The sequence below is a fragment of the Pelodiscus sinensis genome, chromosome 5 (assembly GCF_049634645.1).
Source record: "Pelodiscus sinensis isolate JC-2024 chromosome 5, ASM4963464v1, whole genome shotgun sequence".
NCBI lineage: Eukaryota > Metazoa > Chordata > Testudines > Trionychidae > Pelodiscus > Pelodiscus sinensis.
The window spans coordinates 11,291,931-11,417,074 of NC_134715.1; the positions used below are offsets into that span (position 1 = coordinate 11,291,931).

The 125,144-nt window shown below is 45.5% G+C and overlaps 4 protein-coding genes and 1 long non-coding RNA gene across 20 annotated transcripts in view; 2 read left to right on the top strand and 3 right to left on the bottom strand.

The window, feature by feature from the left end:
• Window positions 1-4,039, bottom strand: part of HNRNPD (heterogeneous nuclear ribonucleoprotein D) — a 30,263-nt gene extending 26,224 nt beyond the window's left edge. For 2 of the 4 annotated variants that reach the window (XR_012903983.1, XM_075929477.1), the window contains exons 1-2: window positions 3,648-4,039; window positions 1,460-1,516 (exon numbers count right to left, since the gene is read on the bottom strand). Coding sequence is in view for 3 of the 4 variants with exons in the window: in XM_075929477.1 (XP_075785592.1) it covers window positions 1,460-1,516; window positions 3,648-3,844 (254 nt within the window). In the remaining variant the exon portion in view is untranslated. The remainder of the gene's footprint in view (window positions 1-1,459; window positions 1,517-3,647) is intronic. The other 2 variants (XM_075929476.1, XM_075929478.1) reach the window with 2 other exon arrangements.
• Window positions 4,040-9,113: 5,074 nt separating this feature from the next.
• On the bottom strand, window positions 9,114-13,952 carry HNRNPDL (heterogeneous nuclear ribonucleoprotein D like). 3 transcript variants are annotated; one of them, XM_006110905.4, is made up of 8 exons: window positions 13,773-13,952; window positions 12,795-12,963; window positions 12,547-12,708; window positions 12,007-12,138; window positions 11,774-11,891; window positions 10,877-11,044; window positions 10,552-10,652; window positions 9,114-9,381 (listed from the first exon to the last, which is right to left on the bottom strand). In XM_006110905.4, exons 1-7 carry the CDS (start codon window positions 13,859-13,861, stop codon window positions 10,582-10,584), a joined length of 909 nt encoding a protein of 302 aa, XP_006110967.1. In that variant the 5' UTR covers window positions 13,862-13,952; the 3' UTR covers window positions 9,114-9,381; window positions 10,552-10,581. The 3 variants fall into 3 exon arrangements, with proteins under 3 accessions (XP_006110967.1, XP_006110968.1, XP_075785594.1); XM_006110906.4 differs by having other exon boundaries at window positions 9,114-10,168; XM_075929479.1 differs by having other exon boundaries at window positions 9,114-10,652.
• Window positions 13,953-15,231: 1,279 nt separating this feature from the next.
• On the top strand, window positions 15,232-39,363 carry ENOPH1 (enolase-phosphatase 1). Of its 2 annotated transcripts, XM_075929474.1 has the most exons (6): window positions 15,234-15,414; window positions 24,318-24,419; window positions 28,249-28,451; window positions 31,969-32,101; window positions 35,708-35,831; window positions 36,224-39,363. In XM_075929474.1, exons 1-6 carry the CDS (start codon window positions 15,331-15,333, stop codon window positions 36,361-36,363), a joined length of 786 nt encoding a protein of 261 aa, XP_075785589.1. In that variant the 5' UTR covers window positions 15,234-15,330; the 3' UTR covers window positions 36,364-39,363. The 2 variants fall into 2 exon arrangements, with proteins under 2 accessions (XP_075785590.1, XP_075785589.1); XM_075929475.1 differs by lacking the exon at window positions 35,708-35,831 and having other exon boundaries at window positions 15,232-15,414; window positions 31,969-32,087.
• On the bottom strand, window positions 39,339-120,573 carry TMEM150C (transmembrane protein 150C). Of its 10 annotated transcripts, XM_075929483.1 has the most exons (10): window positions 88,152-88,193; window positions 87,196-87,294; window positions 65,755-65,968; window positions 64,411-64,492; window positions 61,636-61,689; window positions 61,463-61,495; window positions 61,280-61,347; window positions 50,586-50,713; window positions 48,332-48,509; window positions 39,339-41,737 (listed from the first exon to the last, which is right to left on the bottom strand). In XM_075929483.1, the coding sequence occupies exons 4-10, from the start codon at window positions 64,488-64,490 to the stop codon at window positions 41,529-41,531; spliced, it is 750 nt and encodes a 249-aa protein (XP_075785598.1). In that variant the 5' UTR covers window positions 64,491-64,492; window positions 65,755-65,968; window positions 87,196-87,294; window positions 88,152-88,193; the 3' UTR covers window positions 39,339-41,528. The 10 variants fall into 10 exon arrangements, with proteins under 10 accessions (XP_075785598.1, XP_075785599.1, XP_075785597.1 ...); XM_075929484.1 differs by lacking the exons at window positions 87,196-87,294; window positions 88,152-88,193 and adding an exon at window positions 120,437-120,573; XM_075929482.1 differs by lacking the exon at window positions 65,755-65,968 and having other exon boundaries at window positions 88,152-88,204.
• On the top strand, window positions 87,302-94,967 carry LOC142829528 (uncharacterized). The gene is made up of 3 exons (XR_012903984.1): window positions 87,302-87,651; window positions 93,167-93,299; window positions 94,748-94,967. It is a non-coding gene; the product is annotated as an uncharacterized LOC142829528 (long non-coding RNA).
• Window positions 120,574-125,144: the final 4,571 nt, after the last annotated feature.

A 125,144-nucleotide genomic window follows, 5' to 3' on the forward strand; every position in this document is an offset into this window, starting at 1 on the left:
ACTAAGGCCAGATGTTTTGACAGAACAGCTACATTGGTGAGAGGTTTGATGTGGTTTAATCTGAAAGTGACACACACAGCTATGTTGACAAAAACCTTTAATATTTTTATACATGATGACACTGGCAAAACTGCACTTTTGCAACTATAATTTTGTTTGGGGGGGAGTTGCGGATTGGAATAGGTTTACCAATAAAGCATTTCACATGTTGAACTGGTTTAAGAGCAGGAGTGGGGAACTCTAAGGTCCACGGGCCAGATGTGGCCCTCGATTTGCCTAGATCCAGCCCCCAAGGCTTAGCCCACCCCACCCCCCAGCACTGGGGAGCATGTGGGGTTGGAGCATACAAGAACTACTAGCCTGGGCCCCACTAGGCTCTGGTGTATGAGGGGAGGTGGCTTTCTACTTCTCAGTCGGGGGCCATGATAGTGAGGATTGTTTTTGTTTTGTTTGCTTCTCACTTGTGTGCGGTCCCCAACTGATTTTTCTGTGGGTCATTGGCCCCCCCAATCCAAAACAGGTTCCCCATTCCTGGTTTAGAAGAAAGGTTGGTAGCAGAAACAGTTGATACCTTAAGTGCTCCTCTGAGAGGTCTGTCAGGAAATTTCCTACTAGACAATGACATGGTTTTTTTCAAGTCCAGAGATCAAATTCTGGGAAATTAGAGATTAGTTTTTGAAATTTTTTAAAAAAAAATTTTTTTCTCCCTGCTTTTAGTCAAGCTATTATGGAAGGAGAGGGGGAAATCAGGAGGATTTCAACCACATTTTTGCAGAGGGTGGGAGAAAGATCCACCATATGGAAGTTAGTCATTCAGTGAACCTGTCCTTCTACTGGTGTCACCCCTGGAAGGTCTGTGGGGAGGGGGAGAACCATTCCAAATTAGTAAACTGAGTTAATGAAAGCAGGATTGAATTATTAGCAGTTGCCTTCAGAAGTTTAAGGACTGATTTCACTGAGAATTTTTCACAAACAATATACGACAACCTTTTTTGCAGCAAATTCAGTAAGACTTTTGCCTCTTACAATATAACGGCTTGTACTATTTAAAACAAAACATTTATTTTCAGTAAACCTCACTTCATATTACTTGGAAATGGAAGAAAAGTGCATTAGGATGAAAATCAGGACATTAAATCCATTTAACAACACTCGGTCAATATTTAGATATTTCTCCATTAACATAAAAGAACGCTAATACAGTGCATCTAGTTTGAAAAAATGGTAGATATTCAACACAAGTCATTTCAGTAATACAATTTTTAAGCCTATACATTAGACCCTGCACATGGAACATTTTGTAATTTCACAATGCATATATCCTATTCCTCTGGGAATTTGTTCTGAGGATAAAAAGTTGCCAGTTAGCGGCACAAACCAGACAGCTGCCCCTTAAAGTGCTTTTCAATTAATTGCTATCAGAACCCTTAAGCATTTAGAAATAAATGTAAAGTTTTACCATTCTTCCCGCTGTGCTGCTGCCGCTTCAGAAAGCCATGGGGAGGAGTTTGAATCGCTAGAGGATAACCAACCAATACAGTAACTGATCAAAATTCAATTTTTAGCCTGTTAGGATTACAATCTTATTTATACCTTTTTATAAGCTTTAGCTCAATCATTGTAGCTAACTGTCAAGCAGATGTTTAAGTGCCTTAAACAACTTGAAGATGAGCAAGAGCCAACAACAGCCATTAAAATGACACCAGCAAAGGGGTCAGAAACATTACAAGCAAAAACAAGCTAAAACACGCAATTAGCACAGTACATATCAATAGGCTATAGATGGATGTTCACAACTCAAAACTGTCTCTCAGTAATAAATTATGTGCATGCCTTAGTATCACTCTTGGTAATGCAACTAAAAATCTTTCACTTGTGTTATAATTTAGTTTCCTGATGTTTACATCACCTTCCCAATGACTAATTTTTAATGCACCAACTGCAATCATTGGCTAAATTTTTTCCAATGTCAGTGCTTACAGTTACACACCTAAACAGAAGTGGCCTGATTTTCCAGAGGTACTGAATAGATAGATGCTCTTGAACAGGAGCAGCAATGGGCTCCCCATTCTGATTTAAAGATTTGTCTTGATTAGGAAAATTATGGTCACTTCTGTCTTGCCTAACTCAAACCTCAACCGCCAATCCACACAGACCTTAACTCTAGATTTAATTATAGTTTTGAACACTCTTAAGTGTTCTGAACAATGCACATTTTGGAGTGCAGTTCTAGCCTGAAAAGAAGCTAATGACATTGTAGCATTCCATATTGCCTTTCAGAGAGAGTATTACAATCCCTGTAAAATCAATTTAAAAAAAACAAAATAAAAACTAAAGTTCTTTTTGGCTTCTGTGCAGAATATAGAATTTAACAGAATCGTATTGAGACGCAAGGAGAAATACAATCCATCTCACTTTTGGTGGGTTGCCTCTGTAGTGCTAACAAGTGAAAAAAGCAGTGAACACTATTTCAGGCAGCTAAGGAGAAGCAGATGTGACTGAGTTAAGATGCCATTTCTGTTTTCTAAAAGTGAGACTAAAAGCCTGGGGAAAAAAAAAACCCTCCAGGCAGAGTTTTCATCCTGAGAACAGTCAGAATCCATGAAGTCCACTAAAGAGTTTGCTGTTGCTCTAAACTTTTCATAGAAGGCACTACAATGATGGGAAGAGCATAAAACCCTAAAATAAAGATTCAATGTCTATTTCACAGTAGATACTAGAATTACCTTATTTAAAGCTAAATGAAGACATAAATAAGTGTAAAAATACCGTGTTTTGAAGTGGGTGAGACTGGAGAAAAGAGGTTTTCAGAAAAAGAGAGATTGGGAGCTACTGATACCTTGGAATAGCATATAGTTTTACCCGCAGAGCACATTAGTTTTAGTAAAGGTGCGGGGGTAAGTCGGTTCTCAACACTAGCTGAGACATCCCACATTAAGGAGGAGTTTCTGGATTCCATTCTGCCAATAACTATGGGAGCCAGAGCAGTCCCTTACAACGTCAACCTGAGATTAAGTTAGTCTCGTTACGAGCTTCACAATTTCAATAGGACTCAGGTACAGCCGCACTGCATTACATAACCCCGCTCTGAGCAGAACTAGCCCATCTAGCTGATGCAGTCAATGCACAAAGTAAACAAACGGACAACGAGAAGTGCTCTGAGCGCTGCAGTGACAGCGCACTCGGGCATTTGCTGCCGGAGTCAAGCGGGCCGGGGAACGGATCGCGCCGGCTGCGTCGATGGGGCTCGATCCTGCAGCCAGCGGGAGTGATGTTACGGGGCGCACTCGCGCAAGGGCAGGTCGGGGGGGAGCGGGTTAGCTAGTCGCAGTGCAACTACTGAACTTTTCCTAGGGCGACCCACAGGGTCCCAGCCAGGCGCCGGAGGGACAGCGGCGTCCCCCCCGCACCCCGCGCTTGCAGGCACAGCAGGGGCGGTGACAATCGCGCGGCCTCTCCCGCTGCGGCCCGAGGCGCTTTCCCGCCGGGCGGGGGCGGAGACAGGCAGCCCGGCTGCGGACACAGCGCGCTCCCGGGGCTCCGGAGCAAACCGCGCCAGGGCTGGCGGCCGCCGCAGCAGCGCCCTGCGGGGAAATCCCGCCGCGCGGCCGGGAGCCGCCTCTCTGCCCGGGGCGGCCGTTACTCACCCTTCATCCTCCTCGTTCTTGCTCGCGTCTATCTTGGCTCCCTCCGACTCTGCGCCGCCGCCGCCGCCGCCTCCTCCGCCGCCGCCTCCCCCTTCCGCGCCACCCGCCCCGGCCCCCGCCATCCCCTCCTGCTGCTCCGCCTGCTCCGCCGAGCCGCCGCCGGCCGCCGAGTCCCCCGCGAACAGCTGCTCCGACATGACGTCGCCGCGCCCCGGGAGCCGCGGCGAGCTCGAGACCGGCGCGCGCGGCTGCCCCCTCGTTCCGCCTGCCGGCTCCGACCGCGGCGGCTGGCGCTGCGAGTGGCGGCTGCGGGCCGGGCGGGCCGAGCCTCCTTCTCCCGCTTTAATGGCGCCGCCGCCGCGAACCAAACGTAAAATGGCGGGCGGAAGGAACGCAGGGCGATCAGGTGACCCCCTCCCCCCCCGCCCGCCTTCCGCCTCTGCTGGAGGCACGCTCGGCCCGTCGGCGCAGCCAGCGAGAGGAAGCGCGCGCGGGGCAGAGCGGCCGACGCGCCCGCGAGGCGACAGGAGCCTCCCGGCGCGGAGGGGGGACGCGCGGGGGCCGGGCTGAGGCCTCACGAGGCGGAGGCTCCGCCGGCCCCTGCGCGGTGATAAACTGCGAGGGGAGAGCGCGACGCGTGTAACCGCAGGGGCGGGGGGCCCGGCCGCCAACACCCCGCTGCTGGGGGGGGGCCTTGGCGGCAGCGAGAGCTTAGCTACGCCCCTGCCGCTGCGCTACCATCCGTCAGGGAAGCCTGGAGTCCACCAGCCCCCGCAGAGGGGTCTCGTCCCGGAGTCAGGGAGTCGCCGCCCAGGCCCGAGTGGCGCCGCGAGGGCAGATGAGCCCAGCTCCATCAGTGTGTTTTGAAAGGGAAAGGACTCGCTCTCCGAGGCTGGGTCCCCACTCGAGGGTTCTTTCGAAAAAACTTCACTTGCCTCTAGACAACAGCCACGTTCTTTCGAAATTAAATCAAAAACGCAGCTTTTTTTCCCCCCACAGCCGTAAACCTAATTTCACAAGGAAGAACACCTTTTTTTTTAAAAAAAAAAAGTGCTCTTTTGGGGAAAAAAGGTGTTCTTGAATACAAACAGGGTGTTTTTGAAAGCGCATCCAGACTGCCTGGGTGCTTTCTTTCAAAAAAGCAGCTTGCTTTTTCGGAAGTACTGATCGCAGTGTAGACGCTCTTTTTTGAAAGAGGCTTGCAGTCTAGATGTAGCTGTAGGCAGTCCTTGTGCTGTGGCAAGGAGGAGAAAGGATTACTACATTGGGGGGGGAGGGGGGGGAAGAGAGAAGAAGAGAGAGAGAAGAAGGGGGAAAAGTACCTGCTTGCACAAGAAGGAAATGTTAGTACTAGAAGGCTCCAGGAAAGCCAGTAGGAAAAAAAGGTATGTTTTTAAAAACGATTGCATTCAAAATATCATGAAGCTATTTGGTTAGAAGACACTGGTCAGTACTTAGAAATTATTTCCCACCCCTTCCCTTTTAGAAGAGGAAAGGCTGATTCCAAAAAACATATCAAAGTTGACACTCAAACTGTAAACAATTTGCTATTTAACCCATTTTAAAATAACTTGTATTAGAAGGCAGGTCTCAGAAAAGACTCAAGAGTTGTACAAGCAGATCCTTACGCTTAAAGAATCAGTGTATGGCCAAGACTGAAATCCTCAGTCTAAACTACTCGGCTATGTCTACACTGGCCACAATTTCCAGGAAAGCCATGCAAATCAGGATAGGGAAATCCACAGGGGATTTAAATAAACATGTCCACCGCTTTTTTTCCAGCTTGGGGAAAAGCCAGAAAAAGAGCGTCTAGACTGGTGCGATCCTCCAGAATAAAGCCCTTTCCCGGAGGATCTCTTATTCCTACTTCGAAGGAGGAATACGAGATCCTCCGGAAGAGGGTTTTATTCCAGAGGATTGCGCCAGTCTAGATGCTTTTTTTCCAGCTTTTCCCCAAGCCGGAAAAAAGCAGTGGACATGTTTATTTAAATCCCCTGTGGATTTCCCTATCCTGACTTACCTGATTTGCATGGCTTTTCTGGAAATTGTGGCCAGTGTAGATGTAGCCTGTGTTGCTGACTAATTTTCTATTAGTTGTAATGAGCTAGCATTTCATCCTCCATGTTCGATCACATTTAGACTGCTACAAGTATTTCCTCTACTGCGTGTCTATTGTCTTCTCAACTCTAGACCTTATGGTAATAGCTTATCCTCACATGTAGGGCTGTTGTAGTCTTTAAAATAAGTGATTTGGGGGGGGGGGGGTGAGTGGAGGAGAAAATTGAGCTAAAACAGAAATGCCTACTCTAGTTTGAGTATCAGGATAGTCCTCTCCCTACCCAAAAAAAGTCTTATCTGAAGTAGGCACTAGGATAACAAAAGACTTTGGGAAAAAAAATGTGGTAATTTGATTCTACTAATCTGATACTCTTTTAACCAAAGAGAAAAAGTATTTGAGACTAGGTCTTCGTTTACTACCTATACATAAGCAGAGACGCTGACTACCCACGTAAGTAATTCTAAGATTAGTAAAAGACCTTGGTTTTTCAGCATGGCTACGTCTAGACTGGCCCCTATTCCGAAATAGCCATGCTAATTTCCAACTTTGGAATAGGGAAATTCCTATCTGAAAGTAGGAATAAGAGATCCTCCGGAAAAGGGCTTTATTCCGGAGGATCGCGCTAGTCTAGATGCTTTTTTCCGGCTTTTCCCCAAGCCGGAAAAAAGCGGCAGACATGTTTATTTAAATCCCACAGGGGATATTTAAATCCCCCGCAGATTTCCCTATTCCAAAATTGGAAATTAGCATAGCTATTTCGGAATAGGGGCCAGTGTAGACGTAGCCCATGTGTTTAAAAACTTGACCTATGCTGAGAAGTGTCATTTTAAATTACATTTGTGCAGTCTTCTGTGTGCTGGTTCTGCACAAGCCACACTGTTTGGATGAGTCAATACCTACTACTAGTGCATCTTTAAAAAAAAAAGCAGAGAAAAGCAGCTAGATGCAACCAAAGAAACCTTGATTAACTGAGGCCAGCTTGAAGGGCAAGCAGCTGTAAATGAGGGGAGAAAGGCATAAAAGCAGAGCAAAAGTAAAGTATTAAAATTCATAGCAGATGGTGGAAAAAAACATGTTACAAGTACACTAAAGGAAAGCTGTAGTTTAATCTTGCAAAAAGAGGAGACTGAACAGAAGACGACTACTCAGCTGGCAAAATTTACACTTTCAAGTTGAGCACAATGTTCTTCATACAGACATGCTGGCTAGTTTTTCTAGATTGGTAATGGGACATTTTGGGAAAACAAAAACATTTCTAGAATTCGTAAGTATCCTGGGGCAGGGACCAGAGACCATCTTTGTATTTGGATTATGTATGAAGAATATTTAAAGATACAGAGTAGGAACCTTTTCATAATGTCTAGCATCTTTACAAAAAGATGACCCAGATTAAGGGAGACAATGCCCATTAAATAGCCTGTAAACCTTGTAATAAAAGTTTACATGTAAGATTCCCATGAAAATTAGCAATATATAGTTTCCAAGATGTATCTTAAATAGCCCTTATACAGGTCTACTGACTTCAAGTACTAGGCTGAGTACAAGTTTAGAGTCTGTAGAAAGATGCTTATTTTGTATTTCTCTGAAATACTCGTCTTAAATTCTATAGCACTTTTCAACTAAGGTCTAAATAGGACTTTAAAAGGCTTCATTCATTGTTTTTTATAATTTCAGGCAAAAAAATTGTCTTTAGAAAGCAGCCCGAGGCAAAGAGGATGAGTAACTCGTGAAAGATCACCATACAAGAAAGATATAACCATTTATGACAAAATAAAAAGAATCAAAGCTCTGATAATATAGCAAGTTATATCACTATGTTGAAGAAAATAATTTAGATTTGTCATTCTACAGTCCAAATAACTACAGTTAACATACAACACTAATTGACAAACATGTATACTTCAGAAATGCAGAGGTAATTAAAGGGAGCAAAAGCTACTCCTACCAGCAACTAGGCATTAATTTAATTGCCAGCGCCATCAAATAGTTCAACAGGGCCATATCTGCTGATATTGGCTTCCCACGCTGGTCTACCAGCATCAGTAGTTTAAGAGTAGTACACATTAGCTGTAATTATTTTATCACCAGGAACAGCATGAGATGTAATGTAGATCATCTACAGGCATCTTTACTAGCATTCCCCCCAACATTGCCAGATCTGTCCAAGCTGCAGCAGTGCTTGAGCAAAGAATTATGTTAAGCAACCCATTTTTACATGGAAAGGCAGATGAGACCAACAAATCCAATGAGCAAATACACTGGAAAGAAATGAAAGATGCAAAGGACATAAAAGATGGACAAAACAGTACAGAAAAGACTTATACTGCTGTGAATAAAGTCCCATCTGTCTTCTAAACAATATATTTTAAATCCATGATTAGACATGCATGTGTGCATGGCCAGGTTGAACTACTTATGGAGAGCTGCAAAGTTAAGACCTAAACCAGTGTGGACTACAGTGCTTCTGGCTCCAAGATTCAGAGCATGGAATTAAGTCAGTTCTACACTAGTGAACTGTTGCTAAAAAAGTTGACCAGATCCCCTAGAATATTGAGGCTTTGCATAATAGAGCTAGAGTTTATATGCTAGCCATTAAACCATTCATCAACACTTATTTAGACAAACCTGTTACTTAAAAAAACCCTTTAGCAATAGGTAAAACTCACTGAACATCAAGACGACTCAACTACTTGGGACTCCCCATTCAGACAGTTCATTAACTATTTTAAATGTAACCAAGTTATTGATCAATACATATAATTTAATGCATTATACATTTTTGGAACACAGGCCTTAACTGAAAATGGAGTTAAATTCACTACAGTATGATAATCTATTAATTGCTACGTGCATTAATGGAAATGATTGACTTTTTGCTCTCATCACATTTAACTAGTTCCTTTCTTGTCCAGTTATTAGAGTAAGCCATTTAATATAAAAACGTTAGGCTCTCTAGAAACAGTGAACATCCACCAGCATCCCAAAGGCTCAAACTTGTACACAGTTAACCCCATCACATTGCACAAAACTGCTCCAAGTAGGAAGTCCATAGCAATTAAATTCAACAGCAAGAAATATGAAATGCTAACACAAGGTGTGTCAAAATGATCGTGGGGTACAACAGGAAGAGGTGACAGGATGATTTCAAACACGTTTAAGATGGTCTTAGTTATCTTAGTGCAACAAGAAGCCATGTAATCATTTAACAGCATGTTTTAAAAGTCAGACGATGTTAAGACTTCAAACAATTCCCTGAGCTTATATTGAGGAAATTAGGGGCCCAGAAAGGCATTCAAGGCCCTGGTTCCAATACAGGCTCTCCCCCCAGATCTGGAAAGACTGCGGTCCTTGAAACGGCTTAATTAAAAATTAAAGCTTACAAAACTAAGCAGCAAAGGAAGACAGAATCACATAGGTAAGCATTTATTCAAGAATCACTTAACATGAAATTATACAAATAAAATTTGTATAAACACAAGTCCACATTGTGTCATAACACAGATGGCAAAAAAAGACAAAGTAAAAACCATAAAGAAAACTAATCAGCCGCTATATACAGTTGGACACGATTGTGTCAGTCTAAAAAGTCTTTTAGAAAAGTCATTTCATGTCATGAAGACCACTCTCCATTCAATCCTGATGTTCTGCAAGATGACTTTACTGTGGTATCTCCACCTACAAACAAGACAAAATGACTTATCAGATCTGCGCAACTTTTACAAGATTTGTTAAAAGGTCCATTTTCATGAACTGCTTTAAGTCCTCTATTTATTCCTTTCTTCATGGTTAAAGATCATATGCATATTTAACGTTATTGGTAACTAGAAATCTTTCATCTCCCCAAATATAGCATTTCAGCCCACTCAGGAAGCTGTTTCAGAACAAGGAGTCTGCAAATTAAGCAAGAAGTTACAATTTGTGTGTGTGTCAAACTGGGCTGTGAAAAATGTTTCCACTAGAAATGCTGTTAAGAAAAACAATTAGCCTAACTTAATTCTTGTTAATGAACATTGCCAAAAAACATTAGCATGATGTAGTTTGTGTGCATATGATCTTTAATATTTTTCCAGATTTAAAAGTTCGTTTTGGTTTGCAGATTTCACTATTAGCTATAAAAAGAAAAAGCAAGCATTAAATCTTAAAGAATGCACACTTAAAATGAGGCTCCACAATTGAAATACAACACTAAACAGAAGACCAAAATGATTAAGCTGTAAAGGCATTTATGTACTTTAACTCCTGTAAAAAACCATTTAAGTTAAGACACTTAATCTTCAAAAAGATTAAAAAGAAGCCAAAGTCTGAAGTTTTCCACTTTAATCTTTACGCTGGTACATGAAGTTGGAAGAGACCATACCACAGGACAGCGTTTTCTGGTGTATGCCTTGCGCTCTGCCTGCAACGTGCGACCCCCAGAGATAGACGTGGTCAGGGTGACACACGGCCTGCAATGAAGTTCCCGCTGGCGGGTACAAACAAGGTATAATGTCAGAGTTAGAAGACAACATTCTTGTTTTCCTTAAGTTGTACCCATTTCAGTACTTTACCTGTTAATACTTCTAATAAGTTTAATTATTCCTCTAGATCACCTGGTACACAACGCAAACAGAAAAACTCTTAAGTTTTTCTGAAGTACTAAAGAAGATGAAATCACATTTTACGAAGTTAAAGATCTATAGACACTTTAGGCAAAGCATGTTTTTAAAAAAAATCTTTTAAGTTAACAAAGTTTAGTTTAAAAAGTCAGACTACAAGAGAAAAATGTGTTTACTCATTTTAATTTGTCTATTGATCTTTAAATTAGATTAGACATATTGAAAGTGGTGCTTGCACTTATATACACACCTGCTGCCCCCCCAAGTACTATGTACTCCTTTAATATGGCTGGTAGTTGTTTTGGTGATTGCCGCCACCTCGGGATGCTTTTCCATATGTGCTTTGTTGACCTGTTGAGAGAATGAAAAATTATATTTCACATCCAATTGTTGACTCAGACAACTCTCAAGAAATACAGTTTTCCTGCCATTGCCTGCATAGACGTTTACAGTTTTATGAAATACTTAACATCACAATTTGCTTGAGATCTAACAATGAAATACTATGCATACTAAAATATTAGAAAAAAGAAGATCTATTACACTTAGCCCCCACATACAGCAAACATTCTTACCACTGTAGTCTGCATATCCCTGTCCATATCCGTAGCTTGGATAATTGTAGCCAGAATAATCATATCCACCGTAACCACTATAGCTTGGATCACTGTAAGTGCTGTTGTAATTTCCATATCCTTGATCATAATAGTTATTAAATCCTTGGTTCCAGTTTTGTCCCTGACCTGAAATAAAATGTAGCAGTTAAGTTTAATTTTAAGATAGGTATCAAATGTGATCTCTAATGGCTACAGGTAAGGATCCCTTCATTCTACAAGTATACATACAATATAGTACAGTATACTATACATGCATGACTTGGGGGGTCTTCATTTGGTACAATTAACTTGACCCTGTCCTATAAAAGTGCATGTGAACAAGGGTAGGCACAGCTTGCCTTTTTCTAAAGAAATTTCCATTTCCTCTAGAGCTTCTTTAATATGAATCTCAATATTTAGTTGTAGTACAAAAACTTTTGTTCTGATCCATGAAGTTAAGAACTGGGGAATCATCAGTTAACAGGATTACTTATTTTCAATCTTGCATTATATCTGGCTCTCCTTTGTTTGGAAAATCTCTCCTGCACTTCTGTCAGGAGATAGCATGGCTCCCTTCCCATGTCAACATTATGTGTCAGACTGAATACACGCAGCTTTGAAGTAAATATCAGGCATTCAAATGATGCCTTTTAAGGAACAGCTTCTAAATCCAGGAATTTGCAACCTGTTAGTACCTGTAATGCAAGTAAGGGTTCACTAAAAGTGTTTTGATTAAGTCAGTACAAACAACTTATTTTCCACTCATGTATTCGCCACATAATATTTGGTTGGGAGAACCCTTTTTAGAATAAGCCAAAACAAGAACTTAAAATGCATTCATCCTTACATACACACATTTTAAAGTTTTAAACTCACCCCTGCCACGTCCCCTGCCGCCACCTCTGCCACCAGATGAAGCACCTCTTCCACCTTTCTGTTGCTGCTGCTGCTGCTGTCTATACACCTCTTTGGGCTGTGCTACTTTGATTTCACACTGTAAAACAGATAAGGTACATATATAAAAACACTACTAGGCACCATAAACAAACACTCCCCAAATTATTGAACTGTCAATATTAGATCTCTGAAACAAAAACATCCATCCATACCTTGCCAGAACCAATCTGATGGTATCTGCTTTCTAATAATTTTTTTACTGGCTCTTCATCTGTGTATGTGATGAAACAGAAACCCCTCCTTTCGTTTGTCTTTGTGTCCATTGGAAGTTCGATATTTTCTATCTGTAAACAAAAGTTAAATAAAAGCCATGTTTATGTTTTATATCCCACATAACACTGAAGTGGAAGTCAAATTTCATGCCAACTTAATAGGATATTTAAAAAAATACAATAACCATCCCACTGCAATTTATAAACAATCAAAATAGTACAGAACTATTTGTTAAGAGGGAACAGTTCCAATAGAACTGTTAAGCTCCAAGTTGATCCAACTACATATTTTACTGCAGTATAATTTCTGTATTTTGTTTCAAAAACTAGCATTACAACTTGCAGTTACCATGTTTTCAAATCTCAAATCAGACATGGACCTTTTTAGTCCAACTATAATATCCTGTTCACAATATTTCTGCCATAGGAAGACTGAACTTTGTGCCCAACACAGAAGTATTAAAAATAGTTATACAATACCTCTCCAAAAGCACCAAAGTATTCTTTAATCTGTTCTTCAGATGTATCTGGACTCAGTCCACCAACAAACACTTTTTTGGGTGGCTCTTTTCCCTTCAGTGCTTTTGCCCTTTTAGGATCAATTAGCTTGCCATCCAGTTTGTGTTCCTTCAATTCCAAGACCTAAAAAATTGTCACACACACAAGAGATTCAGAAAACCATCAAATCCCAAATGATTACTAAATCCAATCATACAGACCCTCCATACCTTGTCAACACTGGCAGCATCTTTGAAGAGCACAAAGCCAAATCCCCTGGACCGCCCAGTCACTGGATCTGTTTTAATTGTGCAGTCCACCACCTCTCCAAACCGAGACAAATACTCAGTCAGATCTTTCTTGCTTGTGTCCCAGCTGAGGCCTCCTATAAACATTTTGCTAGAATAGAAAAACAAAGTGTTTAATGAAAAGCAGAGTGCTTGGCAAATCACTTCAAGATCCAAAGAAACTATAATACCAAAGAGGTAAAATTTCCCAATTGATCAGACAACATTCAGTTCACTAAACTTATTTTCAGGGGCTCCAAACGTACACACGCATAATTCCGTATAACTATTTAAAGGTATTAAAATCCTCAGGCCCCGATCCAAAACATGGATGCATGCATTTAAAATCCTCAGGCCCCGATCCAAAACATGGATGCATGCATTTAACTTTAGTCCCACGAATCACATACATGGCAGTGAGCTCAATCGTAGCCCTAAGTGTTTGCAGGCTGGGCGCTTGTGGCCAGGTGATCGGGGCACCTCTGCACGAATACACTCAGGCGTGAGGCTGCGGGCCCCCTGCTAACGCGCTCGGAAGCAATGCTTCAGCTCTCCCTGCCCTGAACTCTCCCGGGCGCCCGACAAGCTGCCGCCCGCTCAGACGCTCGGCCGACGGGCTGCAACTAGAGGCCCGCCCGCGCGAGCCGGGACGCGGCGTGGCAGGAGCGCGCGCGCAGCTTGCCCCGGACAGCCAGCGCGCGCTCAGGCCCCGCATCCCATTGGTTGCCGGTTACGTCACGGCCCAGTGATTGACATAGTCCCGCCCTCTCGAAAACAGGTCAAGAAGGAGACACAAAGAGAACGCGAAGACGAGATTCCCCCCCCCCCCCAGCCTTGCAGGGAGGGGGCGGGCGAGCGCGAGCGCCTCCCAAGGGGGGGGGTGCAGGGAGGACATGGGGAACCCGCCCGCCCGGCTCGTACCCATCGTCCTGCTGGTTCTTGCTGGCGTTGATCTTGGAGCCCTCGGCGAACTCCTCCAGGCCGCCGCTGTACTCGGTCATGTCCTCCATGGCGGGGCAGGGCGGCTCGGGCAGACGCGAGAGAAAGCGACGAACAGAGAACGGAGCAGTAAAATGGCGGCGGAAGAGATCCGGGCACCGCCTGCGCCACCTTTATATACCCGTTCCGGCAGCCAATCAGCGCAGCCCGGCGGCGCAGGCGCAGTAGCGATTCCGGGAGGAGGGGGCGCATTGCCCCGTCTGACTTCGCGCTGCCAAGCCAGGCGCTGGAGCCGCGCAGGCAATGGCGGTGGCACGTGGGCTTGGGTGACCAACGAGGGGAGCGGGGGATACCAGCCGCCCCAGCCTCCCTGCTAGGCATGCACTGTCCTCATGCATTCGCTGCTCCCTCCGCTCCCTGCGCAAAGCGCTGAGCTCCCGGGGCACACTGAGCGTCCTGCGTAGGCTTCCCAGAGACACAGAGCCTCCCTTCCCCCGGGGAGTGTGACACACACAGCAAAGTGCTACATTGTCCTGCATTTTGCCACAGCAAAGTCCCGAGAGAGTAAATACTCCCCTCGTGCACACGGAAAAAGGAAAGGCGATAGATCAAGACCGGCAGCAAAAATCCCCCAACTTCACATCGCTGCAGTTGAAGCAGCTGAGAGTTTAGGAAACCTGAGTTCATGATTGTATCAGATCGGTTGTGGAGGGCAGGCAGCTGCTTCTGCAAAGTCAGGACGCCATTCCTGCAGACAGCTGCTTCCATCCCGCCTTCCAGAGCCTACTTCCTGAGAGGTGGAGGACAAACCTCCCACCAGATATGCAACCTCGCTGTATCGGCACATAGCTCTGCAGCTGGGAGCATACAGCCTAGAAATCCATGTCATGCCGCAATTTACACAAGTCCGACAGGGGAATGAACTGCATTAGCGAGGGATCGCCCTAGGGCAGGACAAATTCCGGGTCAAGTTCAGCCTTCGGCATCTGCAAAGGCACGGTCTGAGCCAGAGCCGACTCTTTGCTCTTAGATTGAGAGGACAAGTTCTTTAATTATGCTTATTGGGAGTACAGCGGGGTTTATATGCGTGCATGAGGAGGTGTCCTTGACCCACCAGCAAGCACTTTGTGCAACGCACCCTATGCACTTTGCACCCTGTGTATCATGCACCCCACGCACTGTCCCTCTCTCGAAGCCATTAGCGTGTCCAATCCGAATTGCAATTGCACGCTGCCGATCAGGCCTAGGACATACTTCAGGCAACGTCCCGCACTGCAAGCTCACAACGCAACCCCGCCTCTCCCTCGCCCCCCCCCCCTTTGCGTCCGCCGCAGCCGCCCTGCAGGCGCATTATGGCAGCCAAGCCAAGCTCCACCCTTCGTTTCTCAGCCGCCAATCAGATGCCAGCCAGCGCCTGGATTGCTGGAGCAGCTCCCCTTCCCCCCACGTGGTGCGCTCCCCACTGGTCCCCCCCCTCCGCTGGTGCCCAGGCTGTGCTGGCGGCGCGCGCTCCCCTCGCTGCCTGCCCCGGCGCGCGGCGATGGTGCTGCTCCCGGTGCCTGCAGAGGTGGCTGCGGTGCTGCTGGATATCGAAGGCACCACCACGCCCATTAGCTACGTGCAGGTGAGCGCTCGCGGCGGGGCAGCGCTGGGCACCGGGGCGGCTGCAGCCGGGCGGAGAGCGCTTGGGCGCCAGCCGGTGGGTAGCGTGCAGTGGGGGGGCTGCTTGCCACGTGTGTGTGTGTGTGTGGGGGTCTCGCCTTCCCCTTCCCCGCTGCAGCTGGAGCGGCGCCCGGGTGGCTCCTCCCCCTTGGCGTGCCCGAGGTGAGGGCATCCCTGCCCCGTCTCCCCCACACTCCCTTCATCCCCCTCCCCATCACTGCCTGGCCGCCTCTCGCTCGCTTTCCCCAGGCTGGGCTGCGGGGCTTGCAGGGTGGGGAGTCTGGGGCGAGGCTCGGGCTCTCAACCTCGGAGGGCAGGTTCCTTTTCTGCTGTGCCACTGGAGGGCCCCCCAACCTCCCTGCCTTCAGGACCCGCCTTCTCCGTCCGTTGTTCCAAGGGGGCCGGGTCCAGCCAGCACCAAGCTTGTGGGGGTGGCTGTCGGGGGAGTGCGCCCTGGGTGCAGCCACCAGTAGCTTTCCCCGGGATGGAGCTGGCGCCCTTGAACACAGGAAGGATAAAAGGGGCCCTGAAGGGAGGGTGGTTGTGGGCTCCTCTAGTGGTGCAGTGGATAAGAAACCTGTCTCTTGAGCCAGAGGTTAAGGGTTCAATACCCACCCTACATGGGCTTGGCACCCTTAGAACAAATGAAGGAAGCATAAGGGAGGGAGCCCAGATTGTAGGGAGGCTGGGGGGCTCCTCCTCCTACAGTGGATAAGGTACTTGTCTGCAGAGCCATTCCTTTGCCCGAGGCCTGCCCCACCTGGTCACATCCTTCTCTGCCCCCCCATGCAAGTCCAGGTAGTGGTTACCTGCAGGAAGGGACCTCTTTTTCTCCCTCCCTCCCCCTCTGCAGTCTCAGGGTTTAGAACAGCACAGCAGCCTGCTCTGCTGTCCTTGCCCGACCTAGTGTGCCCTCTTCACTCAGCAACAGGAAGCTGGGCAAAGCAGAGCAAGCTTCTCCATATCTCCCAATGGGGGGGGGCAGGGAACTTGACCCCCATGCCAGGACCTGTCCCCCTGGGACCTGTCCATAGGACAGTTGAGACAGCTGTCCCTGGGGCACTGCAAAATGCAGCACCTGGAGCAGCATCCCTGAATCTTCCTATGGACAGTTCTGGAAAGCAAGCAGACAGTTCTGGAAAGCGTGCAGGAGGGGGGCCAAGTGTTGGGGTGGATGAGTGGGTGCTGGCTGGCTATAAGAGGGGGAATGGGGTGTGGCCTTCTGACAGGCAGCACTTATTGCAGGGGCTCCCATTTGGCAGTACACAAGGTTAAGGGGGAGGGAAGAGAGCTTCCTGCCTTGGCCCCATGCTGCTCTCAGAAGGGGCCAACACTGGCATTACCCCCTCAGATCCCACTGGCCACAATTCCTCATTCCCAGCCAATGGGAACTGCAGGGATAGTGCTCGCAGTTAGGAGCAGCATGCAAAGATCCCTGCTCTCCCTCTTCCTCCCCCGGAGCTACAGGGCTACCCTGGATGCATCTGAGAGCAAGTTGGGGCTGAGGCAGGCAGGGAGTCAGCCTTAGTGGCAGCCCTGCTACACTACTGGAGATCACGATTGACAGGGAGAGTCCCCAGGATGGACCAGTTAATCGCAATTGACCCGTTCATGATCACTTGTCTAAAATGGGCATTTGAATTGTGACTCCACAGATTTTAGCACTGAAACAATGCTATATCCCTGCCACAGCTTCCCCCAATTAAATTTAAATATGGAAACATTGAGGGAGACCACTAAATCTAATCCATCCCTTACTTCTCTCAGAACACTTACATTTTAGTAATATTTTCTAAAGTTAAGCTGATTTTAAAGCTTAACTTTAGTAATATTAGATATTTAAAATCTAGCCACTCTTTTGCACCCAATCTGCACCCTGCCAGCTAAGTGCAACTTGACAAACGTGAGTAGGTTATCATTACTAGAGTGCTAGCTTGCCACATCAGGAATTCAAGAAAACAGGTCATTTGTACATGCCTGAGGCCCAGTTTTGTTTGCTAACACCTACTGTGGCTTAGTACACCAAACAAGAATAGCAAATTGAAAATGTTTTAGTGATTTGGCATGATTACTATGGAATTCCTACAGTTTTTATACACATTCTTTTATCTGATCAAGTTTTTTATAGACATTTTTGGATGTAGCATTAACCATAGATCATATTAAGAATGTTGTCACTTTGGATCACAGTTCTCTTTCAAGGTTAATATGCATGATGAGCTGTCAAATGCTATCAGGCCAGTGCTCAGAACATAGATGTCAGTGAAAGAAAGGAATTAAAAGTGAAATAACCCTACTGAATGTACAAGCTGAGATTTTTTTTCCCCTTGTTTTCACTGCTGGTCGCATCATTGACAACACAACTCTAATTTTAAAGCTTAACTTGTCAGCAATATGAATTTCATGAAGGCAAAACAACAAGGGAAGGGCCGGTAGTCTTGACTTTTGAGAGGTATTTTTAATATACATGTATACTGGGTTCAACCAATCAAAATATCGAGTCATTCCGTTTTTGTCCTGGGGTGCTTGTCTCTGCTGTTTTATGAAACTGGCCCTTCCCTGCCAGTCATTAAATAAAATACTATTTTTTTTAAAGAAAACAAAAAAGTTCCACTCATCCGCTGACAGATTACCTAACACAACAACCACCTTTCACCCATTGGCTTTCATGTAGACCCCTCTTCTAAGATAATCTAGTTTTATGTATTGGTATCTTTGTTGTTACCATATACAACGTTTTTCTTCTCTGCAATTTTGATTTTGGTAGATTGTTAGTATACAAGATCAAAACTGGGTCTTTAAAAGGAAATTAACTTTCTAAATCTTGTCTGTGGAGATTGTAGATAAGCAGTCTAGTCTTTATTAGGTCTGGTCTATTCTTACAAATTTTGCTGATATAGCTATGTTGGTTATGGGTGTAGGTGTTTCTTACAACATAACTACAGCGTCAAAACCTCTTTTACTGGAGATGTAATTACTTTGGCAAAAAGCCTTCTTGGCTGGTATAAGTGCATATGCACAAGAACAGTTTTGCTGGACTAGCTTAATTTTCTATACTCCAGGGCAAGAGTGTTCCAAGATAAACATTTATAAATGTTATTTCTCAGCATGTTGGTGTGTGGCGATTGGTTGGTTGTTTCTCTGTATGTGTAGTGGTGGTGTAAGAGGGTTTGAATTAGGGATGTTAGCTATCAGATATTTGTGTAAACATGTAACCGCTGAAAATGTTAGCGGTTACATGTTCACATGCAGGGAACCGAGGAGGGGAAGGGCAGGCAGGAACCAGTGCTGGCAGGGAGCAGGTTTAAAAGTTCCAGCTCTCCAGACTTCCAGTTCTCAAGACTCAGCTTTCATTCAGACAAACAAACCCTCAGATGCTATCAGTTCAGAACCCCTCAGATGCTATCAGTTCAGAACAATACCTTCAAAATGTGAAGCCAGTATCACTGAAGCAGGGTTGTCCATATGAATTTGTAGAGGGCCTGAAGCAATACGTCTACACTAGCAGCTTCTTGCACAAGAACAGCCGTTCTTCTGCAAAAACGTGCTGGCTGTCTACACTGCACCAGCGTTCTTCCAGAAGTAAATTTACAGTACAGTGTTGTAAAACAGGGCTTCTTCCAGAAGAGTTATTCCTCTCCCCACGAGGAATAAGCCCTCTTGCGCAATAGCTCTTCCAGAAGAGGGTACAGGTAGTCCTCGGGTTACGTACAAGATAGGGGCTGTAGGTTTGTTCTTAAGTTGAATTTGTATGTAAGTCGGAACTGGTACATATTGTAGGGGAAACTCTAGCCAAACATTTCTCCAGAGCTCAGTTTTATTCTCCCACACCTCACTTCCCTCAGTCCTTTATTCTCAAGCTGAGGTGTCTGCTGAGAAAAGCTGCTCCGCGTCTCCCTGGTCTGCTGTGGGGTGGGTGGGCGCTAGCTTCGCATCTCCCTGGTCTGCTGGGGGGAAGCAGCTAGTGCGGGGTTGCCTCACATCGGATCCCTACTTACAAATGGGGTAAGTCGGATCCATATAACCCGGGGACTGCCTGTAGTGTAGACAGGCAACATGAATTTCTTGTGCAAGAAGCCCCTATGGTTAAAATGGCCATCAGAGCTTTTTTGCGCAAGAGAGCATCTACACTGCCATGGATGCTCTTGCACAAAAGCACATGGCAGTGTAGATGCTCTCTTGTGGAAGAGTTTTTGCACAAGAACTCTTCCGCAAAAGAGTTCTTGCGCAAGAAGCTGCCAGTGTAGACGTAGCCCTGGGGTATATCTACACTTGAACCCTCTTTTGATAGAGGGATGCAAAGAAGACATTCTAAATTGCAAATGAAGCTGGGATTTAAATATGGCGTTATTTTGAAATAGCGCCATAACGCGATTATGCAAATGAAGCACGGGATATTTAAATCCCGGCTTCATTTGTAATTCTGAATGTCTTCATTTGCATTCCTCTATCGAAAGAGGGTGCAAGTGTAGACATACCCTTACTGAATTCCATTCCCTTCCACTTCCAATTCATAGCCGGCCACTATAAACATTTGCAAGATTTTTTTTCTGGCCTCAATTGGATTCTATAAAGAGGATTTTATTATAGAATATAAATGGCTTACTTCTTAGGTATGTCCCATCACAGACTTCCCAGTGGTTTACTTTCAATCTCCTTAGAGAAAATACAGATACATTTTGTGCATTAATTTCAGCAGATGATATAATTAATCTGGTTCTACTTCCATCACTTAATTCACTGAACTCTATTAAGCCACAGTTTTCTAATCTTCTCTCATATTAGAATACAATTAGTAAGGATCTCAGCATTTCAGTATGCTCTAGGAGTTTAGGGGTTTTGTACATCCTAGGGTAGGGTTGTCACTCATCCTCTGCACAGGGCCAATTTCAAATGTTGAATTATGGGACATGGTACGAATTTAGGATTATGCATTATTCTCCATCCACAGCACAGTTTCATTAATCTTTGCATAACGATCAAGGGCAGAATTTGCTTGTTATGTAACAACCAAACTCTACTTTTGTCCCATTCAGTATCAGCTATTCAACAGGAATATACGCTGAATTGTAGGGTGTGATAGTTTTGATTTCTTTTTCTCTCCCTTCTTTATATATTGTCTTCACTTCTTTCCTCCCAATAACTAACCCTAGTTCCCAATCCCTTGAGAGCTTCTGATCCCTTAAAATGATCAGTCATTAAATAATCAATGATAGCATTCATATGCTGTCACTGGGCTTGAGATCATACCCCAATTAAAGGAATAGTGCGTGGGAGATCACTTATGTGATTTTTATGCAGGCTGCCGAATCATGAAGACAACACTGCAATGGTCAATCTCTGTTTATATTTGGAAATCTTTTTGCAAATCATGGGGGCTAGAAACCTTTTTTTAAAAAGATAGTTGAGATATTGTATAATCTAAATGTTGTCATGGGGGATGCATACATACATCAAGCCAGCTGCATTTTTGACACATCTGTCACAACTGAAACATTTTATCCTGGTTTTCGTGTTGAATTTAAGTGGATACCAACTTGAAATCTAGACACTTTCTAAAAATGAGATAAGTTGCTTCAGATATTCATGGGTTAGATCACAGAAGTCCCCTTGGGGTTTTCCCCAGTACACTAATCAAGCCATTGATGTTTGCCTTCCTGCCCCCTGGGGCTCCCCACCACTCTGTCCTGCTGCGCCAGAGGTTCTGGTCGTTTCCAGCCAAGGCACAGAGTTGAAGTTACTGCCCCCCCGTAGAACAACACAGACACTGATTCAGTTGAGCATCCAGAAAACTAACTTCCAAAGTGGATCAAAACCCCAAACAAATCCATCTTCCCTTGTGTAAAGCTTTTACACAGAGAAAGCGCATAAGGTCAGCCCTCTTTATCAGTGATAGAGAGAGATGCACAATAGTTGCTTCCCTCCAGGTAATAATTATTTACACTGGGCTGGATAATAAACAAAAGTGTTTTTTATTAAGTACACAAAGTAGGACTGAAGTGGTTGCAAGTGAAAACAGTCAGCTCAAAGTAAGTTACTGAGTTAAATAAAAACACCAGCTAATTCTAAAAATACTGAGAAACTTATTAAATTCAGGACAATGTAGCACTTTAAAGACTAACAAGATGGTTTATTAGATGATGAGCTTTCGTGGGCCAGACCCACTTCCTCAGATCAGATCTCTAATAAAAAGCTCATCATCTAATAAACCATCTTGTTAGTCTTTAAAGTGCTACATTGTCCTGCATTTTGCTTCAGCTACCCCAGACTAACATGGCTACATTTCTATCACTTATTAAATTCACATTCTTACCATAAACAGTTGATATAAACATCTCTTTCACAAGGTAAGCAGCCTCCTAGCTTGAGTCCGATCCTTTTCCCTGTTCTGTCTTAGGTGGCAAGTGGTGGGATCTTCTGGCGACTGCCCCTATAGTTTGGCTCCTCGCCCCCTTATATTCCTTTTGGCCAAGGTGGGAATTCTGTGTGCTAGGTAAAATTTTTCTCCTTGAGTGGAAAAGCACCAGCTTGGAAATGAGTTTCAGCATTAGATAGCCTGGCCATATGTCTTTCTAGGACCAAACACAGTTTGGGCTTACAGACAAACAAGACTATTTTCACAGGTCATTGGCTTGATCACCATTAAGTTTCCACAGCATCAGTAATGGCCCTCATTATCACATTAAGAATTATAAACTGATCCACACCTCATATTTCTAACTTCAAACATAAGACTAATACATGCACGAAAATAGGATATACATATTCAGTAGACTGTAACTTTAAAATTGATATGTTGCACTAGGTATTTTGTCTAAAGTGTCTTTGAATTATATATACAGGTCGTCCTTGCTCTAAGTCCAAGATACGTTCCAAAAAACTTGGACTTTTAGCAAAGCAACTTAAAATGGGGAATTTTTTTCCCGTGGCTGACTTGCAGTTAAGTAAATTGGGGGGAGTGTTTTGCATGACTTATAGTGGGGAATGGGAGGACTTATAACACATTAGTTCCTACAAGCATCAACTACTTTAGTGTGGAACAGATGTATACGGGGGTGATTTATAGTGGGGACGTCCTCTGTGTGTGTGTGTGTGTGTGTGTGCGCGCGCACGCGCACACACACACACACACACACACACACTAATTTTCATAAAGCATGGAGGCCATGACAGATACCCTTCATTAGGCAATTTTTTTTGTGATTTATAATATTTCTCTTCCCATTGAAAAACATGGAAAAACACACACATCAGGGGAAATTGACTAGACAAAAGTTCTGTCTATTATAAAGTGGTCTACTGGTAAGCCTCACCTCTTAAGGGTGAGGCTTACTAGTTAATCGGTTAAAGATTCACATCCCTAGTAGGTACAATGGCTGCCAGAGATTGCACCCAATTGCCTTAACCCACTTTTGGCAAGATAAAAAACGTGAACTCACCAGAAGTGCCCTCCCCGAGATCAGTGCCTGACTGCGAGACGTCCTTATAGGAGAGGATTGTCTCCAAGGTTGTTCTTGGCTCTTGGTGACATTGGTTGCCTCACTCAACTGCTGACCATTCTCCTCCTTCTCCACCATCTCCATTCATCTCCTTCTCCACCAGATCTCCACACTGCTGCCCAAGGCTGCCTAAGTGTCTTGGGAGGAATTCACAGACTGGCTAGAGAAGGTCAGATCCCTCTCAAAGATCACATGCAATTGCTTGTAGAAGCCGTATGTTTGCTGCGATGCTCCAGACCATCCGTTTTCCTCCTTTGTCTTTTAGTACAACTACCCCAGCTCCTTTATTTTCACTCGGCACTGCTGAGCATCCCTGACTTATCCTTTCTCCTCCATTCCCGTTGTGATCTTGGTATAGATATCTGTGATTCTTTTGCCGTTTCATAATTCCGTGATAACAGATTCCTCTCCCCATGCAGCGGTGAGGTCCAGGATCTCCTGCACACTCCATGCTGGTGCTTGTCTGCAACCCTGGGAACTCATGGTCTGTTGTGCTGCCTGCTCTGAGGTTTGCTGACCATGCTGGCCACACAGGAAATGAAATTCAGATTTTCCCAGGTCTTTTCCTAGTCACCTGGAGAGCGTACAGTTGAAAGTTCTGGCCAGAGCAATCACTTTGGGACACTGTGGAACCTCTCTGGGAGGCCAAGAACGTCGACTTTCAAAGCACTGTCTGCACTAATGTAACCTTGCCCGGTCAACTTACTCCTTGTGCAAGTAAGAGTATAGAAATTAGCTTTAATGGCCCTTAAAGTTGACAGAATGGGCTTGGTGCTGTGGACTCATTGTTTAGAAAGTCAACCTAATAGTGCTAAGTTTAACTTAAACTTTGTGTAGATCAGGCCTTAGATTCTCTATTCCCTTGTATAGTCAGCTTCCCCATGGTGAAGAAACCTTCCTAAACATCAGCAAGAGATTGGAAAAAACATTATGCTTTTTTACACTTTTCTTACAACTTTAGGACATACTATTAGAAAGCTGATCTATCAGAAACTAACTTCTTTGTAAAGTCTATTGATTGTTAATAATAAAATAATGTCCATGTACATAATGCTTTCACTTGGTTTTCAATGACCTACCTACTTCTACACACTTACTCGGATCACCTTGAGCCACACAGCACTTTGTGGTTCTGTTGAGTGAGTTCCTCTATGGCTATGCCATCAGGGTTAATGTTTGGTTTGGTAACGTTAACAATAGTTACTGAGCACTTCTATCCATTTCATAGAGTTTTAACTCTTCAGTAATGTTTACAGGACATAAACAGACTAAATTTTTAAATCGTATGTACAGTATCCCTGTAGGGGAAACTTACCGGTGTGTCAGCGAGCAAGTTTAAAGGAGTCCTGTGTGTTTTTGTTACCAGGACACATTGTTTCCTTACATCAAACATAATGTTAAAGAATACCTGCGTGCACACTGGGAAGAAGAGGAGTGCCAGCAGGACGTCAGCCTTCTGAGGAAACAGGTGAGTGATTGGAACCAGAGTTTGTCTTGCCAGTGACACTGTCAAGAACTACAGGTCACTCATAGAGCTGCGACTGTTTTAGTAAGCACACTGTAGATTTGTGAAGTAGTAGGAGGAGTTATAGCTTGACTTTGAGGAGCCCTTTTTTTTCCCTTTGTGAGCATATTTGCTTTTGAACTTAGAGTGTGTCTGTCCCTCAGACATTCCATGGATGTATTCACCTAAAGTACATTTCTGCTGACCATCATCAGCTATAAACATACTTAACCCCCACTTTCAGGATAATGGTAACAAACTGAAAATGCATTTTCCATCCCTATTCCTTAAAATGTCACACTGGCTGGGTTAGGCCAACACAATAAGATCCAGAGCTGAGAGTGCTGAGAGCCAGTGGTTCTCAGATAGTACTACCATATGCACAGTATGAAACCCTCCATTGGTAGAACCACCTGCCTCAGGTTCCCAGATGTTTAAATTCAAGGGCTGGGAGCAAAAGCCTGGAGCTGATCTCTTTGTCACAACTGTTCACTGATGGAGATGCAGTCTTCACCTCTGAAGTTTAACTGTACTTGAGCAGAACAGGAAGCCCAACAGAGTTTGAATCACAGGCTGGATGCTGAGAATCTGTTCTGGCTGAGAATGTTCTTTAGGGAGACCTAGCTGTATGTTTAGCCACAGATCTAAGCAGATAAATTAAAGGACTTATTCTGAAGGATGCTGGGCTATGCACTTGTGATTAGCTTCTATGAGGAGGTAACTGGCTCTGTGGACGTGGAAGTCAGTGGATGTGATATACCTTGACTTTCGCAAGGCTTTTGATATGGTCTCCTACAACATTCTTGCCAGCAAGTTAAGGGAATGTGGATTGGATAAATGGACGGTAAGATGGATAGAAAGCTGACTGGAAGGTTGGGCCCAGCGGGTAGTGATCAACAGCTCGATGTCAGGATGGCGGTCGGTTTCTAGCGGAGTGCCCCAAGGTTCGGTTCTGGGACCGATTTTGTTCAATATCTTTATTAATGACCTGAATGAGGGGATTGATTGCACCCTAAGCAAGTTTGCTGGAGGGAAGGGATAGAGTCCAGAGTGACTTAGACAAATTGGAGGATTGGGCCACAAGAAATCTGATTAGGTTCAACAAGGACAAGTGTAGAGTCCTGCATTTGGGACGGAAGAATCCCAAGCATTGTTACAGGCTGGGGACCAACTGGCTAAGTAGTAGTTCTGCAGAAAAGGACCTGGGGGTTACAGTGGATGAGAAGCTGGATATGAGTCAACAGTGTGTCCTTGTAGCCAACGAGGCTAATGGCATATTAGGTTGCATTAAGAGGAGCATTGCTAGCAGATATAGAGATGTCATTATTCCCCTTTATTCGTCTCTGGTGAGGCCACATCTGGAGTATTGTGTCCAGTTCTGTGCCCCCAATTACAGGAAGGATGTGGACACATTGGAGAGGGTCCAGCGGAGGGCGACCAAAATGATCAGGGGGCTGGAGCATATGACCTATGAGGAGAGGCTGAGGGAGTTGGGTCTATTTAGTCTGCAGAAGAGAAGAGTGAGGGGGGATTTGATAGCAGCCTTCAACTTCCTGAAGGGAGGTTCCAAAGAGGCTGGAGAAAGGCTGTTCACAGTAGTGACAGATGGCAGAACAGGGAGCAATGGTCTCGAGTTGCGGTGGGAGAGGTCCAGGTTGGATATTAGGGAAAAACTATTTCACTAGGAGGGTGGTGAAGCACTGGAATGGGTTACCTAGGGAAGTAGTGGAGTCTCCATCCCTAGAGGTGTTTGAGTCCCAGCTTGACAAAGCCCTGGCTGGGTTGATTTAATTGGGATTTGTCCTTCCTTGGGCAGGGGGCTGGACTTGATGGCCTTCTAAGGTCTCTTCCAGCTCTATGGTTCTATGAAGTTATACATCACTTCTTACGTATCAAGGTGCCACGCTTATATGTATTTGGTTGACATCCCCAATGTACCTATATACCTCCCATTACCTTGTTTATGGTGGTTCAATTAAAACATCCCTATCCATCATGCTGTCATCCCGACCCTGTACTGAACCTGGGTTGGTATGTCCCTGTTATCTATGGGGAGTGTACTGGTACCAAGCTGTTTCTGCAGCAAGATGTTGTTACCATCCTCCTGGAATGTTTACATGCATGGCCTGTGCCCAGTACAGCCTAGGTATGTGTGTTTCTGTAATATCAGTAGCCCTGTCTTTGCCAAGTTTCCATGAGCAGGATTTGCCTTTTGCTCACAGCTTAGCTTTGCTTTAGGTTAGCAAAGCATTGACTGTTGTGAAGCCAAAGGCCTCACACCAGGGCTCCATTGTCAGGCCCTCTTATTACTACACTTTATGCAGGCCGTCCTTGCTATACGTCAAAGATATGGTCCAAAAAACTTGGACTTACAGCGAAACAACTTAAAGCGGGGAATTTTTTTCCTGTGGCTGACTTTCATTTAAGCAAATTTTGGGGAGTGTTTTGCATGACACAGAGCGAGGAATGGGATGACTTTTATAACGCACTAGTTCCTAGAAACGTCAACGACTTTAGAGTGGAACGGATGTATACTGGGGCAACTTACAGGGCATCCCCACTATAAACTGCCCCAGTATACAGCCTTCCACACTAATTCGTTGACTTTTGTAGGAATGAATGCGTTATAAGTCGTCCCATTCCCCGCTCTGTCGTGTGAAGCACTCCCCTTGATTTGCTTAAATGGAAGTCAGCTGCGGGAAAAAAATTCCCTGCTTTAAGTTGTTTTGCTGTACGTTCCAAAAAACTGGGACTTGGACTTATAGCGAGGACAGCCTGCAGTGGGGACACCCTGTATTATTCAATTAATCTTAGAGAAGTTTATAAATCATTGTGGTAATACTCATATTTAGAATTAAAGCCGCGTTGAAAGCATTTAATATGCTGTTCAAATGGGTAATATTGTTGTTTTTTGAAGACACATGTTTTTATAGATTCAGGAAATCTGACATGGCATAGCTGGTTAATTTAGGAGAAGCCATTGGGTTTATTTAGTCTGGAACAGAGAAAACAGAGGGGAAATAACAGCTTTCAAGTACCAAAAATGTTATGAGGAGGAGGGAGAAAAATTGTTCTCCTTGGTCTCTGATGACAGGACAAGAAGCAATGGGCTTAAACTGCAGCAAGGGAGGTTTAGGTTGGACATTAGGAAAAACTTCCTAACTATCAGGGTGGTTAAACACTGGAATAACTTGCCTAGGGAGGTTGTGGAATCTTTATTGCTGGAGATTTTTAAGAGCAGGTTGGATAGACTCCTGGTAAGGAAGATCTACAGGGTGCTTGGTCCTAAATGGAGTGCCGGGGACTGGACTTGATGACCTCTCGAGGTTCCTTCCAGTTCTGTGATTCTATTGTAGCTCTTTTAAATGTATGTTGAAATTTGTCTTTTAGATGGGGAAAAAAGGCTCCATATTTAAATGTAAAACCAAGATGTTGACTGCCCAAAGTGTTTTTGGACATTAATTTATTGAATCATCATTTATTTATTTAAAAAAATGAAGCATATAAGATAAATTTAAGTGCTTGAACTGTACTTATGGCCAGCCTTACATAGAAAGGTAACTAGTGTTCAAATTAAGCTAGTGCTATTTACAATTAAAGAACATGCTTCTAGACCCCACTTACAGTAAAATTTCCTATTCAGGAAAGCTCTTAAGCACCTGTCTAAGCCCCATTGACTTCATGTATTGACTTCACGTCCTACATAGGGATGGATTTACGTTCACCTGGTTTTCTAAATTGGTGCCTTTATCACTAGCAATCTTGGGTCAATTTTTTTGTTCATCTTTTCAAGGCTGAAGAGGATTCCAGTTTGGATGGCATTGTACCTATTCCTTTAGAAACTGGAAATGGAGAAGATGAAGTGGAACAGGTCATCCAGGCTGTAGTAGACAATGTACACTGGCAGATGTCCCATGACAGAAAGACCACAGCACTGAAACAGCTGCAGGGTCACATATGGAGGGCAGCCTATACAACTGGACGCATGAAGGGAGAGTAAGTAACTCCTGTTCCTGAAAGTTTCCTTGAAGTAGATTTTTTAAAAATTTTCTTGGACATACATTAGAAGCAAGTAGTTACATAGGGGCTGAATGGCTGGTGGTTGTAGCTAAGGCTATATAAAAACGTAATCCCATTACTACTTAGCTGAACAACAAACACGGATTACAATGCTGATTTGAGCCTGAGCACTATCATGGAACAAAGTTCACCATCCACCTTGAATGCACAGTGCAAAAGTTGTCCTAGTGATTTTTTTTTTTTTTTTTTGTGGGATCTAGAGAGCAATAGTCTAAAATGACTCTGGAAAATTGTAAGACCCTTGGTTCAGTTTCATTTATATTAGTCATCCCAGTGAGTGAAGGGACAACTTGAGGGGCCAGGGAGCATGTGTGTTTTTTCCCCACCTGTATAAAAGGATCAGTATGTTCAGCAGGGATGTGCTTGCATGTTTGAGCTCTTTGCTGCTGCTAGTAAACTGACTGCAAGGCAAGATGGCAAACACTAGCTCTCAGGCTCTATGGAAGTGATGGACAATAATTTTTGCCCCTTTGGTAGTAGTCGCGGCCTGGTTCTGGCCCCCTGGAAGTGGTAGGGCCTTGAGCCGAAGGGGCAGTTCCCTCTTGGTGCCGCATGCCTGGGGGCGAGAGGAGGGGAGAGGAGAAGTGCTCTCTGCCTCCAGGACAATCATTACGAGCCATTTTGAACAGCTGGCCGTTCCCTCTAGGTGCCATGTGCCCCTGTCAGGGAGAGGAGACCACACGCTTCTCTGCCCCCAAGCCAATCACCCAGTGACAAGATATGGAGATTGTGGGAAAGCAGAATGGGTAGAGAAACAAGCCCTGATCACAGCTCCTACAGACCAACTGTCTGGCTTCACCATGCCAGATAAGATACAGGTCACAGCAAACCGTGTCAGAAACTCATATAGGTGATGCAATTACTGATTCATAAATGGAAAACAGACAGGTGGATACACAAATCTGGAGAAAGCACCCAAACTATGAAACATCTAGTGAGCTGCTGCCCTCTAAGAGTCCTTTCTAGAGGTACAGCTTGATTCATTCCATGGCACCAGACGCTAATAGAGTGGATGACAAACCTGGACATCAACCTTTAATGTTGTTTTTCAAGTAGCCATACGAAAGATGACGTATTGCCTGAATCTTAAAAATTTGAGCTTTGTCTCTTCCTGGCAAATAGGGGTTTGAGGAAATTTCTGGGAACTCACCCTCTTCCTCTAACCATACCTAGCACATCAGTTTGAGACACAGGAATTAAACTTGTCATATAAAAGCATGAAAGTAGCTAGTTCCTTTCCACAAATCTGGTCTGTTTAAATGTTTTTGGTTAACTGGTATCAAAGTTGAAGTTGCTGTACTTAAATGCCTTCTATAAAAAAGCAAACATTTTGTATAAAGCCATGTGACGTGGCATAGTAAGCATATTGTCGCAAAGGAATGGAGATGAAGAGGGAGTTACACGACTGTAAACATTTGGAAGGAAAGCATATGCTTTTATCAGCTCAGTCTCCCATTTCTTTAGATACCCAGCTCCAATGCCTGGCTTGATATTGCACGGTTTTGCATTCTGGGCATTGTTCACACCTGTGCAATGTAGATGTAAAATGCTGCCATTCTGACTTGCCAGTCTCCCAGGGCACAGGTATAAAACCATTCAAAAAATGTCTGCGAAATTACCACCTTCCTTGCTCGTTGCTTCCACTAAATCTTTGCTGTGTCCCTCCCTTGGCGATCCTCCTTCATCCGATCAAATGAAAACTGCTCATCTTCATTTTGAATGGCCTTCCTGGCCCGTCCCTGCCCTGTCGGTTATCTCCCATATGCTATCAAGATGTTGGCCTCACTCTTCCAGTAATTCCAGTTACGTTCACCCACATTAAGTTTCTCCAACAAGCACCTTCATGCTCTCTCACTTGCCACCTTTTGCACAGAATGAGCTCCTCATCCACATCTGCAAAGCCACCTCTTTATCCTCCTTCACACTCTTTTCTGTTGCTATGCCTACAGACAAAAACTCTACAGATACTGGGCAACTGCAGTGCTGAGACCTTTCCTTAATGCTGACCTGCAGAGTCTGTGACAACAAACTGATTAAGGGAGCAAAAGGTATCTCCCAGTGGTATTGTCCTCCTATTGCAGACTTTCTGGGGCAGGGTCTGGAATCGTCTTTTTGTTCTGTGTTTGTACAGCACTTAGCGCAAAGGGACCCAAAAGTGTAAAGCAGTGGAGACAGCAGCTATTGTGTAAGTTGTAGCAGCATCATTAGTGATTTTTGCTGTCAATATTAAAAACTCATTATTCTTTTAGCAACCTAAAAATCCAATTGCTCAAGGCTGAAAACCAACTCCTAAGTTACCCCCGTTGACAAAACCTTTACCGATTTCTCCATTTTCTTTTACTAAATGGATACAAAGCACCTTCAGTCAGCAGACTTGTGGAACTGATTATAAAACAAAGCTTGGTGCTCTGCTGTGTATTGCCCTTGGTATACGAGCAAATGTCTTACAAAAGCAGCACAAAGGGTAGGGGTTATACTGTGTCACTGCTCTGTCACAGGGGCCCTGCTCTCCTGTGGCCATCAGTTGGTGTAGCTGTGATGACGGAAACACCATTGTGGCATTTTTCAACCCTCCACAAAGCTGGAGTTTTTTGGGTGGGGGGCTGGTGGTTAACTATCAAATCTTCTTTCATTTCATCCCCGGTACAACTTTTTGTCTTCAGTGGAGTTATGCCAGCGATGAAATTGGTCTATGATTATTACTGTAAAACAAGTTCCCATAAATGGAGTTCATCTGATCTGCTCTGCTCTTCTTAAAGAAGCATTTTTCCCCTTAATTGTTTTTTAACACTGGACATTTCATAGGAGCTGCATAAATAGATCTTAAGGCTGAATTCTCATTTCAGTTCCACACAGCTCCCCCTCCCCTTCTTGCATAATGCACATGTTCAGAACCAGGAAATTAAGAGGATATTTTGAGCCCAGCAAATCTGCAGATATCCCACCGCTTTTTTGTGATGCAGGTACAGATACAAAGGTTGTATTCATGCAGGGCTGTACTGCTCTTTAATGGATGGAATGAGAGGATGTTGCTCCTACTAATTACTACTAGAATAGGAATGAAAACTATTTTATGGGGAGAGTCAGGCCTCAGAATATGAGAAGTCTACAACTTCCTTAATCCCTCCAAAAAGTCAGGAGGGTGGATACAGAACATCCCTTTCCTTTAGCATTTGATCAACTGGCGAAACCACAGCCAAATGTCTGAAACAGATGTTGGTAGCTACTTGATCAGATTGCTCAGTTAGAATGAAGAGTATATTATTTAAAACGAAAATAATTTCTGCAGTGGAGAAGTGCTGAGCAGCTTTTAAAAACCACCCAAAAAAATCCATCTAGTAATAGAGACAAAGCAGTGTGCATGGGGCAATATTATGTTCGTCTCATGCAGCTGCCTGCAAGTTGTTAATACGGCAATTATCTTTCACTGCAGAGTCTTTGAGGACGTGGTTCCAGCTATTAAGAAGTGGAAGGAAGCAGGAATGAAAGTCTATATATATTCTTCAGGGAGCGTGGAGGCCCAGAAGCTTCTGTTTGGATACTCGACAGAAGGTGATATTCTAGAGGTAGATAAGAGATACATATATATATGGCCTTCTATACAGATTCCCCATCTGCAGAATGGGGATGCATAGCTGGGGTGAGGATACATGGCCTCCTGCTGGCAGTATGCTAGCTGTTAATGTTCTTTGATGCCGTCATAAGTTACAGAGAAATAAGACCTGCATGATGGGCAAAGAGAATGTGGCACGAAATGCAGTTGTTAAACTTTCAAGTCAGCCACAATTTTGGAGACTCCTTCCCTGTATTTGCTTTTTCAGTTGATTTTGTGCGCTGATATCAGCAAGAGCCCTTCCGGTGCGAGTGTCAACAAAAGGGAGTTACCTCGTGCAGTAACGACTGTTCTTGGAGATGTGTGTCCCCGGGGGTACTCCATGTTTGGTGATGGGTCATCCCGAAGCTGCAGATCTGAGCCTTGCAAAGTAGTTTTCAGTTGGGCTGCACATGTGTGAAAGGTGCCTCATGGCGTTCATGCCTTAGCGCCTCGTGCACGCAGCCCAACCACCCCTTCAGTTCTTCATCTACACCCAAGTAGCCAAGATTCTGAGTTGAGGGGAGGAGGAAGGGTCGTGGAGCACCCACAGGGACACATCTTAAAGAACAGTTGTTACTCCACAAGGTGAGTGCCCGTGGGTGCTCCAATGTTGGTCACTTGAGTGTTCCGTGATTGACACACAGGCACTGAGGCCTCATGCCCTAGCTATGAAAAAGGCAAGCGCACGTTGGATATCTAATGTGTGGAGCACTGTGTCATGGGGGGGGGATGCATGAGGCTTCGGGCAGAAGGTAGGTAACATAGTGGGTTTGTTGATGTGGAACAAGGTGCAGATCTTTGGTAGGAAAGCAGGGTGAGGGCATAAAGTGACTTTGTCCTTTGTGAAGACTGTGTAGGGACAATCCACCATGAGAGCTCCAATCTCTCTGACTCTCCTTACAGAGTTGATGGCAACCAGAAACAAGACTTTCATGAAGAGGAAGGGAAGTGGGACAGTTGCTATAGGTTTAAAGGGGGCGGGGGAGCCTCATCAAACAACCTAAGATGAGATTTAAATCCCAGGTGGTGGGGCCCTAAGGAGAGGGTGAAGGTTTTGGAGACCCATCAGGAGTCTTCTGCAAACACAGAGTCCGTCAGTCAGATCATGAAAAGCTGTTATCACTCTGACAAATGAACGATTACGGATGAATAGGCCAACTCTGCCCCCTTGAGCTCCTAGATAGTCAAGGATGTTATGAAGTGGGGAAGTGCAAGGGTCAACCTGTGCTTGACGACACCATGAAGAAAAACACCTCCATTTATGCAGGTAACTCGCACTTCTGGAAAGTCGCCTGCTGTGGAGAACGTCCTTCACCAGTGGACCTCCAAATCTTGGAACTAGATAGGAGCCATTCACTGAGGTGAAGGGTATGAGGCTGTGGGTGTAACAGTGTCCCAAGATTCTGCGACTGAAGATCGTGGAAGCGAATACAGGGGTTGGATGGATATTCAATGCGGATATGGGAACCAAGTCTGCCTGGACCAGGAAGGAGCTATCAAGATGACACTGGGGATAAGAGGGATCAGTGGAAATGCATAAAGTAGTGGAGCATTCCATTGAATTAGGAAAACATCTCCCAGAGATCCCTTGCCCGGACCTCGGGAACAAAACCAGGGGCATTTGGCGTTGAGGTGTGATGTAAACAGGTCTATGGACGGACACCACCATCACGAGGGAGTCGGGGTCAGGACCCCAGGATGAAGCTCACAGCCGTGGTCAGTTGGAAAAACTGCAGCTCAGAGAGTCTGCAATGGTGCTGTTCACACCTGATGCTTACCTGGTTGCAGATGCACCAGCTCCACAAACGGATAGCCACCACACATAAGGAACGAGAGCATGCAGCCCCCTGTCTATGTAAAACATTGCTGTGATATAGTCAGTGATTCTGCAGATGGGCGCCCCAACCCAGTAAGGAAGTGTCACTTGTAATCTGCACCAAAGGTTGCGGTTGGTGAAAGGGGGCCCCCATGAAAAGATTGTCAGGGGATGTCCACCATCGCAGGAAGACATGAACATCTGCGGGTATAGTGACCTGCCTGTGCAATGGGTGGGGAGATGGAATGTAGGCAGACACTAGCCAGCCCTGTAGGGAGCAAAAGTGGAGGCAGATGTGTTGAACAATGTAGGTAGTTGCCGCCATCTGTCCCATCAACTGCAGGCAGGTAAGTACCATAGTAGAAGGGCTCATGGAGAGTATGGTTATGAGATCCTGGAAAGCGGTGAAATGATGGTGAGGTAAATAAGCCTGAGGTGACACCGAGTCAAGGTGAGCTCCAATGAGCTCTGTCCTGGATGAGTTCTAGGATTTATTTTTGTTCATTGATGAGAAGGCCTGAATAGATGTCTGGTCCTTAGCACCATAGCACCAGTCTCATGAAACTGGCCTTTTATGAGGTAGTCGTCGAGGTATGGAAAGATCACAGCATCCTGCAGTCGGAAATACGCGGTCACTACCACTAGGACCTTTGAAAAAACTTGGGGGCGGAAGACAGACCAAAGGGCAGGACCTTTTACCGGTAATGGTCTGTGCCTACTGTAAAACGAAGATAGCGCCTGTGTGACGGGTGTATAGTGATGTGAAAGTACACATCCTGTAGGTTGAGGGCTGTGAACCCGTGCCCTTCATCCATTGCCAGAATAATTGTTGCTTTTTAAAGCCCAGTGAGTCCAGCAGTGTCATCAGCGGTTCCTTTCGACACATTTTATTTCTTCTTTAACTGGGAAGTGTGGAGGGGAGGGGGGGAAAAAAAGCAAGAAATGCAGGAAGGGAGAACCAGGCAATAGAGGGGACTCTCTCAGCCTCCTGAGCAACCAGAGTCATGTTGCGCTCCTCTGACACAAAAAAAATTTAAGTAACTCTAGCTATGAAAGAACAAGAACTATACATACGAGGAAAACACTACTAAACTACTCTGTGACGGTAAATACGCCGTGAGGTGGGTCCAAGCTCTGTCCATGTCTGAGGGCAGTTAGTGAGGAACTGAAGGGGGGGTTGGGCCATATGCATGAGGCATGGCCCTAAGACATGAACTCCATGAGACGCCTTTTGCACATGCTCAGCTCAACTGAAAACTGCTTTGCAAGACTCCGATCCGTGGCTCCGGCATGACCCATCACCAGCAGTGGAGCACCCACGGGGACATCACCCAAAGAAGAAGAAAACAACGATCTCACTTTCACCTGCCCCCTCTGAAAAAGAAAGAGAATCCTCCCTAATTTAGCTACCTCTCCAGAAAAGCCTGCATAAATCGACTCCCTTCACTGCAAGGCAGTCCTTAGGCACTGTTCAAAGCCTATCTCCACATCAACATAGCTTATAAATGGATTTCTTTTGCCAGCTTTAAGGAAAGATGCTGAGAAAACTACATAGTTAATGGGGGCCCTCTCCTCCGGAAGCTCTTCCTGTTTGTTGTATCATTGAAAAGGACACGTCGTCTCTGGCTGTCCCTCGTGTAAATTCCCTCGTGTGCTGCTTTGATAGGGAGAAGGATTACCAATTAGGGTCCTGTACATTCATTCTCTGGCTTCTAGAATTAGTATCCTCCTACAAAAGCCATATTCTCTTCATTCTTTCAGCTCTTTGATGGCCACTTCGATACCAAAATAGGACACAAAGTTGAGAGTGAGAGTTACAGGAGGATTGCAACAAGCCTCGGGTATTCAACTAACAACATTCTTTTCCTGACGGATGTCACCCGAGGTAGGCGGTCTGGCTTTCCTGCTCTTCCCCACACTGCAGCAAAGGATGAAAAGTAACAGGCTTAATCTGCAGCAAGGGAGGTTTAGGTGGGATATTTGGAAAAACTTTAAGGATTGGTAAGCTCTGGACCAGCCTTCTAAGGGAAGTTGTGGGATCCCCAAACCTCTCTGAGGTGGTCTAGATTTATTTGGCCTTGCCTCAGCACAGGGGGCTGGATTTGATGACTTATGCCCTTGTCAGATCTACACTTCAGTACTATTGCACTGCTATATGGAGACACTGTTTGAGTCTCAAACTCCAGTCACCTCGAGCATTCTAAGATGCCTCCCAATTGGGGTAGCAGAGGGGTTGTATTGGCCTTCGTGTTGCCTAAACTTCGATCTTTTCCACAGAGGCAAGTGCTGCAGAAGAAGCTGATATGCACGTGGCTGTGGTAGTGAGGCCAGGCAATGCAGGGCTAACAGATGATGAGAAGTCGTATTACAGTCTCATCACGTCTTTCAGTGAACTGTTTCTGCCGTCCTTCACTTAGGAGAACTGGTGCACATGCACAGAAAACCAAACTACACCTACTGGAATTGTCTTTGTGTAATCTTCGCTAATTGTATTGGTAATAAGCATTTTAAAGAATATATACTGGATCCATGACCTTAAGCAGACATTGATCTAAGTATGGTGGAGGGGATTTTTAATGCAATGAAACTGAGGTCTATCAAAGTCAGTTAGTTCTGAGTGGTGTGAGGAGCAGCATTAATGAAGCCTGTCTTTGTTTAGTTTTCTTATCAGGGAATTTATTACTCTAGGATGACTGTTCTGCTATTACCACTGGGTAATGTAAAATGTGACAACATTTGTCACTTTTAAGAACAAAGTATTTTGTGAACTAAGTATTTCTCACACTCCCCCTACCTCACACTTCTGACTTTACAAGGAAATATGAACTTCTCCCTTCTTCTAAGGCCTATACCTCTCATGTTAGAAGTTAAATTAAGGCACATTTATTTCATCAGAGGTTCGGGTACGTAAGTTTGGGATAGCCAAAGGTAAATGTGAATGATTAAGCTTGGATGCTACAGCTTAAATCTGCCAGAGTCCTCAGCAGGCCAAGTTAAATATAAACCCACTTGTGATATTGGGCTATTCACTCCAGGACCTGCTGCATCCTAAAGTCAGATTTCCATTTAGGTCTGAGACATTGCATTCTTAGCAATAATCCCTGATTTTTTTTCTTAAGCAGCCAAGAAAAGGTTTCACTGACTCATGATCAGCTATGAAAAGACATATAAAGATAGTTCATTGCTTTGGCACTTCCTGCTGAATTTGGTATCAGTCATAATGAACTATTACAAAACATGTAACAGCAGCACTGTTAGCAATTTTTACATGATACCCTATGTTGGTAAATAAAAGTACAATTATCTTATGCCTAAAATTCCAGGATTTGCATTATCCCACCAGTACCCAGCCTCCAGCACCGGGTAGAAGGGTTTTCTTCCCTGTAACCTGCTCTCTCTTTCCTTCAGGGCTGTCACTTCCTAATCTTTCCCGCAGGCCTTGCAAGCTTGCTCTTGGAGAGGAATTTGTTACTCTCGTTATGTTCAGTGGGAATTCTCTACCTGGTAGGAAAACAGGCACAGCAAATAGGCTACCTGTTGTTAACAGCAGTCAATCACAGGTGCAACACAGAGCTTAAAGACCTAATTCACCACCATCATGCACTTGCTGTAGGGTCACTTGCACCTGTGGGTGTAAAGTGCTGCCCAATCAGAATGGGAGTGTCTACAACTGTGAAGAATGGTCTGTGGGGAATCCTTTAACTTAAGGAAGAGCAAGCATTATCCATAAAATGTACAAAACCCAGCGTCTCCTGCTTGTGCAGAAAAGATTGCTGCGTGTGCTATCACATACTTGTGCATGTGTTTTATTTTGTCCTGCCGTCTGCATGTTTTACTGGCACAGTGTGACTGCTTAATTTTTTTAGCTGACTGTCAGAAGCATTTTTAAGTCTTACAGCTTTACTTAAGCAACATAGGAGGAAAGTACAGAAATACAGGCTTAAAGGACCCAGAAATTCTTACTTTCTGTCCATGTACTCCTACCTGTCTGAATCGAGATTCACGAGATTACCTTACACTGACACATTCTTACATTACTAAGAAGGGAAGTTTGGCACAGTGAACATTATGAATTACAGGAGCCTTGTAATGAGATTAGCAAAGTCTTACTGCCACCGGAACCCATGTCTCCACCTATCCTGTGTATTTGGCTGCCCCCTACAGGGGAGAGTGTGAAAATTCTAATACCATGGCAGTGGTGATTTAGAGTCTTTCCAGTGGAGGGGGCATTTGTTTCTGTTGGGCCATGCCCCTTACAAGGAAGGGAAAAGGGTCTATGTTCTGCCACCAGAGAAGTACAGGAAAAAGTTGCTCACTCTATTGCTCTGCAGGAGAAGAAGCGGGGGGGTGGAGCCATAGAGCCAAAGCAGAATGAATAGGTTAAATAGCTGGAGATGGACTGGACGTGCTTTTCCCCAGAGCGTACTAGATTGGGATCACTTCCTGGAGTCCTCAGACACTCGTGTGCAAGTAGACAACAGCCTTCCTTCCCCATGAGAGGCATTCCTCTGCCCAGAGCCCCGGGGGAAGCTGTATGGGTAAGAAGGGAGGGGTTTTGACATAGCCCCCGCTGGTATAGTTGCTATAGCCATGGAAGCCAAGAGAAGCTAGGGGAGGGAGGGAGAGTGAAGATCCTTTTGGGGCACATGGGGAGGAAAAGGTGCATTTCACCAGCATTTCTTATGCATGGCTCCAGGAAGCATTTGTGCACAGACTATGAAGCTCTTTCTAATCCAACCCCGGCCTATTTTAAAATCTCTTACAAATGAGGAGGATTTTTGAATGGGGAGGGTGGCAGTACCGTGCCTCATTTTGGTAGGCATGCAACAGGCTCGTCTAGTTTCACTGCCCAAACGTGGCTCCTGAGCCTGCATTCGGGTGGGCAAGCAGGGGCATTATGTCCCAGTGGGAGGATTTCCACATGCTCTGCACCAGCCTGCCCTAGTAAATCGGTTAGCAGGACTGGACCCTAACTGGAATGCCAAGATTAAATCAACATCATAAATGCCCAAATACTTGTGTAAAATTCTGAGGCATCTCAGTGGTGCTAGTAACACAGAGATGATCTTTGCAAAAGATAAAATGCAGCTTGACTGTCTATCCCTTTTAAACTAGAATGGCCAAACACTAGGGAAGTAGCTGTCCAGCCCCAAGGGAGGCCCAGTTACTCTGAACACAGATGGGGACTTCAACTTAGTTAAGAATCATTCTCTCCCTAAACAAAGTCCACTGCAGAAATGCACCAAATTCACAACAGTTATTGCTATAGCCATACCTGCATGACTGACTGGACACAAAACTGATGTGTATCATTGTATCCTGATGCAAAGTGAGTATTTGCTCACATCTTGTTCCATTTGTTTTCATAAATTGTGTATGGGGGGGAAGGGAATAAAACTCACTCCATAAAAAGTTTATTTAGTGGTCATGTTTGAGTGTATACCAGTAATTGTTCAGTTGTACTGATATGTGCCATAAGAAATACTTTAAGAAATGTACAGCATATCACCAAAAGCCTGAAATTCAACTTGGATTGCATATAGTCAGTGGAAAAAATTCACAGACTTAATTTTTACTTTGATAAAATTTCAAAATATAAAATGATAAAACAAAAGCATTATTTGATTTTAAAAAAATGTCACAGTGGACTATTTACAGTAAACACATTTTAAACAGAAATTTACTACTCTGCTCAGTATTCCCATGTGTGAGATTCTCCATGTATGTGCATTCCTGCCAGTCTCACCTTCCTCTAGCAATGAAGAAAAGGAAAAGATACCTGGCTTGCCTTTATATTACTTTCAGTCTTCCCCTAATGGTGGCTTTACCACCTATTATTTCATTTTAATGATTAACATCCCCTGCAGACATTCCCTTCCCTGAGTGTCCTGCTAATTTTTTCTTATTCTAAGATCATTACTGAAGGGCTAAATTCTGCAGCCAGATATAAACCCTTCATTCAGTGGAGCTACTGTGGAATTATACAAGGACAACAAATATAGAAACTGTCCCAAAGAAGGGAGGGGGGTGCCGAGACCTGGGACCAGGAATTCAGCCAGCGTCCTCTCCTGCCATCGTCCCTTTAAAAATGCAGGGGTTGGAATGAGCGAGTAGTCGATCAACTACGCCTTTACATCCTTACTCAAAAGAAACCTCAATTTTTCAACCTGTTCCAATTTGAGCTGTATTTATGTTACATGATGAAAAAATCTTAGTTTTGGCCACTGAACCAAGATCATTGGTAATTGAGCGCCTTCCCCCCCCTTAGGAATGAAATGAAAGCGCCTCTGAGTCCTGTTGGGGCTTTGGTTTACCCATCTCCACCTGCAGCTATTTATTTACTACCCCAAACTTTCAAGGTGAGTTCAGCCCCATGTAGAGGGGCCTGTCTATCATTTAAGTCACACTTAAGCCCTATGGCCCTGATACTTTTGCACATGCGGGTCCAACCAAATGGAGTCTGTTGCTGAATTGGGCACATGGGCTAGGTAGGTAAGCTAAGGCCAAGGCCTCTGCAAACGGTGCATTTCCCCTTTAGTGCATAAGCAGTAAAATAAACCTACCTCCAGTAACATCTGCCTGAATTTATGATGTTCCGATCATGCATGAGTCAGAGTCTTCACTCGAGGTTTTCCTTGTCAGTGAGAAAAGCAGCTTTCTAAATACTATACACTATCTTATGGAAGCACTTAAAAAAACCCAAACTCTCTTGGTCCCCACCGGGCAGAAGAAATACTCACATTTTAACCTAGTGCTGTTTGTTCACATGGGTCACAGCTGTTCAGCCCATTCCACATGGAGATGCAGACAAGTTTCATCCACACTGCTGGGATGTGCCTGGTATTTTTGCATTGGTGCTGGTGGGCTGCCTCAGTCCCACAACAAAGTGGGCATCTGCTGATGACCCCTGTCTGTTTCACTGCCTTCTTAGCTATGTAGTTTTCCCCAAACCAGGCCTCACATTTACTGGCCTTCCAAATGGAAAGAAATTCCTGTCCTTACACAGGGCCAGTATGTTTGTGCTCTCTTCTTCCACTGACTGGTTCCAGGTCCAGCTGCCATGAAACCAGCTGAGAATTCTTCCTCACTCCACATTCAAGTTTCCTCTGTCCAACAACAAGACAATAAAAACCAGTTGAAAACATGAGAGAGGTGCATTCTAGTGGTCTGAATGCAGGAGTAGGAACCAGCAACGCCCAAGTACGAACCCTGACTGACCGGTCACCCTGCAGCAGTTGCCTCCCCAGCTGTATAATGGGTACAGTACAATCTGCCTCACAGTGACCTTATGAGGATTAGGATATTTCTAAGAGAAATGGGACAGAGGTTGAAGAGAAAGAGACCCTTTTAGCACAAACTTAGCAGTCGGCCTTTCTTTACAAATACATTGGTGTTTTCAGATTTGATCAGATAGGTCCTTGTGTTTTTCCTCTGCTCTTAAAACAGCTCCCATCAAAGCCCTTTGGCAATACATCTGTGACTACATGAAAAATGAACTTGTCAAAAAAAAAAAAAGTGTAATGAGATCATGGGTTAAATCTGATGACCACGCCAGCCCACCTGCCATGTAATGACGGCAGGGCTACACCTGATCTGTTTGATACTCAGAGGCTTCAGACGGGCTTTCAGAAAAGCTCAGAAAGTTTTCCTGGTACTCGGAGCAAACGATCTCAAATCTGTAGTGTCTGAACTCTACAGCAAAGGTGCCGAAGTAGCAGAGGAAGCACATCACCAAGCCCCACTGGATCCTGGCTGCATGCATATGGATCCTCTGTGCCATCAGAATGAAATCTGGAGAAGAGCTGTCAAGGAGAACATGTCTTGCAGTAACAGTCCAGGGTAAGAGCAGGTACAGCGGCACTGGGTTGAGTTTCAGATGGGGGAGAAAATACAATCTTGCCTTCCTTTTACACCTAAGTATAATCCACTGGAGAGTGACAACCAATGTGCAATTAAAACCGGTATTTAACAGAGGATCAGGGACAAGCTGAATGTCAGCTATGCAATTCAACAGGAAACTGAATAAACTGGGAACATTTCAAGGCTGTCACTTGTGGCAATGCTTTCATGTGGATAATGAACGTGCTCCTATTCCTGCTAAATTGTGCTTAGCCCTGGCACCGTTCATCTCAAAGCATTTGACAGAGAAGGGGAAGTATCGACAGGGCCAGTCTCTTTGTCTAACCTTATTTTGGGCTTAGGGTAAATCCACTTGTTACTCCTACTGGCCACTCGTTCCAGAACCTCTGCAAAACAGCCTTTGTGGGAAGTCTGGAAACACCAGTAAAAATACAGTCTCTTGTCTATTATACTGAGGAAAAAGCACCACAGTCTAAGATCAAATCTTCCTCCGAGTTGCCTCAGGGTCTTTTGCGCTGTCGTCCTATTTGGACTCAGCTCCCTGGGACAGGGACTGTGTCTTTGTATCTCATGCCCCGTTAAGCACACAGCTGGCGTTTAGCAAACACTGACTTCTTTTGTCTCATCTACAGTATTAAAACTCCCAGGCCAGCCATCTGGTTACAACACAAACTTCCCTAACATAGTTAAAACACCTGGACTTTGTAGGGCTAGAACATGGTTGAAATAAGATTATGCTCCTTCCTGCAGTCTGAGACCTGGCCAAACTGGGGGACCCTCAACAAAGCGTAGATGTGGCCTCTGACCTACTTATCCACCTACCTTTTGTAGAGGATTATTGTTTAACCTGCATCCCGAGAAGAAAGAATCACACACATTTACAACTAAGAATGAATAGTCTTTGGTTTCTTTGACCATGGGACTCTGTTCCGGGCACAAGGATTGTTAGGAAGAGACAGGATCCACCTAACCAAGAGAGGAAGGAGAATCTTTGCAGGCAGGCTTGCAAACCTAGTGAGGAGGGCTTTAAACTAGGTTCGTCAGGGGACAGTGAGCACAACCCTGAGGGGAGTGGGAAAGTTGGATACCGGAAAGAAATGCAAAGAGGAACGAGCAAGAAAGGAGGACCCCTGATTCGAATGGAGAAGATAGGGCGATCAACTGGTTACCTGAGGTGTTTGTACACTAATACGAGAAGCCTGGGCAACAAACAGGAACAAATGGAGGCCCTGGCCCACTGAAGAAATATGATTTAATTGGGATAACGGAGACTTGATGGGATGACTCGCATGACTGGAGCGCTGTCATGGAAGGGTATAGACTGTTCAGGAAGAACAGGCAGGGGAGGAAAGGAGGAGGAGTTGCACTATATGTAAAAGAGCACTATGATTGCTCTGAACTCCAGTATAAAGAGGAAGAAATACCTGTTGAGAGTCTATGGCTTAAGTTTAAAGGAGCAAACAACAGCAGTGATGTTGTGGTTGGTGTTTGCTACAGGCCACTGAATCAGGTGGATGAGGTAGATGAGGCTTTCTTCAGACAACTGAGAGAAGCTTCCAGATCGCAGGCCCTGGTTCTCAAGGGGGACTTTAATCACCCTGACACCCGTTGGGAAACCTATACAGCAGTACACAGGCAATCCAGGAAGTTTTTGGAGAATGTTGGGGATAACTTCTTGTCACAAGTGCTGAAGGATCTGACCAGGGGCCATGCGCAGCTTGACCTTCTGCTCACAAAGAGGGAGGAACTAATAGGGGAAGTAGAGGTGGGTGACAACCTGAGAAGCAGTGATCATGAGATGGTAGATTTTAGGATCCTGACTAAAGAAAGAAAAGAGAGTAGTAAAATACAAACCTTGGACTTCAAAAAAGATGATTTTGACTCCCTCAGATTTGAGGGCAGACCGTCCTGGGATGCTAACATGAAGGGGAAAGGAGTCCAGGACCACTGGCAGTATTTTAAAGAAGCCTTATTGAAGGCACAGAAAGAAACCATCCTGACATGTAGCAAGAGAGGCAAACATGGTAGGAGACCGGATTGGTTTACGGGGGAAATCCTTGGTGAACTTAAGCATGAAAAAAGGAATGCATGGGATGCGTAGTCCTAGGAATGAGACATATCAGTGGATGTGATATACCTTGACTTTAGCAAGGCTTTTGATACGGTCTCCCACAATATTCTTGCCAGCAAGTTAAGGGAATGTGGATTGGATAAATGGACAGTAAGATGGATAGAAAGTGGGCTAGAAGGCCGAGCCCAGCGGGTAGTGATCAACGACTCGGTGTCAGGATGGCACTTGGTTTCTAGCAGAGTGCCCCAAGGTTCGGTTCTAGGACCGGTTTTGTTCAATATCTTTATTAATGATCTGGATGAGGGGATGGATTGCACCCTCAGCAAGTTTGCAGATGATACTAAGTTAGAGGGAGATGTAGATACGCCTGAGGGCAGAGATAGGGTCCAGAGTGACTTAGACAAATTGGAGGATTGGGCCACAAGAAATCTGAGGTTCAACAAGGACAAGTGCAGAGTCCTGCACTTGGGACGGAAGAATCCCAAGCACTATTATAAACTGGGCACCAACCAGTTAAGTAGTAGTTCTGCAGAAAAGGACCTGGGGGTTACAGTGGATGAGAAGCTGGATATGGTGCCCTTGTAGCCAAGAAGGCTAATGGCATATTGGGCTGCATTAAGAGGAGTATTAAGCAGATCCAGAGATGTCATTATTCCCCTTTATTCGGCTCTGGTGAAGCCACATCTGGAGTATTGTGTCCAGTTCTGGGCCCCCCACTACAAAAAGGATGTGGACACATTGGAGAGGGTCCAGCGGAGGGCAACCAAAATGATTAGGGGGCTGGAGCATATGACCTATGAGGAGAGACTGAGGGAGTTGGGTTTGTTCAGTCTGCAGAAGCGAAGAATGGGGGGGGGATTTGATAGCAGCCTTCAACTTCCTGAAGGGAGGTTCCAAAGAGGATGGAGAAAGGCTGTTCTCAGTAGTGACAGATTGCAGAATAAGGAGCAATGGTCTCAAGTTGTGGAGGGAGAGGTTCAGGTTGGATATTACATAAGAACAGCCATACTGGGTCAGACCAAAGGTCCATTTAGCCCAGTGTCCTGTCTGCCGACAGTGGCCAACACCAGGTGCCCCAGAGAGGGTGGACCGAAGACAACGATCAAGCGATTTGTCTCCTGCCATCCCTCTCTAGCCTCTGACAAACAGAGGCCAAGGACACCATTTTATCCCCTGGCTAATAGCCTTTTATGGACCTAACCTCCATGAAATTATCTAGCTTCTCTTTAAACTCTATTATAGTCCTAGCCTTCACAGCCTCCTCTGGCAAGGAGTTCCACAGGTTGACTACACGCTGTGTGAAGAAGAACTTCCTTTTATTAGTTTTAAACCTACTACCCATTAATTTTATTTGGTGTCCTCTAGTTCTTCTATTTAGGGAACTAATAAATAACTTTTCTTTAACGGCCTCTCCACACTACTCATGATTTTATATACCTCTATCATATCCCCCCTCAGTCTCCTCTTTTCTAAACTGAAAAGTCCCAGTTGCTTTAACCTCTCCTCATATGGGACCCGTTCCAAACCCCTAATCATTTTAGTTGCCCTTTTCTGAACTCTTTCCAAGGCCAAAATATCTTTTTTGAGGTGAGGAGACCATATTTGTACACAGTATTCAAGATATGGGCGTACCATAGTTTTATACAGGGGCAGTAAGATATTCTGGGACTTACTTTCTATCCCTTTCTTAATAATTCCTAGCATCCTATTTGCCTTTCCTAACAGTATTAGGAAAAACTATTTCAGTAGGAGGGTGGTGAAGCACTGGAATGGGTTACCTAGGGAAGTAGTGGATTCTCCATCCCTAGAGGTGTTTAAGTCTCGGCTTGACAAGGCTCTGGCCGGGTTGATTTAGTTGGGATTGGTCCTGCCTAGAGCAGGGGGCTGGACTTGATGACCTTCTGAGGTCTCTTCCAGCTCTATGGTTCTATGATTCTATGATACAAAAGAGTTGCTATATATGGCCAATTGTATAAGAGTAATTTAGTCATACTGCTTTATTTCTTGGGATTTAGATACTCTTCTATATTATAATAACCTTTGAAAAGATAGACAAGTAATTTTAAACGCATTGCTGACAATCACAGTGAATGATGGGAATTTAAACAAGTTGGGGAAAAAAGACCTATCCAAGACTTTCAGACGTAACAGCTTTTCTTGCCTTGGTTTCATAACAGAAATGTGAGGAGGACAAAAGGTAATTGTCTCTTGTTATGTTCACTACTGTAGTAAGAGAGAAATACAGTTCTACGCTGTGATAGGCACATTGTATCTGATGCTAAAATTAAGTTAAAACAGAGCTGGGACTGTGGCGCAAAGAGGAACAATCGTTCTGCCAACAAGAATTACATCAAAAACTAAAATGGGTAACAGAATAAGCAGAGCAGGAAGAACGGATGCAAAAAGGGAGGCCAAATGATCACTGGTGAAAATACCCTAATCCTAAACGGAAAGCCCCAAAAGTCAAGGGGACTTTAGCAGATAGGGTCAGGCCAAAAAGCACCAAGGCTGCAAATTCAAGAAGCATCCCTTCTTCGGGACAGCATTTAAGCTAGGGATGTTAAAATGTGTGTAATTAAGTAAGGGTACATCTAGACTACAGGGTTTTGTCAACAGAAGTTTTGTCGATAGATACTGTCGACAAAGCTTCTGTCGATAAAGAGCGTCTAGACCCGTGGTCCCCAACACGGTGCCCGCGGGCGCCATGGCGCCCGCCATGGCGCCCGCGGGGGCATTTCAATGCGCCCGCCAGGTTCTCGGGGCTGGCCTGGCCCCGGGTACATGGCGCACGGGCGCTTGCGGGGGGAGCGCGCTTGGCGGGGGGAGCGCTGGGCGCGCGGCCCTCGGCGGGGGGGGGAGGAGCGCTGGCCCCGGGCACGCGGCCCTCGGCGGGGGGGGGGGGGGGAGGAGCGCCGTCCCTGGGCGCGCGGCACTCGGCGGGGGGAGGGGGGAGGGGGGAGGAGCGCCGGCCCTGGGCGCGCGGCACTCGGCGGCGGGGGGGGGGGGGGAGCGCCGGCTCCAGGCGCGCGGCACTCGGCGGCGGGGGGGGGGGGGGGGGGAGCGCCGGCCCCAGGCGCGCAGCCCTTGGAGGGGGCCCCGCCCCCCGGGCGCGCAACAGGCAAACGGCCACGCCCCCTGGCGCCCGACAACCTAAAAGGGTTGGGGACCACTGGTCTAGACTACATCCAGTACTGTCGACAAAGCAAGCCGCTTTGTCAACATAACAGTGTGGACGCAACGGACAGTGTAGATGCAATAATGCCTTCTATCGACAGAACTCTGTCGATAAAAGGCGTTATTCCTCTTACAATGAGGTTTACATACATCGACAAAACTGCTGAGTTTTGTCGATGTTATGTCGACATAACTCAAAGGCAGTGTGGATGCAGGTATAGTTTTGTCGACAAAAGTCCACTTTTGTCGACAAAACCCTGTAGACTAGACACACACTAACTGTGTAACTGCTGAAAATTCCAGCGGTTACATGCTAAGCAGCAGACAGCTCTCTGAAAGCCAGTGCGTGCAGGCTGTCGGTTTTTAAGCCAGCTCCCCGTGGGCACCAGGAGTCTGTGTTTAACCGTGAACATTAATCGATGAGCCCAGGCAGATGAACGTATAGATTAATAACGGTTATTAACATCCATTAACAACAACAGTATTTAGCATTTCTATACTATCATCCAGACCGAGGTCTCAGTGGGGGGATAAGCATTGTTCTCCTCCTTCCAACAGATGGGAAGTCAGAGAGTAATTCAGTGACCCACTCTCGTCTCACAGCAGGTGTGGGCAGACCTGGAAATAGCTCGCACATCTCCCTCGGGCCTGATTTTCACAAAGGGTGCACAAACACCCAGGTGAGCACTCCCAGCACTCTCACCCACACCTGCAATTGGCACAAACAGGTGACAGAATTAAGCCCACTAGGTGAGGTGGGCTTTGCATGTATAGTTTCTGCCACAAGTGACACAGATGTCAGAATCTGCCAACTGCAGAGGCCACTACGAGGCCCTACTAGAGGGCAGGCCAGGCGCAGTGGAAGAAGTGAAAATCAGACTAATGGGGTAACTTTATCACTCCTTGTTTATTCAAACCCAAGTGATGAGGGAGGACGGGTTTGTGGGGTGGGCACAGGACAGGCCCACGGGTGACAGTGGTTCTGTTCCTTGGCCTGCCACACAGTGCTCCTATACAAATGATCTAGGACAAGTCACAATCTCTCTGAGTCTCAGTACCCTCAGAAGGAAAACAATATTAACCTACCCTGGTGGGAAGGGGAGGAACGTAAGGCTCACTTCATTAATGCCCGAAAACATTTTGAGCGCTAGGATGGATAATACTACGAAGGGGGAAAGTGGGTCTGTGTTACACATTACCTTCTAACTCCCCTCCTTCCGTGATACGCAGATGTGTTATTCTAGGTACCTGCAGGTGCAGCAAGCAAGGAAAAAGGATACAAAGGACCACGCACAGGGTTATAGCAGCTGACAAGAGGACTCGCGGAATCCCAGCTTTTCTTCCTTCATTCTTTAGGTTTATTTTGAGTGTCAAGGCAGCCTGAATCCAGCAGGCGAGGGTCCCAAAACCAAACGTCAGGGAGGTGCCAACATTATGGATTTCTTCGTCACTGGAGAGCTACAAAGACAAAAGAACTTATGAATGATTGCTCTGATACCTCCCAAAGAAAAAAAAAAATCTATGAAAATCCTCCGTGTGATCCTAGTTTTGGGAAGGGGGACGGAGGGTGTAGTATCAAAGAAGAGTTGTTAATGGGTAAGACAAAGCCAATGCTGCCTTCCTACCCAGTTGCAGCATGAAACAGTGTAAGCGTATGGAAGGTCAGCTGTTTAGAGCCTCGCTTATGCACAAGCAGAATTTCTTCCCAAAGGGAAGAGGAGCAAGCAAAGCACTATCCTGCCCACTAGCTCTCCAGTGAGAATGCTGCAGAAACCACACAAGAGACTTTCCTGCAGAAAACCTGTGGCCAGTGGATGCTGGGCCAGCGTTGTGTGTGAACACGGACGCTCAGTCCCTAAGGGACCTAAAACCGTTCTAAACTACAGCAGTTAACTTTGTTGTTTTTTAGGATTTTCCAATTTACAGACAATTAGCTAGCTGAGATAAAGAAGACATGACAGCAAAAACTGCAGCTCTGAAGTTGCAAGCACCCTTGCTGGTGGCAAGAAGGAACTGAGGGTGGAGGGAGCCTGGCAGCATGTTATCCAGTGCAGCATGTGCACCCTACTCCAGGGAATGCTACAGCCGGTCCTCGGATACTGCTCAAGGAAAAACCCTCCGGCGCTGGTGCACACCCCCCTATGTTGAATGGACGTGAGCAAGCACTCAAAGAAGAACCAGCCTTCACTCAAGAGTAAAATACAGAAAATAAAGGAAAACTTTAAGATCCAGTTTCTTAAAGCTGACCCCAGCCTCTCGCTGCTTCCCCTTTATACAGCTGGACAAGCATCGGGCTAGCTCTTACAACTTGGAGGTTCCCAAGCAAAGCCATGGCCGCAAGCTGCTACACAGGGAATGGGCACTTACGGCAATGAAGTTACACGGAACTGGTGAACACCAGCTGAATCTAGCCTAAAGTATCTGACTGGTTCATCCTTAATAAAAAGTCAACCACGTGATTACTGCCAACAGATTTTTTTTTTTTAAGAAAACCTATGTATTTTTCCAATTTGGTACAGATAATGAGCCAAATTCTCTGCTGCCATGAATTCGCTGATTTCTGTACAGCTATGGCTGCAGAGAATTGGCCCTGCTTGATTTCTCATCCCTGCACAGCAGTTACCCGTCAGAGTTGCATAGTTAGCAATCCAGTAGGAGGAGATTTTCCAAGACACAGAGGGGATTTAGAAACACAACCTCCACTACTTTAAATACTTGGGAAAATCCTCCCCCTAAGATTTCATTTGCACCCAAGAGACAAGCAGACACACCAGTACAGTGGACACATGCCCCATTTTAGAGCAAGTTTGTGGTGTCTCAAAATGACGGCTGACAGCTAGTTTGTAACACGCAGAACAGCTTGTGAATTGCAAGAACGACAGCCAGGACAATGGCTCACAGCAAGAAATGTCTTGCGTGTTTATAAAGTCCCTCTTGTGGCCTGTCTAAGCATATACAAGAAGTAACACACTGATACACTCTAATCACAGACAGCAACTATCCTTATGGCAGCTGTGTGTGGCATCCCTGCTTGGCACATATGTGCGTGCAAGCTCCCAGGGCTGGCCATCCCCCAGCGCCGTCCTCCCACTTAGGCACACGTCTGTCAAGCCTGACACTTGCCCCCAGGTGAGGTAGATTCCCAGTTGCTATGGAGTGCCAGAAAATGGAACACTAGGTGACACAGATTCAAATCCTGCCTGGGAATAGAGGGTTATTTCTCTTGGGCTTTAACTTAAACTTTTAAATTAACAGGAACCATCAGTGCTATTTGCGGCAGTTGCAGCCTCCCCTCTGCCACCAGGGAAGCAATGTAAAAGGCAATAGGCAGGGGTCCTTTGAGGAGCTGAGAGCATGGACAGCCGTGCTAGCAGCCGTACTGCCATAGGCAGCTCCAAAGAGCAGAGAGATCTGTGCTTACAGCAGGTAGGTCTGCCAGCGCAGTTTTACCAAGATAATGGATGCGGCCATCATGACATGGAGTTGGTAAATGACACGTTAGTTGCCAATAAGCTGGAAATGGGAGTGGGGTACCTGAAAGTTGCCCAGTAAGGTCATTCCGAACGAGGCCAAGCATAACGCAATCAGTCCGCTGATGTTCAGCCAGGGGTTTAGCACCTTTGGCTTCAGCTGTATAAAGCGGAGAACAGCAACGACAAGCGCTGAAAAAGGAAAGAGAACACCGGACGCGCAGTTATAAACATGCACAGCACACACCTCTGGGGTGGGGTTTCCCAAAGGAGACAGAGGTAGGCCAGTGCTAAGTGCTTCTGGACGTTCCACCGTGCCTTTCATTACAGATAGGCAATAGCACTGTCATGGCTCCTTCCCCACTCTGGCATGATAAATGCAGAAGTGGGGGCCAGCAAGTGTACCCCAAAGCCTTATCTACCAGGCTTTGGTATCAAACTCCCCCCAAAATCTTAAAAACCTAGATCTTGGGAATAAAACTTCCGCTGCCACCACCCAAATATTGATAAAGAAATCAGGGGAAAGATCATTTGGGAAATCTTACCCCTAAAATAAAAATCAAGGCCACCACTGCCAGGTTAATAAAAAGAAAAGAAAGAACTTTTATTATTACAACAATATTCCTCTTGCAAACATAATGACTAGATAGGGAGGTAACAAAATATACTCATGGAGAAACTCCATGGGCCTAGAACTTAGTTACAAAGAAAAGCCAAAACATCTTTTAAGCAGTGCCAGATCTCAGATCCCATACCCAATCCATAAAACAATAAAACCTAACGAAACTACCTAAACTTTACTGTACTTACAGAAAATGAAGAATGGTGTCTTGGAGAGAGAGAGACATGCTTGTCCCTCTCTGTAGCTGCAGAGAACTCTCTCAGAGAGACAAAAGGGAGAAAAGAAAAAAAACCCAAATTCCTTTATCCCAGTTTGAAAAGTCCCATCTACATTCCTATTGGTCACTCCACCTGGCTAGGTGTAGTTAACCCCTTAATCCCCAGGCTGCTGGCTAACCCTCATAATCATGACAAGCACCGTCTGTAATTTTGGACACCTGTCCACTAAAAACAAAGTCCTCGTCCATAGCAAAAGGCACGTTAGGTAGCCAACCCCACGTTTCATATACGGCTCAATAACATCAATGTCATTCTCAAGAATTAAATTACTCCAGTGCAAAGGGCCCAGACTGTGTCTTCTGGTCCCCCTTACGACCTGTTTTGAGGGTTTATGTGGAGTGTAAGTCCTTTTTCATCCGCTCCAAGCTTCTTTCATAAGTAGATTCCACTGATTTAGTTTGGTTCATTCAGCACTGATTTTTTTAAAAAATAGGTCAGATTTGTTATATTAGCCTGATGACAAGAGAGAGTCCTGCACCTCCAGGCCTCAGGCTGAAAACCAAACCTGATCAGTAGGAACTAAAAGCAATAACCACCTGATGGACAGTCATGTAAAATGAACTGCTGATCTCAGTCCAGCTCTTGTGAAACACTGTCCGTCTCACAGGTGAAGTTTTGCTAGTGGTCTCGCTGCAGAGAGAATAAGAACAGAGGAGGGGCCCAGAATTAGAACTCAGCTACTTAATCTGTTCATGAATTCAGGTCCCAAGCTGGCAAACAGTTCCAGCCACATAAAAAAAATTGACTTTTTTTGTGGGAAAAAAACCGGGATGGATTCATTTCGAAAATGTTGATCCATCTGAACAAAAAATTTAGATTTTGTTCATTTGGGTGAGAGAAACTAAAAAACATGAAGTTGCGGTTCAAAATTAACTGATTTTTCAGTTTGGCCCCCAAACCAAAAAGTGACCATTTTCTCAGCACTGTTGCGCACCAGCGCCACTCTCACCCCTATGCAGTCCTTACAGGTACTTACAGGTCGTGGCTGAGACACAGGGGTAGGGCAGCGTTGGGATGATGGCATTGATGATGCTCATGCTGCACCTGCTCCTAACAGACAGGTGTTGGTCTTAAGCCATTGAAATTAATGAGATTTCCCCCATGCACTTCAATTGGATCAGGATCAGATATAAAATGAAGAGCTTCCAGGGATTTCAATTCAGCATGTTGCCCAAGTAATACATTAAAAGATAAATGATGCAGCAGGAAGCACTGTTTACCAACCAGCACATCAGCAGCCGATTAATCATTTACCAGGTATTATTCCGAAAGGGGGGTTCCATTGGATCTCTTTGACTCGATGCAGAGAAAATGTACTCTTTACTGTGGCTCTATTGAGTTTCACCCTGGGCAAAATACTAGCCTCAGCCAATGCATAGGCATGACCTTTTCATCTTAGGGTATGTCTAGACTACAAGCCTCTTTCAAAAGAGAGCATCTAGACTGCAACCTCTTCTTTCGAAAAAGTGAGCCGCTTTTTCGAAAGAGAGCACCCAGGCAGTCTGGATGCTGTTTTGAAAAAGCCCTGTTGGCATTCAAGAACGCCTTTTTTCGAAAGAACACTTTCGAAAAAAGGCATTCTTCCTCGTGAAATGAGTACCGCCATCGAAAGAAAAGCCGCGTTCTTTCGATTTAATTTCGAAAGAACGCGGTTGTCGTCTAGACACAGGTGAAGTTTTTTCGAAAAACCCTGCAGTCTAGACACAGCCTTAGTTATTTACCCTTTCTGTTGATAGCTCCAACATAACATGACAGTCAGTTTATTTTTGAGGACGGCATCACCCACTATAGAGGCACTTAAATTACACAACCTTCCTCTTCGCAAGGCACCCCAAGACAGTACTATTGTACCTGAAATGAACCGCCTCTCATGTGCTGTTGCTTCGTTACTGTCAGAGTATAAGAGAGAGGGAGAATCCTAGCTCATAAAAGATCATATAAACTAGGGAGCTGTGCCCCCTGCTCACTACGGTCGCCTACCCCCCACCACTGAGTCTGCCCCAGGCCCGGCTCTTCCATCCTTCTCCCCTCCCGGCTGCTGACTCACCCCCCAACCCTGTGATGAGTTTGCCTGGCCACCAGCTAAGCGCCTGTGCAGAGGGAGAGCCAAGCTCCCATCCCCATGGAGAGGCTAGAGGTCAAGCAGCTCGGCACTAGCAACAGTGGCCAGGCGGGCGAGGCTGAGGCGGGCAGTGGGCCTGGAGCGGAGGAGCCCAGCAGCGGAGCTACAGGCATGGTGAGCGGGCGGGCCCGCTAGTGAGGGCAGTCTGGCTGGAAAGGAGGCGGTAGAGGGACTCTGCTCCAGCCTAAGTGCCTCTGGCAAGTGCCCCACTTTACTGCTTGTCAACCCCCTCCAGCCACTGAGGCAGCCCCATCTCCCCCATCTGCCTGGGAGGGCCAGGCCGAGGCCACGGCTCTCTGCCCCCAGCCGCCAGTGGGACTCAGGAACTGGGCTAGGCGGCAGCTGGGCTGCAGGAGCCAGAGCCCGGCAGCAAGCAGCAGAGCGGGGAGCTGGAGCTGCTTCCCACCGGGGCCCCCGACCCTCCTGCAGGGAAGCCAGGGGCCAGTGTGTATCCCAGAGCACCCGCCAAAGAGGGGCCGCAGGGGAGGCCCAAGCCGTGGCTGCTACTTCCCCTTCTGACTCTGCCCAGGTTGGGGGGCAGGGCAATGCAGAGTGACGTGATGACATCACTCTGTCCTCCTGCAGTACATTTTTTGCATATATATATAGAAAGAGATGTTCTATTATTATCACCACCTGAATCGGTCAGTGTAAAAGGGAAGGAATCGTAGGATTTTAATTTCAGTACACACACTGGTCCTCTTAAGATTCTGCCACCGATTTTAATGGAAGACAAATTGTGCAGTAACTATGTGATGCAAACTAACACGATCGACTGGGCCTGTAGGACCAATGACTTTTGGGTTCCTCTGTTTTTGGATGTCAATGAAAACACTTGGAAGGTGCCAGATATTCAACGATGGACACTCGGTACCTTCTGAAAATTAGGGCCCTGTAAAATTTTGCCTCAAAATTAGCAGGCCCACCAGCAGCAATTCTAGGCCTCAGGGCAGAACAATCAGTGGGCCCCCCTGCACACAAAAGTTGTGCCTGCACATTGGACAGTGCTGCAGCTGCCAGCTGCACTGCTGAGTGCGCTCCTCAGACACAGCCAGGACTTCCACATAGAATCATAGAACCATAGAGCTGGAAGAGACCTCAGAAGGTCATCAAGTCCAGCCCCCTGCTCTAGACAGGACCAATCCCAACTAAATCAACCCGGCCAGGGCTTTGTCAAGCTGAGACTTAAACACCTCTAGAGATGGAGACTCCACTACTTCCCTAGGTAACCCATTCCAGTGCTTCACCACCCTCCTAGTGAAATAGTTTTTCCTAATATCCAACCTGGACCTCTCCCACCACAACTTGAGACCATTGCAACTTGTTCTGCCATCTGTCACTACTGTGAACAGCCTCTCTCCATCCTCTTTGGAACCTCCCTTCAGGAAGTTGAAGGCTGCTATCAAATCTCCCCTCACTCTTCGCTTCTGCAGACTAAACAGACCCAACTCCCTCAGCCTCTCCTCATAAGTCAAATGCTCCAGCCCCCTAATCATTTTAGTTGCCCTCCGCTGGACCCTCTCCAATGCGTCCACATCCTTTTTGTAGTGGGGGGCCCAGAACTGGACACAATACTCCAGATGTGGCCTCACCAGAGCCGAATAAAGGGGAATAATGACATCTCTGGATCTGCTGGCATTGCTCCTCCTAATGCAGCCCAATATGCCATTAGCCTTCTTGGCTACAAGGGCACCATATCCAGCTTCTCATCCACTGTAACCCCCAGGTCCTTTTCTGCAGAACTACTACTTAACTGGTTGGTCCCCAGCTTGTAACCATGCTTGGGATTCTTCCGTCCCAAGTGCAGGACTCTGCACTTGTCCTTGTTGAACCTCATCAGATTTCTTGTGGCCCAATCCTCCAATTTGTCTATGTCACTCTGGACCCTATCTCTGCCCTCAAGCGTATCTACCTCTCCCTCTGGCTTAGTGTCATCTGCAAACTTGCTGAAGATGCAATCCATCCCCTCATCCAGGTCATTAATAAAGATATTGAACAAAACTGGTCCTAAAACCGAACCTTGGGGCACTCCGCTAGAAACCGACCGCCATCCTGACATCGAGCCGTTGATCACTACCCGCTGGGCCCGGCCTTCTAGCCATCTTTCTATCCATCTTACTGTCCATTTATCCAATCCACATTCCCGTAACTTGTCGGAGACCATATCAAAAGCCTTGCTAAAGTCAAGGTATATCACATCCACTGACTTTCCCACGTCCACAGAGCCAGTTACCTCATCATAGAAGCTAATCAGATTGGTCAGGCACGACTTGCCCTTTGTGAATCCATGCTTGACTATTCCTAATCACTTTCCTCTCTTCCAAGTGTCTCAGAATGGATTCCTTAAGGATCCCTTCCATGATTTTTCTAGGAACCGAGGTAAGACTGACCGGCCTATAGGTCCCTGGATCATCCTTCTTGCCTTTTTTTAAAATGGGCACTACATTTGCCTTTTTCCAATCATCCGGGATTTCTCCCGATCTCCACGACTTTTCAAAGATAATGGCCAAAGGCTCCTCAATGATATTTGCCAACTCCCTCAGTACCCTCGGATGCATTAAGTCTGGACCCATGGATTTGTGTACGTTTAAGCTTTTCTAAATAGTTCCTAACCTGTTCTTTACCCACCACGGGCTGTCGATCTTCATCCCATCTTGCTTCACTTAGCGCAGAAGTCCAGGAGCCGACCTTGTCCGTGAATACAGAGGCAAAGAAAGCATTGAGTACTTCAGCTTTCCCCACATCATCTGTCACTAGGTTACCTCCTTCATCCAGTAGGGGCCGCACACCCTCTCTGATCATCTTCTTCTTGTTAACATGCCTGTAGAAACCTTTCTTGTTATCCTTCACATCCTTAGCCAGTCGCAATTCCATTTGTGCTTTCGCCTTCCTGATAACCCCCCGGCATTCTCGAGCTATACCTTTAAACTCCTCCCTGGTCATTTGTCCAAGTTACTTTTTGTAAACTTCCTTTTTGTGCTTAAGTTCAGCAAGGATTTCCCCTGTAAGCCAATAGGGTCTCCTACCATGTTTACCTCTCTTGCTACGCGTCGGGATGGTTTCTTTCTGTGCCTTCAATAAGGCTTCTTTAAAATACTGCCAGTTGTCCTGGACTCCTTTCCCCTTCATGTTAGTATCCCAGGGGATTCTGCCCTTCAGATCTCTGAGGGAGTCAAAATCTGCTTTTTTGAAGTTCAAGGTGTGTATTTTACTACTCTCTTTTCTTTCTTTAGTCAGGATCCTGAAATCTACCATCTCATGATCGCTGCTTCCCAGGTTGTCACCCACCTCTTCTTCCCCTATTAGTTCCTCCCTCTTTGTGAGCAGAAGGTCAAGCTGCGCACGGCCCCTGGTCGGATCCTTCAGCACTTGTGTCAAGAAGTTATCCCCAACATTCTCCAGAAGCTTCCTGGATTGCCTGTGTACTGCCGTATTGGTTTCCAAACAGATGTCAGGGTGATTAAAGTCCTCCTTGAGAACCAGGGCCTGCGATCTGGAAACTTCTCTCAGTTGTCCGTAGAAAGCCTCGTCTACCTCATCCACCTGATTCGCTGGCCCGTAGCGGACACCAACCACAACATCACTGCTGTTGTTTGCTCCTTTAAACTTAACCCATAGACTCTCATGCCCATAGGTTGCCAACTGTCTGTGCAAATCTAAAGACCCTGGCAAATCTAAAGACTCCTGCCCTGCTCCTTCTCCAAGGCTCTGCCCCTGCTCTCTCCATCCCTCCTCCCTCTGTTGCTGGCTCCCGCCACTCAGATACATACTTTCAGCAGGCCAGGGCAGGCAGTTGGGTGCAGGAGAGGGTCAGGTTCTGGGAGGGAGTCTGGATGTGCAGTGTAAGGCACGCACTCTGGGCTGGGACACAGGGTCGGGTTGCAGGAAGGTAGTGTTTACCTCAGGCTGCACCCAAAGCAACAGACACATTCTTCTGGCAGCAGCTCCTAGGAAAGTCTCTGCCAGGCAAGGTGGGGGAGAGTCTCTGCATTCTGCTGCCCACAGGCACTGCCCCCGCAGCTCCCATTGGACTCAGTTCCTGTGGGTAGTGGCATGCAGAGACACCCTCCCCCCTACTCCTCCACTCTCCATCCCACAGGGATGTGCTGGCCGCTTCCGGGAGCAGTGCAGAGTGAGGGTAGACAGGAAGCCTGCCTTAGCCTAGCTGTTCTGCTGATGGCCAGAGGCCCCCTGAGTCCTTGTAACTCACTTGGGGCCCAGTCAATTACCCCCTTCCTCCCCTACAAATTAGACACTCAACAATTAAAGCACCCCCAAAATCACTAGTCACTTTTGAAAATGTAGGAAATTGATTGTTTTTAATCAGTGACAAAGAGTATTCAGAAACAAGGCAGCAAAGGAACACAGGAAAAACAGCAGTGTTCTCAGCAACAAAAATGTTCCTTCTCCATATCAAAATGGAAAGATGGTATCCTTTGCGGAGGATGGATGTTAATTACTCTTGCATATACCAGATGGTACTATGCCAGATGAACGATCATAAAACAGCAATGAACTTTGTGGGGTCTCTGAGCTAAAACTAGTAAAATCCAATCTCATTAATTATTTCTTAGAATCGTGAGAGAGTTTTTGGGGCACGGGAATGAAAATAAGGATTAGCAGAAATAGGTATGATCTGAAAAAGGGAAAATATTTTAGTAGATAACTAAAAACATCAAAACTAACCAGAGCTGATTAGGAATTTTCTTCTTAAATTTTTTTCATTAGAAAATTCTGATTCATCCAAACAAAAACTGTTTTCAGGAAAGGGTTGTTTTTTTTATAAACTTTTTTATTTTTTAGTTGAAAAATTAAGTTGTTCAAATATTTAGTTTTCAAGTATTTACATTAGAAATTCCAGTTTTGTTTTGACTTTTCGCTTTGAAATGTAAGATTATATCCATTATTTTAAAAAAATAGTTGTAATCACAAATGAAATTATTGAAGCGAAATGGTTGAAACCCGAACTATTTTTTTTTCCAGATTTTCAGGTCACAAAAGTTTTCTGGATTTTAATTTTTCCAGGCAGAAAAAGGCCCTATTCAAGGTAGATTCTCCCCACCTCTAATATCTCAAAAGTGCTTAAAGGATGTGAAAAACATTCCCTGCCTACTTCTAGAACCAAACAGCTGCATAGGTGTGATGTGGAACACCCACATAGCACTATAATGCTCAGAAGGCAAAATCATTTTGTTGATCTAAGTGCTGAGGACCCACCTACGGAGCATCCAGCCCCAACATTTTTAATTGAAAAACAGCCTTCTTCAAAGAATGAAAACTTCCATGAAAAATTGCATGACAATTTTACCTACCTCTAAGATTGAGCAATCCCTTTTATGCATGTGGTATGCCTAATAATGCCAAAGGGAGTTATGCAGGAAAACTAAAAGAGTATCCTACACAAAAGGTCACTGACCTCGGCACCCTTATTCCTTGCAGAAGCTGCTGGCAAGGGCTCACTCTGAGTCCAATTTAGCAAGTCTTAACAAGGCTCGCTAAATCAAACTCCAGAAGATTGATTGTGGCAGCATTGATCTTCCGTTTAGTGAAGACATGGCCTCAGAGCTAATTAGAGCAAACTGCTTTATCCTGATATGCTTATGGGCATTAATCTAATAACAAATCGGTTGTATTTCCAGCCTTGGGGGTTCCATAGTTATAGTTATTCTGGGTGAGATTACATAGCTATAGTAATAATGGGTGATTAATTACTAGAGAGAGAAAATGCTGATGGAAAGTAGTAGGTTTTAGCTTCAATATCTAGTTCTTTTTTTCTTTCATCACAACTGCATAAACAACTTTCATTCATTTTCATGCACATAATAAAAGCTCAGATTAAAAAAAAAAAGGGCTGCACACAGGTAGGCTCCTGCACACACACAGAAGCCTAGGGACTTTAATGGGGCTTTGTGAGAATGCAAAGTCTACAGAGCTGACTGCAGGAGAGTAGGGCTTTAAATTTCAGTAGCGCAGCAGGAAGATGTGCATTAACTAAGACACTGGAATCTGAGATGATGATTCCAAAGTATATAGTGTTATATTTGATTTTGAGAGCATAGATTGAAATGATGTGTATAGAACCATAATTAGCTTTGTGTGTGTGTGCGAGAGAGAGAGAGAGAGAGAGAGAAAAATCAATCATATACATGTTATGAGCAAGGACCACACAGACAGTGTCAACTAGTGCAGCTCCATCTGGACAGTGAAGCAGGCTGATTTCTACTAGATGAGGTTCTGGCCATAAATAAGAGTGTCTATAAGAGATAGTTCCTTTCAAAAGTCTACTCTCAACTTTCACTCCATCTTACTGTACATATCCGTACTTTCAGGCACAGTAATTATGCGACCAAGCTGTTCTACAGGCCTCTTCATCAGCAGGTCTCTAAGCATTTAACGAAGGGGCAGGTGAGCCGCTTGCCACACCATGCCTCTGGGCAAGTGCAGGGAGATCCATGCTCTTGGAAGGTGCGAGGTCAAGGGCAGCCAGTCCTCAGCATCACACAGCATGATCCCTCCCCCTTCCCCAGCGCTGCCTGGAGGGCACCGAACAGCCCCCCTGCCTCCTCAGCTAGCCCTAATTGCTGCATGGAGCACTACGGCAGCAATTTAAACAGCTCGTGGCTCCAGGCACCATCACTGCTGCAGCCTCTGCCCAGGCCTCTTTGAATAACCAGGTCCCAGGGCAACTGCCCCCTTTCCCCACCCCCATCAGGGGGCTTGTAAAGGAGGTATCAGTACAAAGGCACAGGGAGGTGAAGTGAGTTACCTAAGGTCACACAGCAGATCTATGGTTAAGCTGGATGTTGCAATTTACTCTTGGCGTTAACTCTGCCTTGGAGTGATACCACGAAAAAAACCACACCATGATGATGATGCATTACAGTGTTTGCCGTTAAACTGATTTTAAAGTAATTAGATCCCCCCCAACACACACACACATTTGCCTTTACTATGTCACTCCAGGGCAGAGTTAAGGCTGTTTGGATGCCCTGACTGTACCTTTCTACCCTTAACACATTCACATTTGAGTGCCACCCCAACCCTGAATTTCCTGGGTTTGGGAATGCGCTGAACTTTGTGTGGGGGACAAAGAGGCTGCATCCCTGTTTTAAGTGCACAGCTCTGCGTTAATTATGAGGAGTGGCATTTCCACCACATTCACAGCAATGTTGTCACTAAGTCTGTCTTTGCCAATAACAATGAAATGTTAATTCAGCATAATCATTTTGATTAATTTGCTTACACAGATTCAGGAGCAAATACTTACAGAATCTCAGGTATAACAAAGTTTTATTGACAAAAACAATAACTTTTTTTTTCAAGCTTTATAACCATCTAACGTGTTAGTAAAAAGCTTTACCCATATAAGAAGAAAGTTGTGAACGTTCATATTTTTACTAATAGAATTTAAAAAAACCCTCAAAAATAACATTTTGTCAAATGCAACGACCAATTAATTACACTATCCCATGCAGCATTTTACAGTCTCGGTAAACAAAAAAAATATCATTCCATGCACCAAAAACACACAGTCTTGCAGACTCAAGGTTAAGGTGAAATGATAAAAGAAGAGAATAAAATGGGAAGTTATGAAGGTGACATGTATCCAGTTTTGTTCTGTTTCTGAATAGTTACAAAATAATCAGCTTTTACAGCAACATCTACTGGATTTTACTCATGTTCCAATGACTTAACATGAATTAAGAAACAACAAAAAATCCCCATGCGATTCCTACCTAGAAATGCTGCCATGTTCATGACTTGGCTAAATACACAGCTTGCAGGGGGTGCATCACCTGCAATACTTCAAAAATATAAAGCGTATCATTGTAACTCTACTAAGACAGCCAAAGAGAGAAGTAAGTAACACTCATTTATCATGATACTTGGGGAAGAAAGGGGAGGGAGAATCTGGTTACCTTATGTAAGGGGGGCTTTTGGAACCAGCTTTCCTAGGTGACAAAAAAGAAAAACACACAACAGAAGCCAGAATTAAAGATTTTGCTGTTTTGTCTCTCTCTAAAAAATTTTGTTATAAGTTATTCGTTTAAAAAACAATCACCAACAACAAACTCCAGCAATAAACTCTTACCCATCTGGCAGGTTTAATGGGATAATTTTGTTATCTTCCACAGCTATAAAATATCTGCCAAAAGAAGAAAGAAGCAGTTTAGAAACTATAAACAATGCAAATACAATACCCAGACAACCATGTTTTTTCATTTATAAATTTGTTTAGGGCCCAATTCAAGAAAGCACTTTTAAGAGTGTAATATCCATTCATATTCAAGAAAGCTCTGAAGCCTCAGTTTAACTTTAAGTATGTGCTAACATTGGATTGAAATCAGTCACACTTACTTAGATTTAAGCATGTGCTGAAGTGCTACTTCAAAGTGGGGCCTTGATTAGCAACGTTAATCAAAGCCCCTGTTTTCCTGAAGGTAATTATTTCTGACCACAGATCACAACACTGTTTGCTACTACCACTGGCACTACTGATATCAAAGATAAGCTGTTGTAATAAAGGATAATATGGCTATTCAGTCTTTGTCTTCTGCTTCCGCAGCAGAGAGCTATTAATATGAAGAAGAATTGAAGCAGTCTAGCAGAAACCATTGGGGATAGGTTTTGTACCTTTTGGTCACATAGATCATACGATACAATTGAAATGCAAACAGGAAGAGCCATTGTGGATACTGTAACCAGATAACTAAGATTCCAGTCCATCTAATTATAGGACAGTTGCAATTTAGCCTTATTTATTTCTGCAGTGCTAATCACTTGCAATTTAAAGATTACCTGGAGGCAACAGTTCTCACAATGTCCACCTGCCCTACCGAATGAGGTCACTTCTCTACTGTATACTGCATAAACCATTTCCACCTTTAAAACTAGCGCTGTTCTTTTCTCTTTTTTACATCCAGCATGAAATACTGTCCCCCACTGAAATTAATGAGAATTGTCAATGACTTGAGTGGAAAGAGAATTCTATTGGAGACGTTTACCAATGTATAATCGGCACATGCTACAGTAATACAAGTGTGAGATGTGAGAGAGTTGCTAAGAGACTAACCCTTATTTTCTGACTTGAGTCATCTGACATGGGCCAGGATTAAAAAAGGTTAATTCCCTGTTGACATGACAGGGGTCAAAATCCAGCAATTACTGTTACAACTGCAACCATAATGTACATACTCATTAGTTGGAGTATCATTAATGCAAGGCTCCTGAACCGTGGCCAAAAGCAAATTCATAGAATCCTAGGGCTGGAAGAGACCTCAGGAGGTCATCAAATCCAGCCCCGGCCCAAAGAAGGACCAACCTCAACTAAACCATCCTAGCCAGGGCTTTGTCAAGCTGAGAATTAAAAACCTCTAGGGATGGAGATTCCACCACCTCCCTAGGTAACCCATTCCAGTGCTTCACCACCCTCCTAGGGAAATAGTTTTTCTTAATATCCAACCTAGAACTCTCCCACTGTAATTGAGACCATTGCTCCTTGTTCTGCCATGCCTCACTACTGTGAACAGCCCTTCTCCATCCTCTTTGGAACCTCCCTTCAGGAAGCTGAAGGCTGCTATCAAATCCTCCCTCACTCTTCACTTCTGTAGACTAAATAAGCCCAAATCCCTCAGCCTCGTAGGTCATGTGCTCCAGCCCCCTAATCAGTTTGGTTGCCTTCCACTGGACCCTCTCCAATGCGTCCACATTCTTTCTGTAGTGGGGAGCCCAGAACTGGATGCAGTACTCTAGATGTGGCCTCACCAGTGCAGAATTGCTGCAGGTCTGGGGAGAGCTGGTTGCTTCTCCTCATTTCCAGCTGCTAAACCACATTTTAAAACAAGAAGTTAAGGTACATAATGACTCTCAATACTATTTCACTAAGGTCTCAGTTGTGAGCAGGCCCATGCAACTGTACAGGTGAATTCAGAGTCACAAAATGTGCCCTTACTCTTCAGTGTGTCCAATGCATTGCAGACCACACTGTATGGGGGGAGAGAAGCCTCTCTGGGAGAATGAGGCAGAAGCGGATAGGCCAGGGAAAGGGCTGGGAGGAACCTTGGCTCTGCTGCCTGCAACTTGCCAACACAGAGGCAGAAGGAAGTCGTGCCAGGAAAAGGGCTGGTGGCAGCTTGCTCCTCTACAGAGCCAGGGGGAAGCAGGGACCAAAATGTGTCTCTGCAAGTCGTGAGTTGCCCTGCCCCTAGGCAATGCAGCTACATGCTGCTTCTTGCTGAAAGCCAATCACCAGCTGCCAATCCAGCCCAATATAAGCAGTACAGGAGTTGCCTCGGGGGGACGGTCAGTGAGCAACTCTCTCTAGTACAATGTCCATTCCCTTGCAATATTTGGGATAGGGATGTAAAAGAGTAGTCGAATAGTCAACTACCCAATAAGCCCAGGCTTATCAAGTAAAGTCGATTACCCACATTCCCCTCCCAGCTGCCTCTATATCAGAGGTGAGGTTGAGGGGGAAGCAGGAGCCAGTGCTGGGGGGAGCCGGCTTAAAAGCCGGCTCCCCCTAGCACCAGCTCTGCGATGCAGGGAGGACAGTGGAGGCAGAGGCGTAGCAGCAAAAGGCAGAGCCACAAAGGTCAGGACGCAGCATGAACTGGGACTGAAGAAGTCCTAGCTCACGCCGGGTCCCGGACCTACTCCTGCTGCGGCTCTGCAGTTTAAATGTGTAAGAGCTGGGCTGCCTGTGGCACCGAAGCAGCCCCTTATCAACTAATTGTGCATGCGATACAAATTGTATCATGTACATGATTAATCTTTTACTCGCTACTTAACATCTCTAACTTGGGAATGTATTATTAACTCAAGTCCCCTTGCCTGTGCCCCAAAACCCAAGCAGAAGGTCACTTACACTATCCATAGTCCAGCTGAAGTGAACAGGGTGAAGACAAGAGGTAAAAACATCCACACGCTGCATTTCTTCCCATCCATGCCTGATAGAAACCAAGACAGTAAAGAATAATGCAAAACAAAGAAAACACTTGTAAGAGTTACTGGAGACATCACGTCCTTCCCCCTCTCGAACATTTAAAACAAGTCTGCCTAGGGACTGTGTAACGAAACAGAACCTGACAGTGCAGAACAATCACTATTGCCCCAGGCTCGCGCAGAGTGGTTCAGGTACCCCCCGAGAGAACACCTGTGCTGTAAGATACTGTTCAATGCATGGAAGGGTCCCAGAATCTAGCCCTGATGATCATCAGCCCAGGAATTAAAAGCAATCTAGAATCCTTATTGAATCATTAGTTACACTTCAGCAGGTCCTGACATGGTAACCGTTCTTTTCATTTTGCAAAGGGGGAAAACTGAGGCACACAAGCCCAGGAGAGATGGTCAAATGTGCTGAAGGATGTTAGTAGCAGGCATATGTAAAACTCCCTCCCTGAGAGATCTGCCCAAGAACACACACAGCTGGGAACAGAACCAGCGACCCTACTCCCAGTTCTCTGCTCTAACCAGCAGGCCACACTCTCTCTTAAAATGGCAACCTAGCTTCCCACCACCAATTGTGTTCTCCTGAAAACCCACATATGCTCTTAGTGATGGCCATAGCTCAAAGAGTCACAGATTCCAAGGCCAGGAAGGACATGGTGATCATCTAGCCTGACCCGTGGAACACAGAAAACTTCCCCCAAATACTTCCTCATGGGTGGGTGCTCTTCCTCCCCACCTCCCCAGTTCTCATCATCAGCTCTCACACTGTGCAAGCTATGCAATCAACAGATCAGCGCACTCTGCTGAATTCAAAGATTCAGTGTTCCAGTACTGACATCCTGAGTGTCACCTAGGTTAGGAATTCTTCAGAAACTGAATTACTGACATTTAGGTTGAAAGCAGGAGTACGTGGGTGTCAGATTCTTGGTAAATTCAAACATGCAGAAGAGCTCAATTCCACAGGGGAGCATTCTCCAGAGGAAAACATGCAAGATGAAGACTTTACCAGGACAAGAATAGCGGTTTGCTATTGCTACAACGTACATCATTTAGAAATGCTAATTTACATCACAAAGCCCTTGAAATACGTACATCCTGCCTACGTCCTTTGGCAATGGAATGGCGGGAGGGGTTTGCATGTACAAATTTCCTTCAAGCTTGAATAAAGACTAAGAGATGCAAAGTGGGAAAAACAAGGCGAAACCATCAACTTTCCTTTCAGTAAGATAGTAGCACCCCCCTTTTCCTGCCCCCAACTCACTGTCAGTTGTTGAGCTGATATTTCTCGGGGAGATGATCACCCAGCACCCCAGTGATGATCTGAGACAGGTTTTAGGATCACTGATTTACTGGCCGAGCTTGATGGCATTTCTTTGTCAGTCTGTCTGTCATGTGATAACTACTGAACATGCAGCCAATCAATTCCAGAATCTCAGAGAGCATTGCAGGTATCGAGGGCCAGGACCTTCTTGATCCTGGGGGAAAGCAGAAAACAAAGGGGGGAAATGGGGGGCACATGGAGTTCCTGCCACCTGATTAGCAAAAGCCACAGGAGAGATTTGATCCACAGACAACTGACAAATGGTAGATGGCGCCTATTAACGCCTCCCAGTATAACAATGCCCCATTGCATCTCTGCTTCACCTCCCAGTAGAGTTTACTATGTGGACACTCGACATGGCTTGTCACCCAAACTAACATGGGGGGAATGGGAGGGTACACTCAGCCCTGAGTACAGCAGAGAACAGGCACAGTCTTAGAGCAAGGCAAGCAAGACTCGCTACCCTGCCTGGGAGCTGCCTGGCAGCCGGCCATAGAGACAAACTTTGCCAGCGCCTGTTTCCCCTCCCGCAGGTACCAGGGGGAGGCACTGGGCTCCAGCCCCCACCCCCGTAAATGGGACGAGACAGACTGCCACCGGCCTGTCCTGCAACTGCTCGCAACAGATCCCTGCTCACACCTGGTGCCTGTCCCATGACGGGGAAGCGCTGGCCAGGCAGAAGAGAGTCCCAGTCTGGGATCATCCCTGCCTAGGGGGGTGCCCTGGTCAGAGTGAGGGGAAGAGAAACCCTGCTCCACTGAGAGAATTGCCCCCTCCCCATATCCTGTAAGAGGATGGGGGAGGAGTCTCATGTAAGGGACAGGAAGAGGGGAGAGGTCTCACACATGGGGTAAATTTACCCCAGCGTACTGGAACACAGAGCGGACGCAATCGTCTTCCACCGTACTGGAAATGGTCTCAAGTGGCAGAAACTTGAACAATAATCTCCAAAACGAAATCATTTACCTTCAATTATGGCTGTAATAGTGTAGTCGATTAACCGATAAGCAAAAGCGTATAGGTTAATGCTATAGACCACACGCATTTCCTCCCTCCCCCCACACCAGTACATTTTAGCAGGCTGGCCAGCAGCCTGGCTCCGTCCTGGCTTGCGTTGGGTCCAGGACCTCCCCCTGCTGCAGTTCTGCATTTAAAGTGTATTAGGAGCTGGACAGGCGGGCAGCCCAGCTCAGTCCCGACTTGCACCGAGTCCGGGAGCTCAGACCTCTCCTGGACAGGGGCTGCTGCCACCCTGCACTGGCTCCTGGAAGTGGCTGGCATGTCCCTGCAGCCCCTGAGAAAGGCAGAGCAGGGGGTCGCCACATGCTGTCCTTGCCTGCAGACACCACTCCTGCAGCTCCCATTGATCAGTAATGGGGAACCGTGGCCAGTAGAAGCTGTGGGCTCAGTGCCTGTAGGTGAGGGGCAGCACATGGTGCCATAGAGCCATTGCTGTACATGCCAGCTGCTTTCAGGAGTGGTTCAGAGCCAGGGCAGGAGTAAGTTGCCTTAACCCCTCTGTTCTACCACCCGGAAGCCATCTCAGTTAAGTGGTGCCCAGCCAGAGCCTGCTTCCTGAACCCCTGTCCCAACCTTGAACCTCCTCCTGCACCCAACCTCCTGCCCCAGACATGAGTCCTCCTGAACCCAAACTCCTTCCCAGAGCTTGCACCCTGAAATCCTCCTGTACCCCACCCTGGGCTAAGACCAGAGCCTGCACCCCAACCTCCTACCCCAGCCTGGTGAAACTGAGGGTGCATCTACACAGCACCCTTAGCTCGAAATATGCTACACAATTCGTGCTATGCGCTATTCCAAAATGTCCCTTAATCCTCGTGGAAGGAGGCTTACAGGGACGTCGGACTAGCACGCCCATTATCCCGAAAGATATTTTGTAATAACGGGTGCGCTGTCAAGATGCAGAATAGCTATTTCGGGATACCGGAAGGATCCCAAAACAGCGCTGCAGTGCAGACGTACCCTCAGTGAGGATGGGGGAGTAAAGGGGATGGAGTGAGCAAGGAGAGTCCTCAAAAAAGGGGTAGAGCAGGGGCAGGGCATTGAAGAAGGGGTGGGAAGGAAGCGGCGTACGGGTCTTTGGGTTTGAGGTAGATCTTAAATTGCACTTAAATTGAAAAAGTGACCTTGTGGTTAAAGAGGCTGGAGACCACTGCACTGTGACCTGCAATGGTGGTAGCCTACAAAGGCCGTATGGGGACTGCTGGCATCCCATAGCCTTGGCATTGTCCTGCCCACAGCTAAGGATAGACAGTAACAAAGTTAGAGACATCACTGCAGCTGCTGCGATTTAGCCTGGCTGGATTCTCTGTCTGCTCTCTGCAGCTGGCTCTTCTCTGCTGTGCATGCGGCAGAGACTGGGAGAGCCCATTGGAAGGGAGGCATTGCACTCCCTAATGGTCAGTCCCCAAATACTCCACTCTGTAGGCATCCAGGTGTTGGCTCCCATCTTCGCCTCCCCCTCTTCCCCCAAACCCAGCACAAGCTGGGAAAAAAATCAGTCTCTGAGGAAAAGGGTAAATGTTTCACATGACCTTAATCCCCCCCTTCCCCAGCTGGTTAAGGAGTAGTGTGGCCAGATAACTGGACAAAACATGACACACCTCCATGGGCAAAAGGACGGGGATTGGATCTGGAGTCCTCAAGGCTGGAAGTGGACAGCAGGTGGCATCTCCAAGCCCGATTAGGACACAGAGGACCCACAAAGACAGAAAACAAAATGATAGTAACTGGAAGAGTCATTGGGCCCACCTGTACCACAAAACTAACCATGTTTATGCACTGCTGGGGGATCAACATGTTATTACAGGGTTTGGTGCTGTCTGCATGGATTACACCAAAATGCGCAGTGACCAGAAACACACACACCAGCTGTTAACCCAGGGCTCCGTGGCTAGAACAGTGTGTGAAGGACCATCAGCACAGGCAACACCAAACCATAGCATAACAGCGTTAGTCCCCACGGGCAGTAAACATCAGTAAAGACAGTCAGTCGCCCAGGCCCTTGCACACCAAGAAGAGAGAGCTGTTACTTAGGACTACACTGGAACTGAAAGTAATGTGATGCAGCCAAGAAAAGGAAACTTCTACGTGACTTATCACAAAAAAATCTAGCTGCTAGATCTACTAGGGAGTTGAGAGTCCCTAAGGAAGAGCAGAAACAGCAGTCTCAAGAAACACAAAGCTATCTGGACAAAACAATAGTCAGTGTACAGTATGGAAACGTACATGAAGATGGATTAGACACAGGTCTTTTTCACCTGTAGTTTTTCACAAACACCAGCTCTGCCGCACAGCCTCTGCTGCAGCAAGATGCAGATGTCTCTGGGAAGCAGTTCTCATTTTTCTCCTGCAGCCCACAAGTAAATGGGGGCATCCAGAAGCATTGTTAGTGGATGCTGTCACTCCCATATCGAGGGACACTCACTCAGTGACAAAGTCAGTCCCACTCTGCTTCTGGCTAATCTACCACAAAGCTCCATTCATGCCAGCGTTTGATAGACCAGTGTGTACCAAAGGCTGGCTCAATGCTGCAAGACTGGTAACCGACGACCTCGTTCCTTTCCCTGCATCAAGGGAGCAGGTGAGCACATGCCACCTTCTATTCATACATCCATCATTGTCAAGTCTCATGTGTTTACCACTTCTGCTTCTCTACTCTGTTGGCTCTCAGTGTTCCTTGTAACTATGCCAGGAGAATACAACCCTTGTATGGCAGAGGACATCAGGGTTTCTCGTGTTTTCCTCCCTGAAAAGAAACTGCAAAGGATTGAGGCCTCACTGATACAATTAGTAATACAAATAAATACGGCTGATTATTAATACCCTGAAATAGCCCCTCGGATTTCTACAGGGCTTTTTACACAAAGGAATTTTATAAGCTACTTTGGCTTCACTCATTCTACAGATGAAGAAACTAAGGAAAGAGAAGTTTCTGTGATTTTTCCAAAGTCAGATAGCATCTCGGGAACCAAAATTCTTCAGCCCCCTAGATCACAGGGAAGTGAAGACAGACAATGTTCCCCCCAGGAAGTTCTCCCTTCCTGCAGCTGGAAGGAACATTTGAGAAGGTGAACATGGTATTCTGTGGTATGTTCTTTTGTTGCGAACCTCATCTTTTTGGGGAACTAAGATAAAGGCCTGAACCCAATGCCTGCTGCAGTCAGACCTCTCTTGACTTCAGTGGAAGAGGCCTTCAGTAAAGAGTGCTCAATGTAACACTCCCTCTACAATACTTCCACAGACTGTTAATAGAAAATGACATTTGAAATCTTAACTAAACCAATCAGATCGAAAAATAGGGTCCCTCAGGGAAGCCAGTTGTTGAGAAAAATTATTTTATTTCAGTTTGTGAAAAGATCAATAGTGCAAACAATGTCAGTGCTAACGACTCCCATTCCTTGTACTGAAGAAAACCAGCACCAATTTAAAAACAGAAGTGCTGACTGACGCTCGGCTTTCAAAGAGCTCAGATCACCGAGGGCTGGATTTTAAAAAAGACGACAATACAAATCCACCCAACCTGGTCACAAGAGTCTCACTGGGAATAAGGCTGTTAAAGTGCGATTATTTGGCTCACGATTAGTCAAAAAGCACCTCTGCAGAGCCACAGCAGGGGTAGTGCCAGAGGAGCCGACTCGAGACAGGACTGAGCAGTCCTGGCTCATGCCAGCTCCAGAGCCTCCCGCGCTGCGGCTCTGCATTTTAAATGCAGTAAGAGTCACTGGGCTCTTACTATGTTCAAAATGCAGAGGTGCAGCGATCAGCACGAGCTGAGACTGCTTGTCCTGCCTCACGGTGAGTCCAGCAGCCCCTGTTCATGGCAGTCAGGGCTGGCCGTGGACAGGGACTGATTCCTGAGTAGCCCCTGGCTGTGGCCAGCCCTGGCCACCACGAACAGGAGTTGCAGGGCAGCAACAGCCCCTGTCCATGGGGAAGCCCAGCTCCCTGCTGGAATCCCTGCAGACAGGGGCTGCTTCGCAGCAGCATTCCCTATCCCCTCCCCCGGCCCCGCACTGCCTCTGATAGAGGCGGGGAGGGGGTAGGTGGCACCCCAGAGATGGTACTGGCTCCCTCCAGCACCGGCTCCTGTCCCCCCGCCCCTATCTAGTCCCTGCTCGCCCCAAGCTTCCTGCAGCACTTCTGCTCCCCAAGGTCACACAACAGAGCAGTTGAAAAACTAGAAACAGAACTCAGGTCTTCTGGAAAGGGCACTAGCTTAGGCATCACAAGACCATACAGGAAATTTAACTTCTTTTTTTCATCTTTCCCAGTTTAATAACCTTCCTTCTCCATCCCCATCAGGAAAGGGCTCAGGAAAATAGCGTGAACTGAAATAAATGCCAAAGCAGAGCTTAAATTATGAGCTACAGCTGGGTTCAAATTAAAGGCTTAGATGTGACCATCCCAAATATTGGGGGGGAGGAGTCAAAGCCAGGATCCAGAGCTGAATGTAATAGCTCTGTGGATTTCTAATTCATTTATTGCTGTATTAGCCAGGTGCCAGCTGCCAAATTAAGAGTAGTTCATTTCCTTCCAAAGAAAGAACTTTTCTTTTAAACATTGCAGATCCAAGTCTTCCTAGCTTTGTGCTGCTTTCCAAAGATGCTTGCCTTCAAGGACAATAATGTTGTGGGACTATTTTGCAGCATTCATTACTGAGGGACAGCAAACAGCGAGAAGAGTCTTTCATCACACCTTGCAGGTGACATGGCATAAGTTCATAATGAATAATATCCTATTCCTGGACCACACGGGTGAAATCAGGAGGCGTTCTGTCATGAGCTGAGAAAATATTCCATCCTCCCTGGCTTTTTTACCACCCACTGAAGGGCAAAGCTCCATGTTGCCTATGCTGGCACAGAGAGGTTCTGAAATCACTAAGACTCCCACCTAAAGCCCAATGAAATAAACAAAAGGACTTTTGGGTCTTTTGGGGTCAGGCACCATGACCACTGGGCCAGCTTCTCAACTAAGGTGGCAGATTTGCCGTTCTTGGCACTGACTCCCTCCTCAGCTTCAGACACTTTTTGTCAGGCAAAGAAAATAAAAGGCCTTTGTCAGGGATCTGAAGGAAATGTATCTGTCAATAGGGTTCCTCACTCTCTTTACTGTCGCAGGGACCCTGCCATCACTGTTGAGCTAAATCTTAAATTTGTTCAAATGATCAAGTAATCTGCTTGGCGTTAATTACAATTCTTTTCCAGCTCCTCAAATGATTAAACCCCCATTCCAAATAACATACACCCTACAGTTACAGCATGCAGTTCACAAAATACACAACACTGTGCACTCAAGGTTAATTTCATACAAACCTCTCCATTTAACACACTGAGCATAGTTCAAGGCTCTTCCTGAAGTTGACATAGCCAGGAGTATGAATGTAAACAAGAAACCAAATTATCACATTAACAGAGCCGTACATCTTTTTCAAGACGGGAACGTGCAAAAGTGTTTTGAGGATCCAATTCAGAAACTGCATAATATGACAAAGAGAGCTGTTCCTGCCCTTCACAGTGCTGTGCTACTGACTGTTCTCAGGCAATGCAGATGCAGAACACTGATAGGAGAAAGCAGACAGGAAGCTGTTTAAATCATAAGAGGAATTCATGAAGAATTGATATGAATCAATAATGTTAAAATGGGAACAAACAAGGGTTCTTTCCAGAGGAGACACGTTACCTCTTCTTCTTTAAAAAAAAAATCTATGATCACTAGAGCAAGGGATAGCCCATCATTACATTTTAAAAGACATAAATAAGAACATGACGTAACTCCCCCACAATCCACAAACGCCAACAACATACAGAAGGTGCAGAGTGTCTACAGGTTTATGCCATGTGCTCCTATGAAGAGTCTGATCAGTGGTTAAATGACAGAATGCATCAAACTTGTACACTGGTCAGCAAACACTGGGGTAAAAAGAAAGGGCTTTCTTCCAGTTCCCCTCTTCCCCTGGTAACTCCTTACACTGCTCACCCATGCCCGATTGGATGTCCCTCCACAATCCTCCAGCTTTGTTGTCTCCACATACCAATTCTCTTTAAAATGGGATCATGAAATAATGGAAGACAGCACCATCATATGATTTTTGGGAAGTAAGATAATTTTGGAATTATAGTATTGATGTTTGAGAAACAATAAGTATCCTTCATTCATTTATCTTTTGCTTTTTTCTAACTGAAATAATTTTAAGTGACTAGTTCTGGTGAAGCGCATCAGTCTATTTAAACTCAAGGACGGTGGGCAGAGCCTAAGAGAGACAAAGACCCACCCCTTTGGGTCACCATACCAAAGATTGATAACCCTACAAAATGAGGGCTTATATCTTTCCAAAAATTGGCACAGCATCAGTGAAAGCTTCCCCCAACTGTCCCACTGAGAACTGAAATGTATAACCTGAAGTTAAAGAGGAGTATAGAGCAACCGCTCTTTCAGTTCATAGACTTTCTGCTGAGACTACCAGCAAGAAGGGTACTCAGGATGGTAGTGTATGAGACACAGTCATAAGTACCTCCAGATCATCGACGTGTGACATGCTGTATGACACCAGACAGCCATCAGCCAGTAGGAGTGGAGGAATTTTGACTCTGCTCACATTAAAGTAAAGGAAAGCAGAGTTAGAAATCAGCACTGAGCACACACATTTGACCTAAATGTCAAATGGGGATTTTCATGAGAGTCACCAAGAGCACTAGAGCAAATTGCTAAGTCTTTCCCGCTCTAGCAAGTCTGTATAGCGGCTGGCCAGAGCGCTATTTCAGTGGTGCTGCGTGTGTAATTGATAAAAGCATTCAAATGAAAGAGGCTGCATAACAGTTATTTCATAACATCATCGGTACATTTATTGGTGATGCCCACTGAGCCATCAAATATTTTTTGGGATCAATTTAAAAGTTGCAGCTGGTTCTAGTATTGCCCTATTTGAGGGCTACACTCAAATCAGAGTTAAAACAGGCTTAAGAGACGTGGCTGGAGTATCAGGATAGTCACATAAGAGTTTGAAACCTGTGTTTCATAAGAGGCCTCACCTTTATGTCACTACCACCTCTTTCTAGGGGATTGCCACTTACAGAGAAGCCAATTCATGCTTCCCCAACAGCATTCCTACCTTTTGTTGTAGATACTAATATGTACATTAACATCCTTTTCCGATCAGAGACCGTTGGTGTGCAGATGAAATCAAATACGACACAAAACAAATCCAAATAGAGCATGACAGTGCCATAGGTGTGTGCAATGGCATCTGCTAAGGTTGTGCTCCTATCAGATCTTGTGAGCTAAGCAAGGCAGGGGGCCTAGTATGTAAGTGGATGGGTGACATTCAAGGAAAATTAAGTACGCTCTAAAGTGCTGGTGACTCAGTAGGTGGAATTCTATCCTCTGGGGAGACAAGATAGGTCTTTTATTCAACCAACTTCTGTGTCCCGCACCAACAGAAGTTGCTCCAGTAAGAGAGGGTATGTCTACACTACAGCACTAATTCAGACTAACTTAATTCAAACTAAGCTAATTCGAACTAGTGCATCTAGACCTAAAAACTAGTTCAAATTAGCAAAATGCTAATTCGAACTAGCATGTCCACATTGAGTGGACCCTGAACCGAGGTTAAGGATGGCCGGAAGCAGTGCCAGCAGGGCATCAGATTAGGACTTAGAGCGTGGAGCTGCTGTCTCAGGCTAGCCGAGGGCTGTGCTTAAAGGGACCCGACCCCCACCCCGGACAGACAGTTCAGGGGTTCCCCGCTCGCTTGTCTAACTCGATGAGGGACAGCAAAGCAGTCCTGGCTTGGAGTGCCCTGAATGCCCACACTCGGCCCATCACAGCACTCGGCCATCAGCCCGGCTGCACTTGCCCCAGGCTGCCATCCGGGGGGGGTGTCAATCCGGGGGCTGCAGGAGAGCTTCCACCCTAAGGAGCCCGCAGAGCCACCCCAGTCCTCCCATCGGGGGCTCGTACCCCAGTCCTCCCTCACATCCTTCCACTTAACCCTCCCTAGCCCCCCTTCCTGATGTACAAAATAAAGGACACGTGTGTTCAAAAATAGAAACTCTCTTTATTGAACAAAACTCGGGGAGACTGGGAAAAGGAGGTGGGAGAGGGGAAGAGAGAGGGTGGGAGAGGAAACCTGGGAGGAGGGAGCTGGAAGGGGAAAGCCAGGGGAACAAGGAGGAGGGGAAGTATCAAACTATGGTACACCATATCTTCAGTACTGTGTACAGATGTGATCTCCTCACTCCAGAAAAGATATTTTGGCCTTGGAAAAGGTTCAGAAAAGGGCAACTAAAATGATCAGGGGTTTGGAACAGGTCCCATATGAAGAGAGGCTAAAGAGACTGGGACTTCTCAGCTTAGAAAAGAGGAGACGGAGGGAGGATATGATAGAGGTCTATAAAAGCATGAGTGGTGTGGAGAGGGTGCATAAAGAAAAGTTCTTCATTAGTTCCCATAACAGAAGGACTAGAGGACACCAAATGAAATGAATGGGTAGGAGGCTTCAAACTAATAACAGAAATTTCTTCACAAAGCAAATAGTCAACCTGTGGAACTCCTTGCTGCAGGAGGCTGTGAAGGCTAGAACTATAACAGAGTTTAAAGAGAAGTTAGATAAATTCATGGAGGGTGGGTCCATGGAGTGCTATTAGCCAGGGGGTAGAAATGGTGTCCCTGGCCTCTGTGTGGAAGGCTGGAGATGGATGGCACGAGACAAATGGCTTGGTCATGGTCTTCAGTCCATCCCCTCCAGGGTACCTGGTGCTGGCCGCTGTCGGCAGACAGGCTACTGGGCTAGATGGACCTTTGGTCTGACCCAATACGGCCATTCTTATGTTTTTATGTTCTAAGCTCAGCGTCGGGGTCTCACTCGAACACCTTGATTTTCATGCAAACCTGCTCCTGGGTGGCCAGGCTGGCAGCTAGACCTATTTCCTGTGCCTAATGCGGAGGTCGTGGATGTTAGAGGCCTCCCCCCAAACCTGGATGAGGTCCACGATCTCTGCACTAGACCAGACGGGTGCCCGCCTGTTGCGGCCACAGGCAGGCTCCTGAGAGCCTCCAGCCTGGTCCTGGGAAGAGGCGGAGGGATGGGTGGCAGCGGGTGGCTGGCTCGTGCCGTGCCAGGTGCAGGGTCTGCTGGCTGGGTGCTGGCAGGCTTGTACCTGGCATGGGCACCGTAGCCAGACCATGCCCCTTAAGGGCTCCGGGGCCAGAAAGGGGCAGATGAGTTTCCCTGGTTGTGCCCAGAGTGGCCACCAGGGCAAGCTGGGGAGGGCTAGCCTCCCACTAGTTCGAATTAAGTGGCTACACAGCCCTTAATTCGAACTACTTAAGTCGAACTAGGCGTTAGTCCTCGTAGAATGAGGTTTACCTAGTTCGAATTAAGCGCTCCGCTAGTTCGAATTAAGTTCGAACTAGCGGTTTGCCTGTGTAGAGCCTATGAAAGTTAATTCGAACTAACAGCTGTTAGTTCAAATTAACTTTGTAATGTAGACATACCCAGAGAGATTACCTCATCCACCTTGCCTTTAATATCCTGGGACCAACATGGCCACCTGAAATCAGTTTCCTAAGAGCATTTGAATGCATGGTATTGCTGAAGGGGCCATCTTTAAGACAGATCCTAACCATTTGTGGTTGCTGTAAAACCCATCGAACTTTTTGTTAGAGCAGAAGTGTTAGCTGTGGTCAAATTCCAGTTTACATAGCTATATTTTATCTTTCATAGAATCTTAGAACCATAGAGCTGGAAGAGACCTCAGGAGGCCATCAAGTCCAGCCCCCTGCTCTAGGCAGGACCAATCCCAACTAGATCAACCCAGCCAGGGCTTTGTCAAGCCGAGACAAACACCTCCAGGGATGGAGACTCCACTACTTCCCTAGGTAACCCATCCCAGTGCTTCACCACTCTCCTAGTGAAATAGTTTTTCCTAATATCCAACCTGGACCTCTCCCACTGCAACTTGAGACCATTGCTCCTTGTTCTGCCATCTGTCACTACTGAGAACAGCCTCTCTCCGTCCTCTTTGGAACCTCCCTTCAGGAAGTTGAAGGCTGCTATCAAATCCCCCTCACTCTTCGCTTCTACAGACTAAACAGACCCAAACTCCCTCAGCCTCTTCTCATAGGTCATATGCTCCAGCCCCCTAATCATTTTGGTTGCCCTCTGCTGGACCCTCTCCAAAGCATCCATATCCTTTTTGTAGTGGGGGGCCCAGAACTGGACACAACACTCCAGATGTGGCCTCACCAAAGCCGAATAAAGGGGAATAATGACATCTTTGGATCTGCTGGCAATGCTCCTCTTAATGCAACCTAATATGCCATTAGCCTTCTTGGCTGCAAGAGCACACTGTTGACTCATATCCAGCTTCTCATCCACTGTAACTCCCAGGTCCTTTTCTGCAAAACTACTACTTAACTGGTTGGTCCCCAGCCTGCAACAATGCTTGGGATTCTTCCGTCCCAAGTGCAGGACTCTGTTGAACCTCATCAGATTTCTTGTGGCCCAATCCTCCAATTTGTCTAAGTCACTCTGGACTCTATCCCTGCCATCCAGTGTATTTACCTCTCCCCCTAGCTAAGTGTCATCTGCAAACTTGCTGAGGGTGCAATCCATCCCCTCATCCAGGTCATTAATAAAGATATTGAACAAAACAGGTCCTAGAACCGAACCTTGGGGCACTCCGCTAGAAACCAACCGCCATTCTGACATCGAACCATTGATCACTACCCGTTGGGCCTGGCCTTCTAGCTGGCTTTCTATCCATCTTACCGTCCATTTATCCAATCCACATTCCCTTAACTTGCTGGCAAGAATATTGTGGGAGACCGTATCAAAAGCCTTGCTAAAGTCAAGGTATATCACATCCACTGACTTTCCCATGTCCACAGAGCCAGTTACCTCATCATAGAAGCTAATCAGATTGGTCAGGCACGACTTGCCCTTTGTGAATCCATGCTGACTATTCCTAATCACTTTCCTCGCCTCCAAGTGCCTCAAAATGGATTGCTTAAGGATACCTTCCATGATTTTTCCAGGAACCAAGATAAGACTGACTGGCCTATAGTTCCCTGGATCGTCCTTCTTGCCTTTTTTGAAGATGGGTACTACATTTGCCTTTTTCCAATCATCCGGGATCCCTCCCGATCTCCACAACTTTTCCAAGATAATGACCAAAGGCTCCTCAATGACATTTGCTAACTCCCACAGTACCCTCGGATGCATTAAGTCCAGACCCATGGATTTGTGTACGTTTAGCTTTTCTAAATAGTTCCTAACTTGTTCTTTACCCACCACGGGCTGTCGATCTTCATCCCATCTTGCGTCACTTAGCGCATTAGTCAGGGAGCCCACCTTGCCCGTGAAGAGAGAGGCAAAGAAAGCATTGAGTACTTCAGCTTTCCCCACATCATCTGTCACTAGTTTACCTCCTTCATCCAGGAGGGGCCGCACACCCTCTCTGATCACCTTCTTCTTGTTAACATGCCTGTAGAAACCTTTCTTGTTTTCCTTCACATCCTTAGCCAGTCACAATTCCATTTGCACTTTCGCCTTCCTGATAACCCCCCGGCATTCTCAAGCTATACATTTAATCCCCTCCCAGGTCATTTGTCCAAGTTTCCACTTTTTGTAAGCTTCCTTTTTGTGCTTAAGTTCACCAAGGATTTCCTCTATAAGCCAATCCGGTCTCCTACCATGTTTGCCTCTCTTGCTACCCATCGGGATGGTTTCTTTCTGTGCCTTCAATAAGGTTTCTTTAAAATACTGCCAGCTGTCCTGGATTCCTTTCCCCTCCATGTTAGTATCCCATCAGATCTCTGAGGGAGTCAAAGTCTGCTTTTTTGAAGTCCAAAGTGTATATTTTACTACTCTCTTTTCTTCCTTTGGTCAGGATCCTGAAATCTACCATCTCATGATCACTGCTTCCCAGGTTGTCACCCACCTCTGCTTCCCCTATTAGTTCCTCCCTGTTTGTTAGCAGAAGGTCAAGCTGCACATGGTCCCTGGTCGGATCCTTCAGCACTTGTACCAAGTAGTTATCCCCAACATTCTCCAAAAACGTCCTGGATTGCCTGTGTACTGCCATATTTTTTTCTGAAATCCCCTGGGAGTTTCCGCTGATATGGCAGTCTTCACTTCCTACCTTAGACTGCTATGGCTATGTGCCAGTAAATAGCTGCCAGTATTACAGCATAAGCACTGTAGCGAGAGGTTCTGAATACTGAACCATATATCACTTCTTTGCAGAAGGTAAATCACTATGGACCTAGAGAGATTTTTTTTCCTCTTATTTTCTCGTGAATGTGTATATAATTAGAGAGGAGAGAATGGGAATTTGTGTGTGCTTATAAATATCCCTGATGATTCTGATTATTAATAAATGTATACAGTTCTATAAATAAGATATAGCTTGATAAACATATGGTTTTTATATTCTGCTCACATACCTGCCTAGAAGCATTATTCTACAGACAGACACAAGCAAAGACAAAACAGAACGTATAGAGAACGGGGTGTACCAATTTAGACTAAACACTTCGTGGGACAAGATGAATTTCAGTAGCTGTTTGAAAGTAAAGGAAGAGAATGTCAAATTAGCAGAAAAGCCACCCCAAATATTGGTGATAGTACAGAATATGGAACTTCAATAAACAAATGGGCTGGTGAGGAGGAGAGCTGGTAAGGAAGTGAACATAGTGGGTAGGTGAGGTGGAATTATGGATATCTTCAAAGGCAAAAAGAACAGGAATTAATGAAGAGGTTCAGGGGAAAGGGCTGCATCATCATCCCTAGCTAAAACTAATCCTTAATTTAGTCTTTTAATGCAAGTCTTCCCTTATTACCAGAACCCCATTCTTGCATCAACCACTGTGTGGCTTGAATGAGCAGAACAATGCTGATTTTCCTTTCCCTCGCTGCTTTGTTACCTTGATTTCTTCTCAGGCATCATATGGCACATGGTAATTGCTCTTCTGCATTGAATGCAACAGCATGTCACAACACAGTACAGGATGTAAGCAGAATCATTTCCTGATTTTTTTTCTCCTCAACAGAGCTATAACATCATACAGATACAGACACCCTCAATGCAGATGCTGTAAGGACGGTCTTCTTTGTTCACCAGCTCATCGATTTCTAGCTTCATCCCTTCTTTGATCATTAGTTGGAAGCACATTGTCAGCTCCATTCTCCACCATCCCTGCCACTGTATAAGGTGAGCATTAAACTAAGGATATTAAGGACTAGTCAACTAGTCGATCCCCTATCAGAGGGTACGTCTACACTACAGCGCTAGTTCGAACTAACTTAGTTCGAATTAGTTAATTCGAACTAAGCTAGTTCGAACTAACGCATCTAGAACTAAAAACTAGTTCGAACTAGCGTTTTGCTAGTTCGAACTAGTAAGTCCACATTGAGTGGACTCTGAACAGGGCTTAAGGATGGCCGGAAGCAATGCCGGCAGGGCATAAAAGGAGGACTTAGAGCATGGAGATGCTGTCTCAGGCTAGCCGAGGGCTGCGCTTAAAGGGTCCCGACCCCCACCCCGGACACACAGTTCTAAGGGGTGCCCCGCTTGCAAAGAAGTTCTGGCTTGGAGTGCCCTGAGTGCCCACACTGGGCACATCACACCACTCGGCCATCAGCCCGGCTGCACTTGCCGCAGGCTGCCATCTGGGGAGAGGGAGTAATTGGGGGGCTGCAGGAGAGCTTCCACCCCCAGAAGCCCGCAGAGCCAGCCCAGTCCTCCCCATCGGGGGCTCGTACCCCATTCGTCCCTCACCTCCTTCCACTTACCCTTCCCTAGCCCCCCTTCCTGATGTACAAAATAAAGGACAATTGTGGTCAAAAATAGAATCTCTCTTTATTGAACAAAACTGGGGGAGACTGGGAAAAGGAGGTGGGGGAGAGGAAGAGAGAGGCTGGGAGAGGGGAGGGCAACTAAAATGATCAGGGGTTGGGAACAGGTCCCATATGAAGAGAGGCTAAAGAGACTGGGACTTTTCAGCTTAGAAAACAGGAGACGGAGGGGGGACAGGATAGAGGTCTCTAAAAGCAGGGGTTGGGTGGAGAGGGTGCATACAGAAAAGTTCTTCATGAGTTCCCATAAAGAAGGACTAGAGGACACCAAAGGAAAGGAATGGGTAGCAGGCTTCAAACTAGTAACAGAAAGTTCTTCTTCACAAAGCAAAGAGTCAACCTGTGGAACTCCTTGCTGCAGGAGGCTGTGAAGGCTAGAACTAGAACAGAGTTGAAAGGGAAGTGAGATAAAGTGATGGAGGTTGGGTCCATGGAGTGGTATTAGCCAGGGGGTAGGAGTGGTGTCCCTGCCCAAAGTTTGTGGAAGGCTGGAGAGGGATGGCACGAGACAAATGGCTTGGTCATTGTCTTCGGTCCATCCCCTCCAGGGTCCCTAGGGTTGGCTGCTGTCGGCAGACAGGCTACTGGGCTAGATGGACCTTTGGTCTGACCCAGGACGGCCATTGTAAGCTCAGGGCTCAGTGTCGGGGGTCTCAGTGGACCCCCTTGATTTTCATGCACACCTGGTCCTGGGTGGCCAGGCTGGCAGCTCTCCTGCCCTAGACGGCCACTTTCCTGTGCCTAGTGCAGAGATCGTGGACGAGGTCCACGATGTCCGCACTAGCCCAGGAAGGTGCCCGCCTCTTGCGGTCCAGGGCAAGCTCCCGGGAGCCGCCAGCCTGGTCCCGGCAAGAGGGGGTGGGCTGGGGGGCATCGGGTGGGTGGCTCTGTGCCGTGCCAGGTGCAGGGTCTGCTAGCTGGGTGCTGGCAGGCTTGTACCTGGCACGGGCACCGTAGCCAGCCCGTGCCCCTTTAAGGGGTCCGGGGCCGGGAGGGGGGCATAGAGTTTCCCTGGTGTTGGCCAGAGTGGCCACCAGGGAAAGCTGGGGAGGGCTAGCCTCCCACTAGTTCGAACTAAAGGGCTACACAGCCCTTAGTTCGAACTAGCTAGTTCGAACTAGGCGTTAGTCCTCGTAAAATGAGGTTTACCTAGTTCGAACTAAGCGCGCCGCTAGTTCGATTCAAATTCGAACTAGCGGAGCGCTAGTGTAGCACCTATTAAAGTTAGTTCGAACTAACGTCCGTTAGTTCGAACTAACTTTGTAGTGTAGACATACCCAGATAGAGGCAGCAAAGGGGAGGAGGGGAAGAGAGGGTACTTCAAAGCGGCAGCACCGCACAGAGCTGACCCCGGGCTCCATGTGGCACTGCCCCTTTGAAAAGCCACCGTGGTGTTTGCATGGAGCCTGGGGTCCCCAGCTGAGCCCAGGTTCTGGGGAAATGCTGTTCGGAGTCTAGGATCAGCTGAAGAGACCTCAGCTGACCCCGACTCCATGTGGCATTTCAAAGCGGCAGCACAGCATGGATCCCGGGGTCAGTAGGGGACTCTGAGTCCCCCGTTGACCTCAGGCTCCATGAGGGTGCTTCGGCTTTGAAATGCACAAGAGCCCCCACTGGGGATTCTTGTACATTTCAAAGCTGGCAGGGGACTTGCTCCGTCTCCAAAGCAGATGTGATTTAGGTTACACTGGCTGGCTCTGTGTGCAGAAGCAGAAACACCACATCATCCAGAATGGGAAAGTGCCATTTTGCAGGCTACTACGTAAGTCTTTCCTTAATGCAAATTTAGGGGCTCTGTGGCATGACAGGCAGCAGTTTAGAGAGACCATTTTTCTCTACAGATTCATTCAGCATTTTCCTCAGGAATAGCTTGCACTCCTTTCTTGCCACATGCACCCATCTGAGATCTTCACCCCATGCTTCTCTCCAAATTCCTAGAGCAGCTGTGATGAGACCAGTTCAAGAATTGTCATAGCCCTACTGCTGCAGACTAGGGAATGAATGCACAGGGAATGAAAATGTGATTACAAGGCCCATCTCTGTTTCCCAGAGAAGCTTCTGACCTATGACTGTCTAGTGTACAAACTACTATTGAATTAGGATGGCATAATGTACTTACCCCAGGATGATATATGTAGAAGGAGTACATGTAATGAGCTCTCTGGCCATATGCAGTCCAAAAAGCAAGTCCTACATTTACTCACACTCAGAATATCAATATGCCAACATATTCTGAATGGCATGTTTACATGAGGCAGGGAGTGCAAAGGTCATCAGAATTAACCATTTACACAATTCTGAGAGTAAAGACGGGAGAAAAAGTGTTTAAAAAAACCACAGTGTTTCTAGCTCTACTCTGGCTTCCTGGGTGACTGCCACTTAACTCCTCGTTGTCATTAACTAATAATTATAGGCATTTCTTTGGTGCTCATATATTAGCCTTATTAATGGAGATGTATATATCAGTCTCACAGGCATATTAGTAGTGCTTTGAGGTCCTCCGATGCAGGCTTGTATGCTAGCACACTTGAGATCAATAGCAAAGTGTCAAGAACAGGTGCGAGAGTGGAACTCAGTATCTCTGCTTTCATTAACAGCTAAACCCAGAGGCCTGCTGTAACCCTTCTCATTGAGTAAACAGCTACTTCCAGAGAGTGTGGAGCATAATATCTTTAAAACATATTAAAGAGATGATGGTTTCCACTGCTGTGGGCCCATCTCTAAGCCATCAGATCTGGAATCCCCAGGATGTTGGTCAAAACTTTTGTTAAACTCTTCTGCTTTGGGGAGACTATCCTGAACGGGATTGAAATTTTAGGGCCTATCTCTAGGTTCCTCGTTGACTCCGTAATACTGTTTCCTCTTCTAAACTCACCCATGAGTCCACTTCTCACCTCATGCATGCTAAATCAACAGTTACTTTTCATAAATCCCTAGAATTACTCAGGTTACGTAAGAATTACGTAAGAGGTGAAGCAGGCCCCAACTTCTGAGACTTACTTTTTATGCATCACATAATTCTGATTGGCATATTTGTGCAACTAGCATAGTAGGGATCTGGATCTGTTTAGGGGCATCTCCCATTCTCCCAAACACATTTAAAAAAAAAAGAGAGGAAAAGTCCCTAAAAGCCTTGGACTATTATTATAAGATAAACCCCAATATTCACTGCCCCTCATCTTTATGTCTTTTCACGCTTTTTTATAATATAAAGTAAAAGTTGCTAAATAGCCAGTGTGAAATTCACAGCTTTGAACCCTTCGTAAAATGACACTTTGTCCCATGGCTCTAAGTGTGCCTCTATTAAGGTAAATTTAAGCAAACCATCTCAATTTGCATAGAGAGGACTTGAAAATTGCTCAGCAGCCCTCAAAGAACTGGGCTGGCCCATTAAAAAGGCCATGTAGCCATAATGAAGACCCCTCAGTCCAATCCCTTTAAGGAGACTTTCTCCTCCCTCCAAGAGTGGTCCATCACCAGCTCAGGAAGCCTCAGATAAGAGCATTACTCCTTCGCCACTGTCTCATCATGGGCATCTCCCTTCACATCCACAATTGTAACAGTCCTTTGGGAGCCACAGCAACAGAACAGTGATAGTAGGGGCCCTCAGCACCATGTGTGTTTATTAGTGTGCAGTTGTTTTGTTTTTTAATTATATTGCAGACTTCTGCTCTTTATTTCATTCTGAATCAAAAAACAGGACTATGTAGCACTTTAAAGACTAACAAGATGGTTTATTAGGTGATGAGCTTTCGTGGGCCAGACCCACTTCCTCAGATCAAATAGTGGAAGAAAATTGTCACAACCATATATACCAAAGGATACAATTAAAAAAAAAAGTGAACACATATGAAAAGGACAACTCAAATTTCAGAACAGAAAGGGGATGGGGGAAGGGGGGGAAGGTAAATGTCTGTGAGCTAATGATAATAGAGGTGATAATTGGGGAAGCTATCTTTGTAATGGGTAAGGTAATTAGATTCTTTATTCAAACTCAGGCGTAAAGTGTCGAATATAAGCATGAATGACAGTTCAGAGGATTCGCTTTCAAGTGCAGTCTTAAAAGGCCTTTGAAGAAGGATGCAGGTAATCAAGTCGTTGAGACAATGTCCTTTCTGGTTGAAATGGCAAGAAACTGTTTTTTCTTTGTGATCCTGTCTAATATCTGTTTTGTGGGCATTGATCCTTTGGTGAAGTGTCTGAGACGTTTGTCCAATGTACATAGCAGACGGACACTTTCGGCACATGATAGCATAAATTATATTTCTGGATGCGCAGGAATATGTGTTCTTGATCTTATAACTCACTTGATTAGGTCCAATAATGGTATCAGCAGAGTGAATATGTGGACAAAGCTGGCAACGGGGTTTGTTGCAAGGGAAGGCACCAGGGTTGGTATTAGTGTGGTATGTCCTGTGGTTGTTGGTAAGAATCATCTTGAAGTTAGGTGGTTGTGTATAGGAGACTATAGGTCTGTCTCCCAGAGCCTCTTGGAGTTTAGTATCCTGTTCCAGTATAGGCTGTAGTTTATTGGTAATGTGATGGACAGGTTTAAGTTGGGGGCTGTAGGTGATGACAAGTGGTGTTCTATTGTTGGTTTTCTTGAGTTTGAATAAAGAATCTAATTAGATCTCTAGCAGTGGCCCATTTCAAATCTGACTACAAGATCTAGGCCTTAAAGAGTCACCATTCAATTACATTTAGGCCAAACTTTAAATGCAACAAAAATAAAGCTGCTTATGAAATTGAATGCTAAAAGGGATTACATCAAAACATCTTCTTCTTCTTCCAAGGGAGGAATACATGGCAACCGAAAACTGTTGATTTTATACAAGTACACATTCCTGTGCTGTATTGAAAACACTGGGGCTACGTCTAGACTGGCATATGCTTTTAGACTGAAAACTTTTCTGTTAAAAGCATTTGCAGAAAAGAGTGTCTAGATTAGCATGGACGCTTTTGCGCAAAAGCACTTTTTGCAGAAACGCGTCTGTGCCAATCTAGACGCGGTTTTGGGCAAGAAAGCCCCGATCGCCATTTCCGCCATTGGGGCTTTTTTGCGCAAAACAGTTTTTAGCTGTCTACACTGGCCCTCTTGTGCAAATACATTTGTGCAAGAGGGCTTTTTCCCCGAATGGGAGCAGCATAGTATTTGCGGAAGAACACTGACAATCTTACATTAGATCATCAGTGTTCTTGCGCAAATTCAAGCGGCCAGTGTAGACAGCTGGCAAGTTTTTCCACAAAAGCAGCTGCTTTTGTGGAAAAACTTGCCAGTCTAGACGCAGCCAAACAGTACAGCACTAAAGAGCTTAAAGTGAACCAAAATGAAACTGACTTCAGTGATTGTTATAGTCCCCATACAGAATATAAACAATGAGATTTTAACAATTATTTTGCTTCTAATAATCTAGGGTTAATGAAAACACAAGTAAACCAATATTTGTTCACAATATAATGTCTCATTCTCTGTGCTTTTACACCAGCATGGAGAATCAGGCTAGGAGTTTAAGTTGATATTGTCTCTTTAAATAAAGTGTTATAGGCAGTCTAAAAAATATGCATTTTTAAAACTTTCTACACATTTTCTCTGAAAACAAGCAGTTATTAAAAATTCACTATGCACCTATATTGTTGTGACAATATGATGGCACAAATGCTAGTTAGATAATGTTTTTACATCTCTTGCAATACAACCTTTTGTTAATCAAAATCAAAACCAAACAGAAAGAACCATAATCATGGAAAAGTTTAGTGCTGATAACTTGAGGATTCTGAGTGCATGACGAGATGTAATCTCTGGCTATGAAGAGGAGCTAAAGGTTATGTCATATTTTTGAATGATCGTACGTTTATCGTTTAGTCTGGTTCTTTTCTATGGTTTCCAGGCCAGATCCTGCCCTTCCCTGAGAAACCAAAAACAATGAATCCAAGCAAGAGATAATAGGACTGGATTGCTCATGGAATTCGTTGAAAGCTATTTCCTCAAAGGTATGGGGAAGGGAGAAATACAAATGATAGTTTGCAAGGGGAGGTGAGTGACAGTCATCCAAACCCCTCGCTCCTTTGGGAAAAGGATAGTCCTTGCCAAATTTGGAAGGGAGACATTGCTACTTTTATCTAGATACTTCCACATCCAGATCTCAAGTCAAAAAGAAGAGGTAGTCTACTGCATATATTACCTTCAAGCACATCTACTTCTGAGCTCCTAGCCCTGCCATACCAAATCCTTCCTACCACTTTCAAATAAAATCTAGTAGAGGGACTGCAACCGGGGACTGAGTGTAGAGGCCTGGAGATTGCACTTCCACATTTTTACAGAGAAGGACAAATCAGCATATGAAGATGATAAACATCTAGATACATGGGAAAAACTCTGGGTCCACTTTTTACACTGAATACCCTATATTTTTGTCAGGTAGCTCCAAAAGTCCTATAGAACAGAACTAATCAAATCATCATTGGTCTTAATTTAGAGACTGCCAAGAAATGCAATGTCAACTCACCTTGATGTGTACAAGTATTGCAGCATATATGGTGCTGTATGTAGGATCAATTCTTTCTCTCACGCTCCCTGATAGAGGACCACCTATCAGTTGCAACACCTAAGTACATCACAGCAAATTAATGCAGGATGACATACCGAATAACGGCATAAGCAGGTGGTTATCTAGATCCTGAAAGCTGTTCCCCACCAGGCAGATTTCAGCACCCACGCAAAACCTCAGCAAGATTTTGCATCAGTCTCACATGGCACAACTTTCAGGATTGGGGTTTTATGACTCATCTCCCTCACTCTACTGACCTAACTAAAATTGCACAATGAAGCCTCCAAACTGTATGTGCCAAAATGATTCTGCCCTTCCCCACCCGCCCACCTCCCCTCTAGCATCCTCTCCTCCTCCTCGCCGTGGGCTTTTGGACTGCGTGCGTTGGCACAGACATGTTCAGCTGGCTTCGTGGTAGGAATGACCCCAACCCCCGCTCCCACGGGAAGCCTACACCCCCCGGCTCTGCCTGCCAGAGCCCGGGGCCAGCCAGGCTGTGCGGAGTGCCCGGGAAGGCTCCTGGCAATGTTCCCCGTGCAGCCCTGCAAGGGGCAGCGGGCGACCCACACCAGCAGGATGCGCCCCCCCCCCCCCCCGCGCCAGGGTCCCGCTCAGCAGCAGTGTCCCACGCGCGGGAGCGGTCAAGCCCGGGGGGCGCGCGCTCCCACTCCCACCCGAGCAGCGCGCCCGGAGCACGCGGCACTGCAGGGCTGCCCAGGGGAAGGAGACGGCGCGCGGAGGGAGGGGGGGGGGCCACCGGGAAGAGCCGCTGCTGTGCCCGCCTTAGTGCGGCGGGCGCCAGACAATGGCAGCGGGTGGGGCGAGGCGGGCGGGTGCTCTGAGCCCTGAACAGCCCCAGCAGCGCGCGCGCGTGGCTCCCCTGCCCGGCTCAGCCACCCGCCAGGGCCACCTACCTGCTGCCAGGTCCGCGCGCGCGGCGGCTGAGAGCGGGGAGGCGCCGGCGGCACCTGCGGCGGCAGCAGCAGCAGCAGCGGCCGGCCAGGAGGGGGAGGGGTTTACTTAAGGAAGGGGCGGGGCTTACCTCAGACCCCCCCCCTCCCCGGAGAAAGGGACACCTGCAGACTCGTGTCGTGCACCCCCAGAGCCCCCCCCCCATCATGCACTCTCCTGCAGTTTTGCTTCACAACATTTATCCCGTAAGAGCAGCTCCCATTGTACAATGTCAAATGCACACGCTGCCCGACGCCGCAGCGCCTGCTTGGGAGCAGTGGCCTCTTGCAATGCTTCTGGCCGCTGAACCTATCAGCCCCCAGGATCGGGGCGGGGAGAGTAAGAAGCTGGTTTAAATTTAAAACTTCTCGTCCTCCCAGCCCCATACACTCCTTGCCCAAGCAGGGATTTAGTACAGCCCCTTAGACACACGTTGTGAATGTATTGTAATTTACCTTCTGAAGTGTAGGAACTAGTTCATTCTGAGACTGGCCTGGAATTACTACATGATTGGAGTATGGGGTTGGGTATGAAGCCAGAGACCAGCTGTCTCCCTTTGAAAAGACCTCTCAAAAGTCACACACGGTTGGAAAAGTTATCCCTGAAATCATAAAGTTCATCATCTCAGCCTATTCATTGCTGGAAGAAGACACTGTGATATTTTTCTCAACCCAAATTGAGTAAACTTGAAAGAGGTTAACATGAGATTTCCAATGCTTAGTCTTGGATAGTCAGAGCCTTGATTTCATTTATCTTCCTTTTTCCTGCTGCACAGGGGATTTTCTTTCAGAACCTCTGCTAAGACTTGTCTAACAGTTGGAAAGTTGCCCAAATAGCTATCCTGGAAAAACTATTTAACCCCCATTTGGACACGTTTGGAATAATTAATCCAGAATAAAAGCTCTTTTGATACATTTCCAAAAGACAAGCCCTTAACACTTTTTTAACCCTGAAAAAAGAGCAAACAATGTTGGGAATCATTAAGGAATAGAGACTAAGACAGATAATTTCTTATTGCTTCTATACAAATCCATGGTATACCCACATTTTGACTACTGTTTGCAGATGTGGTTGCCTCATCTCAAAAAAGATATCAGCATTGTGAAAAGGTCAGAAAAGGACAACAAAAATGATGAGGATACGGAATGGCTGCCACCTGAGGAGAGATTAATAAGACTGGGACTTTTCAGTTAGGAAAAGAGACGAATAAGGTGAGATATGATAGGGGTCTATAAAATCTTACTGGTAAAGAGAAAGTGAATAAAGATGAATTATTTATTCCTTCCCAGAACACAAGAACTAGAGATCACCATGTGAAATTCATAGGTAGGAGGTTTAAAAACAAACAAAAGGAAATATTTCCACACAACAACATACTGTCAACCTGTGGAATTCCTTGCCAGAGTGAAGACCAAGACTATAATTGGGTTAAAAAGAAGAGCTAGATACATTTATGGAGGATAGGTCCATCAGTGGCTATTAGCCAGGATGGGCAGAGTTGGTATCCTAGCTAGTGTGTTTGTCAGAAGCCAGGAATGGGCAATGGGGATGGATCATTAGGGGTATGTCTACACTACAGAGAAGATGGACGCTTTTGCTTTCGATCTTCCAGGGTTTGAATTAGTGGGTCTAGCAAAGACATGCTAATTTGAACTGAGAGGGGCACTCTAGTCAATGCTGGTAGTCCTACTTCCACGAGGAATAAGGGAAGTTGAAGGGAGAGTGTTCTCCCTTCAACTTCCTGTAGTGTGGCCAGCACCAAAAGTCGAATTAAGGTAATTTGACTTGAGCTACACAAATAATGTAGCTGAAGTTGTGTATCTTAATTCGACCTTATCCTATAGCGTAGACATACCCCTGATGATTACCTGTTCTGCTCATTCCCTCTGGAGCATGTGTCACTGGTCACTGTCAGAAGGCAGGATACTGGGCTAGATGGACTTTTGGCCTGACCCAGTATGGCCGTTCTTATGTTCTAACATTGCTGGGAGGATATATGACATTCCTATTTTCCACCTCTTCCTCCATCTCACTGCTTTGGGAAATATGCTGTGTTGAAATATTGTTTACTCGTTTATTTGTATTTGTAAAATTAAAAGACATTAAAATCTCTTGGACCCCTCTGTTTTTTCATCTCATACAAAAAAATCATACAAAACATTAAACTTGCTCAAATCTGTTGCAGAGCCAAGAATTGAACCTAACCCTCTTAAGTCATAGCCCAGAACTTTAGACATCATCTTTCCTCTCCAAGTTAAATAAAAAACAAACATACTCAGACCTTCCAATTACTTTTCTGAGAAGTGTTGGCACTTACAGCACACTCTGAAGGTCAATAGCTCAGGGATTAGCCAGATAATGCTTCCAACAATTAGCAAGTCTTTATTTTCAAGGCACTTAATAGTCTAGACCAACAATATGAGGAAGTTACTCACCTTGGTGCAGTAATGACGGTTCTTTGAGATGTGTCCCCCCGTGGATGCTCCATTGTATGTGTTGGGTCGTCCTGGCACCACAGATCAGAGTTTTCTTGAGCGGTGGTCAACCAGACCATGCACGTGTGGCACGCGCCTTGCGCCATTTGTGCTCTTTTGATCTCTCTTGTGGTCCGGCTCCCACCAGTCTGCCCCAGTATCTGGAAGATATTAAGGAAACGAATCCAAGACTGGGAGTAGAGCAGGTAGCGGAGCACCCACAGGGACACACATCTCGAAGAACCATCGTTACTGCACCAAGGTGAGTAACTTCCTCTTCTTCTTCAAGTGGTGTCCCTGTGGGTGTTCCACTGTAGGTGAATGTGCAGCAATACTCAGTGTAAGCGGTAGGTGGGCCTTGGATTTATGGTTTGACAGTGGTTGATAGTATTGTGGAGGCCACGATAATGTCTTTGGCTTGAGCCTGCAAGATTGCATAGTGCTTCATAAGTGTCATTGGTGGGCCATGTAGCCACTCTACAGATGTCCTTGAGGGAAACCCTGTGAAGAAAGGCTGTAGAAGTCACCACTACCCTTGTTGAGTGTGCTCTAAGTGTTTGAGCTAGTGGTTTATTCCTTAAAATATAACATTGTGTAATGCAGGAGACTAGGAGTTTGGAGATGTGTTGTGACGATAGTAGATATCCCTTATTGCGGTCCACTGTAGAGATGAGCAAATGATCCAACTTGCAGAAAGATCGGGTCCTTTCTATATAGGATGCAAGAGCTCTGCGTACATCCAACAAATAAGATATTGCATCCTTTGTCATGGAGTGTGGCTTAGGGTAGAATGGGTGGCTTAGGGACTACAATGGGTTTGTTTATGTGAAAGTCAGAACAAATCTTAGGAACAAAGGAAGAATGTAGACGTAATACGACATTGTCTATTAAAAGGAGTGTACAGTGGAGCCACCATCATGAAATGTTCATGTTCACACCAACATGAAAGCATGGAAGAAAAGGTCGCAACACTAGACAAAACTGCCTCAATGATTGGACTGAGCATTAACAAAGGAAAAACCAAGACAATGAGGATTAACTAGTCCAACAACACCACCATCACACTGGGAGGGGATGACCTGGAAGATGTGGAGCAGTTCATTTACTTGGGGAGTATTATGGGCAGAGACGGAGGAACAGACACGGATATCAGTGCTAGGATAGGGAAAGCAACAGCTGCAGTCAAGACTCTTCCTCCCATATGGAGTTCACAAATAATATCTGTGAAGACGAAACTGCGAATCTTCAACCCAAATGTGAAGCGTGTGCTCTTGTATGGATGCAAGACCTGTCACACTAAAAAGTCTTCAAATCACAAGCTACAGACATTCATAAACAGATACCTGAGGTACATCCTTCCCATCAAATGATAAGACTGTCACAAATGAGGAGCTTTGGAACAGAGCAGGACAAGAACCACTTGATGTTCAAATCAAAAGAAGAAAGTGGGGATGGCTAGGCCATACTCTCAGAAAACCATCATCCACCATAGGCCATCAAGCTCTTGCATGGAACCCACAAGGAAAACACAAAAGAGGAAGACCTCAGACAACGTGAAGAAGATCTACTGAGATTGAAGGACAACAACTGGGGTACTCCTGGAGTCAGCTAGAAGTTGTGTCTCAAGACAGAGTGAAATGGAGCAGACTTGTAGATGACCTATGCTCCACTCAGAGTACAAGAGGCCGCCATCAAGGGTGCTAACTCACCAACTCTGCAAGCAGAAGTAATTGCCAACAGAAAAAGTACCTTTAGTGTCATCATTGACAGTGGACAAGTAGCTAGAGGTTCGAAGTGTGTCCAGAACCATTTCTAAGTTCCATGATGGTGGTGGTAGCCTGCATGGTGGGTATAGGTTGGAAAGGCCCTTTATAAATCTCTTTGTGGTGGGGTGAGCGAAAACTGACCACCCCTCAACTGGTTGGTGCAAGGCAGTGATGGCTGATAGATGCATCTTTAAAGAGGAAAGGGATAATCCAGTGTCCTTTAGGGACAGCATGTAGTCCAAAACTGTATGTAATGGTGCTGTGCTGGGGTCTTGTTAGAGCACCAGGAGAGGAATCTACTTCACTTATGAAGGTAAGTGGTTCAGGCAGATTGTTTTCTGCTGCGTAAAAATACCTGTTTTACTTGGTCAGCACACTGTAGTTTTTGCCTGGTGGAACCAACAATGAGCCATGCTGTTAGGTGGAGATGAGGTGGCTGTGGGTGGAGTAAGGATCCCCTGTTCTGAGTCAGAAGATTGTGCTGAATTGGAAGGTAGTAGGGAGGCTGAGGAGACATCAGATACAGACAAAGAAACCACATCTGTCGTGCCCAAAATGGTGCTATGAGAATAACTGTCACAGTCTCTGGCGATCTTCTCCAACACCTTGGGAATGAGTAGGATAGGGGGAAATGCATATAAGAGGGGACCCTTCTAACTGAGAAGGAAGGCTTCTCCTAGAGACCACGGTCTGATGCCTGCTTGGCAGCAATAATGGCAACACTTCTTGTTTATGCAGGAAGCGAATAAGTCGATTTCCGGTGTACCCCATCATTGGAAGATGGATCGGGGGACCCAAGGGTGCAGTTCCCATTCGTGGTCCGGGGCAAAGTGTCTGCTGAGGTTGTCTGCTATGATATTGTTTACTCCTGGTAAGTATGATGCTATGAGGGTAGTTTTGTTTTATATGCACCCGTTCCATAATCGGACTGCCTCTGTGCATAAAACATGAGAACAAGCACCTCCCTGGCAATTTATGTAGTACATCATTGATATGTAGTTGGTCAATATTTTGATGTTTGCGCCTTGAATGTGTGTAACGAAATGCTTGCATGCATTGAACACAGCTCTGAATTCCAAAAGAAACCTGCAGTCTAAACATAGCCTGAGGGAGCACAGGAGGCAGCAAGGATGTGATGAGTGATGGTAGCGATGATGAGTTGAGTGATGTTGAGAGTAATACCTGTAGTATGTTGGACTATGTTGTCTGTGGTCAAGTTGGACTGGTGAAATGTGCCAAGATGACATGCTGCTCCAGTAGTACACCTGATGATGCATTGGTAGGTGCAGGGAACGGGGTGAGCATGGTGATCCCTTGGAAGAAGGAGGAGGAGAGCGAGGTAGGTATCTTGTATAAGGGGATGGTGATAAACAGGACCTAGGTGCATAATGCCTAGCTTGTTCACGTGGGATGCCACCCCTGTTATCCGTTGTTATTTGAGGATAATATGTGGAAGGTGGTGCCGGTTAGAATGTGAGTGGTTCCAGGCTGGCTGATCTCACAGAGGTGGATTTGTGAGGTGCTTTCTTCGGCACCAGAGGGCTGGACGAAACATATAGTGCTGAAGATACCCGTGCCGAAGTGATCAGTGCCACGCTGGTTGGTACTGAGGTTGTCAGCATGTGTGGCCGGTGCCAAGGTCGTCTATGCCGAAGTCGTAAGTACATTTGTTGACGGTTCCGACACGGAAGGCGATGTTGTCTGTACCATTGTACACAGTGCCATTGCTGGTGGTGCCGAGCATCAGACTGTTACAACCGTTGATGTTACCATTGTAGATTTTTGTCGTGATTTCAGCTTCGTAAGTGACTTATGTTTGGGTGCTACTGAGCCTGACATACCAGGCTTATCACCAACACTCACTCGCACTGAAGGTAAAGACCGAGCTGGCAAAGCTCTTTTTTGAGCTGGAGCCGACTGTGGCAAAATGGCTTTTCTTTTCTCCGCTCTAGGAGACCGTGGAGTGAAAACTGTATGAGAATGCTCCGGTGGCGGAAGCGCTTTGTCTAATAAAAACATTTTAAATCTCCTCTCCCTGTCCTTAGGAGCCCTAACTGTCAACTTGGCACAGTGGACACATTTTTGAGGCACATGAGCCGCACCAAGGCGCTTGATACCCTCGACATGACAGTCTGAAGCTGGAAATGCATCATGGTATGTGGTGCACTTCTTAAAACTGGGAGAGCCTGGCATGGCTAATTGCACGATATATTAAAGCTAATGAATTTTTTTAAAACGAACTGTAACAACTAGACACATAAAAAACTGTAACTCTAACGAACTACAAGACTAAACAACTAACTATTCTATTCCTGACAGGATTTTCCTAAGGAGAGAAGGCTTGCTCGTCTGCAACCGTGGGCGGTGGAGAAGGAACTGGCAGGAGCCGGACCGCGCGAGAGCTCAAAAGAGCGCGAACAGCATAAGGTGCGTGCATCACATGCACGGTTCAGCTGACCACTGCTCAAGAAAACTCCGATCTGCGGCGCCAGGATGACCCGACACCTACAGTGGAGCACTCACAGGGACACCACTCGAAGAACTAAGGATGTGTCTAGACTACAGAGTTTTGTCGACAAAAGTGGACTTTTGTCGACAAAACTATACCTGCGTCTACACTACCGCTGAGTTCTGTCGACATAATGTCGACAGAACTCAGCAGTTTTGTCGACGCTGGTAAACCTCATTTTATGAGACATAACACCTTTTGTTGACAGAGTTCTGTCAACAGAAGGTGTTATTGCATCTAGGGTTGTGTCTAGACTACAGGGTTTTGTCAACAAAGCAGCTTGCTTTGTCGACAGAACTGAATGTAGTCTAGACGCTCTTTGTTGACAGAAGCTTTGTCGACAGTATCTGTCGACAAAACTTCCGTCGACAAAAGTCTGTAGTCTAAACGTACCCTAAGAAATCACTTAAAATTACAGGATACAGACTGTGGTCAACCACTCTGTGCCTCTGGCACAATAGAACTTGCCTGTGCAGGAGACGTTGCTTAAGTCACTAGTAGAGTGCTCACTATGCTGTGGTAATGAGAGCAGTGCTATATCATACAGTGCTATAGGAGTAAAGCCCCAAGCTAACAAAAGGGATGGAGAAGATGGACTTGTCACCTCCCTGGTTTTACTACCAGTGAGGGAAATGCAGCCAGCTGTAGATCATAAATCTGTACAGGCCCTGTTAAATATACTTGTTCTATACAGCTCTGTAATTGACTGGGTGAAGAATATATAGTAGCTAAGTAGTTTTGAACTCTCACCTATTGCCTCATTATTAGATGAATTAAATGTTAACCAAGCAAGTTTCCTCAGGTTTGCTCAATTCTAAGGAGTGGATTAGAAATGCGTCCATTTGCCTATGTAATTTAGGGTGTTCCCAGGCACACAGAAAGTAATAGTACAATTATGGGAAACAGACCAATTCTGAGAACACAATCTGAGGTCACAGCTTTATCCCCAAATGAGTTACTATTTCTGTGATGCCTGCAAATCTGGTTGCCACTTATGACTACTGAAGTCACCATGACTGTTTCCCTGCATTTGTTGGGTTAGTCCCCTGTTGGCACATTGTCTAATGCTAGAGATAGCCATCTAGGGGAAGGGAGCAAGAATGCCTTTCTGTTATTTGTATGGCTCCTAGTGCAATGTGCCCTATTCTTTGTTTGGCATAGGCATCGACTCAATGGTACTCTAGTGCTTATACAACCACTGAAAAAAAAATAGGGGGTGCTCAGCACCCATGAACCGCTGGTGTTCAGCAGGTCCCAGGGCTGGCCACAGATCAGCTGTCCAATAGCTTCCCCCAAAACTGGCAGAGCCCCCCCTCCGCATATGCCCAGTACTCATACACCCCTATTCAAAAACAGCCACCAGTAAAAACAAAAGTCAACAGCGGCTGTGTTGCTTGGGGTCACTGCCATAATAAAAATAACTGACAATAAATGCCTAAGTTTTCTCCACATACAGGTCAACTACCAGGATATGAACATAACCAGACCGTGATGGAAAGCAGAGTGCTATCTTGTCATAAATAGATGATATTATCCAAACAGAATATCCAGAGCTATTTAGACACTCCCATGGTCCCCATCAACATGATATCTAAGCATGTTTGCAGAGAGCCTACAGGAGACCCAACACACCATCAAAACTTCACATTTGCAGCAGGCATGGGTGGAAGAACCATGCAGAAAAGGAGGTGTCCGCATTCAGTTTATGCCACAGAGATAGGTTCCATGCCTGCTACAAATAGCAAGGGATGGGGTCACTGAATCTGTCTTCACAGAGCTCATACAACTCCCATTTTTGCCATCCTCACTTGAACAAGTCACGAGCCAGGCCCCCCAAATCGTGAGACGGTTATAAACCATGAGATTTAAAAAAAAAAAAAATAGGATTTTTTTTTAAATCTTTTGTTTTCTGAGCCTTTAGGAAGCACGTGCTTCACGCTTTTCCTCCCTAATTATGAGAGGGAGACACTTACAGAACAAAAGCTGAGATTCTTTCATCTTTCAATTGGAGCCGCTAGGATTCAGAACACGTCTGATAAAATTGTGACAGTGGACAATGCTGAACTACACCAATTTTATGCAGAAAGTAAAACCAACTATAAACACATCTGAAAACAAAGTACATAAAGAGGGAAGTATATGTTGGATTTTAAAAGCAGGTTCACTTTAATAATCTAAAGAGCTGTTATTCACAACATACAAAGCACTTGTTTCCAACATCTAATTTTGAAGCAGTATCCCTTTAAATGTGAACAGAGGCGTCTAATGATAGCCGTTAATTAAAAGCATCATTCACAAAGGGGAAATTCTGAGCCATGGCACAGCTACTTACCCTATGGCTATCACTGCCACCTCTCTTCTCCAAGACATCCAGAGAGTAGGCTTACTCCATGCTCTAGGAGACCTGGAACCCTTGGGCCATAGTACAGATAAGGGGGGCCCAGACTGTAGGAAGGTTGGGGGGCTCCTCCAGTAGATACCAGAAGCTTGGCAATAGATGAACCTGGCACCCTTGGAACAAAGGAAGGACTAGGGGGGCCCAGATCATAAGGCAGTTGGGGGTTCCAGCCCCCCCCCCCCCACACACACAGACAGGAAGGACAAAGGGGGCTCCAAAGGTAGGGAGGTCTAGGGGTCTGAAGATCTTTTCAGAATTTTCAACCCCAATGATGTAAAACAGGCTCATGGCTGTACATGGAATGGATGATGCATGTGAAGCGTACTTCACATCATGGAGATCATATTCTTATCTTGATGGGGCTGGGAGACAGCATGCCATGTGCATGCTGGAAAGCAAAGCAAGCAGCATGTAGTTGGGATGACAGTGCAACTTCCTAGATGCATATTTAGCACAATGATGCACTATTTAATATGTTAACTGGTTGCTTTGGAAGTATTTATGCTGCCAAGAATCTTCATAAATGACAAGTTTGTTGTGGGGTGAGCTCACTATGTTCCTGATTCAGGCTCACCAAAAATCAGTAGGAGACTTCCCATTATTCCAATGAGCTTTGAATCAAGTCTTATAACCACAGTAAAAAGGTTTTGGTGTACTGTACAAAGTCACTGTTGTTCCTTTGAAAGCAGTAGCAGGTTTGGCCCACAGGGTTCTTCTTCCATAGAAGTTAGTGGCACAGAGATAGGAATGTTTACTACACTAATTTATTTCCATTATTTGTACAAGTTTTGTTAAGCCTGAAGCAGAGATGGCAGAAAGAGCACGTCAACACACAGGTAATTCCATTCCAACTCCAGGAAGGACACTAGGGCTGTGTCTACACTGGCATGAATTTCCGGAACTGCTTAAAACGGAATACTATTCCGTTTTCAGTTTTTCCGGAAAAGGAGCGTCTACATTGGCAGGCTGCTTTTCCGGAAAAGCCCTTTTTCCGGAAAAGCATCTGTGGCCAATGTAGACGCGCTTTTCCGGAAAAGAGCCCCGATCGCCATTTTCGCGATCGGGGCTTTTTTCCGGAAAAGACTACTGGGCTGTCTACACTGGCCCTTTTCCGGAACAGCATTCCGGAATAAGGACTTATGCCCGAACGGGAGCAGAATAGTTTTTCCGGAATAGCGGCTGATTTTGTACAGTAGAGCGTCATTGCTTTTCCGGAAATTCAAGGGCCAGTGTAGACAGCTCGCAGCTTATTCCGGAAAAGCGGCTGATTTTCCGGAATAAGTGGCCCAGTATAGACACAGCCTAGGGGTATCTGGCCCTGTAGTCAGAAAAATAGCTCTCTCCCGCTGGTTGGCCTCTTTGTCCTGCCCTCACCACTGTACAGCCCTTTATGGGCTGTCAGCTGGAGAAAAGCCAAACTATAATATGTTCTGGCTCCTCCCTCCAAAAACAGTCCCTGGAATTTCATAATTGATCAAATGAGACACGACAAAGAGAAAAGATATGAAGTTGATAGAAGTGCCTTGTTTTCTTATCTAATTAAAAATAAAAAGCATCCAGTACTTTTGTATGCACAGGGAATTGCCTGTGCTATCTTTAGATAAAATTTCCCCTCAACTCTGTTGTGTAAGTTATGGTTCTGTTTACTGTGTACATTGTTTTTAAAATTGAACACGTCCCTGGTATTTAGCTGCTCCTACACACTGAAGTCCAGAGGAGGAAAATGTTTTCTCTCATGGAGAGGACTTTACTATTGCTCTTTGTGTTCCTTAACTGAAAGGAAATAGTTAAGACTTGAAATCCCCTATGTGTAGGGAAGAATGTAACATGCACTATAAAGTTACAGCTGTACTATACAATTGATTGCCGCCTTCCACCTGAGAGCATGCTGGGTTTCACTTGCATAGAGCATTCTGGAATGAAAAGGATCTACAAGCACCAAATGTTTTGAAATAAGAATAATTGCCTGAAGGTATGTCTACACTATAAATTAAACTATAACTATCGCACAGGTAGGCACTCCCATGCTAGTTTTAATCCAGAATGCATAGATAATAGTAGCAGTGAAGACATGGCAACACAGGTCAGCATTAATTATTCTTTGTGCAGCTTTTGCCATGTTTGTTCACATGGCAACTGCCTAGGCTGACCATGTTTCCCTGTGCTGAATACAGGACCCCTGGTAAAATTATTCATATTCAAGTGAGTTCAACAGCACTCAAAACCACTACACAGCACAAATGTTCAAATTAACATCAAGTTGGCTGAGCCCCTGTTAAAAAGAAATACTGAGAAGCTGGAGTCTTTATTTACCTTCCTATGGTTAATGTTTACATGGCCGTGTGTGTGTCACCTCTCCCCTCTCTCACACCGGGCTGGGAGTGGCCGACTGACCTAACCCAACCCTCCAGGTCCAGTGTTCTCCATGCCTGGCTGAGCTCCCTGAGACAAGCCCACTTCTCCTGGTACCTGGTGCTATGTTTTCTCGAGGCAACGTGCTGGGGGGAATACAGGGTCACAGATTTCTATGAGGGTTCAAACCAGAAGATGGCCAGCAGCAGCCTTTCTGCGCTGTACAAGAGGGAAAAGACAGGAGCTGCTTTTAGCCATTGGTGGTGGACAGGACCATCCCATCCATAGTACGGTTCAGCATGGCCGCCTCAGGTCCCTGCTTTGGGAGGCCTTACAGCGGCCTCCTCAACTGTCCTATAGACAGGTGCCAAGGTGGCCTGGGCAGTTATGGAGGCCTGACATGAGCTGATCCTCGCTGCCATCCCAACTCCCATGCTCACCACTGCGGCAGGAGTGGAAGCAACCCAGCAGTTTGCTCTGCTTTGCCCCTCCCCGTCCTCTCCCAGCCTGTTGTGCTCAGCTTCACAGTGACAGAGCACCTCAGCCCCAGAAAAGTGGGGCCTGACAGTCTGGGAGAGGGCAGTGGGGTAGGGTGGAACCGGCTGCCGGGCCGTTCTGGCTCCTGCTGCCACAGAGAGAATGTGGGTTGGCCAGCCCTTGCTGCTGCCCTGCACCAGGCCTTCCATAATCCCCCAGCTTGCATTGCTTCGGGGAGGGGGCAGAGCAGGGGCAGGGTTCGGGGGAAGGTAGTAAAGCAGTGCAGGGCCTAGTGGTGGGCAGGTTGCTCCAGGTCCAGCCTGGGGCACTGGTGGGGCTGGATTTGCTCCAAGCCCCACCTCCCGTAGGAAGGACCCTGGAGGGATGGAGTGGGGGGCAGGGATGGCTTGACCCATGTCTTTGCAGAGATTGTGTCTTCTCTCCTCTTCGTTTCCCCCTTCCCTCCAAACTCACCGGTTGGCTAGAAGCTGCTTGCTCCTTCCTGCCCACAGAAAGGCAACTTAACACCTAGGGTGGAGGCAGCATGTGAAGAGGTTGCCCAGGGGCCCCTGCAAGGTTGAGGGTGCAAACGTACCCACCTGCAGGCGGATTTGAATCTAGGACTTCTGGAGCTTAGTGGAGGAGCCTCTGCACCTTGAGCTATAAAACCCGCTGGCTCTCAGCTTAGGCTGTAGAGCAGGAGTGGCCAACCCGTTACAGATGAAGAGCCAAAATAGTGGTGGATACAGTGCAAAGAGCCGAGGGAAAAAAGTTGTTGAGCAAAACAAAACAAAAAAAGCCCCCCAGTGCGGGTGCAGGAGCCACAATTTTCTCTTTGAAGAGCTGAATGCGGCTCACAAGTCGCAGGTTGGCCACACCTTCTAGAGCTCACTCATTCTTATCTCTTGCTGTAAGTGGTCTAAGTGCCACTACATGGGGCAGTGAACCACACCCACTGGATGTATGGGTTACACCAGTGGTCACCAACCAGTCGATCGGGATCTACTGGTAGATCTTGGAGCCTCTGACAGGGGATCTTGACTGGTTTGGCCAAGAGGCTACCAAGTGCCAGGACTTCAGCTGCCCCTCCCTGCACTGCCTGCACCTAGAACCCCCTCCTACATCCCAACTGTCTGCCCCAAGGTCAGGTCAGAGCCCCTCTCACACTCCAAATCCCTTAATCGAAGACCAGAGCTAGCACCCCAACTCACTGCCCCTGCCTGGTGAAAGGGAGGGAGGATGGGGGAGGAAGGGAGATTGGAGTGAGCAGGGGAGGGGTCTTGGAGAAGGGTCACAAAAGAGGTGGGGCAAAGGCATTTGGGTTTGAGGTAGATCTTGGATTGCACTGAAATTAAAAAAGTGATCTCATGCTTAAAACGGTTGGAGACCCTGGGTTACACAAACAGGTTGGGAAAAGTTTCCTCCCCGCCCCTGCAGAGCTTATCTTGAGGGATAGAGACTCTTCCTTGTGCCAGCACTGTGCGGGGCTCTGGCACATGCATGGCTTGGCTCCTCCTGTGCAGCATCCCAGGCTAGGTGGTCTTGAATTTCCTACAGCTGCCAGCCCAGCCAGAGACAGTGGGGAAAGGGGGGAGCCTGCCAGCTAGGCTGTTGGGGAGCTGAATGATTTGGCAAGAGGCTGGTTCTCTGCACAGGGCTGGGACCAGGACTCAGTGCTGGGGGGGAATATAGGTGTGAAGGGGCACAGCAGAGAAAGGACAGTGGGGTGGGAGAGTGCATGTAAAGGGCTGATGGGTGGGCAGCAGATGCAACATGTAACCCGCCACTATCTGCCTGCACTCACCTGCCACTGCAGCAAGCAGCCAGTGCTGGCTGGAAAAGTGACAAGGGGGGCCTTTAAAAACAGGACATCTGGTCACCCTACAGCTGCCTGAACCGGGGAAAACGTGCACAGTTTAATTCCAACTGTGATTCAGACAGAAGCACACAGAGCCCACAGCCAACAGGATGTTTCCAGCAGCTCTTTTTAGACAGCCCCACCTCACGCTTCTAGAAGAAGCAACTAGCCCTTCCGCTAATGGACTTGTAGCTTTACGCACCCAGCTGCCTGTTGGCAGTTATCCAGGTTGTGTGAGTAGCAGGTTCCTGAGATGCCCACATTACAGTAGTTGTAGAACGATATACCACACCTAGGGTTTGCTGTCAAGGTATGTCTTATATGGTGATATTAATATCACTGGCAGAAGTGGCTTGATTTTTCTTATTCTTGGAAAGTGTTTCTATATTAGATCAAGCTCAGTTACAAGAAACTCAATTGATTAGCACAGATGGTACTGTAAAGTCAGCAAGTTTAAGACCAGTGTCATCCTAGCAAAAAGAAAATACATGAGGAATTCAGCTAAATAGTGACATGAATGGGGAAATGATTCCCTTTTTCCCCTGAACAAAGAAATCCATGTATGTGACTAATTATTAGAGCTATGCAAACAGAAGATCTTTTTGGTTTCCTGGCAGCTCAAACAAAACACCAACAACATTGTTTTGGATCCAACTAAAAGCAATTTTTTCCAACTTTTTCAGCAAATCAAAGAGTCCAGAAAAACTGGGTTTAAGACAAACAAAAATGTTTTTTCAACAAGCCGGAAACATTTCATTTCAATTTCAACTATTTTAAACTGTTTTTCGGTTTTTAATAAAGTTAAGGAAATTTTGAAGTGAAAACTCATTTTGAACTTAAAAATATTTTTTTCATGAGTCAAAATGAAGTGTTTTGATTTTCTCTGAACTTTTTGTTTTTAAGCCTTTAAACTCACAGTTTGGCAAAATAAACACAAATTTGTGAAACATTATTGCAAATTGTTATAAGAAAAGTGCAGTAAGTTCTCTGTAGGGATAGCTCAAAGCAGGATCAGAACCTCATGATATTTAAGAAAGTCCATGTTATATGATTATAACTCAAGTTAATTAAATGCATCATTTAATTATTATGCATATTTTAAAACTTAACGCTGTGAGCAGAGTTCAGCCTTAAATCTGCATTTCCAGATTTATGAGTGCTTGATTTCTTAACCCTAAAAGCTAAAGAAACAGAAAATAAATGTTTTGAACTTGTTTATAATATATGTAAGAGGCCTGAAAGTCTGTCCCCACACACAGAAAAACAGTCACCGAAGACACCATATGTGTGTGAAGGAGAGAGAAAATCGCATTCTATGGCACAGAGTCTGAGGTGTTCAGGCATTAATTAATTTATCCTCATAATGCCCTGTGAAAAAGGTGAGATGATTCCCACTTTATGGACAGGTAAACTAAACTACAGGGATATTAAGGTGGTAGCTTATTACAAGAGTGGGTGGGTGGGTGAGGTTCTGTGGCTTGCAATGCGCAGGAGGTCAGATTAGACGGTCATGGCCCCTTCTCATCTTAAAGTCTGTGAGTTTATGAGATCTTCTAAAAGTAGTGGAGTGTCTAACTCCTACTGAATCCAAAGGGAGTTAGGCGCCTAAATGCCTTTGGGGATCTGGTTGTAAGTAACTTAGAATCACAGAATCCCAGGGCTGGAAGAGACCTCGGGAAGTCATTGAATCCAGCCCCCTGCCCAAAGCAGGACCAAGGTCACAAAGGAAGTTTGTAGCAGAGCTGAGAATTGAGTCTAACTCTCCTGAGTCTAACGTAGGGCTTTCATCACAAGATCATCCTTATTCTTTTACAGTTTTTTTCTAAGCTTGCAAGATTTTGTTGAGCAGTGTCTTCTCTTTAAACCTCCTTTTGTTTTCTCACAGGCTTTTTCTGTCATATCTAAATCTTTTCCCAGAATTACCTGTGTGTTGACTTCCTCTTTCTGTCATCTCTGCTCCAGGCAAACAAGCCTTATGTAAATAGTGGAAGTAAATTAGTGTAGTAAACAGTCTCATGTGAGAACAGTTAACCATCTCTCAGAGTTCAATTACATTTGGTCTCAATTCAGCTCAACTTGCGTATTAGTTTCCTGGCGCATGTCTTTTTTGCCATCATCTCTTCCATAACACGTGCTATTATCAAAAACACACTGTTAACCAAATACATTAAGACTGTTCATGGTTTGACACTTTTACGTGACAGATGGGAAAAAACCCACACTTAATCCTTGGTTTCTGTGGGCAATTATGAATTATATATCAGAAATTAGTGAAACACGTTACGTTTTATCAGATCATTTAGCATATGCTTTTCTAATCTTTTACGGCTATAGTTTTCTGGATGGTGAGACATTGTTTCAAGCAAAACAAATCCAACACAACTACTAGCTAGCAATTTTAATTGGGCTTCCTGTCAAGCAGATTTTTTCTAATCATACACAGTTAGAAATATTTGTGGGTATGATCAATAATCTCAATGGTCTTTTTATGATTCCTTCTTCTGAGATCAGGTTCTATGGGAACTGTTGTCAAGGAAACCCAAACCATGTGACTTTCCTAGTAACTAGTTCATTCTGTTGGTCCCCAATATAGACAGTACCATTCTCCTGTTTTTATCTCTGTAGCTTATTACAATTTTTTTCCCATTTGTCTGATAGGATAGGAACATAGAGGCTACTTGGCAAAAAGAAATAGCCCTGTGATAGTGCTTTAAAAAAACACATCTAGCTGTTCTTTTTCTGTGACTGCATTTTAATAGATGCATCACCTAACATTTTTTTTAATCACTGTTTCCCTGTTATAAAGCAGTCTTTTGTAACACTGAGTTTCACGGTAATAATGAAATTCAAAACAAAACCATAAGAAATTTAACAGAATTGCAAATACTTAGCACTAATCTAGGCCACCATTTTCAGTCATGACCATTTGCTTTCCCTGGGAGATGGCAGAGCTGGAACTTCTGCAACTCATATTGGGCTCCTTTGGCATTTATATGCTCTGCACTGCTGAAAGTAAGCCCTAAGTCCTGGAGATCCTCAAAGGGAGTTTGGTGCCTAAATCTCATTAAGCTCCATGGAATTTAGATGCCTTTAAGAATCTGGACCTAAGTGTCTCAAAACCAGAGCTAATGAGGTCTTGAAATCTTTGACATTTTCTGTGCATTCAGTACTAAAGGCTGATCCTGCACCACTGAATCTATTGGGTGAAGATTTCAGTTCGTACTGAGGGAATGGGAGTTCAGGGCATTCAGCCCTTTGGGGACCCAGACCTGCAGGATGCTGGACAGAGATTGGCATGGTTTCTAGATGTATCCATATGAAAAGTCATTAGTTACAGACCTAACCCATTACAATCTTAGGGACACTGCTTGTTTAAAGTGATACTTTTGCAGGATCGTGCCCACGAAGAGACCCATCCTGTAAAACACGGAGTTCTCAGTTCTATTACAAGGGCTTTTCTGTGACTCTGCAGAACCCTCACATCTCTCAGGCTATGTCTACACAGCAGCATTATTTTGGAATAACATCAGTTATTCTGAAATAACATCACGCATGTCTACACAGCAAGCCCATTATTTCAAAATAAATTCAAAATGATGGGCTTCTTACTACGACTCCTGTAACCCTCATTGTATGAGGAGTAAGGGAAGTCAGGGGAAAAGTGCTCTATTTCGAAATAACTACTGTGTAGACAGCGCCAAAAGTCGAAATAAGCTATTTTGACTTAAACTACTCAATTAGCGTAGCTCATGTTGCGTACCTTATTTCAAGTTTAGCCCAGCTGTGTAGACGTGCCCCTAGTGACCATCTTTTTCAAGAAGGGGAATAAAGCTATAAAAACAGAGGACAAACACCCCCAATGGGACTTCCTCCCCCACTCTAAGCTTCACGAATTTCTCACATTTTTTAACATTATTTTGGCTTTCGCAGCTCTTTCTGGCACAGGTTTGACTGTGCAGTGTGTGAAGTACTTCGTTTTGTTTATATTAAATCTGCCGACAGGGCCAAGAGTGCCATTTATGGGGGGTTTAGGAGGGTAGTAGCCCCCCCCCTACTGAGTTTGAACCCCTTGGATTTCATACTTGAGGTCTTCTTTAAGCTGTGTGCATTTAAGAACTGCTGGAGTGAAGGCAACAGAGTTTGAGCTGCTTGCAGCTTTGCCTTTGTGGCAGGGAGTTTGTTACAAAAAGAGGAAGGCAGGTGATTAAGAACAACAAAAGCTGGGCATTCCAGTAACTGAAGGATCATTAGATCATCATGAAAACATTGCCGGGTACTCCACTTAAAAGCGGGGGGGGGGGGGAAGAGAGAGTAGGAATGACTATTGTGCTGCAGAGATCTGAATTTGGATTATTGTGTTAATCTTACAAATGTTCTTGAAAGGGGGTGCACAGGGACTAATCCAAAGATGACTGCAAAGAGCTACAAAGGGATTTCACAAAACTGGGTGACTGGGCAACACAAAGGCAGATGGAATTCAGTGTTTATAAGTGCAAAGTAATGCACATGGGAAAATATAATCTCAACTATAGATACAAAGTAGCTGTAACCACTCAAGAAAGATCTTGGAATCATTGTGAATAGTTCCCTGAAAACATCTGCTCAATGTGCAGTGACAGTCTAAAAACTAAAAAGCTAACAACATTGGGAATCATTAGGAAAGGAATAGATAATCATACAAAATGCCATATTGCCTCTATATAAAGTCATTGTACGCCCACATCTTGAATACTGCATGCGAATCTGGTTAACCCATCTTAACAAAGAAATATTGGATTTGGAAAAGGTACAGAAAGGGCAAAAGAAGTAATTAGGGGTAAAGAACAGCTTCCATGCAAGGAGAGATTAACAAGACTGGGACTTTTCAGCTTGGAAGAGAAATGACTAAAGGGTGGGGCATATGTTAGATGGCTAAAAGAATCATGAATGGTTTGGAAAAATAGAATAAGTAAATGTTATTCCTTCTCTAACACCACAAGAAGCTGTTCCAATTACATTTATAGGCAGCAGATTTAAAACAAAAAATAAATTATTTTTTCACAATCAACTTGTGCAACTCTTTCCCAGGGGACGGTGGAAAGGCCCAAACTATTACAGGGTTCTAATAAGAACAAAATAAGTTAAAGGAGGATCGGCCCATCAAAATGGTTACGAGCCAGAGTGGGCAGAGATAGTGTCCCTAGCTACTGTTTTCCAGAAGCTGGGAATGGGCAACAGAGGATGGAGCGTGATGACTGCCTCTTTTGTTCATGCATTCTGGAACACTTGGCATTGGCTGCTGTTGAAAGACAGGATATTGGGTTAGAAGGACCTTTAGTCTGACCCAGTATGGCCATTTTGATATTCTTATATAGAGCTGAAGTGTATCTGCCCTGTTGCTGTAGCCCACTAGACCCCACTCCCCTTCCAGCGCCAAGGACTGGTCATGACGGAGTCTGGCTCTCCACAGAGTTAGTAACAAAGTAAGAAAGGTTTAAGGCTAACCAGTGTCCCTTAAGTGACTTGCCACAAGATGTCAGAATATGTTAGTGTTAGAGCTGAGCGGGTCTAGTATTAATTTAATTTTTTCTTTTCTATAGGAATTAGATACAGTGCTCCTGTCAGCTAACTGCTAATGTAGAGTTTTCCAGTGCCTTAGCAGTCCCTGAATAGAGATGATGGGTGTGTGGAGGAGAATGGATGGAGTTGGTCCCCCCACCCTCCCCATTGGGTGCTTGGCTTGTACTGAGCATGCTCAGTAACACTGCTGAAGCCTCTGTCTTCAGTCTGCCCTCCCCACGTTTTCACTCTTCTCCCCTCCCCCATCACAGCATGCACAGGTCACGCCATCCCCCCACAAATCTGAAAATGGCGCCCCTTGCCAGGGCCATCTTACCCATATGCAGAATATGCAGCTTCATAGAGCATCTGAAAATTTGGGGCACCACTGTCAAACCTCCCACCTCTTTCTGTCACTGTTCTGTGGCTCCAGAGAGGATCTATTTAACTTAAAAGTGAAAAAGCCTGCCGGGGCGATTAGCAGAACACCAACCTGTGAAAGAGCCATTCACGCGGTAATAAAACCAGTTAGCAGGCATTTGCAAACCCCAGGTATATGCTGTCAGGTTCTTAATTTACTGTGTTAGTTGACAGAACCTTAGTTTAAAATTTGCTTTAAAGATAAAAATGGTAAAAAACTCACATCTAATAATCATCCTTCCCCCTGGCCTGCCATTGGCCATAGGGCCACCAGTTTAATAGAACTGCAGAGGGCACTTTAAATCCTAAGGATCTCTCTGTTTGCTGCCTATTAATTTCATTGGGTACCCATTGGTTGTCAGGTAACGTGAAGGAGTAAACACCACTTTCTTATTCACTCTCCCACACCATTCATGATTGTATAGTCCTCTATCACATCCCCCTCCATTAGCCATCTCTTTTCCAAGCTGAAAAGTCTTTCATCTCTCCTCATGTAGAAGCTGTTCCATACCCTTATGCATATGTGTTGCTTTTCTCGCTACTTTTCCCAATTGTAATATATCTTTTTGAGATGGTGCTACCAGAACTGCACACAGGTTTGGGCATTCCATGGATTTATATAGTGGCTGTATGAAATTCTCTTATTATCCATCCTTTTCTTAATGATTCCTAACACTTATCTTTTCTGACTGATGCTGCATAGAGTGGATTTTTCAGAGAACTATCCACAAAGACTCCAAGATTTCTCTTTTGAGCAGTTACAGCTAATTTAGGCCACATTATTTTATATGTATAGCTGGGATTATGTTCTCCAGTGTGCATTACTTGGCATTTAACAACACTGAATTTTATCGGCTCTTTTGTTGCTAACCATCCAGTTTTGCAAGATCCCTGTAGAATCCTTCCCAGACAGTTTGTATTTAAGCATCTTGAGTAATTTTGTAGCATCTGCAAAATTTTGTTCACTTTTTTACAGATTGTTTATTCATTCAAACCAAGATTTGATTTCCCATCCTGTACAGTATCCACTATATCATACTACCCTCCTATCCATATTTTCCAAACAGCCACAGACACCTTGTGGCTCAGAGTCTATCAAACAAGTATTTGATCCTACAACATGGACCCTACACCCAGATGGAATGACATTAACTTTAATCCTTTTGCAGAGCTGGATCCTATGGCCACAAAACAATTTGTGAAGAGTAGAATTTGAGGAATATTAATAAATTGCTAAAATTAGGCCTGGGTAACATACATCAAGGAGGGATTTGGGGCATTAGGAAAGATAGGCAGCAGCATAGAGCTAGGTTAGTGGGAGAAATTACACCCCATCTCCTGCAAACATCTGTACAGGGATGTTTATGTGAACAAAGGTTTTCAGAATCAGGTTCTGAGACAGGCTGGCAAATGTGAGTTGGGAGCTAGAGAGATTTGGTAATGAGTCTCTCCTGTATTGGGTGAGGGATAATGCAAGGGAACGGAGTGCTTCTGGGACTGGTAACACCACACAAGACTCTGCTACTAACACTGTGGAACACACCTGGCTTCTGACATGCTGTGCTACAGGAAGATGGGGTGGGGACTATTTTCGCTATTTCATATTCATAACAGGCATTAATACACCAACTAGCAAACCGCCAGAATTTGTGGCTAAAACAGATCTAAATCACAGTTCCCACGCTGTTTCGAGAAGGATCATAATATTATCAATGCTGTTATCTGCCCATCTTGCTTTTCTGTCCCTGTCATAAGGCACACAATATCCTGCTGTGTTTTTCTGGTGAAATCTTGGACTCAACATCTCTATACACAGTTATGTTCTAGAACAGCCCTTTTTTATTAAACGGGTTTTTTATAAACTATATAAGCTTTACAACTTCAAACGCTATAAGAAAGGAGCATATGTACCCTCTCCCCCATTAGCCTGATATTGCATACTGGGAAGTATTGAAATTAAAACTGAAATCAGGCTGGAAAAGAAGCATTTTAGAGTCATTATTAGAATGTGTCCTAACTGCTTCAGGATTCCTCTTGAGATCTGAGAAACATTATTACATACAGATACAGACACTCCCTCTGAACTATCCATTCTCTTTCTTTAAACTCTAAATTTTCAGCTCCAGAATATCTGCAGAAGACTGTCCTCTCGTCTATATATTTCTGTTAGCCATCTCTTTTCTCAGCTACATAACGAAGTGCTGTTCTCAGCTTTGAGGACTCAGAGAAATGCTAAACCACTTCCTCTTTCTGGGAATTTCAGAAACAGTTCGCTGTTTGCAACAGGCAAACCTAGTCATAGTTTAACAAAGATCATATCATCTCTCTCTGCCTGGCATGGGGCATCTTGCCTGCCATGCAGAGGGAAGGGCTGCAGGCCTCAGTGACCCCTCAAATAGCATACACCCCACATTTGTCCATGCCACCTGCAGTCTTCTCCAATCATCAGGGCTGTAGGGCAAGCCTCTAATTCAGCCTCTGTCTCACAGAGCAGTGTAGCTAGCATCCAGAGTCTGTAACAATGCACCCCGTCTCTCAGGACAGTGTGGGTTCCTGCATGGGGTTGATGAGGATGGGATAGGGGGACCCAGGACAGCCTTTTCTACTAGATCCCAGTCCAAAGCCCTGTCAGCAGTGGAGTTAACCACTACTAGTCTGGCGGGGAAGCCCACCACAATATGTCAGGCTCTTGGGGATTAATTCGCCACCCTGGGCTACTTCCTACCAGTGCCTTCCCTGAAATTCTCTCCGTCTCTCCCCTCCGGACTGGGGACCTCTCCTGCAGCCTCCCTCTGACTGGTTTCCATGGCTTGGACTGTTGGCAGTTCCTCTTCAGGACTCCAGCAGCAGCAGAACCTCCTTCCCCAGCAGCCAGCAGCTCTGACTACGCAGCTCCACAGGCTTTTATAGCTGGCCTGCCACTGGAGCATGCCCAGAACGGCAGTGGGGGCGGGGCCCCCTCATTCCAGGACTCCTCGGAACCCTCCCAGTCCCAGTAAGGAGTTCATAGACCCCGTCACACACCTTCCCTCTTAAGAGGGTATTTGTTGGGGGCTCCTCTGCCCCCCCCCCCCCCACACACACACTGGGAGAAAAAGTCCACCTAAGCATGCATCCTACCTGATCAATGTGCCAGGCTCAAATCATAAGCTGGAGTGATAGGTACCACCTCAATCTGTGGGGGTTGGTATCTTTCATACTGTTTAGCCACCAAACTGGCACATGGCATGTGACCGGCTGAAAGGGGTTCCCCAGCAGGTAATATCACAGAGCATCAATTGCCTCTCTTGGCTAGGGCCTCCTTTTCCACCACTGAGTACTTCTGTTTGAGGAAAGAATTTCAACTCGTGTAGAACTGGGTGTTCTTCTCCCTCCAACTCCTGGGACAATACCACCCTCAGCCCCACCCCAGATGCATCCGTTGGTAAAAGAAACAATCTAGAAAAGTGGAGGTGATTCCTACAGGTGCTGGAATGAAGCATGTGAGTTGAAGTGGATTTACGGATTGGCCCAATGGCTCTCAGCACCCTCTCTATTAAAATTGTCCTTGCACCCCTGTTCCCATTATTTCCAGTGGCTGAGACATTTTGTATTGCTAAGGCCACAACTAGAGTGCTCACCCCACGTGCACGTGCTGTTTTTCTTCTTGGGTATGTCCACACTACAGTGCTATTTCGAATTAACTTAAATAGGTAATTTGAATTAAGCTAATTTGAAATAACATCTATACACAAAATCTATTTCGAAATAGCATTTTGCTATTTCGAAATAGCGTGTCCACACTGAGTGGACCCTGAACCGAAGTTAAGGCTGGCCGGAACCAGTGCTGGCAGGGCATCAGGTTAGGACTTAGGGTATGTCTACACTACCACCCTAGTTCGAACTAGGGTGGTTGATGTAGGCAACCGGAGTTGCAAATGAAGCCCAGGATTTGAATTTCCCGGGCTTCATTTGCATATTGCCAGGCGCCGCCATTTTTAAATGTCCGCTAGTTCGGACTCCGTGCCCGCGGCTACATGCGGCACGAACTAGGTAGTTCGGATTAGGCTTCCTGTTCCGTACTACCGGTACTCCTCGTGGAACAGTTTTCAGTTATAAGTATTTCCGGAAAAAGCGCGTCTACATTGGCAGGATGCTTTTCCGGAAAAGCACTTTTTCTGGAAAAGCATCCGTGGCCAATGTAGACACGCTTTTCCGGAAAAAAGCCCCGATCATCATTTTCGCAATCGGGGCTTTTTTGCGGAAAAGGCTACTGTGTTGTCTACACTGGCCCTTTTCCGGAACAGTTTTTCCGGAAAAGGACTTTTGCCCAAACGGGAGCAGCATAGTTTTTCCAGAAAAACACTGACAATTTTACAGTAGATCGTCATTGCTTTTCCGGAAAAGCAAGCGGCCAGTGTAGACACAGCCTTCCAGTTTAAAGCACTGCCATAGTCATGATTTAAACTTTTAAGTGCAGAAAAAGTCTTACTGCTGGAGGGGGCCAAAGGGGTCTGGCTCTGTGGGATGTCCAGGAAGGCAGGAAAGTGGGGTCAGTTGTATTTCAGAACATCAAATGACAAGCACAAGGGGGGGGTCTTTGTGACTGAACCCATCCCACAGACATTTTAAGGGACCATTCTACATTGAAATGTGGTAACTACTTACACAAAGCCTCAGGGGGTTGCTTTGTTAGAAACAATGGAGTAGTCCTGTGGCATCTTGGAAACTAACATATAAAATTAGTGAGCTTTTGTGGGCAAAACCCACTTCCTCAGGCGAGCTAGAGTCTATTCCACCTTGCATTTAGCTGTAATCCTCTGTGTACTTTCCCAGACCTGCAGAACACCTCTTTGTGGCTAGAAAGCTTGTATCTCTCACCATCAGAAATTGGTCCAATAAGAGATATTACCTCACTCATCTTGCCTCTCTGTTTTATTAAACTTGGTTGATTTCAATTTCCCTCAGCATTGCATACCCTGAGTGAAATCTTGGCCCCAGAGAAGACAACGAGAAAACTTTTTCTGCAAGAGATCTGTGGTACTGCACTGAGGATGTTTGGATTTTAATCCATACATCTCTGCAGTATAAAATCTAGTGAGAGAACTTCTGTCTTTCAGGTACCGTTCTATATTCTCACTCAGGGATGTCTACACTACCACCCTAGTTCGAACTAGGGTGGTAATGTAGACAACCGGAGTTGCAAATGAAGCCCGGGATTTGAATTTCCCGGGCTTCATTTGCATCTTGCTGGGCGCCGCCATTTTTAAAGGTCCGCTAGTGCGGACTCCGTGCCGCACAGCTACACGCGGCGCGGACATTTAAAAATGGCAGCGCCCAGCAAGATGCAAATGAAGCCCGGGATTTGAATTTCCCAGGCTTCATTTGCAACTCCGGTTGCCTACATTACCACCCTAGTTCGAACTAGGGTGGTAGTGTAGACATACCCTCATATAGTATATAGTATTATAGGTCCTTCTTGTATACTTTATTACCAAGATTTTCAGTATTCCACCAAGAAAGTTTAGTGTCAAGTACAGATTAAGAGTGATCCCATTAAGACTATGTCTCCAGAGAATGCCGCACAAATGGGTCAGGCCATTGCAAATCAGTTTAGTGCCAGAAGTACTCCCTCTAAGGCTACGTCTACGCTACACCCCTCTGTCCACAGAGGGATATAAATGAAGCACTTTCAAAGTGCAAATGAAGTGGGGATTTAAATATCCCATGCTTCATTTGCATAATCACATCATGATGCTGTTTTGAACAAGTGCCACGTCGAAAGTGAAACCGCAGTTTAGACATGGTTTTTTTGACGAGGCGATTTTTCAAAAGATCTTGTACTCCTCGAAGTTTGCCAACTCCCTCAGTACCCTCTGATCCATTAAGTCCAGACCCATGGATCTGTGTACATTTAGCTTTTCTAAATAGTTCCTAATCTGTTCTTTACCCACCAAGGGCTGTTCATTCCATCTTGTGTCACTTGGCGCATTCGTCTGGGAGCTAACCTTGTCCGTTAAGACAGAGGCAAAAAAAAGCAATGAGTACTTCAGCTTTCCCCACATCATCTGTCACTAGGTTACCTCCTTCATCCAGTAGGGAACCCACACTCTCTCTGATCACCTTCTTCTTGCTAACATGCCTGTAGAAACCTCTCTTGTTATCCTTCACATCCTTTGCCAGTCACAATTCCATTTGTACTTTCGCCTTCCTGATAACCCGCCAGCATTCTCGAGCTATACATTTAAACCCCTCCCTGGCCATTTGTCCAAGTTTCAAAACAAAAACACAACCACCTGCCCCCAGCAGCACAGTGCCCTATGACTTGCTGGAGCGCTGTCTTAATACAGATGGACAAAGGGAAGAGCACCACTTAAAGCATCACCATACCATTTCTTGCAGTACGCTACATTATCCCTAGTGGTCTTGTCTCTACTGCGAGACCCGGGAGATCTGATCTGTAGAGCCTGCAGCAGATACAAAATTTTGAATCTGCATCCGCAGACGTGAGCCAGGGATACCCGCACCCACATTTGCAGCTAGAAAGCAGAAATCCACAAATGTGCAGGGTTCTATAGATTTGATCACAGCCCTCTCTTTGGAGCATCTCAACGTTTATGGCTCAAGTTCCTTAGCTGTGAATTAAGATTTGTACGCTTGGGGTTTCTTATGAATGCCAGTCACACAAGACAAGTTAACCTCAGTCCTTTCATGGCATTAAAAATAAAGCTTTGCTAATATGCTCTCAAACATATTACTTTTTAGCTGTCCTGTCACATTTTCTTCCACTCTGGGATGAAAGCTTAAGTCCATTTGACACCACTCAGATGTGAACTTATCCAGGCAACCTGGTAAGAAAGATATTAGTTTAATGGGCCGGCAGAAAGCTCAGATCAGTTAGTAATCCTTCTCTATTTTAAATAACTCTGTCGAATGCACGAATCTATTGCCCCTTTTTCTACACAGAGGCAGGGACTGTGTTATGGGCACATGTATTAAAAATGCAAACCAGGACCTGTAAGGATTATTCATCAGACAACTTCCTTGTATGTATTTGTGCCGTGTCAAAGCTGCTTCAATAGAAGTCAAAAGCTACTTTAAGTGACAGTCAAGTAATCAATCATAAGGGCAACTACTTACCTTCAGGAAACCTCCAGCTTCACCATTTGCAGCGTACAAGGCTGCGTCTAGACTGGCATGATTTTCTGGAAATGCTTTTAACGGAAAAGTTTTCCATTAAAAGCATTTTCGGAACAGAGCATCTAGATTGGCACAGACGCTTCTCCGCAAAAGCAATTTTTTTGGAAAAGCGTCCGTGCCAATCTAGACGCGCTTTTCCGCAAAAAAAGCCCCAATCGCCATTTTCGCGATCGGGGCTTTTTTGTGGAAAACAAATCTGAGCTGTCTACACTGGCCCTTTTGTGCAAAAGCTTTGCACAAAAGGGATTTTTGCCTGAACGGGAGCAGAATAGCATTTCCGCAAGAAGCACTGATTTCTTACAGTAGGAAGTCAGTGCTTTTGTGGAAATTCAAGTGGCTAGTGTAGACAGCTGGCAAGTTTTTCCGGAAAAGCAGCTGATTTTCCAGAAAAACTGACCAGTATAGACACAGCCCAAATGTTTGTTAATATGACCAGGCATTGGTGATATAGGGCTAGAAGCAGCTATCTAGGGTTTTTTAGGGATCGAACGCTTAGACATGTATATTTGACCATTGCCCTGATATGGTTAGCGAGGAATAGTCTGTTGGGGTGAATGTAGGACTGGCACCCAGGAACTCTTTACTTCTAATACCAGCTCTGACACAGACTCTTGCTTCACCTTAGACAGGTCAAATAAACCTCAATCTCCAAAGATACTGTAGTTAGATACATCACTTCCAGTGAAATCAATGGAGTACCTCAAAGAACTCCATAGGGTCTATAAAATAAGCGGTGTTAGAAGGTGTCACATTATTGGATTTTAAGGGGAGCAGCTAGCTCACTGCTGCGCCCACCAGGGGATGTTTGCCCCAAAGTCTATATAAGGGGGGCCATGTGAGATGTCAAATGAAAGCTTATGTTCTACTGATTCTATATATGCTACTCATGTACTTGTATGATATCTGTATGTGGAGTTAGGAATATGGACTCATATGACCAGCTCCAGTTTGGGACATACCAGAGATACATAAGTGCCATGAGGTGGACGCCATCTTGTCTTCAATTCTGCTACTGATCCCAGATGCAGCCTTGCGAGGAACAAAGAGCCGGGAAGGATTGCTGACCCATCCTGACATAGGATGTACACCGGAGACTTTTAAGATAGCAGAGATGTTATAAACTGCTAAGAGCCTGCATCCAGAACTTGGTGACTAGTGCACGTAATGTATTCTCCTTAATAACCTGATTGTCTACCTTTTCTTTCTTTTGTTAATAAACCTTTAGATTTTGGAGTCTAAAGGACTGGCCCAGCGTGATCTGATGGGTAAGATCCAAAGTGTAAGTTGACCAGGGATCTGTGGCTGGTTCTTTGGAGAACCTGTTTGGGGTAGGAGAGATTGGGTTCAATAACCCCTCACCTGTGTGTTAGGCCCGGGGCTGATTGTGGCACAGAGAGCTGGGGTTTCTGAGGGGCTTTGCTCGTGGGGCTTCCTGCTGGCTGGATTGGTAGCTGAAGCGCTCTGTGTGTCTGGTTTGTGACTGGTTTTGGGAAAGGTCTCCAGTCAAGGGCTGTAAGCAGCCCTGGTTTTGAGCAATTCGCCCTGAGCAGATGCCCTCAGCAGTGCCCAGACCTGGCCCGGTCCATCACAGAAGGCCTGGTTACAGGATAATTGTTCCCCAGCTCACTTACTGCACCTTTCCAGGCCACAGTATAAATGAGACCTGTGTTTCCTTGAACCTTGCTACAGAGCTGGAAGGGTGTGGAGAAGTGTCCCAATTATACTGCAAGGCAGAGCTGTACTTTAACCCCGTGGAGGAAAAATAGGAGGTGCAAGAATTGAGGACAGGAATTTTCAGAATTACTGGAGAAAAACAGGACAAAAAGAAGCTCTGCAAGCTGCAGTTGTTCCCAGAGGCCCTGCCAGAAAACTAGAAACAAGAAAGTCATTTTTAATCTACAGGACACCTGTTCAATGACTGACCTATTATCTACCTACCTCAACCACAGAAACAGGTGCCCTGTAGGTTGTAAACTGCTTACTAAGACAGCTTTGCCTTGTGTACACATACATAGAAACTATGTCTAGACTGCATCCCTTTTACGGGAAAGGGATGCAAATTAGACCTATCACAATTGCAAATGAAGCAGGGATTTAAATCCCCCCTCGCTTTATTAGCAAAAATGGCTGCTGCTTTTTTCCGGCTCGGAGCTTTGCCGGAAAAAAGCGCCAGTCTAGACGCGCATCTTTTGGAAAATAAAGCCTTTTCCGAAAGATCCCTTATCCTGAGACGCCACTTCTAAAAACCAAGAGGGAAATTCATTCTTCATGTACTGCCAGTGCTTAATTTTAGTGCTGCTTTGATGTGGGCACCTACTCCCTGGGAACTGAGGTGATACAGGCCACAGAACAACCACCAGAGGTTAATGAGATGTGTTCCTGGGCCCGACCAAACTAGGCTGGATTTGTGTTGGCATCTAGAGGTGAAGAGAGCCAGGCATTCATACTCCTTCAGGACATGCCTCATTATTACAGTGGAGTTTTCCAACAGTGTTGCGGGTTTACTAGAGAATTTAGAATCTTCATTTAGAAAGAGGCTAGTTCTGTTCCCAGAACAACTCTCAGGCAAGAGGAATGATGAATGAATAATTGGCTCTTCACATTTACAGATGGACAGGCTATAGCACAGAAGGGCAAAATGACTCCCCCAGGGCTACTCACTCAATAAGACTATAGGAGATGAGAAATGTCACTATCCTGGCATTTGAATCAGATATGACCCTCACTTTAACCAATATGTCCGAACCTGCACCACTAACAGAGGAACATAATAGTGCCTGCATGGAGACACCTATGCTAGGACAGGTCAAACTGGCAGCTCCCCAGAGCATTATGTTTTGTAAGAAGTTCTGGTTGCAGCTTGCTCTGAACATCCCCAGCAATTCACCTCACAGATACTTCCCTGAGCTAGCCAACGTACTTCCCACAGCAAGACAGCTTTTCCTTTCCTGCTTTTGAACACCAGAGCTGAGCCCTCGAAGGGTGACTGTTTAAGAGAAAGGCATTTTTAATCAGGAGTTTTCCAAGCTCACAAGGTATTGAAACTTTTCCTTTAAACCCTGTGAGGTTTAAAGTCATTAGTCCTCACCAGCTCCTCAACCCTGCCGAAGGACAGGAAAAACAAGTGAAAGATTCTTTTAGATTTCTTCATGGTCTTAGTTAAAAAACCAGCCCACGCACCTTTGATCATAAAAAAGTAGGCAATTTTCATCACCCCCTTAGAAACCAAAATAACACGCTGCACAATCTCCTTTCTAGAATAAAAAGAAAGTCACCAAATTCTTTGCTTGAAGTGCAGCTATGCCTTCGTTCATTACATCCTCTCCGCTCCAACACTGAAAGCATTTTTTAAATGTTATCTTAGTGACAGCAATAGTATGCAACTCAAGCCACGTTAGAAAGGAGCCCTATGATTGCCTATACAAAAAGATATCTATGTAGCCATGATAAAAGTCAAGCATTCAAATGCTGATTTTCAGGCCTTGTTCAGGGTTCAGATTCATGCATGAGGTGCTGATTCCTTCAATCAAAGCTCTTATAGATGACACCTCCAAAATGAGAAATGGATTTATGGTATACCTTCAATCTAAACTTTGGCCATGGGTCCAGATATAAACTCGAAGATGGGTCAGTCTCTGTCTGAGACTAGACCATGGCTCTTTGTATCTTTGCGCTAATTGCTTATTAGCAGATACTAGTGGTGAAAACAACCTAAGCCTTGTCCACACCACAGCACCAATAGGCTGGCACCACAGATCAACTTTGCTGACACTCAAACCCAGCTGGTCCCCTCCCAGGGAGAAAAAAAAAGTTCGTTTATTTTCCATGTAACTGATTTCTTGTGTATTTCACATCTCATCTGGATGGTTCTCTCTCATTTGAATTCTCCCCTACACACAAGCTCTTGTAGGTCAGATAGTAGTTAAGGAGGAGATAGATATTCCAATACAATACCTAAAGATTGACCCAAAGCAAAACTTGTTAGTATAACTTGGAAACAAGCAACATCACAAATTGCAGATTACTGTGTCTGAAAAGCAATCAATACGGCAGCAACCAGAGGTGATGGATTCAGTTTGCATTGTTCTTGCTAGTTGCACAGGGAGATTCTGGATATGGGTATCCCTCATGTTTCAGACAGGAGTGATAGGACTGCTGTAGTGATCAGAAATGGGAAGTATTCTGCAGGGTACTTTTACCTGCCAAACAACCAATTTGTTCCACAGGGCTGTTTCCACAAAGTAATTCATCTCTTTAATCCATTCCGAGATATTTTAAGTCACCCTGGGATTGATCCTGAATCTTTATGCATAGGTGCCACCGGAGTCAGCGGGAACTCTGGACGCAGAGGGACTGCAGCCTAGAGCCCTATATCTAATTGAGAAGTGTAAATCACTAAAAAGCACCTGGAGCCTTAGCTATTAGTAACAGTCAGACAGGAAGCCTTCATGCTGAAAGCCCCAACTTTGGAAAGTAGCCAGCCAGGAAGAACTGGCTTTCCTGTTAGAAAGCTTGGGAAGTCACCCCATCCGAGCTAAGTACTGCTATTTAATGGGGTTTTCTGTGTCATTACTCATCATTAAACTGATCGTTAGTTAACCCAACATGTTCTGAATTCCAGAGTTTGCTTTAAAGAGTTTCTAATGCCTGCTCTTTTTGCAAGCCACTTATTTATTGTTTGTATTCCAGTCAAGAATGTAACTCTACAGGGCAAAGCGGGTCTCCTATGAAGAAGTTTACAACCCAGAGGCTAGTAGACTCATTGAAGTTAAGCACATGCATAAGCCCTTGCAGAGTCCAGACCTAACGTGGCAGAGGATGGGAGAAAGGAAGTATTCACATTTTTTACATGGGAAACTGAGGTAAGAAGCTAAGTAACATGGGAAACTGAGGTAAGAAGCTAAGTAACATGCCCACAGGGATTGTGGCCAAGCCAGAAACTTAACCAAAATATCCTGAGTGCCAATCCAGTGTCTTAGCCACAGGGTCAGCCATCTTCTTGTTCAGTTGTATTTTTATATCAACAAGGGCATCACTTGGCTAAAGTGACTGTCCCAATAAATTTGACTGTACAGCCAGTAATTTGATCTATGCCATCAAATACCAGTAGTGCCTCACTGCTATATATATTTGACAGTCTCTACAGGTGTTAGGATGCAAGCCCCCACTGTGCCTCAGTGCCCCCTGACTGTCCTCATATAGCCCCTCTCAGGGTAAGTTACAGTCTGCATGGGTTGCTCATCATTGGGATTAGATTATCTCCACGGCCCCGCTTACCTAAGCCATGCTGTGATCTGCCTCCAAGCCCAGGGCCTTGCCTCCGGCCCCTAGCCAGGGGAGCCTTAGCTGGCCTTCTCCCAGCCCTTGCTGGCTATCCCCAGCAGATCTCCCTCCTGGGAGCTCCTGCTTCCTCCACAGTCAGCCCCTCACTGGCCTCCTCCTAAGCACTGTGCTTCTCTATATAGCTGTCAGCTGGGCTCTCCCTCACCCTAACGGCTTCAGCTGGGCTCTCCAAGCCAACCGGGCTTCTCTGTATAGCTGCCAGCTGGGCTCTCACTAGCCTAACAGCTTCAACTGGCCTCTCTGTTCCCAGCCCCGGCTCAGGGCCTGAGTCCTGGTCTTAAAGGGCCAGTGCAGGGCAGGTGCCCTGTCACAGCGGGAAAGAATCAACGGACACAAATCGGATATACGTAAAGGGAATTTACAGAAGACTGTTGGTGAGCATTTCCGCTTGCCTAACCACAGTCTGACAGACCTGCAAGTAGCTGTCTTGTCACAAACCAGCTCTACAAGCCAAATACACAGAGAAGCCCTGGAATCCCAGTTCATCCACAAATTCAGTTCACATGCTAATGGACTCAATCATGATATGGGCTGGTGGGGACTCTATGTACTTAATAACCACTGAAGGTGCTAATAGCTCCCAGAGTGGCATCCTTCCTGTTTTAGGAATCTGTCTATGGACTTTGATTTTTATCTGCTTAGGTCTAAGTACCCATTCTCCAGATACTTAATGATGCTCTGTCTCTCACCTGCCTCTCTTTTTCTTTCTCTCTCCCCTCCCTTTCCCCTCTCCTATTTATTTCCAGTTTTCATATCCCCAAATCATAACTCTGGTCATCTGAAGAAGTGGGTTGTGCCCACGAAAACTCATGATCCCATCTACACGTTTCGTTAGTCTATAAAGTGCTACCAGACCATTTGTTGTTTTTTTCCAATCAATGATGTTACCCCCATTTGCCGAATGAGCTGCTGAAACACTGCTGGGGAAGGCTGGTGGGTTGTTAAAGGAGTACACTGATGCAGCTGGCATTGCATAGGACTCACACTAATTGTTTCCATGTCAACCCTTTGGTTTCTTTCACTTCACTTCCTGAAGATGCAAAATGTGGTCAAAAATTTTCCAGGCTTATTCCCATCTGAAGATAAATTAGAAAAGCAGCTAAAAATATGCTGACAGTCTGAGTAGAAGGGAAGTCACGTGTACTTTTCCATTGTGAGATTCTTGCAGCCTTTCCTGAAGGAGTCTGTAGCCCCAAACAGCTAAAGTTAGGGCAAATGTAGAGAACTAAGCAACAGCGAGACGTGCTTTTGAATACCTTGGGGAGGAGCTGGGTTTAATTCCATTGAAGATATGTTTACACAACAAAAAGTGCCATTTTAACCCCACTGAGCTAATCCACAGGAGTGAACCTGTGTTAGAAGAGTGGTGAGGACCCAGCAATTAACCATCACTCTGCTTAGAAGCTGCAGTAAAAGCTTATAGGGGATCTTGGGGTTGGACTTGAGCTGATAATCAAGTTGCCACATTTTCACTGCCATTTTACCTCAAGTTAGCTAACCAGAGAGCAGAACACGTTTCTTTGTTTGTTTGGCAGTGGAGGCAGATGTGGAGTGATGAGCCTTTTGGAAAAACTGATCACACTTGCTATGTGCCTGATGCAACCTTTTAGCCTTGTCTGGCGTGCAGAGAGGAGAGGCTGTACGTATCTGGCTAATTTAGCTGCAGTATTAAAGACTTCTTCTAACAGACACCACTCTCAGCCAGTCTCCATCTCTTAGGGAAAGGCACCAAGCCTGCACTGGGGGGTCACAGGTAGAAGCTTCATCATCTGCAAGTGCTTCATCCACATCCATTTTCCTAGTTTGTCCCAGTGAAAGGAGCATCCATCTGCAGCCCATTGTTACAAAAGCAACAGGACCAGGGACAACTTACATCAGGTAGCCACGTGTAGAATGGTCAGCAAACTAGCTCACCAAAGCTCGGCACCACCTGCTCTGATCCATCAGCTTGTATACCCTGAAACCCCTTGAATTCAACCCTCCAGCAGAACCCAGCCTACTCTTCCAGTTCCAGCCCAATGCTTTGGGACCCACACCGATTTGTAAGCATATGAGCTATAGGTGAGCCTGGCTGGTCCATTGCCAACCATGCCTCGGGCTTGCATAACCCCTTCCTTGCCATCAGGGAGCATAGGGTTCATACAGCCCCTCCCAAGCAGCGTTAGTCCAGGTGCAGAGAGAATAAACCACAGCTGCTGGAGTCCTTACCTCATTCACTACATATTTATTTTGTAGGGTGGTTGACAAAGGGCACGCTGCTGCGGGAGGAGCAGAGATACACATTCTGTTGGGCTACATCTACAGTGCAGGGTTTTTGTGCAAGAATTCTTTTGTGGAAGAGTTCTTTTGCAAAAACGTATTGTGCAAAAGCATGTCCAGACCTCAAAACACATTGCTTTTGTGCAAGAGAGCATTCACACTGCATGGATGCTCTTGCGCAAGAAAGCTCTGATGGCCATTCTGTGAATGGCCATCAGAGCTCCTGTGCTTTTTCGGAAAGGTTCTTTTTGCACAAGAAACCCCTGCAGAGCGTCCACACATGCTTTTTTGCACAAGAGCTGTAGCGCAAAAAGGAGTTATTCCTCATAGAAAGAGATATACCTACAGGGTATGTCTAGACTACATGTCTCTGCCAACAGAGGCATGTAAACTAGGCTACCCGACATAGTCAAAGAATCCGGGATTTAAATATCCCCAGCTTCATTAAAATAAACATGGCCGCCACGCTGTGCCGGCTCAGCTGATCGTCGGCACAGCATGTGAGTCAAGACGCAGATCGGTCGACGGGAAGCCTTTGTCGCCCGTTCCTGGAAACCTCATTTCACGAGGCATAAGAGAGCGGTCGACAAAGGCTTCTCCTGTCGACCAATCCGTGTCTTGACTCGCATGCTGTGCTGGCTCAGCTGATCATCGGCACAGCGCAATGGCCATGTTTATTTTAATGAAGCTGGGGATATTTAAATCCTGGCTTCTTTGACTATGTCAGGTAGCCTAGTTTACATGCCTCTGTCGGCAGAGGCGTACAGTCTAGACGTACCCACACTGCAAAAAGCCCTCTGTTCTATTGATTGACTGTAGACTTTCTTGCACAAAAACACGCTTGAGGTGTGGACGCTCCATGGGCTTTTGCGCAAAAACCTTTCAGTGTAGATATAGCCTCCGTGTTTAGCCACATCTGTCCAAAAGCTTCCCTGCCCCTGCTAACACTGCATTATGAGAACGGTAGGGTAAATAGGGAGCAACCCAAACACATGGGTTTTGACAAGTACGTACATGCAGCATATTAAGCATTGCCTTGAGCCTTGGTAGGATCAGGACCAAAGCTGAGGCCTACCACAGAGGGGTCCCCTGAGAATCCTTTCCAGCTTCAGTCACTCACCCCAACTCCAGAGCCCCTTCACTAGGTATTGGATTCTTCTAGCAGTCCTGTGGCATAAGTAACGTGCATTTACAGTTGATAGCTGCCTTTCCCAATTGCTGCTAGGAAACGGAACCATTCTAGCACTGTGTAAGCCAGTCTATCCCTCACTTTCTTCCTGTCTGTTTGTATAAACCCAGCTGCTGCAAGTGAGGGGGAGGTGTTTGCTTCCCTTTCCATCAGCCCTTCAGCTGTAGCTCTACTCAGCTAATGGATGAACTGTCAACTGTCTTTGAATTAGGTCCTAATTAATATAGATGGGTGGGTTGACCACAGTCCAGAGGTAGTGACGGTGTAATTTATTCATTCTCAAGGGTAATGGGTGTAGCTCTCCATTGCATTCATATTCCCCCAATTGGTAAACTGCAATAATAGGATTTTTATAAAGGGAACAGTTATTTATGACAGGCATCTCTCTCTCTCACCACATTCCTTCACATACACCTCCAAACCCACCACCCAACTACATTTTGGACATGTGAATTCCTGCTCATTTTAGCCACTCTTTGTTGATCCCAGCTGTTATGCTATTGGACTGTAAAGTGAGCAGGCAGATCACTGCTGCACCCATGGGTGGGGTTTGCCCCAAATTCTGTACCAAGTGGCCCATGTGAGGTATCAAATGAAAATGTATGCTCTACTGATTCTATGTATGATACTCATATACTTGTATGATTTTTGTGTGTGATGTTATGAATATGGGCTCTGTACTTGTAATGTAAATGTTCTGTCTGGGAGGGAGCAATATGCCTGGACTGCCTATTGTGAGGAAGGATTGTTCAGTGACTAGCTGGGCTAACTAGCAATTCTCCATGGATAATGGCTCTCGGGAGTGGCCAATACACACCTGAGGGATGGGTCTGGAAGCCTGCAGGCCGGCCAGTGCCTCATGGCTACTAGCCTGGGAAACACAGACAGGTCACTTGATCATGTAACCAGCTCCAGTTTGGGAGATACAAGGAATATAAAAATCCCATGAGGCCTTCTCCATCTTGTCTTCAGTCTTGCTACTGATTCCAGATGCATCCTTGCTAGGGACAGAAAACCGGGAAGAATTGCTGACCCATCCTAATACAGGATGTGCACCAGAGACTTCTAAGCTAGCAGTTTGTAACATCTCTGCTAAGAGCCTGCATCACGACCTTGGTGATTGATGTGTGTAATGTATTCTCCTTAACAACCTTACTCTCAACCTTTTCTTTCTTTTATTAATAAATCTTTAGA

Bases quoted from the DNA above. Each gene is read 5' to 3' on its own strand.
- TMEM150C (XM_075929480.1), bottom strand. From the start codon at position 82,932: ATGCCATTCAGAATATGTTGGCATATTGATATTCTGAGTGTGAGTAAA. The intron at 61,348-61,462 runs GTAACCAGATTC...ATATTTTTGAAG, and splicing joins AAAAGCCCCCCTTACATAAG to TATTGCAGGTGATGCACCCC. The intron at 41,738-48,331 runs GTATCCTTTTTC...GCTCTTCTCCAG, and splicing joins AACCCTGTGCGTGGTCCTTT to ATTTCATTCTGATGGCACAG.
- HNRNPDL (XM_006110905.4), bottom strand. From the start codon at position 13,861: ATGGAGGACATGACCGAGTACAGCGGCGGCCTGGAGGAGTTCGCCGAG. The intron at 12,139-12,546 runs GTATTGTATAAC...TTTTGTTTACAG, and splicing joins ACTTTGGTGCTTTTGGAGAG to ATAGAAAATATCGAACTTCC. The intron at 11,892-12,006 runs GTATGGATGGAT...TCTGTTTTACAG, and splicing joins ATCAGATTGGTTCTGGCAAG to TGTGAAATCAAAGTAGCACA.
- ENOPH1 (XM_075929474.1), top strand. From the start codon at position 15,331: ATGGTGCTGCTCCCGGTGCCTGCAGAGGTGGCTGCGGTGCTGCTGGAT. The intron at 28,452-31,968 runs GTAAGTAACTCC...CTTTCACTGCAG, and splicing joins ACTGGACGCATGAAGGGAGA to AGTCTTTGAGGACGTGGTTC. The intron at 35,832-36,223 runs GTAGGCGGTCTG...TCTTTTCCACAG, and splicing joins CCTGACGGATGTCACCCGAG to AGGCAAGTGCTGCAGAAGAA.